General features: G+C 42.2%; 3 protein-coding genes across 6 annotated transcripts in view; 2 read left to right on the top strand and 1 right to left on the bottom strand.

Moving 5' to 3' along the window:
* Positions 1 to 9,789: 9,789 nt before the first annotated feature.
* Positions 9,790 to 88,136, top strand: ARVCF (ARVCF, delta catenin family member). Of its 2 annotated transcripts, XM_026037804.1 has the most exons (16): positions 9,790 to 9,944; positions 16,984 to 17,591; positions 26,016 to 26,515; positions 34,343 to 34,526; positions 46,407 to 46,524; positions 47,702 to 47,873; positions 53,589 to 53,660; positions 74,989 to 75,116; positions 75,904 to 76,054; positions 77,467 to 77,659; positions 78,475 to 78,586; positions 79,155 to 79,245; positions 80,435 to 80,488; positions 83,749 to 83,840; positions 86,315 to 86,428; positions 87,676 to 88,136. In XM_026037804.1, exons 1-15 carry the CDS (start codon positions 9,819 to 9,821, stop codon positions 86,414 to 86,416), a joined length of 2,703 nt encoding a protein of 900 aa, XP_025893589.1. In that variant the 5' UTR covers positions 9,790 to 9,818; the 3' UTR covers positions 86,417 to 86,428; positions 87,676 to 88,136. The 2 variants fall into 2 exon arrangements, with proteins under 2 accessions (XP_025893589.1, XP_025893590.1); XM_026037805.1 differs by lacking the exon at positions 86,315 to 86,428.
* An 8,825-nt stretch (positions 88,137 to 96,961) lies between these two features.
* On the bottom strand, positions 96,962 to 113,091 carry COMT (catechol-O-methyltransferase). The gene is made up of 5 exons (XM_026037806.1): positions 112,644 to 113,091; positions 103,420 to 103,702; positions 102,059 to 102,252; positions 99,967 to 100,098; positions 96,962 to 97,664 (listed from the first exon to the last, which is right to left on the bottom strand). The coding sequence occupies exons 2-5, from the start codon at positions 103,700 to 103,702 to the stop codon at positions 97,485 to 97,487; spliced, it is 789 nt and encodes a 262-aa protein (XP_025893591.1). The 5' UTR covers positions 112,644 to 113,091; the 3' UTR covers positions 96,962 to 97,484.
* Positions 113,092 to 119,396: 6,305 nt separating this feature from the next.
* The window catches only part of TXNRD2 (thioredoxin reductase 2), a 28,370-nt gene continuing 21,669 nt past the window's right edge, over positions 119,397 to 126,097 (top strand). For 2 of the 3 annotated variants that reach the window (XM_026037726.1, XM_026037725.1), the window contains exons 1-8: positions 119,397 to 119,556; positions 120,341 to 120,406; positions 121,078 to 121,134; positions 121,442 to 121,586; positions 121,951 to 122,025; positions 122,848 to 122,926; positions 123,166 to 123,228; positions 123,555 to 123,625. In XM_026037726.1, coding sequence (XP_025893511.1) covers positions 119,481 to 119,556; positions 120,341 to 120,406; positions 121,078 to 121,134; positions 121,442 to 121,586; positions 121,951 to 122,025; positions 122,848 to 122,926; positions 123,166 to 123,228; positions 123,555 to 123,625 — 632 coding nt within the window. In that variant the 5' untranslated portion in view covers positions 119,397 to 119,480. Of the gene's footprint in view, positions 119,557 to 120,340; positions 120,407 to 121,077; positions 121,135 to 121,441; positions 121,587 to 121,950; positions 122,026 to 122,847; positions 122,927 to 123,165; positions 123,229 to 123,554; positions 123,626 to 126,097 lie in introns of those variants that run through there. The other variant, XM_026037728.1, reaches the window with a different exon arrangement.

Raw genomic sequence — 126,097 nt, 5'->3', positions numbered from 1 at the left:
CCTTGCAATGAATATTTTATGTACCTTGCTTAATGGGGTGCTTTACCTTAATGTATGCACCATATTTGCTTGCAAACTGCAAGGAAGTGAGACTTTGTCCTCTTGAAGATGCCTCTGCTTGCTACACATAGCTTCACAGATGAAGAGTTCGTCCAAATCGACAGACCTGAATGCTTTTGTGGTCCTGGGGACTCYAGGAAGGTGTTACAAAAGGCGCCATCCTCCTGAAAACCGAGCCACTGCAGCAGGCGTGCGTGAGCTTCGCGCCCGGCCATGTGTGGGATTTGCAGCTCGGAGCGAGGCCCGGGGCTCGCGGGGTGTTCATAGCTGGGCGCTCCTGGCTTGCCGGTTTGCAGGGATTGTTTCTGCCCAACTGTTAAAAAAAGGGGGACTGGGAAGTCTGACATTTTATTCTTTGTGAAGAATAGGAAGAAACAGAAAACAATTCTGTTTGAGCCAAGAGAGTGACATCTGTGCATACAGTTGACATAAAGACTGCTAATGCTTTGCGGATAAGACTGTCCCTCTGTGKAGGGGACAGTCCTGCAGACTTTTCTGCAGGAACCAGCTCTTTTCTGTGGAAATGCTAGTAGAGGTTGTGGGCTGGATGGAAGCAGTGACTGATGCAAAGAGGAGGTGGCAAGGCCAGGTACCTGCATGCTGTACTTTGGGAGAGTAATTTGCTTTCCTTTTCCCTGTGTCTTTTTCAAGATTTTTATGTAATATTATTGGAAGGGAGTAGATTTTTGTGAGTTAGGCAATTGAAAGGAAAACATGGCCTTTTTCTTTCAACTTTTTATTACTAGTTTAACAGTAGCTGTTGACAGTCCTGTTGTCCTTCCAGGCTGTGGGAAGAAGGTCCGTGTGCATGTGGGGGTTGCAAGTTCAGGCTTTGAAATGCGCAGGGAATGCGTGCATAAATGCGCTGCTGTGGTGGGGGCTGTCGGTAGAACACGGCAGTCTGAAAAACCCAGTAACTGCCTCGCACTTGGGAAGAGTGTCTTTCAGCGGCTTCTTCTGTTTGGGAGATTTACAGCAGATGAAGCGGCCTCTGGCTCCCTTGGCTCATTTGTGTCTTTCGGTGCTTGAATGGTCTCGCAGCCCTCCAAAGACCTCCCGCCAAGTTGCTTTCTTGCTGCTGCATTTTTATGCTCTGAAGTTACATAATATGGGGAACCGGGCTTGTGTTAGGAGTCGATTCACACGTTCCTTGCTGCGTTCTCCTTAGGGAACAGCCTTTGCTGTGSGCTGTGGGAAGGATGTGGGGAGGCAGCAGTGAGTGGTTTCCTGTGGGGGACTGCAGAGGAGCAGTCCTGCTGCCCCCCTGCCAAACCTACCTGCTCTGGGGCTCGGCAGCAGGAAACCTTGGTGAGATGTATTTGCAGTCACTTAATATTCCCTAGGATGAGAAATAAATTATTTAAGAAATGGCCATCTTGGAGTTCAGGCTTAAAAAGTCATCGATGATCCACTCGCTCTTTCTGTGTCATTCAGGATTGAAAAAGCTTTTTGTGCCGCAGCAATGTGTATCTTGTCACCAAAAAAGACATTTGTGCTGTGGTTGAGATCTACTAGCAAGATTGTGGGCAGATGAGATTAGTTAATTTTAACACTGATTTGATGTAACTGCAAGGACACCCCAGCAATGATCTAGTCTTGGTCATAATTCAAAGAACAGAGATGTGGTTTACAGATGCCTTGAAGCTTTTTAAGGAGAGAAAAAAAAAAAAAAGAAAAAACACCTCCATCTTTGAGGTGCTTTGGTATCAAGGCAGGTAGATATGTCCATGTGTTGGCCAAAACCTGGCAGACAAGCTCTGTCTCTTTGTGGTCTGACACTGGTGAGTTCAAGTGTCTGGGGCAGAAGCTGGGGCATGTGGACTGCATAAAGCACTGACACATTCTGCCAAACTGACGGCTGTTTTCTTTGTTTTAGATGAAGGACCTAGCTTGTACTTCTGACTCCCATGTGCATGTAAGTTTGTGGACTCGATATCTAGCAATACACGCATCAGTGTTATTGCTGACCAAAACTCTGCGGTCAAAGAGAGGAAAGCTGAGTGCCCATCTAGCAGAAAGGAATGTGCAGATTAGTCATCCCGCACCACCCTTAATGCCAGTATTGTGGAGGCAGCAGGTGGAGATGAGGGGAAGAAGCCTGCTGGAAAATTGCRGTCTGTGATAACCTCATCCCACTGAAGAGTCTGGCTAATTTAGCCTTGATTAGTTCATCTGAAAGGCTACAGAGAGGAAGCAAGTCTGAATTGTTCTGAGTTTGGTCACAGATTAGACACGCAGGTTTGTACTGTGCTTTGCTTTGGGAGGTTGTTTGGCTGAAGAGCTGCAGACCTAAATTACTGCAAACCAGACTAAGCACTATACTAAATCCTGGTTTAAGAACAAACAAACAAAACAGTCATTTCCTGTTCACTTAATATGTTTTTTCTGGTAGCCAAATCTGGTAACAAGATAAACATTAGCCACAGTAATGAGAGTTAGGAGAAATAAGGTTGGTCCTAATACTGCATACCAGGAGTTGTTTAACTTTTTCATTTTTGATATTTTCATGATAGACATGTCTTATGCATCTTTCATGATGCATTTGCGTGATCTAGTGAACTGCTGTGGGGAGACCAAGCTTGCAAGATGTGAATGAGGAACTAGGATACTTTGCTTCAGCTCTGGGATCCATCCCCCAGCCTATATGCTTTCCTAAAGGGCCTTAGGTTTAATGTAATTTCTGTGCAGAACCACTAGTAAGAACTGGGTGCCTCCAAGGAGGAGACTTTGGGCAAGATCTGCATCATTTTGTGGAGCTGCATAGTCTGCTTTTTGACCAGACCTGAAAAGTTGTGATTCACTGAGACACCTCACTAAGTTGCCTGAAGATAAATGCTGGGAATCTGGACCTATTGTACATCTGTTTTCCTGCTGGGAAAATGCGTGTCCATTCCCTTCTCCCGGGAGCTCCTAAGAGAGCTCAGAGCTCTACCCACGTGCAAGATCACTGCCCTTACGCAGCGCAAGAGCCAAGGGTGCCTCTTCTGAGGCTCAGACTCGATTCATGGAGCGTTACCTGTAGTGTAGTGGCACTGATTAGCATGTAGTTTTTAAGTTTATATCATCCAGTCTGTTGAAACTGATTGGGACATAATGTCTTGACATCTTTGGTTAACACCCAGTCGATCTGAAAAACACAGCAAGGCAACATGGAGCCCTGAGAGACGCTTTGCTTGTCAAAGTGACAAATTGCCTTTTCTGGTTCAAAGGACCGACCAATGTGGTAGAGCTAAGGCAGAAAGGGGAGGAGAGCATGGGAAAAAAATGCTGTATTTGTTTAGGCCTTGCCCGGTATTTCTTGTTGTTTGTTGCTCTGCATTGAGGATCTTTGTCTTCCTTGGTCTRAAACAACTTTAGAGCAGGTTAAGAGGAGCAAAGCCCCCGTGGCTCTGCCTCTCCCACTTCTGGTCCTTATAAACTGTTTACAATCTCCTCCAGTTTTCAAGCTTTGTATGGAAAAGTTCAGTGGGTCAGCTTTCCCTTCAGCTTCATCCATCATTCCAGTCAATTAGCAATAGTTGAGGGCCAATTGCCCGGTCTTCCATTAACTGAGACACTTCAGATTGTTTAAAATAGCATAAAAGCCTCTTTGTTGACCGTTGGGCAAGTGCCGGAGCCTTGCGTGTTGATGGGCACTTCCCGCGTGGCTGAACAGGACCCCAGTGTGTCTCGCAGGGCTCGAGGGGTGGATGTTGCTGCTCCGGGCCTCTCGCTTTGATCGCCCCTCTCCGCCTCCTGCCCTCCCTGCAAGGTGCGATGCCTTCAGATGCCGAATTCCCACTCTCCGGCTCGGGAAAGAAGTGGTTCTCTGTGGCTTTTCTAAACTTCCATAGCTGAGGTTTCTTTGGTTGCTGAAAAGTTCCTTTTTAACCACAGGGCTTTTAAAGTTCTTGGTGTTGTCTGTTGATCCCTTGCTGTGTTTCTGAAGGACAGAGGCTGCATGTAAGTGTTTGGGGAACAGTGGGCGCGTTGTGGGCACTGGGTTGGTGCTGGTGTCTGGGCCGGAGCAGCTGCCTTTCACAGAGGGGCATTTTCCTTATGTTTAAAATTGCCCAGATGGAGCGGAGAGCTTGGCATGAGCTCCAGCAGAGCAACTTGAAGAGCTCTCACTGAAGCTTGTTGTAGGGGTATGTGTTTGAGTTCATGTTGAAGTGAGCTGAACCCATAAARAGTGCCTTTTTTGTTTAGGGGTTTATTTATTTATTTGTTTCACATGAGATTTTGCTGGAAGCGTAACCTTGCTAAGAGGACGTCAGGTGATTTATAGGAAAGTAGATATTTTTCTAYCTTGGAAATCCTTGTGTGTCTTGCAAGCTCCCTGCGTTGATTCTGGCCCAGGCCAGTCCGTGTGCGTTTTGCCTGGACAGGATCTCATYGCATGGTCCTCCCTGTGCAAAGAGTTTGGATAGCTGTGACTGAGCACCCGTGCTTGATGCTGAAGCTCTACATCTGGCTGCATGTTTGGAATTGGACAAATACTGTGAGTGGCAGCCCTTGAGCATAATAAAGGCTTCAGCTCTTTGGGAAGGTGCCCAGCCTGCCCAGGCTGAGGTGCTAGCCCTGCTCTAGGGGAAGCCTTTCCCTGCCTCCTTCCTTGCTGACCCCGCTGCAGGCGTGGTTTTTTTCCAGGGCTGTTGAGACAGACTCTGAGGGACCTCCTGGCTCCTGGGGATCCTAGGGCCACGCTACTGAGGGCCCAAACAGCTMCCTAGACAAATCGGGAGCTGGGAGCACCCCAAGGATCTCAGGGCTGTGGTGCAAGAAAGGGAACTCTGCAGGGCAGCAGACGGTGCTGGCCGTCACACTGGAGCCTGCAGCGGCTGCAGAGCTGGACTTTGTATTAGAGAAAGGTCTGCCACAAATACAGAGTTTAGCAGACTCCACCAGTGAGTTTCCTGCTCTTTGTCCCATTGGGACACCACTTGGAGACAGATGCCCCAAGCATGATTATCACATGATAATCTTGTGTCTTATGAGGCTGGCACCTTCCTGGAGACTTGCTGCTTTTCCTTTCTTCTCTTTATGCCGTTGGCAAAGCGCAGCTTGAGGATCTGACTGAGCCAGAAGTGCAGCCTTACACTGGAAGGGGACCAGCTCTGCAGAGCRGCATCAGTTGGAGACTTGATCCTCACAAAACTGATGTTTGCCTGACTTTGCAGTTATAAATAATCTCGAATGATTTGCAGAGACAGAAGTAATAAGAAAATTGGAAGTAAATGAATAAGTAATTTAAGCAAAATCCATGAGAAAGGGAGGAGGGAGAATACACATTTAATTCAATTAGGACTATTGTCCAGCGTGATTAACTATGCCCAGACATCTGATGTGTTTTGCAGGAATTGATACACTTGAGCTTTGTCTRCGCTGGGGTTGTGTGGGGACAAGCGCGTTCCCTGGCGTGGGCTGGTCTTTGTGCTTTGCAAAACCCTTCAAATTTGGTATCTAGCAGCAGCCTGGAGTGAGCAGTAACCCGAATAGCCAGCAGAGCTGTTTGCTGAGCAAAGGGCGRCTCTGGGAGAGCAGGGAGCTGCTCTGCATCTTTGAAGCAGTTTTCAAGAGACTGCTTCAGTGGAAGTAATAATCTCCTGTAATTTTATATTATTTGCAGGCGGTTTAAAATTGTTTCGTAGGCAAAGAAGAAAGAACTTTGTTTACTGCTTGAAAGTAGGATGCCTGATCCTCCTGGGGGAAGTTACTGGTTTATTAAAAAAATATGAAATAGATGTTTTGATGGAAATAATACTCTGGAAATTGAAATGCGGGTGATTATAGAAGCTGTAGTATTCGAATGTAAAATAAGCCCTGGGAGATATGTGTCCTAAATGGTAAATCATTCTGTTCTTAAACAAAACAAGAATTACTATTATTTTATGGTTCTTGCTTATTTTACAAGGCCTTTAGCTGTTTCATCTGCACTTAACTTTTACAGGCTAGGGATAAATTGATTTTGTTGTTGTTGTTTTGCTTTTTAAATAGCTTGTGTTTTTCTAAACATGCTGGAAATTTAAGCATAGATAAATCGGGACAGGATTCATTTAATACTGAGCAAAAAAAAAAAAATCATGAGAAAAGCCTTGGCTGTTGATACTCCCTGCAATAATGAGATTAAAATCTATTCTTACAGTTTAGGGTTTCTGCAAGGAAACAAAGATAGTGTTTTCTGAAGAGGAYCTTATGGGTAGGGCTAAGCCAGGCTTTTGTGGGGTGTCACCTTGCACAGCGTTGATCTGCTGCAAGAGGAATCGTGCCACATTTTACTGCTTTKCTGGTTGCCTCTGGATACTTCAAGAGGAGGGAGCAGTTCTGCAGGGTGAAGGAGACAACCCAACCATCTGCTGCTGAGGACAGTTGGAAGGAGGACAACACTTAGACGTGGTCTTTCCRCGTGCCCAGCTGACACCAGTGATTACCATGGAATTGACAGTTCCTGCTTGTGTTTGGGAGTTTCCTCCTGTCCCAGTCAGACCATGGCCTCTTGACCATTGCGGTAGGGAAGGAGGAATTGTATGGAGGCTTGTGCTTGCTTTGAGTGCCATGTCCTGGACTGGAGCCTCCTCTTGTCCAGCAGGTAGTGAAATCCCAGTAGTTTTCCTCACTGAGGGAATAGTATTCCCACTCTGCTTACTTGGGCCTTATTTTGAATAATTGGGCTCAACTGGCAAGTGCTTGGCATCTCTGGGATGTTATTTCACAAAAAAAGCGTCCTAGATACTGCCTTAAAAGCTGAGTACAGGAGAAAATGGTTGAAAGGGGTAAAGTGTCCCAGTTTTTGCAATTTGTGATGACCTAAAATCTCTAATGAGGGAAGCTAAAGCAAAATAGATAGCAATCTTTGCATCTTTTCTACATTATTGTGGGCTTGTGACAACTGTAGGTGAGCAGTGTAGAGAGCAAGTGGTGACTTTGGAGGTGAAAGAACCACCTTAAGCCAATGCAGCGAAGAGCAAGTTGGATGATATTCAGTCCTCTGCTGTGTCCCTCAATAGTTTGCGCACTGAGAAGGAAAATACATGAATATGCAGTCTGGTTCGTTGTGTCTCCATTGGAATATCTGCCTTCCATTTGGCAAACTTTTACGCTTTYGGATGCTCAGGATGGTCTCTTGTTGCTACTGTTAGATTTCTCCTTCAGGAATGCAGATCTGCACCATATCTTCCCCGAATCTTCATTTTTAGAAGCAGCCACAGAATAAAAACAAGCTCTGGTGCTCATTTAAAGTCAATATGCTCTGTTTTTCAGTTTGCTTATATTTAAGTGCCAAGCTTTAAAATTTTGCTTTGCCTACAGGCAGCCTGAATACAAAGGGAGACTTGATTTTTTTTATAAACTGCAAAGTATTGCAAAAGCACAAAGAGCAGAATATTCCTTTCCACCTTCCATGTCCCCAGGTTTGTTATCACAAAGTGAGTTTTCTCCTCTGAATGTAGAGAAGGAAGAGTTGGAAGTTCTAGTCACCTCAGGGTGCAGCTGGTAGTGAACATGGGGGGTGTGCGTGTGTGTGCACATGAGGAATAAGAAGATGCCACTCTGAGGCAGTTGGGTGCCATGGTAATGACAAGGAGGATTACGGGGATGAGGTATAAGAGGAAAAGTCCGTGCTCATATAATCCACTTTGTGGCTGGTGGGACTTGGGTTGTGTGAAGATGAAGGCAAGTTCTGGATCTTTGCTTAACTGCAGCATTATGGACGTTTCTCCCACCTAGGGGGAAGCTTTTCCGCAGGGTGAGGAAAAGGGAGTTGCCATTGGAATAGGGTTCTTTGAAGAAAAATGTGAAAGGATTCATATATTTGTCRCAGGAGCTGATTTTGAAGTTGCAGTCAGCAGATGCAGTCTGCCTTCTGAACCCTCTTGCAGAAGATGTTGTGTGTTGTGAGTTATTGGCCGTAACGATTAAACACTGCAGACTGAAAGGGGGATTTTCTTTAGGATTTYGAAAGTTTAATAGTGGTTGATTTTTTTCCTATAGCCTCAATTACTCTGTGGTTTCAATAGAAACTGGAGCAGTGGCAGCTTAYAGCACCTCTGGTGGTCCAGTACGTGCCACCTTTGAAGGTTGTCTGTGTTGCCTTCTGACTGGGACGATTGCCCGAGGCTTATTAACGTGGCCTTGGTTAGTATTAGCACTTGTGTGAGAAYGAAAGCGACTTCCCAGCTCAAGTCCAAATTCCAGAACGTCGGAATACAGCAGAAAGTAAAGGAATCTGAACAAGGGCATCTCAGCTTGCTCTAAAGTAAGTTGTGGATCACAAAAGGATTAAATGAAATACATTTTTCTCTACAGAGRCTAATGAGACCTCAATACCCTCTTCCTGCTCAGCAGCATCAAGTCGTTTGGAAGAGCCCTGTCCTTCAGGGCTCAAACAAGAGGCCTGCCAAGGCAGAAATCCAGAGTCCATTATTGAGATGAAATGCAGTATTTCCAAAGAAAGTGTTACAAAACAAAATACAAGATTAGTGATGAGGCTGCTCACAAATACAGGGTGTTTAAGTCTGGATATAATTAGATTGTCCTGTGYAGCGGCAGCTTCATCTTTATCCTTTTTTCCCCCCTGTGAAATGAAATCACATACTAAATTTGTCAAYAGTTTTCTTCAGGAGAATTGTGTTAAGTTTGCAGTTTAGGGCCCTATGTGCTTGTTCCGTTCTGTTCAATGAAAAAATAAAAATCAAAAGTGTGTGCATGTTCCTTAATAAAGGATATTCTTTATGGCTCTGTTTGACAAGACGTGCAAATAGAAGCTCTGCTTTGGCTTTGAGGTCTGTGTAGGTGGATGCTGTGCTTGCATGTAGCCCACAGCCTTCAGGGAGTATAATGAAATGAATAATCTGTCATTTCATTTTACATAGTTGAGGGTTTATAATGTGGGGAAAAACCTTATTTCTCGGCATGCAAGTCAGTGCTTTATTGGCCACTAGCTGTGAAACTTCTGAGAGGCGTTTGTCGAGCAAAGGGGAACTTCCCAACTTTAGTGCCAAGAGAGACCCAATTGCATGAAGGAAAGTTCAGACATTCATGTGTGTGTGTGAGGCAGAATGGTTCTTTTTGGGCAGTTTCTCTGCAAGAAGCAGCTTTTGATCTAGTTTGATTCTGTTCAGCATTTCTTTGTTGTGCATCTGTGACAACTGTTGAATGAGCCTGTCACCAGGTAGATCTTACAGACGTATTGAAAGGAGGATGTCAGAATGGTGGCATTTCTCATAATTCAGCTGTTCATCTCTAGCTACCCGTGCTCTCAAAATTGTCATTGCTCTGGATGGTGGGAGACAGGCTGCTTTAACAGAAGGTCTTGATCCTTCACAGCCTTCTGTAGTCTGCAACCGAGTGTGTTTTACCAAATAGAACAGACTTTTAATGGTGTTTAACTGCTTGGAAACCTGATGGTCCTGTTCACTGTTAGAAACAARTAAATGTTTCTATGAGCAGAAATTCCATTCCTCCTATACGAGGAGTTGAAGAGAAAGCTTTTAAAACAGGTTTAAATATAAAATAGTACCCTCTTGTAGGTTGTTTATAAATGCAAAGTCCTTCACAGTACCTTCACATGATTTCTAAATCTAGCCAGAGCAGCATAACCTCAGTATGCTTTTTTGAGGACAGTAAATTTTTCTCCTTCTGAACATTTATTTGCAAATTGTTGGGTAAAATGTGTTTTTTAAAAAGCTGAAATTGATAGAAGAGTTAAGCAGTGGTRGTGGAAGTGACAGATGTTTCTGCTCCTTTAGGAACAAAGCCCYAGCAACCAGACATCGATAGCAATGATGCAAGAACCTCAAGAAATGGTGGAAGAGACGGTTACTGTGGAGGAAGACCCAGGCACTCCCACTTCCCACGTGTCCATTGTCACTTCAGAAGATGGAACCACGAGGAGGACTGAAACCAAGGTGAGAGGTGGTACGATGAAGCTTGAAATATGACCAACGAGAGAAAGGGTGAAATGTCAGCTCGCCACAGAATAAATAGTTGGGAGTACAACAGAGGAATGAACGCGATGCCGTTGTGAGCTTCTGAGTTTGTGTGTGTCCTCTTTGCAGCAAAGCTGAGTTAAGAGCTTTTGGAGTTTGGCCTCTGTGTCCAGCTTGCTCCCTCTCAGCTGTGCTGATTCAGCTTGTTATGGAGCAGTGCTGTGAATCACAGACTGGGCAGTAGAAATTATTCTGCTTAAAGGAAAAAAAAAAAACCACTAAAATTCCTGCCTAGCCTGTTTCTTTCTCTAAGGTTTGCTTTATTTTAGTGACACAGTTCTCAGCATTGCCTCACAAGAGAGATACAGTGATAGGAGAATGAGATAACGTGGTAGAGCCTGGAGTAAATGACTTGCAGTTAAGAGGAATGTGCCTGGAATTATCCCTTCAAATTAATAACAATACGGAATTATGCTTTCGTCCTTCAGAACATGAAATATCTTAAATAATATCATAGCACTCTAAATTCTGCATCAGTCTTGTGAGGGGAATTTTTTGTGTTTTTTTTTCTCCCACGAGACCTTGTGAAAGATGATTTGGCAGTCTCTGCTGGGCAAGTGCTGTATGTTGGTAGGTGCCTAACATGCTGTGGGCTACTATCAGAAGAAAAATACACCTTGATGTTAGGATCTTGGGAGTTGAGCTGACATCTTCATTAGGTGATGTGAAAGGTGAAGGGTGGTTCCATTTTTAAAAAAATATAAGAGATGGTTAAAAAAAGACTGTCCAGCTGCTTTCTCTATTTGGAAGATTTGAGTAGAGGTCACCAGAGAAGCAAGTGTTTATTTTTATTGATGTTCCAGAATTGCAGTCRTCTACAATACCTGCTCAGGACAGCAAATCGTCAAGTTGGGGTCAATGAGTGTTGGCTTCCTCAGAACAATAGACCTGCATAGACTGCCATAAACTGAGTATATGGTTTAATATTAGTTTGGCTTAGTTTAAAAGATAAATTTATCTGGCTTGTTTTTGCCTTGTTGGAAGAAAATGCAAGTCTTAAAACAAAAGAAAAAAAAACAAACGTTTTGCTTAGCCTTTCAGATAATCTGTTTCATCTGTAACTTATTTGAAACAAATACTATTTTTTTTTCTAGCAGCAGCACCAACTGTTGTTTACAGGAAGGAAGTGATAAAATTACAGTGGTGATGGACACCTTTTTTATATGTTCTAATAGCAGTACATAGTTTTAGGAGGCTGTAAGCACAGCTATGCAGGGCAATAGAATGATAACTATGACTGTAAAAATAAAGGCCATGCTGTGGTCCCTAGATAACAGGACAGCATGGAATAAAATTTTGTCTGAAATAGTTATGYCACTGATAAGCTGCGTGTTTGTCATAGCCTAAAAGGTGCAATTTTCTCCTGTGTATAGCAGGTATACCTGCTATTTTCCCATCTTCCTCCAGGAAAGAACAGGGGCAGCTCAAAAGTGAGAGTTGTACCTACGTTTAGGAGAAGAAAATTAGAAAACAGCCTCTCTTAGAGCTAATGCTGCAAGCAGTACTTTATTGTGTTACATTAACTTCATTCCAAGCACTCAAGTGTTTTAAGAATGGTGCATAGTTGTCTTATTTGAAAAAACATAAATCCAGAGTAACTGCACTGACTTCAGTTTATGTGCTATTTAGACTGTTTCTTAACAGCTCATTGCTTAACAGACTAGTTCTTAAAAATATCCAGTTGTTGCTGGAAAGTGATACTGAAATGTCAAAACACAGATGGGACTTGCTTAGTGCCGGCTCCTTCAGAAGAGCACTGCGATTTCAGGGAGGTTGCTGCTGTTTCTTGCATGGTTTGTTTTCTCTTTTTCCTTGTGTTGATAATATGGCATGGATTAACAGCTTATAAATATGAACCTGAGGTCAGGCTTTTGTTTTTAAGGTTTCTTAGACACCTTGGTCTTTATCTTGTTTTGTTAGTGTGAAAATGCAAGTTGTTGTCACTTAAATTTCATAGCATCAATTGAAATGTCCTGGAATTGATTGGCATTGGCTTGCTCCCCCTTCTAATGGGTAGTGGTGTTTTTGTAAGTTGTGCTGTTGTATGCAAGTGCCTCATGAAGAAAATTAAATTTCGTAGTACCTTGTGAGAAGGGAAAGTGTTGACTTTGCTGTTTGGATGAGGGCAGTGAAGCAGAGTGTCCGTAGGATGCGAGATGTGAATCCATTTGCTGAGATGCAAACCCATTTACCCTGGGGGTGCAGGGCTCTGTAAGAGCTTTCTCCTCCCTGCTGAGCTGGGGCTGCAGGAGCTGCTGTTGAGGTGGGGTGTTTGAACCCTCCCCTACCAGTGATGGGGCCACTGCTGGGACGTGTTCCCTCATKGACAAAGAACATGACTCTGGCCTTGCTTTCAGGATGAGTGCCCTTTTTATCCTTGTGTGCCTATGGCTGGAGTTTTTGTATCTGCTGTGGGTAGTATCCAACCTGTTACTTAGTAAGGGTAATTAAAATTGAGATAGTGAAGCTRTCTGTTAAATATATGTATATATGTGTGCAGAAAGTCAGATGTGTATTTGGGTGCACCCTCAGTACAGTCTTTCCACTCCCTCAACCCTGCACAATTTAACCCACCTGTTCTTCAGTTTAACCCACCTGTTCCCTTTTTTCTTTCCTTGGGCACTTTTGTATCATCTTTGAAATGTGAACAAATTTCAGAGTTTTAAATCATGTTTCTTCTCAAGCAGAAAAAAAAAAAAGCTTTGCAATAAGAAACTGGGAAATCTGCCTGTATACCAAGCTATTTAATTTCCAATAATTTCCAATGCTCAGCAGTGTTTTCGGGCATGACAGCCGTTGCCTTGTGAGTGGTAGGAAAGGGTCTGGGCCTCCAACCCTGTGGATGTAGAGGGGCTGCTTKGCCTGAGAGGGGCTCCATGAAGCTTTGCAGAAGATTCAAGGAGAATTAGGTAACAGGACAAGAATGGGTTTCAGATGAAGTTGAGAACCCTTTAAAAAATGCGAAACATGAGGCTTAAAATCAAAGAGGAGARATCTGAGCTGTTGTTTTGAAAACCGATGGGGCGAGTTCTTACGCAGCATTTAATAGAAAGGTAATCGCGTCAGCCTGTTTGGGCTGATTAATTTTTACAGTCCGTGGTTCAAAAATAAGCTCTCAGAAATGTCAAAATGCTTTTATCCTCGCGTGTTGCTTCTCATCTGTTTCTGGCTTGTGACATGGTTTCGACAAAATTTCTAGCCCCCTCAGCCTCTCTAAAGTGCTTAATCTATTTAGAAACAGCAAAGCAAAACCAACCACACACAGCCCCTCAAAAACAGCATGGAAGGCAAGAATTATGACTGGTGGTTAAGATGACTTCATTTGGCCAAGACACCCCTCAAGAGGGGAAATTTCAGTACTGTTTTTCCTGCACTCGTGCGGGCACTGTGCACCTCTGAGGGTTCCCATGTACCCCCTGCACAGATGTGCAGCAAGCCCAGTCTTGGTCTTTGGATTTTTTTCATCCTTTTTCTCCCATCATTTGCAAACAAAATGAAAGGGTAAGAGACAGGAAAAATACAGAATTGCTTAAAATTTGTGGTTGTTTCCTTTGGGTTATGTCAGTAAATGTATTTCCAGAGATGGAACAAATGAATAGATTATCACAGGGATTGTATAGGAACTATTTAACAAACAACATAATTATAGCCATGGGCAGGACAAACAGTAGCAAGGCCAGTAAGCCTGAACTGTGTTGTGTTCTTGGTTTAAAAAGGAAARAGAAAAGAAACTAAAAACAGTTGACATGTTAAAAGCTCCAAATAGCCAAGCCTTTGGGAAGCAGGTGCTTCTTGTGGATTTTTGCACCAGAGGGTTTAAAAAAGTTACTGTTATTGGAACCTTATTTACTGTGATTGAAACAAAAGTCAAATTCTCAGATGAAGAATTGCAAATATGTTTCAGGAATAATCAGCTTCTTCAAAGAGAARTAATCTGAAGCTTTTACCTGTTAATCATAAAGTGGTGGCATCGAAACAATCAAGAACCATTTGATTTGTAATCAGCCTAAAAAACTTTTAGGTGGATTTTCTTTAGAGGTTGAATAGAAAAAGTCATGCTGTAGTTTCTCTGAATAACTTGTATTCTTAAATTGCTGGAGCATATTTGTAGTGTTCATGCTTGTAGACCTTTCTGGAGATGGGGTAGGTCTGGAGGATGAAGCGTCTTTCCAATGAGAGCGCGTGGCTCCCATTTGGAATAGCTTCATTCTCTCTGGCATCAGTATTAAGGAAACCACAAAAATCTTAGAGAAGATTACTGTGCTGTCAACTGCTCAAGCCTGCCCGAGTTCTCTTAAGAAATATAAATGAAGCATTCCCTTGAGTGGACTTTCCTGAAACGAAGGGGGYTTTGTTTTCTTTCTTGGAAATGAAATAAATGGACCTTTCTCTGTGTACTAGCTAATTGTTTCCAAAAAGCTGCTTTTATTGTCCTGTAGTCAGCAAAAGCTATTTATTACAGAATGTATCTTCTACCTCAGTGTTCACCCGCCACAAATGAGGCATAGGTGCAAATACTCCCTCAAGCTTAGCTTGATTTCCCCACCTCCACCCCGATAACATCTTTAACAATATTGAACTGTTTTGTGGTATGAGAAATATGTTCTTTAACACTTAAGTGAAATGTTCCCCCTAGACCTTGAAAAAGGATTTTTTTAAATTGTCCTGATGCTTTCCATGCATTAATGGGGCAGCAAGCCACATAGGGTAGTGGTGAGGCTGTGCTAACCTTGTAAAGCTATGGCTAGAAGCTGACCCTAAGCCCATAGTGCATCTTTTTGACTAACAAGAGACACTGAGAAAATGTCCATGCGGGTCTTGAAAACAAGAAAGTATGGCTTTTGGGGGTGGGGGGGGAAGAATTGCAGATTAATGTCTTATATTTTATGTTAGTAATAAAAATCTCCCTATAAATACTTGGGAGTACCAGAGCATGTTTAAAAAGAACTCTTTAGGGGCCATTAAATCCAGCTGATAAGTAATAAATAAATCCAACTGATAAGTAATAAACTGTTGAGAAGCTGATTTCTGAAATGTTCCACCATTCTGCCTTATCTTCTCAGCGTGTACGCCTACAGTAGATTCGCAGCCACTTGTCCTTGCTGTGGCATTGCTGCATTATCACTTACCCTGTCTTCTCTGATAATAGCAGTGACTCTCACAAAAGAAGCAACAGAGCCAAAACTCTTAAAAATGGCCAGTGGTCCCTGGGAGGGTTGGTGGAGTCCGGCGGTGCTGCTGTCCTCCCTGCATAGCCTCMCTTATGAGGCCCTGTCCTCCTGCAGGGTGAAGCTTGTTACTGCTTTTGTACTGGTGCTGCAGCCGTGTGTGGTGTATATTAGCTCTCATGTCTGTTCCAGACATGAATTCTATGACAAATTAAACATGACATATATATGTATGTGTGTATGGCAGCATATGTCTTGAGAAACTTGGAGTTAAGTTTAAGATAGTAATTTCTGTTGATTAATGCCGGAAAAAAATGTGTGGGGTTACATAAGCACTCTTCTTGGCATCCAAAAAGTTGCTTTTCTGTCCCTTACTGTGCAAAAGACTCAAATTTTGATTCGTCAAGCTCTTGAAGCACTGTTTCCTCTTATTCCTGAGACTCGTTCCAAAACTCAAGAATGTGAAAAACAAACGGTTTGTATTCAGTTTTGTCATTGCTTTGCATAGCCCCTCACATATTTCAGTCCTGAAAAATGTTGCTTTTTCTGCTGTTAGAAGATGGTTCTAAATGTATGACTTGGAGTAAACTTTGGTTTTGCACTTCACTTGGAGAGTATYTGAACTGTTTGGCTTGTGTATGTCCATACTATTAAGAGCTACCCTAAGTTGTTTACAGTACTTCTTAAGCCTTCAATCTTTTCCTTCTCTGAATGTCCTCTGATTTTTATAAGTGCTGTGACAGTAGTTGTACCGGTGCGGAATGGGAAGCTGAAGTAGTGTGTGCAGGTAACAAGAAAAATYCACTGTTGGATTCTATATCCTGGAGTAGATGCTTGCTTCTGGTTTTGGATTCCTTGTTTTAAAATAATAGTAATACAAAGGTTTGGAGGAATGGAAAACTCGTGTCTTCCCTAGGGTTGAATTGATAAGGCAATTCCTTTTGGGGTCCCGAGGATAATTCTTTTGGCTCTGGCCCAAATTTGATACAAAAGGCATGTTGATACCTGGCTCTGTTTTGTTCAGCATTATGATGCTGCCTAATTATGCTGTTGGTCGAGAGCCATTTGTGCTGTTTTCAGTGTTACAGGATTTCATTACTTCATTAGGCTGAAGTATCATTTGCTCACAGATGTCCCTAGTAAAAGAAGTGTTGTTTGGATGAAATTTTTCTATTTGTGGTTTCTATGTCAAAATGGCTGGAGGACGTGTCTGGAGTTGCTTCAAGAGATGTGCTCTAATTATTTTGTTTTAGCAGCAGCTTGACTAGTGTAGTACCAATCTATATATTTAAATTGGAGGCTCCAGGTCAAAAGATTTATTTGGACATCTTGAGCCCCTAAGCATGCCAGGAATATATGCTACAGTTATCATTTCTCTTGATATGCATGTTGCAAATCATCCAAATAAACAAAAGAGTCTGCTGTGGCAAAAGTTGCCTCTTGACAGCRTTTTGGGAAAGTTTGGGCTGGTGCGATGACTTCGAACTGTTTCCAAACATTGTCATGTGCCTGCAGTGCTTTTGATAGTAAGCACCCCCAAGTACATAACTCCTATCAACTAAACCAATGACATGTCCTTTAAACTCTCAATAGAAATACTTTCCCAATATATATGAGCTCATAAGGTGAGTAAATCAGTGCTTCCATTCAATAGGCTTGTCGCTGGAGTATGCTTTGTGGTGCCTTCTCCTCACTTTAGCATTATRGCTCCCGTTACCTATATATCATGTGTCTCAGTATATCATGCAGCAAGTGAAAAATTAACATCGTTGTCTGGTGCTTTTTCACAGGTTACCAAAATGGTCAAAACTGTCACCACTAGAACAGTGCGTCAGGTGCCGCTCGGGCCTGACGGCCTGCCCGTCATGGATGGCTCGTCCCCCATGGGCAGCTACACCGATTCCATAGACAGGAGGTACATGAAGAATGGCGAGCGCTACATCACCCCACAAGCATCATCCACCTTAACCAGRTCCTACAACAGCTACAACGATTCTTACCCCGACAGCCACGAGAGCCAGTACCGCCCGTACATCGGTCACGATGGTTACGGAGATCTGTCCGATAACTACGGCAGCTTATCCCGGGGTGTCAACTACCGTCCTCGCTATGCCTACGTGCCAGGGAACAGCTACCGGCCCGAGGATGGTAGCTTCACGTTACCGAGCAGAAGGGACAACTATGGTCCTATTGCCCAGCCCCAGGTGCCAGTGGGCAGCAACGTTGACTTGAACCGCTCCCAGCCAGAACGCTTCCAGCCGGAGCCCTACGGACTGGAAGATGATAACCGCAGCCTGGGAGTAGATGATGAGGGGTATGAACTAGATCCAGATTACTCCACTGTGAACAGGAGGATATCTGCAGGAGTGCCGGAGAGAGGAAGACCACACAAAGGAAGGTAAAGCACATTTGTTTCTTGCTATGCTGTTTGCAGCTATGTTTTTCTAAGCTGGGTATATATTTGCGAACTTGCAATGGCCTGGTAAATTCAGAAATTATTTCGCAGAAAAATAATAGCAGTGGTTGTGGTCAGCATAGTCTCTGTGAAGAAATAAACATTAAAATCTCAAGAGCAGGAAAATAAAGGGGTGGAGGACGAAAGACTTTGCACAAATGACAAAATAAGTAGTCACCTGGCTTATGGTTGCAATGCAGTTATCTTGGCTAGAGGAATGATGAGCATTCCTTGACAATGGGAGGAGGCAAAACCAAACTGTTCTAACATAGGAGCACAAAATAAAGGTGGTAGGAAGAGTTTTTTAGGGTAAGAGAGGAAATCCTTCTGCTTGCTATGAATAAGGCAGAGTTCGTTGCTTTCTTAGTCAATTAGTAGTTATGGAGAATGCCCTTGCAAGCTAGAAGTATTATGGCTTGCACTCAAAACTACCACTGTTTTCCCAGGCAGTATGGTTTAGGTAGAATGTGAAAGACATGCTGTCCTACACAAAGGCTACATTACACTTTCCTTGATAAGAAAGGAGGTGTGACTGCAGTGTGTCGCCCTCAGTCCCATTCCATGCAACAAGGTGAAGAAAGAGTTGTAGGTTGTGATCCTTCTGACAGGCCTTATGTTGCATCTGCCAAGCAGAGATTTGAACAGCTGGTTGGCTGCAGATGAACTGAAGTTTTTGGAGGTGAAGGGACGTTTCATATAAAAAAGGCTGCACTTGTTTGACACACTCAACTCCTGGGCCCGTGCTCATCGCGTGTCCTAAGCTGCGTGGCAAGGTTACTGCAAAGCTCGCTCAAGCACTCAAGCATTTTGAAAGACTAGGTCATTATTTTGCCCTGTCAGTCTATGTAAAGAGGAGATCAAGAGCATCTGAGTAGCACTTAACATAACTGAAGAGGTCAGGCGCAAACTACTTGTCTTCCCAGGAGACATTCTGCTTTATGCCATGTTTTCTGGTGTCAGTGCAGCTATTGGCTCTTGTTTTGGGGAAAAATTCAAGCCTGAGAGCAGACTTATTACTCAGCTGAAAGTAATTTTCTGAGTACAAACCTGAAAAATTCATATACTTCAGTTGTTGGCTGTACAGCCTGCAAACTTTTGGTGTGTACCTGTGTGAAGTCATATCCTCATGACTCACCTTTTGATATGGATTTAATTCCTATTATTTCACTTGCAGTCTAGAGTAGTTTCCAGAGGTGTTGAGAATGAGTTTGGAAGCCCCTGCCTCTGGATTTTTATGTGGTCTATACCACTACGGGGCAAAGGCTTCTCCTCATCAGTATTGGCTGTTGGTGGCATTTGGGTGATAAGGCCTTTCTTTCCTTTGTTTTTTCTTGGAGCTCAACTTCATCAAACTTCTGTTGGTGTTCACACTTCTGGAAGTTCATTTTAAATGAACTTCAATTTAAAAATTAAAATACCTGATAACTGGCACACGTGTACGTGACAAAGATCTATCTACTGAGAGCCCCTTGAAGTGTATGGGGCTGAGAGTTGTAAGCAGGTGTCGAAATAGTGATCAGTCAGAGGAATTTGAGTTGCAGCTTAGTGCATCTAAGCAGAGCTTACAACTCTGAACATAACAGGCAATAGTGTTTTTATGTTTTTATTGTTTTAGCATTTTTCAAACTGTGTGCATGATGAATATTTAATAGCCTGCTTAGAGCCTGTCCATTTCCATTTTTAAAGTTTTTTTTAACAACAACCCTTTGATTTATTGTTCTTTGCAGTTTGGATAAGGCCAACTTACAGTTTTTGTTTTACATTTGTTTTGTTGCATGTCTTCTTCCATATTTAATATGATCAAGAGGTTTTGACAAGTAATTACTTTGACTGTAGCAAAGATATTTAGCTTGTGAGAATGTAAGAAGTGTGTGTGAAGGCCTCTTCATAAATAGTTACTTTTTGGCATTTGAGAAGTATTTAAACATTTCAGTGAACCTGCATTTCAAATATGCTGTTGATCTGCAAGAAACTAATGACAACAAATAGCTCTTTGTACTAGATGGAAGGTAATTACTACTTTATTATTTCCCTTCCTTTTTTTGAAGGAAGTCATTACTTGCAAAAGATAATAACTTGAAGGCACTTTGGCACTGTGTAGACTAGGCATAATCACAATGTTGTTAGAAGCTTTTCTCAACCACTGTGCCCGTATGCCTCAGAAGAAAGGTAATCGGTCCATAAAGACATAAAAGTCATAAAGACAAGAGGCTCCTTCATTTTAGGAATCATGATATGGGGTTGCTTGTGAGAATGGGATGGTATCTGCAGGGTGTTGATTGAGTGGATTGCAGCTGCATGCCCTTCTTCCTGGGGAGGGGTAAAACCCACCTCTGTCTTTTCTCCTCTCAGCGGCCAGAGAGGAAAATGCCTTTTGTGTTCTTATTCCTCTGTCGTCACCAGTCTCAGTTTAAGCTAGTTGCTTTATTTTAAATTGGAGGGAGGAAAAATGTACTTCCTCAGAAATGCTTTCAGTCAAATGCACAAGGAGAATAGCCCATTTGCAGGCTCTTCAGTGTGTTGGCTGGGTTTGTTTTTTTTTATATACCTGGCCCCTGCCATGGGATGAATTACTTTCTGGAAGGAAAAAGAACCAACAAAAAACACCCTTGCATCTAATGCTCTTTTCCTTGAGATGTGCTCTGGCCTGTTTCAAGTCAAATACTACAACAGGTTCAAAAACGATGAAGGATTTTTCATTCACAAAACCCATCCCCAGTGTTACTTGAATATAGTTTGATCATTAAGTGGAAGTTAAAGCAATGAGAATGCAAAGTTAAATGAGAAAAAAACTTGGAACTTTGTATTATTATTTCTATTTTTTATATATAGATGTATTTTTAAAGTTTTCTGTTCAACCTGCAGTCTCTTGCTGTTGTGATGATTTCTTTCTGCAGTGCCTCATTACAGTTCATGCTTGCACTGGTATCTGTGGGACTTGTTTTTCCCTAAAAATTCCGGAGCAGAATTTGCCAGGGAGTGTTCCAGGCTAGACAGGATCTGAATTTTTAATGCTAATGGAGTCAACAACAACAAAACAGCTTTCTGCTATTAATTTTTCTGTGGCAGAAGCCTGATTTAAGAGAATGAGACTACTTTGCTCTTCACTTTATGGTTRAAATTATTGTTCCCAGTGCATGGGCAAGTTTTAGTTTAATTGCCTGTAATGTTTGGGGGGAGCATTTGGAGTTCAGGGCTTTTTTGTTCTTATTTGCTATATGTAGAAAGATGTAAAATGCTGGTATCTAGTAAGTGTTGTTCACRTTATATTTTAGGTTATTTCTGCTGTCTCTTTTCTTTTTTAAAGGTATATATTTGTAAGTTATCTTTAAAGAGCACTTCTAGCCTCAGCACACTCCATTCCAGTTTAGTGTCACACAGTATCTGTGCTGGGGACGTGTGTCACCACTGCTTTAACAGCCAGCCCTAATATTGTGTCAGGTTGTAGTTAGCATTGAGATGCTGGCCAGTTGAGGCAAAAATATACGGATACAACTACCATTGGTTTGGAAAGATGATGTTTTTTTCTCAGAGGTTCATCCTGGGCATGAGTCTGGTCTGAACCTATTGGCCTGGATATAGGTACCTGAAGACACATCTTGAGCTGAGGTTTAGGGGCAGGCTGCAGCTTGAGTCAGAGCATCCATTCGTGGCTTCTAGATGGATCCAATCAAGATGACTTCAGCATTTTAACCATATGTCCTGTAGCTGTTAATGCCTTGGCGCAGGATTTGCTCCGGTTTGGGAATGCTCTTGCCTGTCGTGCCAATGGGGAACAGCGGCTGGCAATGAGAGGAGTCTGCAAAGTCTTTAGGTTTCCTATTCAGTATTTGGCATCAAGTTCCCTACTGTAATCCCAAGTCCTTCTGGTCTCTTATCCTAAGCAGACACCAGGTGCAAGCTGTGATGAACGTAATGCTTGTATAAATTATTGGGGAATAGATGTGCACATTCTTCACCTGTTTACCCAAATGTGTCCACGGTGAAGCAGCAAGGAAGAGAAACCCACATGTTCTCTCTCAGATTTTATCTATGCTTGAATGTGTGTTGATCAATTCCCCACCATGGGTAACGTGTGAGACCCAGCACATGCTCCCAGCCCGGCTGCTTTGCCAGGGACAGATGGAGGGTGAGAGGCTCCCAGGCAGCAGCCCCTGGCGCAYGCCCAGCCCTCCTCTGCCCTGGGAGCAGAGAGCCCGCGGCCTCCCGCGCGCACGTGGCCTCGCTCATGTCCATCCTCCCTGTGTTCAGTAACTCACCTTCCCAGCACAGCTGCTCCGCCGAAATGGAAGTAATAAATTAATAAATATCTCATTTAGGCCTTGCCAGTCTGCCTTGGAGAGACTGACTTCACCTGGGCTGGATGATCCTTGCCCGCACCAGGAGAGGGGATCACTTTCTGCTAGGCCCCCAAAGGCTTCCTGGTTGTTCTGTGTTGCTTTAGCTAATGAGATACTTTGTTCCTTCACAGATGGTGAATGATCTATTTTGGTAAACTGCTTCCCTCAAAGCTATTAAGAAGTTGCAGATTGACATTTAGAGCTTTCTTTGTAAAATCTTTAAGGATTTTTTCTTTAATTTCGATATGKTTTTTCCCTCTTCTCCTAACATGATCACTGCATTTAATAATGTGGATCAGAATTGGTGTGATACCTTCATTAAGCTTTCTTGTACAGCTGTTATAYCCAGCTGCCCAGGTGAACCAGTTGGTTTTGTTACTCTTTACCAGTGGCTGGCTGACTCTTGACGCTACAGAGGTGTGCTGGACCAAATACACAGGTATATCTTAACAGCAGTGGCTTGCATGTTCATCCTTCCTGTGAAAATGCTCCAGAGATGCTCTTCATCTGGTCTGAAAGTAGCTGTCTGCAATGAAGTGTGATCACAGCAGCCTGTAATGCTGCTCTGCACAGGAGAGATGGTCCTGCAGAATCAGGCTGAGGTTGGCAGGAGCAGAGAGGGGAGCATCAGAAAGACCTCCATAGGGATAAAAATACAGATGGYCACTTGTCAGTGTCTTTTATGGTTCAAGGTCTGCTTCCTTGATGCTTCTACTGTGAAGTTGGGATCTCGCAGGAGTTACCAGAGTTTATGCTCTTGTCACTGCTCAGCTCCAGAGCCGTCGCTGGTGGRTTCTGAGCGGTGGTGCCTTCCCCGCCGCCACCAGCGTGTTTCATCTTGAACCATCTGCACTCTTTGTATCCCAGACAGCAGCCACCTCCTTGGAACATGAAGTGCTCGATGTCCTCCTGTATTTCATTCTAGCGCAGCTCTGTGTCTGTGGGATTYCATCAGAGAGGGACCATCAAAGCCAAGGATCAGGAAAGCCCATTGGCTGTCTTGGTGCTTTGGTAACTTTGTACTGGAATAACGAAAGGGGAAAAAATCCCCTAACTTTATTTCACTGAATAGCAAATGCAGATGTCCTCTTTTTAGTGATTGATGCATTATTTCAGAAATTTCGTGTTCATATTTAATAAGCAGTGTTTGATAATATAAATAAAGTTTATTATTGTTGGTAGAAGTTACATGGTGCTCTTTGTCTTGACTGCTTTACAATTTGGAGTTTTAATTCTGAAGTTTTATTTAGGGCTTGATGAGCTTTTACTTGAGCTTTCATGGTATCAAAAGCCTTTGTTTGGCACCTTCAAGAAGATGCACCATGAGGGAGCTGGGAGCATCTGCATGGCTTCGTTTGGAAGGCTTCACAGAAATACAAACAAGCTTCATCCCAAGGTGGTAATTATGTGTGTGTTTTTGCATGGATGAGAAGAAAAAAGAAACTTAATTGTGCAGGTGTAGCTGAGGTTGTATACAGTTATCCTGTAGACAGCTAGGCCTGTACTTGCTGAATTACAAGCTATCAAGTCAAACACGCAGCAGCTGTGCAGAGGGCTGCTATTAAACTTTTCTGTGTGCCTGATAATATGCGGTGAGGGTGGGTCTGAAGTCAGGTTGTTTTTGTTGTTTTAAGACAACAAGATTTGTGTATGTAAAGACAAAAATCTGTTTGAGTAACAGTTTAGGGTGTTTGTAGCTGCTGTCATCTTTTTTTTGCCTGTGAGTAAATCCGTTCAGCATTGGGTCTTTTTTCTTGCCGTGGAGGAAACAGCTCTTTTCTCTTAACAGAAAATACAGCAGCTGTCCGGACACTGTAAATTACTGCATGGAGCCAGCACTGAATTATGCATGCGCAAATAACTGCATCAATAAGTGATTTCTTCAGATTCATTCTGAGTTTTGGACACCAGCCCATTTTTATCCTTTCATTCAGTTTATGATTTAGATCAACCATTCAAGTCTGTAGAGGTGCTTTTAACATTAAAAGACTCAGTTGAGACTCCACCTACGGTTGCTTCTCTCCCTAGAGTATAGTTTAATTAGCAGTCCCTTTAGGATAATACCCAGCTCCATTTTCTTCCCAAATTTTAATGGTCTATATATCCTCATGCATGACATGAAAAATTTTTCAGTAACATCAGTTGGTGCCCGAAGAGAAAGTTTTTAAGAAACATTTTGTAGCAATTAAAACTTCTTGCTTGACTGAAATAACTGCGGTGTCACAGCAGTAGCTAATCTGCCCAGGAAAAACCAGCAGGGCAAAAAGCTCTGCTGTTTAAAAGCAAATAGGCTGTATAGTTGCAGATGTACATGTGCTGCGGCTTTATTTTTAAGAATTGTTCTGGAAAGGCTGCAATACTTTGAATTCTATAGGGCTTTTCTAACTAGTAACCTTGATTTTTACGGTATTCATCCCATCTGTCAGCTTTATGGAGCAGCAGCAGAAGACATAACGCTTAATATACAAGTTAGTTTATGTCAAAATGCATTAAAGGCAGGTTATGTAGAAGTGAGAATGAAAAAGAAAAATCTTATGTGCTTCAGGCTTAAAACAATTGGATTAACTGCAGTTTTGGTTCAGTCAGTAGTCACCTCAGCTCTTCATTCTTCTAAGAGCAGTTAGCTTGCCCGGGTGAGCCTTGGCGACCCAGCCTTGGAGAGGAGCAGACTGTGCTTATTGGGGATCCTGACCACGAGCTGAGAGTTGCCTGACTGCCCTGTGGCTTGTTCACATGCCAAATCTAAGAAAGAAAATAAATTTTCACGAGTTCAGTGATTTGCTGTGTGCGTGATTCAGGCTTCCTTCTGTGCAGATAAGGGCTGAAACGTTACCTTACAGCTTGGTGCACCTCGTGGGCATTGCAGCTCCTCTGAACTAGCAGCGTGTGTTCTGGAGGATGTAAGGTGTCACTTTAAATAAAAGATGAGCTATATCAGCAGGTCTCAAAAACCAATTCTGTCTCCCCTTGCAAAGGTGTTGCTGAAATCCTCTCTCTTAGCAGACAGTTGTCAGAAGTGATAGGGATAGGGAATTTTTCCGAAGGTTTATTGATGTAGTGGTTTATATAGCGGGGGAAGAAGTATCATTTGACAGAGTGGGTTTTCTGTGTATTTTAAGAATATGGGAATTTCTGTTGTTTGAGAACATATTAAAGTATCTTTAATTGTGTTAATTATGACTTTACCCTTTGTGTGGACACGGATGATCATATTTAAAGATGTATTGGCTGGTTGTGATTGATCTCACTTCATCCATGCAGTGAATTATGGCAGGACAAGGTGGGCACGCATCATTCTCATGCTGTAAGTGACCTTAATAGTCAGGCAGTCTGGTTAGATGCTGATTGTGGGATAAGGAGAAAAGGAGGTAGTACTGGATTCATCTTGGATGACAGCAGGTTGCAGTGGTGTTAACAGCCGGATTCGGATCTCCGGACTATTCATTTCTCTTATAAAAGACTGATTTCTACCGTATGCTTGGATTCAGGGCTTAAATTTTCCATTTTCTTTGGCAAACTGTTAAGCTGTGTTGATGAATTCGGAGTACTTGTGTAAGCATCAGCTCTTGCATGGAAATGTAGTACATCTCAGATTTGTTGAAAAGTGTCCATGGTCCCCTTGTGCCCAGGCCTTGAATGCCTTTAATTAGAGTTCTAGTTTGCTTCAGAAATAGTGTCATTAATGAAGCTCAGTGTTTCCTACTAAATGTATTCCAGTTCTGTCATAATTGCTTTGCTAAGTGACCTAAATGAAAGCAATAGTCTTGATGACTTGCAGTTCCTGTCATTATTTGGCTCCTAACCAAACAAATATTGTCCTACAGTCGCATCATTGTTGAGTATTCAACTATGCTTACTTTTCATGTTACTACAAATACGCTATTTGCAAGTGTAAATACCTTGCCCCTAATGATGGTTATGATATTAAATGGTTTTATCATGACTGAAATCTCCATGCTGGCTCGGAGGTACAGAATGTTTAAATGTGCTCTTTTTTTTTTACTTATGGAACTGCTGCTTCTTACAGGGGCTACGATGACCCCATCGAGACGGAGATGGTTGAGGAGAGAATCCCTTACCTCCATGGTGGCTACGCAGCACCGCTGGCACAGCCCGAGAGAGGAAGCATGGCCAGTATTGACCGCCTGGGGAAGCGCTCTCCATCCATCGACAGCATTCGGAAGGACCCTCGATGGAGGGACCCCGACCTCCCTGAAGTTATTGCCATGCTCAGCCACCCCATTGACCCGGTCAAGTCCAACGCCGCGGCCTACCTGCAGCACTTGTGCTACGAGAATGACAAAATCAAAAAGGACGTGAGGCACCTTAAAGGTATCCCTATCTTGGTGGGCCTGCTAGACCATCCCAAACCAGAGGTCCACCGCAAAGCCTGTGGGGCTCTCAGAAACATCTCGTATGGGAAGGATAATGAAAACAAGGTGGCTATAAAGAACTGTGATGGCATCCCAGCTTTGATCAGACTATTGCGGAAAACAAATGACATGGAAGTCAGAGAGCTGATTACAGGTTAGTGCCTGTATTTTTTTTTATTTTCTTGTTTAGAGGGGTCTTTGCAGTTTCAGGAACAAGCAATGCTGAAGGTTAGAAGATGGAAAGATAATTTGGATTGCTGCCTGCAGCTCTTTCTCAGGCTGTACCATGTTCTTGGCATATGCAAGTCTGAGGTGACTTGAGCTCATGTGCCCTTCAAGAAGAAATCACCTGTGTGTGCAGCACGCCCAACTTTCCCTAAGTGCTTAAATAAAGAGGATTCATACTGGATTTGGTGCACAACTGTCTGTGGTTGAGTTACTGAAGTTTAAATGAGTTATGGCAACTCATTGACAAATAATTTGTAGTGTATTTGCCCTTAGCGTGTTGCAGTCTTGAGGTAAGAGACACTAATCAGAAACTTTCCTTGTTAAACGCCTATTAAATAACCCTGCTGGCATGTCCGAAGTGCTTCACATTGATAGTACAGCCTATCTGCTCAGCAGCACTTCCCGTCCTTGCTGCTGGGGAATCTGCCAGGCTATTTATAAGTTGTAGCATTTCAGTAGTTGAGGATTGGGACACACTCAGACTTTAAGCAATCTGCTCTTGAGATGCTCTGGACATAGGAAGTGTGATAATAATTGGGAAAGAGAAATGCATTTTAAAGATACTCTGTTCACGTACACTTCACAGGGATTTTTCAAATGCTTATAACCCCATTATTCAACCTATTTCTGTTTGACCTTAGTCTTGGATATCGTCCAAAAGGAATAATAAAGTACATGCCAAGTTTCAAAGTTCAGTTATTAAGTAGAAAAGGGTGGAAAAGTATGTCAGCTCTTAAACTAAGGAAAAATGTGTTGTACCTCCCCCACAACTCAAGAGAAGTGAAATGGCTTTTCCTTCTCTCAGAGGCAGCAGGGGACACTGGGATGGAGACTGAAGGGTGGCGACACAGTGGCTTTTAGTGCCAAAATAGACATTTCTGGGAAGTTTTGGTCACATAAAAAGGGGTACAGCACTGAAATGGCCTAGCTACCTTATCTGTGCTGGGTTCTCCAAGCAGACTATCACAAATATGGATTAAGCCTTTTGAGGTAAACATTGTAATTGTGTAATCGCCTCAGAAGAGGTGATGGCAGCGCTCCAGGCTTGTGCTGCGCAGCTGTGGCACTGGGTGTTCCCAGGGTTCTTCCCCAGCCATTATGGGATATTAAGCAAACTGTCTCTTAATGCACGCCATGGAACCTGGCAGGGCTTTTCATTCTTTTCCAGCTCTTTTTCAGGGAGCCAGTGAAGGAGAGCTGTCTATTTTGTCAGAAATCCCCCTAATTGGTACATGTTAGACTTACTTTGGTGATTCTGTGTGCTTCCTTTCTTGACGTAGGAACCCTTTAGGCAATATTTGCACTCGTTCAGTTTGACCAACTTTTTTTCCCTAAACCCTCCTTTTTTTGCCAACTTTTTTTCCTAAACCCTCCTTTTTTTTTCTTTCTTTTTTTCCCCTTAATGTTTGTGTAGCTGCTGTTCTAGTTTACTTAAATTCATTTCTGGGATGCTTAGAAGGAGTAAATTTATTTCACATTCACGAAAGGGAAAGTCAGCCTGTAATTTACTCTGAAGGAATAGCATTATAATGCTAAGTGCTAATCAGTCACTTCTACTATGGCAAACTAGAGGTTTTTCCCTTTTCTCTCTAAATGACGATTGCTTTGATTTCCAGTTGATAATTAATTTTACAGTTTAAATACATTGTTTGACACTACCTCCTGCTAATTAAATATTGCATTTCTCTTCTACTTCCCTTCTTACTATTTAAAGCTCTTTGTTACCCTTTACTGAGAAACGCCAGGAATACTGAGTGCTACCCTACACAGATGTCCAGCAATGGATGATGTGCCTTTAATCTCCACATAACCAGGAGTGATTTCATTCTACTTTCATCAGATCTGGAGTGAAAGGTTCCAGCTTTATGCGGAGCTGCTCTGTTTGTGCCTTGTTGGCAGCTCTGGCTGGTAACGTGGAGCAAGCTCCGAAGGGCAGCAGGGAGGAATAGGCCTGTTGAGCCCAGGCAGCTGCAAAGGGCCTGTGCTCTGCAGCACTGAAAACTCAGATTCTGCTTCTCATGGCCTTGTGGTAGAAATCCCTATTCTTCCTATCAAGTTACCTTTCCTAGTGATAAGTCAAAACTCACTTTTACCATCACAGTTGTTAATTCCACCTGGATGTAATCCTGTGGAGACAACTGCAGCAATGCAGAAAGATTTCTTCTTTAGGTCAAAGTAGAAGAAGAGAGAACAGCATAGAGGTTTCTGATGGTGATGGTGGTTTTTCTTGTCATGGGCTGCAGATTGAGGTCTAATGTGACACATTGACTTTGCTGGATTTTTATTCAGATTCAGTAATGGCTGCTGCTTGGAAGCTGAATGCTAATCCTAGAAGTAGATGAATGAGAAAATAATCCTGTTCTCCCAAGAGTCTTAGATGATTTAGATATGCAAATTCAAGATCAGTTATCTCCTCTAAGTATTTTGATTCCAGTTTTGAAGTCTTGCTTCCTTGGGTGTGGGATTGGGGGCTGCCAGCAGTGCAAGAGGTAGCTGGGGGCCGTGTTATCTGTGGTGGGAGAGGAGGCTTCTGGCAAGAGGAAGAGTCCTTGGCTTCAGAGCAACTCCAGGGGTCCTCGTTAACTGGGTGATGTGACACAGCAGCCAGGGCTGCGCTGAACAGTATGAATCCAGCTGGGTCCTGTCAGTGGGTTAATGGAGAAGGGGAAAAAGCCACATGAAGTTGAATATTCGTGAGATGTAGATGCAGGGGAGAATAAGAAAGGAACCTCACGTGTGACACTCGCTGTGGAACATCTGCCACAGCAGAAGTGCGTTCATCAGCCTGCTTCCCAAAATACTCAGTTGTTTACCATAGACTAAACAAATACATAGGCACCCAATTTTGTAAGCAAGCTGAATAGGTTGGTGCTATGCGGCTGCCAGGTTAAGTAAGGCCCTAGCTGTTTTTTTCAGTCTGTTGGATACTGCTCTCAACAGAACTGAAAGTTTCCTCTGGGTTAATGTCATATCTGCTCTGCCAGATGTTCTCAATGTATCTGGAAATGGCTTTAAAATGTAATGTCCCTCAGGGTAATACGAATGTCAGACATGTAAAAATAGCTTCAAAACTCAAGATGTGATCATAAAATATCACAGAGCTCACTCTTGTGCTTTTTAAAATACAGAGTGACAAAGATGTCTGCACCTCCTGCACTGAGGATAGCATGGTTGAGTTGTTAGTGTATCCACAGGTACATCACGAGAGGAGCATAAAGAGAAGGATTCAGAGGAATTCTTCTCTTGCCTCTGTCTGTAGTTGCCCTCCTGGGACCGTGCACTACTCTACTTTCAGTGGATCATTTTCTTGAGAAATGGAGAAAAGTGAGGATTAAGCTGATAAGGAAAGAAATCTGTTCTGACTGGGAAAGCTTGCAAAAGTTTTATCTTGACTGATAAGGTTTTGTGTGGAACCAATGTCCCGATCAGATATGCAAGACCAAAATCCTATTATGTTCTCTGACAAGCAATCAGAAGTTGGTAGCTTTAATGAATGTCTTTGTTCCTTTTGAGAACATTGAAGTGTAATCTTGCTGTTTAACAACACTGCATGCTATTTTAAGTGGTGTAGGAGGTGATTTTCCTGATGCTGCATATTGCCAGGTTAGTTCTAACTGAAAAATAATTCACCTTTAAAATGCTCGGCAAAGGAAATCTTTCGATCTATTACTCTTCTGTAATAGAAGCTTTCTGATTAAGCAACTGAGAATTAACAACTTATGGGCATTTATGTATCTTAAAATCTCATCTGCTGATCAAGACATAACAGAACTTGAGAGCTTTTTGTATGATCTTCCTCACTGCAGATGGACTTAGTCTGTCCATTTTATACTGGAAAAAGTAGTTTATCAAAAGTTAGAGCTGCTTGATTTGTTTTAATTTAATGGAAACACTGGATTTTGTAAGTAAGCACAGCAGGAAAAGATTTTGCTTGGGTTCAGAAGATAACGAGTATTCTGGCACACTGTCTTCAGAAATCTTTTCTCAGTTAACTCCAAGGAGGGTGGAGAACTAGAAATTAGGGTCATGGCCCTAATCACGTCAGTATGACATAAACTTTATAGCAATGTTTCTAACTGGTAATCATTTTAAGTATAGCTTAGGATAATCAGCATTTTTGAAATAAACCGTGTAACTGTTGTCCCGTCTTAAAATGCTGAAAGGAGGGGTGATGATTATGGTTAGAAACATGAATGTCGGTTGCAAATAGAGCTTATGAATGAAATGGTCTTGATCATTGTCATCTTCTGAAAAGCAGTGATTCATCTTCTTTCTCTAGACCTAAAATGAATACAGTCTGTGGTCAAAAGGCCAAACACACTTGGTGAAAGTATATGGAAAATTTTGATAAATCCATTCCCTTACGCTGCTACTTTAGTGACTTGGTATCTATTGAGTGTTATTCATCAGAATAGATTAAACTTAGAGTTTAAAAGCAGTGTTTCCAGCTTGTTAGATCATTTGTGTGTTATGCCAATGGATGCAGAGGATGATTCTCAAAGGTGATGGTCAAATTTACCAGGATTTCGATCTCTTTTCTCTTATACTGCTGAACCTTACAATTTGATCTACAATTGTTCACACTTTGAAAATATTTTTAAGGCTGCAGTTATCTGTCTCTTCCATGGGGTTTGCTTTTTGAAGAACTGATAGGATGTTGAGTTTTAAAATACACCATTTTGGAAGAGAAAATGCATGGTCCCTCAAGAGTCCCTTCTTGAGGGGTGTTTTCCCCATGAAGCCAACCTTGCACCCGAGTCCTTTCCCTGCCTTGGAAACCATGAGGCTCCCTCATCCCGTTCAGTCTGGGACCAGTCCTGTGCCCTCCCCTCTCTGACCGCTGCTCAGCAGAGGGATTCAGCTGGTGTTTTCTTTGCCGTGCAGCTGTCAAGGAGACCATTGTACGTTTATTTCAAGTATTTTGACTTTTTTTTAATAACTTGAAGAGCTCTCTGCTATATATGTATTTTTTTTATAATAGGGTATTTTTATGCCACTTTAGAGACTTTGCTGATGTTTTCTATGACATGTTTGCAGGGGAGGGGAGACTGGTGAGAAAATGAAAAACGCGCAAACTGTTTTTTTGTTGCTTCAAAGGGAAGAAAAGATCTATTCAATTTTGGTCCCTATCATCTTGCTGTCTTGCAGCAACTGGAAGGCAGTGAGCTTGACAATCAAAATGTGTTTGCTCCTAACTGTATTGCATACATTTTAGTTTTTAGAAATTATGGATGAACATGTGCAAAAGTTCCTTTTGTACATCTAATTAGGTTTCCTGTTGTTTTGGATGGTGTTGCCAGCATTAGTGAAGTTTTTGTGTATTGCAAATTTGTAGGATTGTGCTGTGTAAGTGGTGCAGTCTGGTTATAATTCTCTCAAATCACTGTTGTACTTGATCGCTTTGGAAACTACTACTAGTGATTAATAATATAGAAGAGAGGGAATTTACAGATACTCTTGTTTTGCAAGTTTATATCAAAGTTATTGAAATCTACACACAAATCCCCAAGACTAAAATTGAGCACTCCGACTCTTGCAAAATCCTTTCATGTTAACGCCGTTGAATTTTGGGGGGTATTTTGGATTTTTAAAATATCTGATTTTTAAGCTCTGAAATGTGCATTTGCAGTTTTATAATACAGATAATAAATTATGCCACTCTTCCAGGAAAGAGTAAAAGGCAGAATTTCAAATATTGGATGCTTCATTTACATTCCTCTGAAGAAATCCCAAAATAAATTGTGGGGACCAGGGTGTTCTAAACTCGTTGTTTTTGTGGCCGAATCTAGGTTTGCTCCAGAGATGATTACCCTGTGTAGGTATGTGGGGTTTATTCACCTAATTTAGTGCTGGATGTTGTGATTTTGTACTTACATCTCTAAACTACTGAGCCAGCAGTGCATTTAAGGACTTAATTAGAATTATTATTTTAAATCAGTGAGTCTGCTGATACGGTTAAGGAATTGCTGTACTGTGACTAAAGAATGACTGTCTAGTGTCATTCTTTAAATCTGGTAACTTACGCATCAGTTTTTTTAATCTGGTAACTTTAAATCTGGTAACTTATGCATCAGTTTTTTTATACCCTTATCATAGTCTGGCATTATTTTCTTATATGATGATCCAATTTGTTAAGGAAACTGGAATCTTTCTCCCATAATGAAACAGGGCACTTGCTACTTGGTTTTGGTTGGTTGGTGGTTCCAATCCAGTGTGGTTGGTGGCTTCTGCAATGACAAAGTGTGATTTATTCTCATGAAAAGAAAATTACTTTATCCTTTTGATATGTTATCTTGTTTAAAACCTAAAAAAAGTAAGTTCTGAAGTTCTTGTCCAATATGTTCTCTGAATGACAAGAGTAGTGGGTCAAAAAATACCAAAATTGGGTTGGCGAAAAGTGAAGAAACATTGTGTTAATGTCAGAGGTTCATCCTGTTGCCTGCCTTAGGATTTCTTTAACAACTAATATGGTCTCCTAAGTCTGAGCAGATGCCTGGATTTTGTAAAGGCCACTTGTCACATAGGAGACAGCACAGTGTGAGCCTCAGAGGCTCTGCTGGCTGTCAGCCGTGAGGTTATCACAGAAGTGCCACTCGCTGCTCATAACAGAGATAAAATTCCCGTTTGGACCTGGTACTTGGCATGACCCTATATGGATAATACTCTGATGTTAAAATAGGATATGAGGCCTTTCACCCTGCCGGCTGGTAGTAGTGGAGGTGTGAGTGTGAAGGAGAGTTTCCACGAGCTTGCTCGTCCTGCAAGGAAGTGAATGGTGCTTTGGGCCTCATGTGCTCAGGAGCTTTGTTTCATTCAGTATTTTTATAGGTGAATATAATATATAATAAAAGACAAGTCTATCTTAATGCTAAAATGCTGTAATTTCAATTTTGACCTAGATTAAATAATAAAAATCCCTGACATACCTTCGGTTGAACCACTTAAGTGTTGCGTTTACTACATACAACCTAGTGCTTTTAGCAGTCTAACCTGCATCCACAATATCCCAGCAACCTGGTAAATCCCTCTTGGGCCGGGACACTGGTGCAGGTCTGCTGGGAAGCTGTAGCTTGTCTCTAGGATAGGGAACTGTGACAGTTGTAAGACTGTTCTGACTCAAGTTGTGGTGTTTTGATGTTTAGCTTGTCTGCTATGATTCATAATTGAGGTGAAAATGAGGCAGAGGAGGAGTCAGTTCTCAGCTTCTTCAAGGAATTGTGTACTTGTCGCACCAGGGATTTGAACACAGATGTTGGCTCAGACAGCAGAATGTGGTAGTAAATAATAGAGAGAGGAATCTTGAGTGAAGTATTGTCTTGTGTAGACGGTAAACATAAGATCAATGATCCTCTGTAAATTCAGCCTTGTTTCTAGGACTTACTCAACATACTAGTTTCCTATGGAGGGTGAATTTTTGCTTTTGAAGAATAGCTAGACTTTAAAATACAGCAATATGAAAAAATGTATTTAGCAAAAATACCCGATCAATCTTGAATAGAATTATCACATTTATGTACTTTACAGTAAGACCCGAGAACTTCAGCAATATCCATGCCTTTATGGAACTGTCTTTGGAGGTGTTTCTGTTACAGCAACTGTGCAGTGTTTCCTAAGCTATAGGCTTGCCTGAAGTCTTGGAAACTTCAAAATATTTTCACCTTATTTTGTTTTGTGATTTAGTCTTCTAGTGCTTCTCTACAAGAGAATGACTGTTGTCCTGTTATTTGTTGACTAATTGCTGTTTCTCCTGAAGGCACCCTATGGAACCTGTCCTCCTATGAGCCCCTGAAGATGGTCATCATCAACCACGGCCTGCAGACGCTCACCAACGAGGTGATCATCCCTCACTCGGGCTGGGAGAGCGAGCCCAACGAGGACTCGAAACCTCGCGATGCCGAGTGGACAACGGTCTTCAAGAACACGTCTGGCTGCTTACGGTAAAGTGCAAGTGTAGGCCCTAATCTGTCATTCTGTGTCCCATGTTCAGCGTTTTTATAAATTACTTTGATTTGAAATACAGTAACATGTATTTTCCATTTTGGCAGGGATATCCCCATTTTGATGGCAATAGTAGCAGTGTCAATTGTTTGCATGCTACAGATTCTCTTGTCTAAAAATCTTGTCACTGTTTGGGTTTCACCACTGGAGTCCATATGAACAGCAGGCCATGTATGGAGGCTGGAGGAGTTAATCTATATAGGGAGGTGTCTAATGCAATGGAGAGTGAGCCAGATGAGAAGTTAACTGTCTTCTAAGTATAGAAGAAGCATCTTCCAATGCAACAATGCAATTAAGCATTGGGAATCATACCTCCATTTCGTGAAGTGTTCTATGATCGATAGTTCTCTGCTTCCGATGATAACCACATTTTTCTTTAGATAAAAAAAGAATTCCCAAACAGCTGCCCCATTGTTTTATTTAGGCTTCCTCTTTGCAAATGGCTTCTTTTTTTAATGCCAAGGAAGAAGTTTGGAGTTACCTTGACCTTGAAACATGGATTCAATTTTAGTCTCAAACACTGGCATACTCTTAAGTTACAGTGGATAAGGATTTATGGGAAATGAGTTACACATCTGAACTCCAGAGCATTTCTAGAGTTCCTTGCAAAGGAACCTTTCTGGATAGAGATGGCATTTGCCTTTCTGAGCGTACCTGCAAAGTGGGAGAAGTGTTAGAAGCTGGGTTAGGAGGAGTTCTAAGGTACTCAGAAAGCCTTGAAGAAGCAAAATGCCATACTGACTGACTCTCCTACTTTGTGTTTTCTTTGGGATTTTTGTAAATGATCTGTAGAAGATAGAATAGTGCAGATGAGCTGTTGGATTCTTCAGGTTTTTTTTTTTTTGTGGAAGTCTCTTAGTTTGGACAAAACTGAAAAAATTGGCATTGTGACTTCTGCCGTACTGAAGTGCACTTCTGTCAGATCTCCACTGATTAAGGCATTTTCAGAAGTTGGTTCATTTTTCTGTCTTAGTCTTGTAGTCTCTAAATTGCAATACTGTTCTCCTGAGTAATTTCACAAGTGCAAAAAGTAATGAAAAGTGTTCTGAAAGGGCCTATTATTGAAATTATTTGCAGTCCCACTGGAGACTAGGGTCGTTTAAGTAGACTGCAGACATCATTGTTTTTCCTTACTACAGTCTTGTTTTCTAATGGTATTTTGCAAGAGGAAATTAGACGTGGTGGAGATAAAAGGATTATCTCAACGAATACTGGGTTCTCCAATAAATGTAGACAAATTGATCATTAGTATATTAACCTAATCCACCTCATAAGATTTATTAGCATCTGCAGTGTTCTGATCTACATCTCTACATTCTAAGACAACTTTATTTTTTTAAGTAATGTAGTGTTTTTACAGGACATAGAAAAAGCAGGTGCTAATTTGGAGACTTCATTATCCTCAGATTGATGAATGTGATGTCACTAATACAATCCCTGTTGACCATTTGAAAAACAAAGTGCCTTTTTTTTTTAATTAAAATACACTTAAATACATCAAGAGAGCAGTCAGTAAATGGTGGCTGCCTTTGCTGTTGGGAGGATGTATTTCATTCCTCTCATCAGTAGTTTCTGCTGTCACAGTCATGTGGGCTGAGCACTTCCCTCTGGAAAACTCAAAGCTTCAGCCAGAGATATGGGACAAAGTGATTTCATGAGGGAAAGTAGCTGCAACTTGCACATCCTCTGCAGCTCATTACTAATGAACTCATTATACTAAACAGATAAGGTGGTTAACAGCAGCGACTGGGTTGGTTTTACAGACATTAGTGTTGAAACCTTTTTGCTACTTTCCCGTTGTTGACACAATAGCTGGTCCTATAAATTTAACTTTCTGTGAATGGAACTAATTGCAAGCTACAAACCTTTTATCATTCAGAAAAATACTTTTGAGATGCAGTTCAGAGGTTACTTCTTGATGATGTGCTGTCTCCTTTCTCCTCCTTGGAAATGATCCCGAAGTTTGTGTTGTGTTGCCTTCTGGAAGAACTGGGAGAATTTCAACCTCTGCATTTTTACATGTTCTAGCAGTTTGCTTCTCTGGGCACTGGGTGGATGTTACTCGTGCACAACTGCCTATTTTCAGTAACTTTAATGAAGTTTATCAACAGATGTGGGTGGGTTTATTTCCAGCTCATTGATTAACAGTGTGAACTGCAGCTTAATTATTTGCTGTTTTCACACTGCTTTCTGATCTTTACTTTGTTCTTAATCTAGGTCTCTGCTTTGATAATATGGGGCCTTGGGGAAACTTCCTTCAAATAAATGAAAGAAGTAATTAGAAAAAAAGTAATTTGCCTTTACCTCCCCTTAAAATCCTGATTTATCTTGTTTTCCTTCTTGGTCCTATGATTTCCACAACACTTCTCACCCCTAACCCCCCATATAAGTCCTAAGTTTCTGTCCCTCCTCGCTCTGGAAGCCCAGGTACTGGTGTATGGATGGAGCTGGAGCAGGGCAGGCTGAACGGTGCAGCCACAAGTGGTCTGCAGGGCTGCAGGGGCTTCTGCTCAGGAATGGGTCTGTCTCTGCTCCTGGGTAAGAAAACCCTGCATGACGGTGACATGTAACTCTGGATCTGGTGATTTAGAGGCTGGAGATTCCCTGATCTCCACAAACTTGCATGAAGTTTAATCCTCAAGAATGCCTTTTTTTCCCCTCCATAACCTTAATAACTCTGAGATATCTCTTGATGATATCCCTACAGAACCACGATACCTTACTGTCAGTCGACAATAGCCAGCAGGAATCTAAGGAAAAAGAGGGTAATATTTAGTCTGGAGACCTGCATTTATTTTGTGGTCAGAGCTTCTAAAATCAAGCCCTCTCCCATGACTGTGGCCATTTTAGGGATCTTTTGTATCCTGATGTCACCGGAAACGTAAGTGGGTTGTGTGACGTTCCAGCCTGTATATAGCTTACCCAAATTTTTTCCAAATGAATATTTTGCAAATCATGTATTCCACTTTATTTAAAAAAAAAACTTATGGTGAAACTTCTGGTAATGGGCTTGCATAGCATTCTATAAAATTTATAATATTCTTTAACAATAAATGTGAAGTTTTCAGAAGCTGGTGCAGGTGATGGCAACTGTATCTGTTCTCATCCTCAGATCGGAAGGATGTTTCCTCTTTCATTGCTGTGTTCTTTTACCGGCTCAGACCCGGTATGATGGATGGATCTGAAGTGACAGTGACCATTTTACTATGTAAAAGGCTTGTGAGCCTTGTGATGGATGTGATTGGGTGTTATTTTATACAGTAAAGATATCTTCATCTTCTGATGAGCATGTTGAGAAAAGATGCATCAGAAATTTGGGAAGGAGCTGTAAAAACAAAGCAAAGGCTAATTTAGTGAGCTTAAGTAGACAACTTAGTAGAAAAATTGTTAAATACATGTAGATATTTGGGGTACAAATTTCATGTCTTTGCCTTTTGAGTTGTTTTTAGGTATATCAAAAAAGGTCTCATTCAAATACATTCTTTTTTCTTTCTTTTTTTCCCTAAGTCCCTGCTGTGGTTTGCAATCCAGAAGTGTTTGCTTTTAAATTGTACTCTCTCCCTTTTAAATAATGCAATGATTCAGTGCGTCTTAACAAGACCATTTAGCAATTCTTCCTACAAATTTGACCAAGACATTAAGACCCATTAGAGGGAGAGGACCAGTGGAATTGCTTTGAGAATGATGGAGTTGGTGCTGGCTTGCACACATTAAGTTGTTGTCAAAGACCTTCACTGCATTTGCAGGTTTTTCAAGTTGTTTTTCTCTGTAGAGATAACATGTTCCATCAGAGTGCAGGAGCTCGGCCTCTGGGTCAAAGACCACTGTTGTGGTCACCTTCCTGTTCTTGCTTTCTGTGTAGATATCTGCTGTGGTTCTTAGTTTTGTGGAAGCACCAAGGATTTTAGTGGCTTAAAAATGAAATACATTCTGTGCTAAATTGATGTGTCCTGTTTAACTACGAGTAATTCACCTTTTGTTTTGTTTTTGGTCTCTACTTTTAAGAGGACGGAATGAAACTTAGTTCCTAAATTGCTAAATTTCTAGCATGATTCCTAACCTGCTGTCAGCAAATGCTTAATGAATTCATTTGCATGGTAAATGGATGCAAAGTGCACTTTTTTCCAGGATGCCATCTGCAGTTGCAGCATTCCTTGTCAATTCTCCAAGTACACAGAAAATTGTATTCACAAATAGCCCCAAGGTTCAAAGACCTGGCTGACGGTGTGCAAACAAACTGCACCCATTTGACTTCCACCAAAAACATGCATTCTTCAAATGAAAATTGTACATAACAGGTTGTCCAGCATCAGCTGGACTGGATTTAATTCCAGTTTGGCAGCTATTCCAGGATAATTTCAAGCAACATTAGCTGTATTAATGTTTATGTGGCCTAATTTTTAATAGCCCTGTCTTCTGTTTTCAGTGAGACTTGGGTTTCTAAATGCCTGAGTGGATCTGAATTTCAGTCACTGTTCTTCACTTTCCCAATTTTCACATGAATTAACAACTCTTTCTTACTGTGGTGGGAAGATGATAACTACCAGTAGTTCAAGGATTGTGAAGTGCTTGGGCCTGCTGGTAATTTGGGATAAGCACCTCCAGCAGATAAAATCAATAGTTCCAGCCCGTAGAGTGAAAAGTTCAAAGTTATGGTGAGTGTGAGACAAAATCTTGAAAGACAGGAGATCAACTGAGAGAGACTCAGTTGATTCAGGGGCAAAAAAAAATCTATTCCACAAGAGTGAGAAATTGTGCACAGGTGTTTGTGGGCCCACTGCTGTGTGTGAATAGTATGAGGGTATGTGCCTGAGGTCAGGGGAGCTTTGCTTTCCAAATATGAGGGTATGTGCCCGTGGGGTCAGGGGAGCTTTGCTTTCCAAATCTCGGCAGGACAGAGAAGATACCCCACGCACATGCTCTGGAAAGAGTCTTCAGCAGGCAATTTGGTTGACTTTTTCATTTAATCAGTGACAACCATTTAACCAAGGAGGCCTGGATGTGCCCTTCTGCAAAACTTGGTGCTTCCCTGCCCCAGTTAAAGGAGATAACACCAAATGCTGCACATCTCCGACCATCCCTCATGCTTGAAGGCTGGTGCACCAACATCCTCGCACTGGTTATAGGTTTGAGAGCCTGATAACTCCAGAAATTCAAGCCAACAGTATGTCAGGGTTTTATGATAGCGTGCTGCTAAACTGGACTTGAATCAGAGGAATCATTTTAGGAGATGCAAACTGAGCAGATACTCACTGTGAACCTTCACTTTGGAGGCTGCAAGCAGCGTGGAAGAGTGTGAAGCTTATCTGCCCAATCCAGACAGAAACACAAATTAAAAACCCCACACAATAGAGAGGAGCAAGAGGAGGCTGTTTCTTAATTAGCTTACTGATACTGTGCAGGATCACAGCATATGGCTGTCCTGGGGCTCATATGATGAGCAGAGCGTTTAATTCGTGCTAGTAAGGAGCTGTTATGGTTCCTCCTGACAGTTCCTGATGTTTAGCTTGTAATATAAATAAATTATGCATAGATTTTAGCAGCAGAGACATAACCTAGTTACATGCAACCTTAATGCTCTACAATCAAATCCAAAGTATATATTCCAAGTTGTGTGCTTGCTTATTGCCTTCTGTCATTCCTTAGGAAGGAATGTAGGTCCCTTCCCCCTTGGCTGTCAGCGGAGGGAACCGGCTGTCACTGCAGTGTGATGAAGAGCTCATCTGAAACAAAGCTCCCTGCAGCCACTGCAACGGGCAGAGTTTGCTTTGGAAGCATGTGAGCTGTGATGGCTTTTTAGATAAATATTGCCTTATTTTTGTATTTCAGAGCTGCTTTTCACATTGCAGCAAGTGTGTGTGATAAAGCAAGCAGAGCCCCTTAGTCTCTCCTCCGAGCAGGGACTAGAATAATAATTTGGAAGCCAAGTAGCTGTCGGGCAGGCTGGAATTTTTGTGCAGTGCATTTCTGCGTGCGTTGCGTTACAGGAGAGCAGGCTAAGGCCCTCCAAGTAGGTCATGCAGGAGGTAACTCATATTTTCAGTATAGTCAGTATTTTACTTGAAAAAGTATTCCATGGTGTTTGGGATGTAGCAAGCTGGAAATAAGAGGACAGACCTCACAGCTTTGCCTTGTTAAACTGTGCTGCTGGCTGTTGAGCCCTTGCTTATTGGGGCTCCTGTAAAGAATGATGATGTGGTTATGAGATGTATAACAGTGTTTTATGGATCTGGTGCTCTCTGCCAGGGTCCCTGGAGCACAGATTAACTCCTGAAGTCCTTTTTCCTAGCTCCTAGTCCGAACTCCTTTTTCAGGGAAGGCTTATGGTATGGCCCCTTGTGGGTAGTTGGCAAAATAAAACCAGCTAGTCAGATGGGAGGTCACACATAGGACAACCAGAGCGTCTCTGCTCTTCTCTGTTGGGTCTAGCTGGGAAGTGGACCGGTAAGTGGAGCAGAAATCTCTCCAGATCTCCTATCACGATCAATGGGATTCCCCTGTGTCTGTGTCACTTCCTTCCATTTGGACTTTCCCTTTGTATTCCCTCTGCTTGGGTTCAGCTGGCTGCAGCCAGACTCCCTCTTGTTCTATGGGGCTCTTGCGCCAGTGCTGCCTGGATCCGTCTGTCTTCGCATCACAGGCATCTTGCTTTTCTCTCTTATTTTCAGAACAGTGAACTTGGTACCGATTAAACTTCTTGATATTTCATGTGAACTGAAGTATGGAAATCATCATATTTCTATGTGAAATGCTTTAAAAAAGGTTATTTTAAAATGTTATATATTCCTCCTTTGAGACAATCGCTACCTAGAAATATGCTAAGAAATACAATGCATTTATTGCAGCTATTATTTACTGATATCTTTGGGCTGGCATCCAAAGAAAAACTTCTTGGGAAGTTCTTAGGAATAGTGGAGGCAATATGTGGGTGGAAGGGTGTTTTTATAGCCAGGGTTGTGACTGTCAAGAGTAGGTGGATATAACAACTAATATATTTAAATTAAACTTGTGAAAACCTTAGAATATTTTATTGGCTGAAGTACAGAGCTTGGTACCTGGACAGGCAAGCTGGGGTGATAGGATTGCTCTATCCTGCAATGCTGCCTTCTTCAGCAGGGCTGAGACAGACTGCACAGGAGCCAGTGTTACTGGGAGGGCTGGCAATGTAGTAATTAATATTAGAAGGTCATTTATAGTTAAAAAGAACTAGAACTTGCTTGGACAACCTGAGAGCGCAAAGAGGGTTGGAAAGGACTCATCCCTGCCTCATCCCTCCCTTCGATGCTTGTTCAGGGTTCTTCCAGAGAAAGGTGGAAATATTTCCTAGAGGTAATCTTAAATTTCCAATTGAGTTTTCTATTTATATAAAAACCAGAATCCCCAACCTGTTGTCATCTTCCCCAGCTGGTTCTCTAAACAAAGCGCTTTTTATGGCTGCTGAACTGAGGTCGGATGGTAAGTGCTTGATAATAGCCTAGCCTCTGGCTTTCAGCTCTATCTGCAGCACTGCAGGGCAATGTCTGATGGCCCTTTCCAGCCAGGTGACAAACACAGCAATAGTCTTGGAAATACTAGTTTAAGTGCTCAAAGTAAAAAATCTCTCAAGTACTTATATGTTCAGGTTTCTCTTCATCCGAAAAAAGTGCTGTGGCTCAGATTGTTAGGGAGAGCCCAGTGGAGGCATTGCCATATGCTTTATTCTCCATGTTGAAAGAATGCAAAAGAGGTGCCATGCGTTTAATTACATATAAGTCTTTTCTCTTGAGGGTAGTTTGGGTGCGTGCACTGACAGTAGTGACTGCACACCTATCTTGGCAGTGATCGTGCCAACCCTCATCAGAGATCTCACGTTGTGTTCTGACTTGCGTATTATTAATAAGACTTTGATAATAATGTTAACCTTATCTAAAGGATGAACAGATTTCTTGCACAACCCCCTTCACTTCCTGGAGTTTTTAATGCCAACAAATTGGATTCCTAGTTTGATGTGTTTCTATGCTGGTGGGTATTTGCTTTTGTTTAACATTTACTTAGTGCTTCTCTGTTTTGTTTTCCCAGGGACAGCAGATCTTTAAACATCTCTGCAAATCCTCTTTCAGTAGTCCTGCCTACAGGCTGGACTGCAAGAATTGAATTTTCTTGAGAAAGAATCAAGGTCATTTTTTTCAGCTGAAGGCTGGGGTTTTCAAATCTGAGATTTGTGCTTTACTGTTTTCTGTAGAATCAGTGATACAGTTAATTTCCATTGTATGTACAATGTAATGCAGAGAGTAATTTTGTGTTTGCTCCTAGACCTGTTCATTTGAGCCTTTTTGTGTATATACTTATTGCAAGCCCACAGGGAAGATTTCTCTTGTACTTTGCAGAATGATGTAAGGAGATGCTATTGTTGCTTTTAAAGTACAATTTCATTTGATGGACTCTTGGAGAATTACTGAAAAGTAGGTGTCAGGGAACACTGTGGTGGCCTTTCTGAGGGTAAAGAAAGAAAGCCAGGGAATGAGACTGCCTGGAAGACTGCAAACTTTGTTCTTTATATTTACCTGCTCTGGCATGCAAGTTCTCCATCGTGTCCAAGCCTAATTGTTTTATATTGCCTGTATATCTGTTGCATGAGTCTCAGGATGTTTCTTGCTCCACGGTTGCTAATGCCCTGGTCAAGACCTTGTGTTCCTTCTGTGGATGGCACCCTGAGTAAGACAACTGCAAATCCACTTACATCTGCTGGAATATGTAGCCTGTTTGTTGTTTTTTATCATTATCTTGGAAAAAGAACCTTAGAAACTTCGCTGCTAAGCTTTCCTTTGGAGTATGATTTAGCTATGTCTTTTATTCTGTCATATGCCATAAATCTGATAGGTGCTTCAGAAGCAATTCCAATGCAAATGGGAAATGGGAAAAGACTTTTCCTGTGTGATGGCCAGTGAAGTGTGATATCAGGCTATTCTGTTGCAATTTCTGTGCTTTTTATAGTGCAAGGGTACAGGCTGTTGTTGCAGTTCAATGTTATGGAAGGGATAAGCTCCGTTTTTTTCTCAGCCTTTTTGGTTGCAGGAGATGATGGTGGTGTGCTTCATAATGACCAACACGCAGAACACTGCACAATTGCCATCACCACCTATCTTGTCTGTATAATCACTTTTGTTTCCACGCTTCAGTCATTACTGAAGACCCAAAGTGTTATAGACTGATGACAACCAAGCGATGCTTCTCAAGGAAGTAGATGAGTCTCACACACCCCAAGGTGAAAACCTAACTTGGCATTTTCCCAGGTTGCAGGATCCCTAGCTTTTTCTGATGAGCTCAGCTGTGGACTTACAGTCTCAGCAAAATTAGCCTTCTCAAGGTTATCCTGGACACCAACCCTAGGAGCTATTCCCCTGGGATTGCCTGCCGCCTGCTCTCTGTCTGACATCTTCCTTTTCAGCATGCCCACCTCTACTTGATGCCGAGGGATGTTTGGCATGCAAGAAATGCAGCTATTCCACCTGCAGACCTGACACACTTAGCTGCCTTTTGCAGTGTCAGAGCAGCACCGAGAGCATGTCCTAGGCCCTGATCTCCCTCAAATAAGTCTCTGAGGTCTGTGTTGCTCAGGCTTAGGAGCTGGGGAGACGTGTGAGTTAAGTTCTCTACAAGATGTGGCTTATAGCTGCGGAAGAGAAACTGCTTTTATTGTTTCATGTTAAGGAAACGCTGTGAGCAGCAAGAATTTAGTCGCCCAAGGAGGGTCAGCAAAACCCAGAGTCAAGTATTTATGAAGCAGATGTTTCTGCTTGAGATGCCCACTAGGATACATTTTCTGATGCATTGGTTATACTATTAAAACTGTAGTTTGATACCTAGTTAACTTATTTATAGCATTAATTTTTAATTTGATTCTGCAGAATTTTCATGGTTGCTTATGTCTGATATATGTGGGAATTTCTTTTGGAGGCATTAATTTTTAGTAAGCTTTTCCTGTAACTGAAGTTCTAGCGAAATTGTGATACCAGTAAAACACTGTTTTCTTACTGATGCCCTTTGCAATGTCTTTTTTTCAACAGTAGTCTTAACAATATGTCTACTTTAATGTTGATCATAGTACAGATAGAGAAATAAGAAAGCAAAACATAAAATTCGGTAATGCCATTGATAGCATTTGCTTTGCAGCTTTGGTTATTACTAGTAAATTAGCATGAACAAACTATAGAAAAATCTGTTGTGAATGGGCCAGGGACAAAGGTGTCAAGGCATTATTTTTGGCATATTTTTTCCATAATTGAGTGTTAAAGCTTTAGGTATTTTGGCTCTCTCTTTGTAACACTTAATGAGGGAAGAATAAATAAGATACACAGGTAGCTCATTTTTAATACATTTCTACACCATTGAGATGGGTAGGTCATGTTCCCCTTTAATACAAGTACTTGAACGTGACGCTTCTGTAGTTTATCTGAAAGGCATCACAGAATGTGAATTTTAATTTCAGTTTCATAAAGACCTAACATTAAAATTCACATTTAGGCTTTGGATCCTAAAGGATGAGTACAACCAAAGGTGAGAAGCAGCACGTGGAATTCTCTCTCTGTATCCCATGGAATCATACTCTAATAGCCACTTCACCTGCCCTGCACCAGCTCTTGCTAGTGGTGAAGCTGTGGGTTAGGGGTTGGGGAAAGGCTTCGTTTATCTCGGCATTCACTTGTGTTCCTAATTGCATGCTAATAGGCTGCTACAACAACCAGCTTGCAGTTAAGTGCCTTCAGATTTTGAGAGGTCTCTGGGAAATTTCTTTTTCCTAGTCATCCAATTAATGATCAGCTTGTTTGCAGAGATGGGCATCCTGTGCTGGGTTTGCTAATGACTCCACATGAGATTGGCAGTGCTCGCAGTTAGTGGAAGGCGATGACTCAGCTGCAACAGCCCCGATGGACGAGGGCAGTGACTGTCACGTGCTTTTGAGCGCTAACCTGTATCCCAAAAGCAGAGCCCTGGCAGTGTTTCGTGGGGTGGGTGATGTGCATAGCTCGCTGTGCTGATCCATGGAACTAGGGGCTCTCTGTCCACGCTCGCACTCGGCATCCGCCGCTCCGTCTCGCCACCTCTCCGTGGGCAGCGGCGACATGCTCGGCCTTGTGTGATGCCCGGAGAAATTCAAAGCTACACATCCATATGCTGACTGTCTGGTTTTATTTCACCAGTGAGGCTGACCTGGCCTTCATGCTGAATGGGCTGTGTGTGATGTGAAAGCTGGGGATTAAATGTCAGCATTTGCTATTCAAACGAGGCAGCGGGAACTTGAGCTGGGAAGTTGGGGTCCAGGACAGCGCTCAAGCGGGCAGCACCTGCGCATGGTGACTTCCAGCCAGACTTCCTTGGACTGGCCAAGGACAGAAAAACATGGAGAGAGTTTTTAAATACAAATTGATTATGTAAACTGCAACTCTTCGAACACTGCTTTGAAAGATTTTCTTCTTATCTTGTCATGAAATAAAAAAGCAAGGCTGTTCTGGTAGGGCTTACCTTATTTTTCAGTTTCTGGAGCAGGGAATATGGTGCTGCTGAGCAGACTTTGGCTTCTGAAAAAGCTTCAGAAGAAGCCACTTTGCAAACCACTTTAGCACACCAGGTTTTGATACAAAGATTAGCTGTTACTGCAGGACTTGTTTTGTGCTTGTTTTTAAAATGGATGCAAGTTTTCATCACCATAATCCCCCTTCTCCTTCCCTACAAATTACTGACCCAATGTGAGCTCTAAACAAGTATAGCAGAAATTAGCACATCTTCAACTGTTATTGAGAAGGCTAAAGGGCTAAATTTTCTCTTATCTCTCCTGTCAGGAATGTAAGTTCGGATGGAGCAGAAGCACGCAGGAGACTAAGAGAGTGTGACGGCTTGGTGGATGCCCTCCTTCATGCTCTACAGTCTGCAGTCAGCAAGAAGGATACAGACAATAAGGTGATCTTGCATATTAAAATTTGGGTGATTTTTTTCCATTAATTTAGGGTGAAACCTTGCACGGGGAGCTGAATTTTGTTTGCTGGTATTGGAACAACATTACGATGGGATGTCAGCATGATGCTGCTACTTCAGCTTATGTGTTGGATGAGGAATTTTCAGGCAATCCAAGGTCTTGATGTGTGTGGGAGGGAGTAGCATTACTACTATTGTTCCTCATTATTTAAGTGACATTTGAAATACAGTCTGCAGATCAGAATTTGTATTGTGCTTTACACAATATCCACATAGGAGGTGATTTCCTTCTTGGTGATTTTATTCAGCACTATCTCAAAAGACATATTGAGACATGAAGATGTGTCTTCAGATGTGCAACGCTTTTTGTCCTATTTGTTCTGTAGGTAAAGATTTTGAATCATATGATTTTTATCATCATGTCCTATGGTGCTTGAAGCATATTGATACTTAAAAGGTATATCAAGTTTAAACTGCTAAAAAACAGAATGTATCACTGCTTTATATTAAAAAAATAAGGCTTTTAAAGCATCTTTATTTTGTTCTTTCATTTCCACTCTCTGAGGGACTGTCTTAAGAACTCTAAAGCCCTGTTGCTTAATCAGATAATTTTGGAAGTGGATTTTGTTACCACATGGTAGCTTTCATTGCAACCCACAGAGTATTGCATGTGCCAGAACCTGCTGTACTATGGATTAGGTATTACCAGGACATGACATGTGTTCAAACGGAAAAAGCTTGTCCCAAACAAAATTTAATAAATGGGTCCCTTAAGGATTGTCAAGATTGTAAGAGTGAGAAAAAAACCTTCATTTAAAAAAAAAAAAAAAAACCTTTTCATTGTTGGTTATCTTCTAATGAATTTGTATTCTTTATGCAAGTTCAGGTGGTATTTTGTCCAAGTTCATGTGGTATATTTTTATCAGGGAACTGGTGTTCTGAATAGGTACAATTTATGAAATGCTTCACTTCAGGTTCACTTCTGGAGGATTTTTTTTTTAAAAAGGGAAAAACATTAAATAAAGGGGGTATTGAACATGAAAGCTCTATTCTTTTCCTGGGGTAGGTAAGTTCCCTGCTCTCCCCCAACCCTGCAATGTGAAGTAGAACAGTTTGCATGTAAGAGGGGATGGTTCTTCTTAATGCATGTTTTCTGTAACAGTCGGTGGAGAACTGCGTGTGCATCATGCGGAACCTTTCCTACCATGTCCACAAAGAGGTGCCTGGAGCTGATAAGTACCAAGAACTAGATGCCGGTCAGACCGTGAGCACAGGAGGCTCCCAGAAAAAGAAGAAAGATGATGCTGGCTGTTTTGGAGGAAAAAAAGCTAAAGGTTTGTGTTGCAGAAAGTTTGGAACTGGAAGTGGGTTTGAGGGGTATCTTTGCTATATAGTCCTGCCCTTGCAAGCATTTTCATCACTCTAGTTTAGTATGAAGCAGCTTGTGGAGGTACGTGTTTACAGTGCTGTGGCATGTGTTGATCTCCCCTGTCGCAGTCCCAGTAGGTTTTGGGGATCTTTGCCAGGATTGCCGAGTTTGGTTTGGCTTTAAATAGGAGCGGTGCATGCTGACGTAAACCCTGCGCTGTTGGACAAGGGTGGATGTGCCCTGCCCTCCTCTGCGTGGCTGTGTGCTCGTCTCTGCCAAATCCATGCTTAGCCCATCTGCTTGTCCCTATAGCACGTGTTGCTGCCTCTGGAAGCCAGGCCAGCATGCAGGCATCTTCATGCATGGTTGTGCTGTCAGTGCTTGTTCTGTGTCTTTAATCTCTCTCATTTCTCCCCAACCAAAACATTCAACCTCTCAATTCTGTCACGTTTTCAGTAATTGCAAACTCTTTTTTTATTTTTTTGTAGCTTTTAATTGTCAGTCACTTTTTAGAACTGTTCTTTCCTCTGGGGCATGAGTGTTGCAAATGCATTTCATCTCGAGAGGATTAATCGTTTCAGTAAACCCTTTCCATCTTTCTCTTAGAGAGAGACACTCAAATTATGTTTTCTTTGTTATTTTAGAGAAATGATTCTTATAGCCTGAATTCAGAGATAATGGAACTCGGTCTTCTTTCTAAGCTTCATTTTCCTTTCATACTCATTTGTTTCATATTCAACCACATCCTGGTTTACTTTTCACTCTCAAGGTCTAAGGTAGGTTTTGGCACTGAAGAGAAGATACGGAATTGTTTGAACCTGCTGGACTGTGTGTCACACAGGTCTGTTTGGTGCCCTTTGGGAGAAAGAGACTGTGATTGAGAGTTGGCACCATCCTCTTGCTGGCTGAGATGACTGAGCTCTCTCAGGTGGCTTATCAGATATCAAATGTCTCCTCCCTGTAGGGCCCATCTATATGGACCTGTCTTGATAGTTCCTGCTTATCAGTCAAAATACCTAATTTCTTGGAACAAAAAAAAAAAATCAGAATCACATGACACTGAGAGTGAACCTACAAGTTTCAGTGAGCAGTTCAGGCACAGCACCACACAGTACCAACCGCTTGGTTTTGGTACTGTGTGGTTGGCAGGAAATTTCCATTTTCTAAGCACATTTTAAGGTCTTATGTATCCTGTGTGGTGCTCGTTTTGGACTGTGATGTTCCCTAGAGGGAAAGCAACTGGTAACTGTGCTGAGCTCACAGCTGGTGGCATGTAGATCAGAATGAGAGGAGGACAGACAGCTGTTTAAAAAATTTATATATCCATTAATAAATATGCTTATAAATTTGTAATTAAAAACGTCCCTTTCTCATAAATTTGTGTGTGAAGACCTATTCTGAAACTAGCTTCATTTTGCCAGTCTAGAGCTTGAAAATAGATAGGTTCAGTTCTCTCTCATTCACTTATCTTGCAAGCTTTTCATTGTGTTTTACTTTTTCTTCAGTTTCTTTTTATTTCATGGTCATTGATCACAGCATTTCAAACACCTCTGCAAAGGGCTGGTCACCTGTCTGTCCCCTCACTCCTTTGAGCACCTTTTCATGTAATGAAAAGGGAGGAGAAAGAACTGCAGGGAAGGAACTTTTTTTTTTTTTTTTTTTCCCAAGCTGGAACAAAAGGGAGAAAGTGGAATTTCTTGATTGTTTTTTAATCAATAGAAGCTCTATTGTATTCTTGTAATTCTCAGGTTTTGAACCTATTCTGTGAAATTCTGCCTCTTTGTGACTGTTCCTTTGTATTTTCTTCCTTCCTGTAAATTTTTGTTTTTTCTTTGCTGCTTTTCTGGTAATTAGAGGAGTGGTTCAATCAAGGTGAGTCTTTGCAATACTTTTTCATCATCACCATACCCTGCTTTATCTAGCTTTTACATGCAAGGCTAAGAGCTGAGATCCACGTCTTGTTCATTCACTTTCTCCTTTGCACCCTGGTTCATCTTCCTGTTCATTTCAGCAGGCATGGAAACCCTGTGTGGTTGTTGAGAGCATTTTAAATTTGGTTAATGCTTTTCTTGCCTTGAGAGCAAGAAAAACAGGGTTGATTTGTTCCTGGCATAAGTGCCAGTGACAGAGTTGACTTGCATCTGTCCTGATAATCCTGCTGGAGAGGGAGCAGGTAAGTGTGTGAGTCCAGAAGTGTCTCACTGACCCTGTTATCCCAAAACTCGGCTTTGCTGACCTGCCTGGATAGCTGTAGAGCCTCAGCAGCTCAGATGACAAGTGTGAGGAATCCCAGACACTTCGGGTGTGCATGTGAAGCTGGGCTGCTGCATCCCTTACTGGTACTCAGGTTAGCTAGATGAAGCAAACCCCAGTACCTTACTAAACATATAGGTCCTTTATTTTCGAGTCCCAGCCCAGTAAATGAAATATGAGACTACGATAAACTTCCACCATGCTCCTCGCAGCAGTTGGTGGTCGAAGCAGGGTTGTGTTCAAGCAGTAGCAATTGCTTTCTGACAGTGGATTCTGGAGGGTTAAATCAAAAAAGAAACATTGAAGAACATCCACATTTCTATTTGGTTGTTGGGGCTTCGTAGAGGTTGGGCAAGACCCTGATTGCAGCCTGTGGCAGTCCACCTCAGTGGAGAAATTAATGAGCACAATGTTGGTTAATGTCTTTGTTTTTCTGAAGGAACTGTTACCCTTTAGTTTTTCTCACCCAGAAAGTAGATGTTTGAGGTTTAATCCCCCAGTAAGAGATCAAGGATATTGTCACTGGTTAATAAATAATACCGAATCCCATTCCAGGGTCCTTACTGAGATTTTCACGGTGAAAATGCCAAAGATCACATTCTGATCGTTCCTTACGTAACGGAAGGAAGGGGATTTTTTTAATCCCATTCTTTCAGAGCCTGTAAATCACATCTTTCACAAGCCAAGTCTCACGTCAGGCTGTTTTCCCAACCCAGAGTGCTGTGCCAGCTCCTGCAGCCAGGTCTCATGAAACAGAGCTGTCAGCAGGCGTGTTCAGAGCTGTCCATCTGCTGGCAAGGTTTGGGGCTCTGCTTCTGATCAAGAGGCATCTTGGTTTCTCCAGTGCACCTAGGGCTGGAAAACCTGGAGAGCGAGGAGATGCACGGAAGGGTAAAAATGAAGACAGATGAAAAACAGGCCTTAAACTTCTTGGCTGCCAGTTCGATCATGTCAGCAGCCTGGGCCGGAACCTCGCTGCGGGCTGGCCTGGCTGCGGGCTGCTCAGGGCTGCAGGAGCCGCCAGCGGGGCGGCTGTCCTCGAGCACCCATCGGGCTCCGTGATGTCTGAAAAGTGCCTGATTGATGGCCCTTTAAGCCACTGACTGCAGACCCCTCTTCAGAAAATCCTGCTCGGTGCTGTGGAAATTACATGGGGAAATCCCCACCGGGTCTCCGATCTGATGATTTGCTTCCCAGAGGAATTTCTGTTGGTGCTGTCTTGCAACTTGGTCCTCTTGCTGCTCATCAGCTTCCCTCTATATAGGAAGGAGGGGGTCAGACTGTTGCTGCCCCATTTCTGTTCTGCAAGGCTAAGAGCATTAGCAACCTCGAATCTTCAAAGAGGGGAACCTCTGAAATGAGAATTCTGCTGAGAAGGGTCTGATAAAGGGTTTTCAGGGCAGTTTTGAGGTTTAAACTGTCTACTAGCACAGTCAGGAAACAGTGACATGTAGAAAACAGTCTGTCATACTCGCAAACAAGGTGAAGGCAAATTTTGGGGTGTACTTAGGATTGTATCTTTCCGAAGTGCTGATATCTTTCTTCTAGACTGCTTTTTTTCCCTTCCTCTGCCCTGCTTTTTCATCTGTGCTCTAAGGAGCAACAAGGATTTGCAGCCAGTAACTTGAGTTCAGCTGCTGTTTTAAAATGTCTTTGCATTGCACAATGCTTCATATTTCTGTATTTGGTTCCCCAAGCAGCATGTTGCTAGCTCTTCAGTGAAGTAAAAACTAGATGGAGGGATGCAAAGTGGATCTGATTCCCTTTGATTCCTTCATTTTAGGAAAGATCCCTTATAAAGCAATGACATGGTATGTGGCAGTAGCACAACCTTTGGCGGCTTAGTGAGATGAGCTTTTTCATACCTGAGCAGAAGGCTTCAGATGGACAGAGCTTCAAGTGGCATGTTTTGTTATGCGTAGTAGTTTGTGTTTCTGTATAGAATTTGTGTAGAATTTCCACAAAATGTAAAGGCATGGAGTAGCATCCTAAGCATTTATCTTCCTGTTATTTATGGATGCTCATATCGGTATTTAAAAGCTCTATTTCAAGCACAGTTCTCCATATAGCTACATGAGCTTGTGTTTTGCCACAGGAGGAAATGCTAGAGCAGCCTGTTGAATTCACCGTGCAGAAGCTGTGCAGACTCCCAGCTGCTTTCAATCTCCCTCTTAAAGAAATTGCTTATGAACTAGTGATGTCTTTTGCTTTTTCAGATTTGTCATAGGCCTGCCCCATTCCATGACCTATTCTCAAACTAATCTCCCATTCTGTTTTCAAGTGCTGTTTTCCTGTTTGCTTCCAAGCATCCTGGCTGTGCCCTTCCTGCAGAGCTCCATTAACAATCGAGCAGATTCCTTGCTCAGAAGCCACTCCTGGCTGCTTAAATTGTACTGCTCACTGCTGTCCTTTGTTGCATCTGCCTTTCCTGCTCTTGGGGAGGATGAAGTAAATAATGTCTGTCTTCCACTCCCAAAAATCATTTGGAAAAGCTCTGCTGTAGCCTGCTATTCTCAGCAGCCATGCAGATTCCTGGGTTTCCTTTGCACTCTGTCCATGCAGGCAGAGCTCTCCAGTGACAGGGTGTCTCAGGTCATGCAAACACAGGACTCCAGTGTGTTTCCCCCAAAACAGTCTCCTTGGGGGCCCAAGAGCCTGAAAAGGGTCTCAATCCTCCCCAGCTGTTTTCAAACCCTTTTTCCAAGCCTATAGCAAAGGTGGACTAAAGCTCAGGTTTTATTTTGTCATCTCTAAAAGCACTGTTTAGAGCTGATATAACCTCTTGAAATTGTATCTCTTAGCAGAGCTATGGATTTTTTTCCTTAGTTTCTAATAATTAGCTAAAATTGCACTTCAGTGATTGAAGGGCAGATCAAGATGAAGTTGCTGGTGGTTGCCTGTGCAATATATTAGATCTAGGCCTTCCTACCTGTCAGCAGCAGTGAAAATAGAGAAGCTTTTGCCCTTTGTGCCACTCAGCTTGTGCTTTGGGTAAACTGCAAGTTAATCTAGTAGTCAGAATGTATTTAATTTATACAAAAGTGGATGAAAATTGCTTTAGGTTTGATGTTACACCTGTGGAAGTAACAAGGAGGTGTTGGGCTTCTGAGGCAGGGGCTGTAACTTGGCAATGTTGGGAAACAGCAGAATTTGCAAAGGTTTGAAGCACTCTTAAGGCCACTGAAGTGCTGGTACTCAGAATGTTTGCAGACCAACCTGAAAGTAACACAGATTTTTGCCCTTAAGTTGTTCTTGCAGAAACTCCAGCTATGCAGCTGGATTGCAAGCCAGATATGCACAAATACTCCTGATGATCTGTTTGATATTCTGAGCCTGTGTCTTCTGATCTTGTAGATGCACAAGACAGTAACTTATCTGTCAGTATGCTGACACTTTTTACTATCTATTTGTCTTATTTTTTCTACAGGAAAGAAGAATGGAGATTTGGACAGGAATTTTGATACACTTGATTTGCCAAAGCGGTCTGAAACAGCAAAAGGTAATGCTAATGTTTGTGCTTTTGGAAATAACAAGTAGTTTGGAAGCTAGAGGTCCTTAAAGGGATCTAAGACGTGTGTAATGCTGATCTCTTTCTCCATTCTTCCATTTACAATGGGTATAGTTCCTAAGCCGGTGTCTAAACACCAATTTTGATTTGGTACCTTCTTGCATGAGCTACTAATGAATCTTTTGGAAGATGCAGTGCCATCTTGTTCAGGAGCTGTAAAAAAAAAGAAAAACAAAAAACCACCCTAACCAGCCTTTGCTGTAATGTTGTCAGTTCAGGGCTGAGCACTGTGAACAACGAGGTGTTTTAAGGATGGACCAAAAAAAAAAAAAGACCAAAATAAGTACTCCACGGCCTTTAGTTATTTCATTACTTTCTAAATGTAATAAGGATATAGTTGCCAGTGAAGCAAAAATGAAAATCAAGGATTTCTGCAGAGAAAATCTTGCTTAACTTTTTTTAATTAAAGAAAGACTGTAGCTTTGCTAATGGTAGAAGTGTGGCGTATCTGATGGGAGCCATATCTGTCTCTCGGAGCTTACATGGCTCATTATTGTACTCAGCTTTAATTGCTAACATCACATACTGCTGAAGAGGGTTTCTCTGATAATTTTGAGATACCCACATTTAATCAACATGGATAGATTTTGGTCTTTCTTATGTATCTCATGCTAGATTAAATCAGGAGATTAATCCCACAGCATTTTGATGAAAGAAGCCCCTTGGCAGGGGAAAAGACACAAGAAACTATTCATTTATGTGTTAAGAGGAAAACAAATTAAACTCGTGGTACATTTTAGTTTGCTTGTTTTACCAGAAGTTTCCTGCGCAGCCCAAGCTTACATGAGAGCTCCTGGATATTGAAGGTTCCAGCAAGATTATTAGTACTTTGAGTTGCTCAGTAAGATGCGAAATGTAAAATTGTACTTTGAAAACCCTTAAAAGCTCAGGTCAGGCCTGTGCAATGGAGTATAATTGGCTCTGATGAGATCAGCTCTCAGCTGAAGCAGAACCTCGTTACTAAGACTGAAAAAACATGCAAGTTTTTAATGATCAAATGCTCTCATTTTGAGTGACACAATGAAGTGCTGTTACAAAAATCAACAATTATAGATTAATCTCTTTCATGTATTATTAAAGCCAAATTAAAGCGAGTTTTTAGCTGGAATCTTGGTGAGCAAAAGAAATTGCAGTAATAAGAGTTATTCATGCAGAGCAGCAAATGAACATTGCAGTAGTTAACTAAATATGGGGCTGCTGTGGTGTTAGGTTTCCTAAAGTCAGCTTCCCTGGTGCTCCTCGGGTGGATCTAAAAAAGATTTTGAGAAGCTGAGGTTGTCATTTCCCTTTGGTGTCATCATGGAGCTTAACTGATACAGTGTGGGTGATGGCTTGAAAAACTGAGCTAGAGAAGGGTCAGAGCTATTTTCCATAATATCTGGGAATGCAGTGTGGGCTCAGCAGGACTCTGGCGTCAGGGAGCTCTGCCTGTGCTGTGGTAACTGGAAGCTTTTGTGGTTTCTAGTTTTGCTGGGGAGGAGGGTTAATACAGATGACTTTTTTCCATCTTTGGTCAAGATAGCCTGTAAACACACTGGTATCCTGGACAGACCAAAGGGTGCTGTGGTTATTACCTACTTTAAATGCTAGGTTTCTTTGTCCTTGAATTTCTTCTACAAAAGAATGCAAGATTAAAGTCAGCTTTTTTTTCCTCCTTTCTTCTTTTCTATGGAAATCAGATTATTCTGCAGGACAGAGTTTGAGCAGCCCTAAAACCATTTCTAAACCTCTAATACTTTTATGTGCAAGGCCTTCTGGCTGGGGACTGATTCCAGTTCAGGGCTGTTATCTGCGCTAAGCTGCATGTGCCGGGTAGGAGAACTTGCAGTGCTTTCAGCAGCTGTCTCATTTGATATCAAGAAAATAAATAAACTTGGCCATATCCAGAGCAGAGCTGTCTTCATAAAGAAAGACTGGGGAAGAGAAGCTTCCTTTTCCCTTTGCTGAAAGGAGCACCTTGTTCTGACAGGCGGAGGGACAGGGTACACTTTCAGAAGTGGTAAGAGCGGGGAAGGAAGCCTTGTGAGAGAGGGATGCCTCATTGACAAGAAATTACCATTGCTGTGTTTGGGACTTGCAAAACTTAGTAGTTTCAAAAAAATCTGCTTCTGTGAGGGGGGGAAAAAAAACCCAGTCTTGCTAAAATCCCTTTGTTGGTACAAAGTAGGTCGCTGAGAGCAGTGCCTCCTGTCTCCGCTGCTGTGGGCTTTCCCGTGCCACCCCGTGCGAGGGCTGATTCCTCCTGTGTGTGTATTAAATCTATAGGACAGCACAGTTGCTTTGCCTTGCCCTTATTTCTGAGCAAAGAGTAGTGATGAGAGACTTGTATGTTGTGGGTGAGTTGGGATTAATCATAGCTGTGCCGTGGAAAACGGGATCTCAAGTGGCAGTGTGTGAGATAAGGTTTCCTGAAAAGACTCGGTGCTGATGTGTGTCAGCCCTCTGGAGACACGAGGAAGGTTGTGACATCTCATCTTCCTCCCATCTTCGAAGGCGCTGGATTGGCCACCTCTCTTCATYGCTCCTGGGGTAAGAGAGGAGAAAGTCCAGAAGAGCCAAGCTGCTTTGGAGGTGGAATCAGCCAGTTAATAGTGATTAAATCCAAAGCTCCCAGCTCCTGTTTATGTGCATATACCCCTAATGGCATAAAATTGGATGCTATCAGATAGTATTGAGTGTTGAAAATAAAGTTCAGTTATGCTCTCAGTTCATCTTGTTGGGGAATTAAAAGTTTTCAGGCATTCAGGTTCATTTCAGCCTGGTGGATGAGCTAACTCATTTTCTCCTTTAAATCAGTTATTAAAGTGGTTCTTAATTTATCTTTCCCATTTTGGTTATTCAATTTAACTTGCATTTTAATGGGAACATGAACATAAACTGCTTGGTGTTGAGCAAGGCTGTGCTGTTGTAACGGGGACCTGGCAGCAGAGCTGCCTGTGTTTGAGAGCTCAGCTTTTACCCTGGTCAGCAGCCTGTGCAGAGGGGGAATGGGCTTGGGGTGAACTTGTCAGCAGGCGAATTTCTTCTCTTGGTCTTATCGCAAACACTTAGTCACTTCCCATATAGCCTCATGCTGATGATAGATTTTCTATTCCAGGAGGTGAGTGTTTAAATTTGCTTATAAATCTTCGGGTTACTGCTGCAGGAAATTAGACTTCCTGGCACTGTCAGGGTAATGATTTTAACTTAGTAGATTACAAAAATGCTGGCGATTTATCTTCTGCTAAAGGCAACAGTGTGKGGGGGGGAGAGACTTCACTAAAGCTTTGCTCTGACTTCAGGTTTGTAATTAAGGGTAGCTGCTGTTCTCACCTTCGCTGCTATTTTAATTTGTTTTCTTCAAATCTTCACATGTGGACTCGAGCATTCACCTGTCCTTTCTGATTCCTTCCATCATTAATTTTGATCGGTGTTTTGAATAAGTGAGTAGCACTGATTGATTAATGGTTCCTTCCATACTCCTCCCGTGTCTGCCAGTAGAAACGGTCTGAGGGACTGTGAGGATCCCCTCTGTGAGAGCAGGTAACGTTTCCGTGCTAATAGCTGCTAAGTATTTCATGCACAATTTTGAGAATTCCTATCAGAATTATTAAGTATCTCCTCTTTCTGTTGCTCTGCTAAGTAGGGTATTCATTTTGGTCCCACGTGTTTTTCATAATTTACAAAGCAGTAAAAGATTGCTCATCTGTCTTCCAGTGCTTTGAGTCAAAGGAACTTTATTACCTTGGATAGAAAAATTCTCTTGCGCTGCTCACCCTTGCCAAGTTTTTCCAGCCTGGTGCATGCAAATTTGAATTATTTTTTTTCTGTATCTGCTACAACTTCAGAGTATGATCAGCAGAGGCCATCTCCACGCACACCCTTTCTCCAGATGACTTCTTATAGTACAGAGATCTATTTTTTCTGGATCCCTCTGCTTTTATTTTTGCCACCTTTTGCAGCTCTTATGTTGAGCCGCCCATTTGTTCAAAGCAAGGTAGAAACATGGTCGTGGATTGCTTCCTGGTGTGCTGAACTACAGGTAGAAACTCTGTGATCTTTATCAGCTGCTAAAATCAGTGATGTAAGGAATGAATTGCAAGTATAGAACTGATACTGAAAAATTATATAGGGAGGGATGCAGCTGGTATGTGGATTGGAGGTCCAGGAACAGGTTGCAGTGACACTATTATGTCTTGTGTCATGTACCTACCCCAACAGGTCCTCTTCCAATGAAAAGAGTGAGTCTGAAATAGCTTCTTGTTGCTCCTGATGTCTTTGTAACAACTAATATTTAGTGTATTACACAGTGATTATTTCGTCTTTAAGTAACAGGAGCCCAACTTTTTAAAAGTAGCGGCTCTACTGGCACTTTGTGGCCCCTTCCATCTTTTGATGCTGTGTGTGTGTGTGTGTGTTTCCTGAGTCATGTATGGATCAATGGCTACTCAGTTAGCATGGATCTTAAAGTGCAAAATGCTGTTGGCAACTGTCACCTTGATAAAACCTCCAAAACCAGAAGATCTTTCCCACAGAGATGTTCCTCTTGACACCTCTGGATGAAATGAGCAGAGCTCAGCAGTGGTGATTTGTCTGCAGAGAGGAGGAATTCCTTGTCTTCTGGCTCAGGCTTAGACCCAGTGTGCGTTCCAGGGTACCTAAGGGAAAACGTATGGTGAAATTAGGAATGTGTTGCAATTCTAGCTTCAAGTTTTATATAGACAACAAGGCAGGAGAAGTGAGTGGAAGGCTCTGCCTGGCTTTGCAGAGGCAGCTGATTCTGCAGCCTGCTGAACAAATGCCGTTCTGCTGACACGATGCTCCTCGCTGCTGACCGGTCCCGGGCTTTACTGCCCCTCAACGGTTCTCTCGGGTAGGTTTCTCTGCCATAACCTTATGGAGCTGCTGGATGTTGCTCAGGCAGCCAGACCAGCTACTAATTCACAGCCTTGTCTCGTGGTAAGCTCCCCTTGCTGCACAGATGTTGCATAAAATAAATGGTTAGCGTGGCCCTTGTGGGCTGTTCCTTCCTCCAGCTTTTCACTTAGGTAGTAAGGGTTGGACGACTTGTCCTTTCAAACACTGCAGTTGGAACAACCTTTGTTTCCCTTCCACAGAACTCAGTGATATAACATTTAAAAAGCAAAACAACCCCAGCTCAGGTATTTAACTTGTTGAAAGTAGCTGTTTTCCCCCAGATAACTTGTTTCACGCAAACGTAGCTAGGTGGGTGGATTTGTTTTTCCCCTTGTTGTCATCCACTAAGAATACAGTGGGAGAATAGTGGAATCTGATAGTCTGGCACCAAAGAAATGGCTTTGAGAGCATATAGCAGCTCTTATATGTAAGAACAAGGAACAGCCCCGACACCTTCCCTCCAGCTGATGCTTCGTGTTTGCAACACCAGCTGAGAAGCCTGTGCTGTGAAGGGGCAACTGCAGGTGGCTGCACCCAGAAAAAGTGGTTGCAATAAATACCTGTGCCATGTAAGAGGTGAATTGGTGCTTTGTAGTGGGTGCTGGGCCCCTCAGGTTTTGGTAGAACTCTGCTTTGGGGAGAAAAGGAAGGCCAGATCAGCTTCGCTTTGCCCTCCAGCTCCCCATTTGAAGGAAGATTAAGCGAACATTAAGGAGTTGGCTTTGGGACCAGCTTAGAACCTTGACAGCCAGGATTTGATCTTCTGAAGTTGCCACTGCACAGGTATACTAGGTGGCAGGATGGATTATTTTTATATCTTGCCTTTAAACCTCATGCAGGGTGCAGGCACTTAATGAGCACCATAACCCTTTGAGAAGGATGCTGAAAGTGAGGTCTTCTGTGACTAATCCACAGAGGGTACTGAGAAGATTGAATGTGTGCAACAGAGCAAGATTCTAGCTGCAAATGCCCCTTCTGAAACTGAGCCATGTCCTACAGAGATTATCATGGCAAAGCTTTATAAAGCAGCAACTAAAGAAAATCTCTTCGGCTTTTATCTTAGTGCATGCTGCTGCAACAGAACTTTAGCAGATAAGTAAAGGGCACAGGTGTATTTTTATGTGGCCGAAACCTGGATGTAGCAAAATCAAGTGTATCCTCGTGTAGCAGTCAGCAAACTTTCATTGAGGGAATGGATTTTTTTTCTCTTTCCACAGTCATTGAGTGCTTAAGGTTCTCTTATGATCTGCTTATTTTGTTATGTTACTATCCAGTTATTGGCCAAATGGGGTTTTCTTCATGGACTATATACTTTTAGCCTTGCCATCCACTAGATTACATTAGTTTTCCACTGACATACAGGCATGTTGCCTTGAGCTGGCAGGTGCACATCTGCTTTATCTTCACCTTTACTGTCAGCACTGGTGGATGTGATCACTTGCATTCGTGTGAACACAATATAATATCTATTTGTGGTGAATAGTTTTGCAGGAATATTCAAACTTAGAAAAGAACTTGGAGTTCAGGCTTGCTTTTCTGAGGCATGTACAAGTCCCAAATTCTGTTATGATTTCTTTATACTTGTTCTTATGTCCTCAAACAGTCTTGCTTTGGAGGCTGCGAGGACAGAGTTTTTTCTGGGAGAAAAATGATGTGTCTGAAATCCCACCCAATTACCCATGTACAATTGTGATGTTGAGACTCTCACCACTCTGCTGTGTGGGTTTAAATAGTTCTTGCACCAAATCATGTGAGTAATTTGAGGCTGCTGCATGACAGGCTCATGCTCTGGTATTTTTGGTTTTCTCAGGAATGTGAGGAATAGTTTCAGCTTTGAAACCCAGTAATTGCTACCGTGTCTGTAGAATCCGTGCTCTCCTGCTCTGAAAATGCCTCAGCGTTGCGGCTCGGGGCGCTGCTTCCCAACCCTGTGCCTTGTGCATGAGGACATGCAGGCAAAAACGCTTCCTTCTGAGCAAGAAGGCAGCAAGAAACTGCTGCACCTGAGAGGTACTCGGCTGTCCTGGAAACAGCCGAGGAGCATCCGCAGCAATTCTGCCTACTCTCCTCCTCTTGCATTATTGATCGCTGAGAGATCCGCTGTGCATGTGGGAGAAAAGCTGGTGGTTAGAGACGAGTTATTTTCTCTCCTTCTTTAGGTCCTTTGACCTGTTACTTTCATGGGATTATAAAACAACTTCAGTAGTCGTTTTCCAGCTCTCTCTTGCCTGAGGCTGACACCTAAGAATATAGATCTACTATAATAACTAGCAGTATCTTCAAAAGACAAGAATCCCAGGTGGTAAATTCCCTTTCCAGCTTCATGTGCATTTGCAGCCAAATTATAAATGCACAGAAAATGAGATTTATAATGCATGTAGTTATAACATCTTAAACTAGAACAGCCTATACGTACTTGCATAATAAAATAGCCTATGCAAAAACAAACAGCAGGCACTCCACTGCAGCACGTAGTAATTTTGGCAGCTACTGAGGAGACAGAGTGATTTGAGGCTTTAGCAAAAGACAGAGCTAGAAGCGAGGGAGTCTTGGCTGTGTGCACAGCTACACACTGCACGTCAGCTCCCGACTTGCTGAGTGGCCTTGGGCGAGTTAATTGTGCTCAGCTGCTGCACAGAGCTGAGCTCCTTCCTAGCGTCTCGCTGCTGCCCCTGCCATCGCTAGAGCAGCTGCTGGTGATTTCAGCACGTCGCATGTGAGGAAAAGCAGAGGTTTCTGCCAAAGTGTTGGGTGCACCATAACCGTTGCTAGCACTGCAGTGGTGGAGAATTTTAATGAACATTTCAGTGTGGTTGCAGGTTCTGTTGAAGGTGGATGGATGGGAGTGGTTTATTCCACTGGGATATTGTGTGAATGGGCTGAGTGCTCACAACACAGGCTATTTTGAAATTGCATGATACTATAAAGTGTTTAGAACTATAGCTAGATGCACTATGCGTTTTTATGGAAAAAACTCTATTATTTAATGGGCTCTGTATGGTTAGATGTATACAGGAAGCTATAAATAACCTCAAACCTTCAAAAGCTTTGCAGCTTAGCCACAGCATTCACTTCATTTCTAGCAATGTGTGCTGCCAGGCAATTTAAAGACAGTTAACAGGATCTTAACCTTTGAACCACTGATTATATTTGCATTTCCTCTGCACTTGGCTACCATTTCTGATGATAAACTAGTGTTGGAAAGCAGTAGTTATGTTTCTTCTCACAGTCTTCCATGTACTATTTGCCCCGTGTTGAGAAAGGTTAAATATTCTCCCCTCACCTTTGGTTTGTGTATATGTTTTTGCATGTCTCATTTAACATTTCTATTCTACAAGTGATTATAATTGTTACTCTAAAAAAGCTTGTGATTACGGAGCATAGCCAGTTGTACAAATGATGCTCAGGAACTGTTTGTAAAATGAGAATGTGCCAGGCAAGTCTGAAGCAAGTGAATGCAGGAGCTGCTGGGGAAGGGGCTTTTCCCACCTAACCATAGCTGCCTCAATCCTAGGGCTTAGTCACAGCAGCAAAAAGACTCCATCTGTCTACCCAAAACTGCTGGATTATGTCAACTTTCTGCCATGTCACTGCTACACAGTTTCACTTAAGAAACAACAGCTATAAAGCTCTTAGGCTTCCCCCCCCCCGTTTTTTCAGTATAAGTATAGAAAATGAGATGAGACTTTGAAGAGGAATGAGGCTCAGAAAGTTCTCCTGATGGTCCAGCCAGCATTAGCACAGAGGGCAGGGAAGAAGAGCTCTGCTTCTGTCAGAATTTGGAGCTGAAATTTCACGTCAAAATCAATTACAAAAACTTTGTTGCTCAAAATCACGGTTGTCTCTGGTGTCCATCAAAAGCGCCGCAGTAAAGCTCTGCTGACGCAGCTGCTCGACGAGTTGAAAGAACAGCAGAAAGTTTCAGAACAGCTGAGGCGGAAAAATGGTATAATGTTGATTTAAATCCCTTGCTAGATTTCCAGAATAAGTGAAGGAAGTAGTTATAGCTCCGGGTGTGTGCTGTGAAGCCTTTGCCCTTAGGAATAGCAGGAATATGGGTAGCTTTCTCGGAGGCCTACGTGACTCAGATGCTTTTGAAACTCATCCCTAGACTGACAGCTCTCAAATCCTACCTAAATCTTCAGTCTGGGATAGTGTGACCGTCTTGGCTAATACTCTGCTGCGCTCAAAAATGCAGGCTAATGTCCCCTGACGAAGCACTGGAGCAGGGTGCCCAGAGAGGTTTGATTCCCTGTCTTTGAAGGGTTTCATGATGTGACTGGACAAAGCCCTAAGCAACTTGGTCCAAATTCAGTATTGAGCAGGGGCTGAACCAGGGGACCTTATATGGCCCTTTCAAACTAGTTGTCCTCCCAGACCTTGTTAACCAATTGATTATCTGCAAACAAAAATCTGGTCTTGCACAGAGCGCAGCTTTTACTTGGCTTTCCAAAACCAGCACCATCCATAGGGACTGGATAGGTGACTCGGATAGGAAAAAGGAGAACCCACGGACCATTGGAGCTTGGGCAAGGAGCACGTGTGTGAAACCCACCCTAGGTTGATGTCCTGTTGATTTTTCAAGGTATGACTTCTAAAGCAAATATAGTTTTACATGTAGTCAGTTCTTGCTCAGGTGCCAGCACAGTAAATGATGGAGTCTTCACAATGCTCTGTTAATCACTCTTGGAGAGTGTGCTTGAAGTGGCTAATGATGGGGGAGATGAAGGGGCAACAAAAATAGAATAGCTGTGTGATTTTTGTGAGCTAATTATAAATGGAGGGACTAGAGAGCAGGCAGGGAGGGAGGGCCTTCCTTATACTGCAGCCCAGAGAAGAGCACTGCATACAGCAAGGTCTAGCATTTTTCCACTCAAGTTTGAACAGTTTTTATTAATGTTAATGGAGAGCTTTAATCATGAAGTTAATCTGAAAATTAATATAAACTGGAATGCCAGATAACCTCTGCATCTTAATTGCTAAAGTTACTGATGCTCATTAGTCAGACTAAAGCTGCAGATGTGTTCTGTAGGGACAAATCAGAAAAATTAAAATGTCTGTTTTCTCAGCATTAATATCTAGTGCGTTTCCCTACATGGCTGCTGCACTTCTGTTATTTGACTCATTACTTTGTAAACTATTTTGAGATATCGTGAAAGCTGCTCTCTAAGCCATATTTATTTCTGAGAGCTCTTCACAGGCTTAAAAGCTCCCCCTGTCCTCCATCATGACAGGGGAATGATATGGCTTAATGTGCCATATACTTCTAGCTGTGGATGGAAGAAAAATGACCTTGGACTGAGGCAGGCATTTTACATTGACATAGTTTCTGTCAAGATTTTATTTTATTTTATTTTATTTTATTTTATTTTATTTTATTTTATTTTATTTTATTTTATTTTATTTTATTTTATTTTATTTTATTTTATTTTNATTTTATTTTATTTTATTTTATTTTATTTTATTTTATTTTATTTTATTTTATTTTATTTTATTTTATTTTATTTTATTTTATTTTATTTTATTTTAATTAACAAAAACAAAAACCCTTCCCTCTGCAAGGTTTGGAAAGCGGTGTCAGCCCAACTGTTATTTGTCTTGAACACAAAACGAGCTCAATTGCTGATACAGATGTTTTCAGGTCGTCATTGTGAGTGTTCATCCATATGTGGTAGAAATTAATGTTTTTTATGTCTGCATCTCAGGCCTGATCTTTTTATTTATTTTATTTTATTTTTGTGTGTATGTGTCTTAATGCTTTGGATGCTCATAATAGCATGAAAGGGTATTTGCATGTTCAGGAATGGAGCATGGTTCACACCTGTCCAGAAGGAGGAGGTGGAAGGAGCAGCCTCTCCCCCTCATGTCCAGTTTAGTTGTATTTTGCAGGCCTTGTTATCACCTTACTTTACTGAACACACTGCTGTCCTGCTTTGCAGGACTGCTTTAGAGCAGGTTCCTGCTCTCTAACTTCACCAATGGATGTGAGTCAAGTGCAAGCACCTGACCCACTGCGACAGTCTCCCTGAACTGCAAAATCCAGATAGGCAGGACAGAAATAACGTGGCGAGGAAGTGGGGACAGACTCAAGTGAGCTGTGCAGAGCTACGCTGCGTATCTGCTGCAGAACTGGCAACAACGATGAGGCTTCCTGATTCCTAAGCCAATATTTTTCTTGCTACCTCATGCTAACAAGCCCAGTAGCAAACCCACTCCATTTGGGAGCATCAGTCCTTCATGTCCGTGTAATATAAAGCCAAAAAGAATATTTGATCTAATGATTCTGTTTTGAGACCTCTAAAATCACCACCCTCCAAGCTGTAATTGTGACTGAGCATATAATTGCATCTTGTTCTGCTGTGAGCTTGAAAATGATGAGAAGAACATTTGCAGCTAGAAATGTGAAAGGACAGGGATAAGAAAAGATCAAGTGAATTAATCTGCTGTAGTCAATGTGTCCCAATGACCTTTGAGCACTTTGGGCACTGACATCTGCATTTCTTGCAAGTGCAGAGCTCCCACTGCCCTTTGGGGTTACTTCATGTGCTGAGTCGTAAAACCAGCTAGTGATCACAGCAGAGCAGAAGATTCACCTTACGGAAGTCTAGGAGCAGAGGTGGGTGTCAAGGATGGCCAAGGTGTTACTTGCATTGCAGTGTCCTTGGGTTTTAATGAGAAAATGTGAATGTAGGTGCGTAAGACCTAATGCCATTTAGTGAATTAAATGAGGGCTGCTTCCAGGAGAGTGCTTCCCTGCAGGTTTATTGATAGTATCTATTGGTGAAGGCGTGTACGACCTAAAGATTTGTGCAGCCCAGCAAGGGTTTGCTTAATAGTTAAATTCTAACAAGCAAGTCTTTTCCAAATCCTGCACATCAGCCAGCTGAGTCCACTGCTGAACAGACAGATTGAAGATGCATCCACTGGTGAACAGACAGATTTATCCTTCCAACTCTTACAGCAGAAAGTGAGGAGCTGTTGCCACCCTTCACTGCCTTAAGCAGAAGTACCAAGCAGCTGAATTACTTATGTGAATCCCCAAACCCCGTGTAATGACTTGCTGCTGTTTGAGACCATAGAGGAAAGTCATGAAGCAGAAGTACAGAAGCAAGGAGGTTCTTGTRAAGCACAAACCACCCAGGAGAAGCTGCCAGGTTGGTTTCCAAGCGCGGCTCCGCACGAGCCTGGAAGAGCCGCTGCCTTCCTGAGCTCCCCCTGCGGAGGGGCTGGAGTGGGCAGAGCCTGGCGGTGCTGGCCCGCGTGGGGCTACCTGTTTCCTCCATAATCTGGCCCCGTGGCCACCCATCAGGGCAGAGCAGTGGGGAACTTGAGGTGCACAGAGGTGAGCGAGGCTTTTCTGTGTTTTTTTTTTCCCCCACCTTTCTTGCATAATTTGGTRCTTAACATCTTAAGGTATATGAGTATTCCAGCCAAGCAAACAAGACCATATATTTTTTTTCTTTGCTGTCTTCCCTCCATCTTTCCATGTCTTTCTACCCTTTTTGTATGCGAGCCTGCTTGCTGGGATCTTCTGACAGTAAGTATATAAAGCTGTTCAACATCTAAACAGTTCTGAATAATGTCAGAATCTTTTTAATAAAATTGATTTACTTAAGTGGCATCTGGAGCCAAGGATTAATATATGATTCCTTTTGCAGTAAACATTTCTCTGCAGACAAGTTTCTCCTACTGGGCTGGGAGGAAGCTAAAAGCTCATTAGCTTCCTAGAGTCAAAGCAGCTGATTAGCATCTGGAGCCACAAAGTTGATTTTGACAGGGGCTGGAGGCCAAAAAGTGAGATTATAGAAACACTTGAGCCTTAGCTAAACACTCAAATGAACAGAGGAGAGAAAATGGTAGGACCAAGCAGCCTCAACTGAAAGGAAGAAAAGGAAGGAGTCTCCTTGATYTGCGGTGGTGACTCCAGTTCTGAGACATTTTTGTGTTTTGAAGCTCTTGAACATGCCGGGCAGATGCTATAAACAGCACATTGTATTTTATTAGTGGACATAACTGTGGTGTGATTTTTCTGGGTGGTGTTTTAGAGAATCACTCAGCGTCTCTCTGGAAGAACTGCAGCTTACTCGGTAAGCTCAGTTCTGACAGTTGGACTGGACAATTCCCTGGGAGGCCAGGGAAGATGCTGCGTCTTGCACTCAGTTCTGTTCAGCTGATGTGGCAGTGGTGATCACAAGAGCGGTAGCAGGTTTGTGCTGAGCTGTGTGTGAATTCCGAGGCCCATCTGTTGCTTTTTTTAAGAAAAAATATTTTTATCCTGTTTTTTCTTGTTTTCAAGTTTGAAGAAAAGTCCCCATAAACGCACATGTTCTGGCATGCATACACCCATGTACAATAGTCAAGTCGCATTTGTTTATGTAATGTGAAAAGGAACAATTTTCCTCAATTTCCCAGTCCTCATTGAGTCTGCCAAACATCCCTCTATTCCTTTTTCTCCTTTGGGGAAAGCTTGGTTAAATAGCAAAGGCTCCTATTATGTTCTGAGAACCAGTGAATTCAAGCCCTACCAAGGCACGGAGTGAGCAAATTTCAGTCCAGAGAATCTTCCAGTAAAAAAAAAATCCTTAAGAAGTGGGATCAGTTCCACACTGCCTGTTTCAAAGGAGGTTTTTCTTCAGCACTGACTGATTACTGTCACTTTGGAGTTGCAGGTAGGGAGCTGTCTCTGCACAGTGAGTTTTGATTATCATGGTGTCTTCACTTGTTCTTGGCTCGTGCTTAAGAGTGCGGAGCACAGTATGGTGATACCTCCCCGAGCTTCCCAGKTTTCTGCTCCTGTAACTGGCTCCAGCACCAGAAGCCAGATGGGCTGGGCCAGCTGCTGCTTTCTGGCGTGGATTTTGCAGTCTCTGCAATTGCTGTAACTGAACAGGAGGGGTGCCAAAACGGAGCTGTGTTGTACCACACACAAGGAGACACCCTGGAGGCATGCGGGCACTTACCAGGCTCTGCCATCTGAGTCCTTTTAGGGAGGAAAAAAAAAAAACCAAAATCATTCAAGTGTAATGCTGGACCGTGGCAGTGATATGGGAACAAGCGTGTCAGAAACAGTCCTGGTCAGCAGCAGCATCGAGATCTGAACGTGTGGGCGTTGGGCTTCGCTCAGGTAGTTGCCCTTRTGTTCCTGATACCTAGCAGCCTCCAGAAACAGGTTTTTCCTCCAAGGGAAGCGTGTGATGGGTGACCTGTTTGATATTGATCTCATGCATGKTTCAAGCTGCTCTGTTTAGGAAGACCCCGATGCCATTTGCATCATCCCTGTGGCCACTGTCCTCCTGCCATCAACTGTCAGAGGCGCATGTCCAACCCAAAGGCCTCAGGAAGCAGCTTTCCTGGAGGCARCAGGTAAGACTGAGATGTAGCCCATAAAGAGGAGACTTCAAGGGGAGCGTGGGGTGAAGAAAAGAGAGAATGTTACATAATGGGACACATTTMAAAACAGATTTGCTTTGGGAAGAACCTGTYTGTYCTGTTCTTAAAGCAAAATATTTCTCAATGATAACTGAAAACAAGTAAATAAAAATAGCTTTGCATCAGAGCAACGGGCAAGAAGCAGACGCTCATATTTTATGCACTGTGCTTAAAGAATACACAGTCAGATGTGAATCTTTTGGGACCATGGGGGAGGAGATAAACTTAACATGAACCATCTCTTTCAGTCATTCAGCCAAAGGGCTCAGTGACTTGGATCCAAAGCAGGTTAAGTTGTTGGTGTCAATGGTGTTTGACATCARTGGTGTTTCCCAAAACAACCAACCCACCACCCCAATGCAGGTGACCTGTGAATGCTACCGTGTGCCCTAAGTCACTTGCTGGCTCTGCCCTCTCTGCAGGGCAGCCCTGTGCTGCACCAGCCTCTATTCCTGGGTGCTTCCTGCCCTCTCCCCCAGCCCTGTGGCACCTCACACTCCCCTTCCACGCTCAGAGGCCGGGTAACACTCCAGTTATCAGCGATCACTACTGAGATCCTGATTAAGTGCTGGTCCTCCAGAGCCGTCGCTACYGATTAGTGAACAGGGGAGAGGAGGTTGTTAACTAAATATCTCCAGTTGCCAGGAGATTTAGCTGCGTGTACTTGAGAGGAGCCTTTGTTAGTGGGCAGCGTGTCAGATGCTGTTGGAAGAAGTGCAGCTTGCAGGTCATTTGGAAGGAGAGCGCTGTGCGAGCTTTAAAACGCCTGCTCGCAGAGAGCAGAAGTGCTGGAGCTCGCACAAGGTCAATGGGTTGTGTTTAATTGGGCCGTCTCTCTGTTAAATTACATATTCTTTGAATCTGAAGCAGAATATAACCAATCCAGACGTGTTCTTACAAAACACTCTCCGTAAGAGGAGCTATCCCAGTGACAGCTCGGGGAATGTAAAGGATAATGGCAAGAGCAAGAGGCACTTTGCTTTTCCAGGCGTCCTTGTTTCCCCCCACGTGGCCATGCTCTCTCCGGTTTCCTTCCCTCACTGCCCCCTTGCCTGGGCTGCAGCTATGCCGGCCCCTGGTGCCTCCTGCCTCACAGGGCTGCTGACTTCCCTGGAGCATCCCTTCCTTGGGGGACAAGAGGGCTGTGTTTGTCCCTCCCTAGTGAGCTGCCGCTTCTCCCACCAAGGGAATAGGTGGAAAACTGGGGAGAGCTGGGGTAATTTTAGAACTTCTGTGCAGTGTAGGAGACGAGTTGGAAGGGTCACAGACTGGCGTGTGTTTTCTAAATAGAACCCCCCCCCTCTCAGGCCTTCCCACGTGCCTGGTTGGAGTCTTGTGTGCCCTGTGCTATTCTGGCTCCTCTTTTCAGCRCTCCTCAAAGGCAGCTCTGTTCCAGCTCCCACTCAGTGTTGAAGGCAGCACTCCTGATTTGAATCTCTGCAGTAGGTGTAACRCCGGGCAGGGCGACTCGAGGCAGGAGCTGCAGAGACTGCTCRAAACCCGGCCCCTCTTTCCCCTTCTCCCGCTGCAGAGGTTGGCTGTCCCTCCGCTGTGACCCATGGAGCTCCCTGTGGAGCTGAGCTGCGTTTGCCGTCGATCGCTGCTGGCGTTTGGCACTTGGGGCCGGCTCTGTCTGCGCTCCTGCTTTGTGCACCCAGTGCTGAAGCACAGTGTGAGAGGGGATGGAGCCAAAGGGCCTTTTTTTTTTTGCTTTCTTTCTTTCTTTTTTTTTTTTTAAAGGACTTGGTTACTGTTTTTATAAAGTGAGCTGAAAAGCACCCCATGCTACGAGGTTTTTCTCCTGTGTGCCGCAACCAGCGGAGGCCGAGGCCGGCCTGGGGCAGAGGCTGAGCTGCCGGGCGCTGCCGCGTTCTGAGACTGTTCCTGCAGGGAAGAGCTGTGCACCCAGGTGCAGCAGCTTGGTTTGCAGTGGGGAACTAGACAATTTGCTCTGAAGTTTCCAGCCCTTTGGTGAAATGGGCAGGAGTCCAAGACCCACCAGGCCCTTGTTTGGTCACTTATTGCTGAGTTCTTGGCTTTCTTTCTCTCTGTTTCTTTCCTTCCTCTCGGCTCCCAGCTTCCCGGGTGCTGGGAGCCGCAGAGCTCGGTAGCCCATGACTTTGTGAGCAGGGGCCGTGCGGGCTCCTCTCGCTCCATCTGCTGGTGACTGTCACATCCCGCGCTTGATGTGGCCGCCTTGGCAAGCACCAGCGCTCTGTGAAGCCGGACCCTGGGCCCGGCTGCCAGACCRYGAATGTCRGGAGCYTTCGTCTAGGCTGGTCTGGCTCTCSTTGCATCCGTGACTCGAGCCGGGAATGTCCCATGTCCCTGGTGCCCCTGTTGGCTTCATCCTAAAGGAGCCTGGTTGATGTGTGCTCTGCTCTGGGGTGGGAAGCCAAGTGCACCAGGTGGGGGCAGGTGGGGAACTGGCTTTGGAAGTCATCTGAACGAGAACCCTGATGTGAACGTGCCCACAGGCAAGGCAAGAATAAGCAGCTCTCACAGTTTTGGTGATTTTATTTTTCTAGGGCTAATGGACTTTTTCTTTCCCCTCATTGCATTGCCAACATCCTGTCAGCGATGTATGAAATGAGTTTCTTTATAAAAGARCCTGCCAGAGCTTCAGTGAGGGTTTCTGTAAGGAGAGATGAGGAAGCTGCTCGTCCCTCGTGCAGCAGCAGAGCTCATAGACTTCAAGGGAAGAATGAACCCTCAGGTGGTAGGAGTGGTGCRGGGGAATAGATCTGGCAGCCTTGCTCCAAAGAGAGTTGTCAGAGTCTGGGATTAGGCAGGCRTATCAGGTAAAGGCACCTGGTGCAGTATTTTGTTATTGCCAGCGTGTAGCTAAGCACAGGCTGTATCAGCATTGCCAAGAGGAAAGGAGCAGGTTTGTGGAGGAGTCGAGGCGGGAGCTGCTCATCGCGCTCGGCACAGAGACCGAGGGCCACACGGGTTGTGCACAGTGAATCACCACCATTAATTCCTCGGCCCTTCTCCATGCGAGCTTGAAATTGCTGTCTGGGCTGTTGCTGTCCTGTGGGCAAACAGAGGATAATCCACTTGGCACCTTCAGAGTGTGAACTTCACACAGGCCTAATTCCCTGGCCAGGTTTGAGCAACTCTGATGCAAAGCMGCAATTAGCTGTCCTTGATTGCCCAAAGATGAGGCCTGGGCACGGTGGTGAGAATGGGGCTTGTGAAAGATCTCCCTCCATGGCCATGCTGGTGGTTGGGGGATGCTTCAGAGGCTGCAGAAAGCCTGACGCTCTCAATTGCATCAACACCAAAGGCATTTTCCGTATCTCTAAAAGGCCAAAGCAAATATAGTAGATTTGTTTGCCTTTTTCTTTTTTTCTTAGTTAAAAAGCAACAACTGATACCCAGGCTTTTACAGAAGGAAGTGGTATAGATTCTAACTCAGCACAGTTCTGTAACCTATGGAAAAGTCCAGACATTGCTAAATCCAGACTATAATTAAAACAGCTTTCCAAAGAAAAGAACAGTGGGGTTTTTTGTTTGGTTGATGTATTGCTAATTACTAATGACTCTCTTTTTTTTCCACTTCCATTTAAAAAATGGATATAAGCAATTAGCCACATCTTGCACAAAAGCAGCATTACCTGAAAAAAATAATTAGGATGATCTTGAAATTAAGGAAGTCAGTTTAGAAGCGAAGCAGGTGCTTARTGGAGGTGAGACCAGCTGTGCTTCCCAGGAATGTGCATAAAACGCTCATGGAAAATGTGAGGCCTCTGCACAATAATACTGGAAGGAAATTTATAATTCAGACAGATTACATCCTATAAATAGAAAAATGGATTCTGTAGGACAGAAGGCCAATGGAGAAAATATGAAACTTGTTTCTTTCCTTTTAAGGGGCTATAATGTTTATTTAAAGTGTCAGCTTGTTATCAGTCAGGAGTAAAAACCCTCAGGTGCGGCAGTAACATTCTTAGGTTTGGGTTCTCATCTCTGCTAATGAGCAGCCCTCCATGAGGGACATTCTCATTACTCGGTTTTAGCAATTTCTGCCCTCCATTTGCTGGTAGAGCTGGGCTTGGTTAGAAGTGCTGCCATGGTGGGACTCTGAGATTAAGGCAGACATGTCCAGGCCRTGAAGAACAAAATATAGACTGCGCAGAAGGACAAATTGTAGACTGCTCTTAAACAGCGGACGGTTGATGTGTGGGGCTGGTTCCAAGTAAAGGTATTATTGCTAAAGGTATTATTAAAAACAAGACCATCAGAGAAGATTAACTAAAGAATTTCTACCTGTTCAAACACATTGTCTGAGTTCAAATGCAGGTGTGATCTTGTGATACATGTCCTAGACCAATGTTCCCTGTTTAGGAACCTTCATCTTCTTGGCCAATCTTATTTACATTTCAGTAAAACTTAATTAAAACAGTAGTGTCAAAATTCTGATAAACCATCCCAAGAGATTTTTTTGACTTTTAGTGTTAAGGAAGAGGAATAGCAAGTGCTTATTACCAGGTAGTGGCGTTTTATCTTGAGCTATTCTTAGCTTGCCAATCCACTTTATGAATTGGCAAAGGAAAAATGTGATCTGAAGGTCATATTGCAGTCAAATAATCACAGATTTCTTTTTGTGACATGGAGAAAAACTATACCAGTGTTTATGCTTCACGTATTAAATAACTGCAATCTTTTTTCAACACTTGATATAGAGGGCAGTGATCCCAGCGCAAGGCGAAGACATTGGAGAAGAGGCAAGAAGGTGGAATAGATTGGCAGGATGCCTGTGGGACTTGCCATCTGTTGTGGCTTGCACAGATCTGCAGTGTCATGTAACAAGCAAGTGATGGCAATAAAACCGGCCACAGACATGGGGCAGGTTAATTATTTGGTTGTTTGAGAAGCATGCAAGYGTGCTGGGATGCGTGGGAGCTGTTCAACAGGGAAGGTTAATATCAGAGCTCATGCATCCTCATGCACACATCAGCTTGCAGGCAAAATCCCTTTTCTTGGTTCAATGGGACAAATAAGCACAGTGTATCCAGGGGTTAACGTGGCCCTGTGTTAATGGCCTGGTTTTATACAAGGTCTTGCATTTTGAGTTCTGAGATCTTGGCTCGTGTAGTCTCCTGACAATAACTATTACAAAAAGTACAGAAAATGTTAGTACGTGAAGTGTAAGGCTTTCAGTTAACAGCACCTTTTATACTCTCACGACAGAGACTTTTTCAAGAAAGTCCCCATTTGATGGGATTTCATTGTTCAGTTTGCTTGGGTCTAGGTCTGTGCTAAGTCTGAAAGTCAATCTGTGTTGTGTGCTGCAAAATGTGAGGAACGGGTGATGTGGAGGGTTTTGATGTGGGTGTGTGGGCTTTCTGTCTTGCCAGTAGAAAGCTTGCTTTGAATTATGTCATTCTTTCAGGATAGTACCCTATTTTATGGAAGATTTTTTTTGCATGCGTACAAACACAGAAAAATTATTCTGCACAAGATAACCCTCAAATTTCCTTGTGCCCCCAGCTCATTCACATCCTCACATTTTCTTTCATGACTTTTTTTTTCTAGTAATACTTTTCCAGATCATGTCTGCTGAGTTTTGCTTTTTGCAAACTCCCCAAAAGCCATTAACCCAGAAATGTTTTCCAGCTACAGTGATTGCTGATGAGTCCATGTTTACTACAGATTGTGCCTTTCTACACTCCTAAAACACTTTGGGAGAATTAACTTTTCACTGACATAATCTGAACAGCACCACGAACTTGGAGATTTTTATGTGACTGGCAAGTTGTTTATGGGGTGCTTGCCTTTCCTCACTAATTAATGCAATGTGTCATGCCACATTCAGCAGGGAAAAAAGATAAAATTGCTTCAAAATGTGCAACAACTTGCCACTAACTTGAAAAGTTATGATGACAGAATAGGGCCATGCTCTATAAAAGCCCATCACTTAGCTCCCTGTAATAATACTGTGTAGCCTAAAGATAATGTAGAGTAGTAGTACACTCATGGAAAAAAAAATCCATCATTCCCTTTCAAAATACAGTGATACAAAATCAGTGAAATGAACTGGCATGACAGAGCGGTGTGGATACCTAMTGCCTTCCTGTTGTATCATCTCTAGGACAGTGGACCCCTTGTCCCAAATGGGATCCTCCTGTACTATGGGTTGATGGATAAGTCGTAATCCCTTAGATGAGGAATTTGAGACGCAGAGGCCGCTGTCAGTAACTCGCTCCGCAGCACAAAAGGAGGTGCTGGGCAGAGCTGGGGATGGTTTTCATTCCTGTCGTGCTTGAAGCGCAGAGCTGAAGCGCTGGCTCTGGGGCTGCTCTCTTGATGTGGCACCGCGCGGCACGCGGCAGCGATAGGACACGGGCCTGTTTGCCCATTGGAGTCAGTGTTTCTCTCTGCAGCTACGGCTCAGGCACATGAGGAGCCCTGGCATCTCGCATCCTTTGGCAAGGATGCATCGTTCTCTTTGGCAGTATTGTTGGTGTCTGTAAAGCTGTTGAAATGATTTTGAATGRAGGGAGAAAGAAAGAAAAAAGGAAAAGGAATGATAGTTGACTTTGCACAAAGTCAGAAAAGGAAAAGTGGATATTCCTGTAAACAGCCGTTCTCTCTTGTCACCTTTTGATTACATGCACATATTCAGCCTGATAGTTGSGCTTATAGCAGAGCACAGGTTTTAGCAGATAGAAAACCATCAACCTTAACATCAGCAAATGGAGCTTCAGTGCACACTGAATTCACCAGTGCTCTGGGAGAATTCCTGTGTGCTCTGCTTTTAACAGGTGTGGCCAAAATGCCCTGAACATGGCAGAAATCCTCCTTTCTGTGGTGTAGCTTCCTCAGCTGTTCTCATATGTCGTTAAGTAAAGGTTTGCTATGTGTTCACTCATACGTTGTCTTCTCTTCTCTTGTTTCTGTCCTCCTTGTTCTCTTCTCCCACCGGCAGGCTTTGAATTACTGTACCAGCCAGACGTGGTTCGCCTATACCTCTCCATCCTCACGGAAAGTCAGAATTTTAACACTCTGGAAGCTGCAGCCGGGGCTTTGCAGAACCTCAGCGCTGGGAACTGGACAGTGAGTGCTGTCTTCTCTTTAGTCTGTCTCTTGTTTCTTCTTGCTAGATAAAAACAAAGCTACATGCTATTGTAAGTTCACTGTTATTTTGYATTTGCTTCTCTTTGTGCAAGCGGGGGGATGTGGGAACCCCAAGCAGTTATTTCCATTTTATTTCCCTACTTGAGATGCTTTGCATCATCTGGACAGATGGTGTTTATGCAGCAGGAGTGTCACTGAACTCAGGACAGCTTTAACTTAAGCAGGTTTTAATACTTAAGCTACTTAACCATTGCTGCATTCATTCAGCAAAGCCTTTTGTTAGATATTTAAGCGTCCTAGATATTTACTTCATTGGATTGTCAGGTTTCTTAGGAAAGTGCCTTGTGGAGTGTCGCTGCTTTCCTCTGTGCAGCATCCCCCTCGTTGCTGGAGCCCTCCCGAAGGGAGCCCTGCTGCCCTGCACCCGCCTGAACGGCAGCCTGGGGGGCAGCTGGGTGGTGCTTCACAGCTCTCCTGAATGGAGTGTATTTTAAAGTCAGTCATGGAACAGGGTGGGGAAAAGGCATGTAACTACAGGTGGGGGAAGATAACATATTTAGAAGCCTCATGGTTCCTTGCAAGTGATCTCTTGTCTAATCCAGAGGGARGCTTGTTCTCAGTGAGGTGTGAACCAAACATACTGGCAGATCTTTTGCAGAAAAGAAAGAATTACAACACTGAAAGAAGTGCCTGGAGCAAGGGAAGGGTGGGTGTGTGAATTCACAAAGCTTTCTGTTGTTTCTTTTGCCTTGTGTGTCCTCATCAGTGGTCCACGTACATCCGTGCCACGGTGCGGAAGGAGAGGGGCTTGCCGGTGCTCGTGGAGCTGCTCCAGTCYGACTCCGACAAGGTCGTGAGGGCTGTGTCGATTGCCCTGAGAAACCTTTCCATGGATCGTCGCAACAAAGATCTTATAGGTATCTTMTGGTCATTTCTTACTGGTTTGATACATGGGAGAGATCCCAAGTTTCCTGTCCTGAGCACAGGGTTCCTTTCGTATGCAGTTTCCATCAGCAGTATCTAAGACTGCTCTGTATAGTCAGCAACCGGAGGGTTGCCATCTCTGTGTTTTCAACCCTTTCCAACAAACAACAGYTTGAGGGAAATCTGCAACTCAAGAGTAAAAACATGTACATCTCTGCAGAAAGGATGTACGGGCATGCTGAGGGTCCGGTGGGTTGCTAAGAGGCTGCTTGCCTTCCTTTAAGCTTTGACTGACAWGGCACATGGGTCTCTGGTCACATTCAGAGATTTCAGAGAGGTGGCTCCCATGTGGATTGGAGCTGCAATCCGCTTCTTGCCATGCTGACCTATATGAGGGAAACACAGTGGACCTGGATGTGGAGCTGTCCCCTTTTGCCACCAGTGAATTCATAGAATTCTTAAGATTGCAAATTGGTGGGAAGGAATTCCTCCTTTCCATCTCATTGTTCTGCAGCATAGCTGCTGTAGAAGCTTGACACTTGGCAACTTGGAGTTGAGATAYTCCTCCTTCTAACACGATTTTTCCACAGTGCTCAGTAGCTCTCGGTTAAGGGGATAAAGGTGCATTCACCTACAGGTAAGTGGGAATCAGAAAGGTTCAGCTGTGAGTGGAGTTTTCTCTGGTTGCCTCTGTGTTTAACTGAGGTACTTGCTTAAACTATAACCTTGTCAGGTCAGGAAGTATTCCTTCCATGTTTTAAGGCCACCATCCAAGCTGATACTAATAAATAACAAGCTGCAATTTTGCCTCAGTATGCCAGCTTTCTTTTTTAATAGTTCAGAGGTGTAGCTGGGCAAGAGGTACAGACAGACCCCTGGGAGTGATAAACTCTGGACKCCTTGGTTTTTCTGCAGTCCTACATCCTGTGAAGGCTAACTGCACCCAGGAGGAAATGCTCTTACCTTTGCTGGGGGAAGGTTAATGGATGCATGGCTGCACTGCTTGCCCCAGAAGGCCTATTATAAGGCTAAGTTGAGTAAACTGTGTGCATGTATTAGCATGAATATGTGTCACTAGCTGCAGCTACTGGATACTTTTTGCCTTAGGCACTGCAAAGTATGACAGATGCTGGCTGTAAAATTCTCAATATAGACTGAAAACTCTTTCTCCCCACCCCCCCCCAATCCCTTTTAGCATTCATGATGTAGTAGTTTCCCTTGGATATCAACTCTAAATCATCTTGAAATAATTAGTAATAAATAGACTATAAAGCTGTAGTCTTGAGTTTCCAAACATGTTCCAAACATCTTTTGACCTAGCAAACATCCTTGAGTGTTAGAATTCAGKGTTGGGAAGGTGAAATTGTCCAACTAATGACTAATGGTATCTTTTTCCCTTATCTAGGTAGTTATGCCATGAGTGARCTGGTAAGAAACTTGCCCAGCAGGCAGCAGAGGTCTTCAAAGAACTTGGAAGAGGATACAGTGGTTGCGGTATTGAATACTATCCATGAAATCATTACTGACAGTTCAGAAAATGCAAGGTCTCTGATCCAGACTCAGGGCATTCAGAAGTTGGTAGCTATCAGCAAGTCAAGGTAAGTGATAGTTGAAAGCAAAATGCACAAAAACTCACTGCAAACATGAAAATGTCACTATGAACAGCAATATTTTGCTTTGTGAAAGCATACAAGCATCCTGACTCTTCAAAGTTGTATATAAAGCAACTAATACATGCAATAAAAGCACATTATCAGTCTGTACCTTTATTAGGTTTAATTGGCCAAAGAAAAAAAATTGAATAAAACTCCTGTGCTCTTAGGGCATGCTTTCTCTTTGTCTTATCATAGCCTCATCTTATCTTTGTCTCATTTTAGCAACATGCCTGCATTCAGCTGTTGTCATTTGCAGTGAAGCCATGACCTTTCTTTTTAGAGCAGGAAACCTTTTATCTGTGGCAGCATTCCTAAAAGAGCAGTTAAAATCTTTCATTTTTTCTAAACTCAAAATGGTTAATGTGCACTGACCATTCCGACTGAGAGGCTGATGGTGGTAGTTTGAAGTGACAAATTTCCACTGTGTGGTTATGTTGAGAGCTGTATTCTGACTGGCTTAGAAAAAGTTTGAGGTACATATAGTTCAGCCACTTTATTTGTTTAAGTGTATTTTCAGCAAAATTTTCAGAGAATAGTTGAAGACTTCATTGGTTCATTGTTAAGAAATACCAGAGCTAGCCTCTGCATGCTATTCTCACTCCAAATAAACCAAAGCAGAATTAAATCTATTTTTATGACAGCTATAAGGCCAGTGGTCATTATGTACTTCCTGGGTGTTGCTTTAGTGCAAAAGAAGTCAAAATGTAATGTCTTGCATTTCTTGATCTTTAAGATTCTATTTTTATCTTGCAAATCAGCCAGTCTCCCAGAGAAACAAAAGCAGCATCTCACGTTCTTCAGATGATCTGGAGTTATAAAGAGCTACGAAATGCCCTGCAGAAGGATGGATGGAACAAGTCCCACTTCCAGGTAGAGATGTTGGGTCTCAGTASTGGTTGAATTCCTGAGTGGAAAGGTCTTATCCTGATTTAGTTTAAAATTAATGTGCAGTAGACTGGGGGCTTGGAGCTTGTTCTTTCAGGTCATAGAACAGTGTGTTCTGCTATACTCARTCACAGCATCATGGCTCTTTGCTGGGTATGTTTCTCAGTGGCCTCTGTAGCTGTTTTGTTTTTGGAAGTGTGCAGCCGTGCATCAAGCCRAATGCCCTACTCGCTGGAGGAAGAGCAAACATTTTTCTCTGTTCTCTCATTCCAAACATATTCCATCCAATGGCCTGAGGCAGCCACCTACTCTTGATGTGACATCTTTGCCTTTCCTTCTGAGAGGGTGGACTCCTTTTACAGGCTAATAACGCAGCCATCTAGATGACAAGAGAGAGATTCCACCAACAAATCTGTATGAAAATACCCCAGTACTATGTTATTGTCTAAAGAATGGTTTAACATAATCCCATAATCTCACCCCATGCAATTGCTTTATTTCTTGTTTGATCTGCCAGAGTGGCAAATTCTTCTCCCTGTGTTGTGTCTTGCAGTCTGTTTCTGCAGCTCCGAAGGGTTCCAAAGGTACCGCTGGCAAGTCTGGCTATGACGACAGCACTTTGCCTCTGGTGGATAAAAGTCAAGGTCAGTTCTGCTCGTTACCACTTTTTTGATTGCCTGCTTATTTTTTGGATTTGCCACATCTGTGATATCATAGAGGAAAAAACATATTACTTATGTATGTTTTACCTCACAGTCCCAAAAATGATCAGTTCTATTAATTATATGGATAGTATTCCTTCCTCATGAAAGGCACACTACCAATGTTGCATATTAGATGCAAAAACAAACTAATCAGTTAAATCTTCCAGGAAGACTTTGAATAGACATCAATTAAAGCCTAATTAGRACACAAACAGCCATGTTTGAGAACGTTTTGTACTAGTAAGTGCAGCCTTTGGCCAAACTGTGTGCTTGGCCTTTAGCATCATTAGCTTACCCCTCGGGTATTGACTCAGTCCTGTTTATTTTGATTGTTTTTTCTTTTTTAAATACCTGTGTTGGTGGTGCAGCTTTATCTGTCATGCAGGTTTTTATTGGAGATGTTTTATTCAAATGCTAGCTAGACCTAGCTGTGCTTGTTAATCAGGCTTGACACACCCATACAAACACCAGTGTAGCTTTAATTCCACTGTGATTCTTTGTGAACCTAGTTCTGGTTTCTAGCAATCAGATGTTAAAACTTCTTTCCAGAAGTCTAGTCTGCTTTGTCATGTTGCACTTAACCTGGGTTAACTTCAGATCACTTCAGATGTATCAGCCTCACTCCTCCCTGCCTGTTTCTACCTCAGCTTCACTGTCTTCAGTCCAGTCTGGCAACTGATGCAGGCAGAGGGATGACGAGGATCAGTTTGCTGATCTGACAGTAAAGTATTTGTTTTCTTTGTGGGTTAGCTTTTTGTTGGCTCAGCAGGCTGCTGATTGGATTGTGTGTCATGTGAAGCTGCACCCTTGCCTAGTTTTTCCCTTTTATTCTGGAGAAGCCTAGAGAGATCCTCACTAATAACACTAATAGAAGGTCACAAACAGATCTGATATTCCTGTTATCCCTGGGAGAGAGGTACACATTGTACTACATATGTAGTTACATCTTGTCATGCAAAAATGTATGTACTTTCTGGAGAACTTAAGTCAAACTTGTTCAAAAAAATAGCAATTGAATWTTTTTATACAGTAGTCTTTGTGTTCAGTATTTTATAGGTGTCTTGATTTCTGTATCCAATTTAAAACAAGCAAGTGTAATACAAATACTTTCAATGCATCTGTTTTGTAGATGATGAAAAGTCTGGGAGTCGTGATATGATACCTATGGATGAGCTTGGCCCAGGTAAATTTGGTCATAGATCAAATCCCCTGYCTGTTTTAATAGAGCACACAGTCACTCATAGGAAAGTTCAGCTGTGTTCTGTAGGTGATATTCTTTCAAGTGGGTGAAGCTGACATTTAGAAAGAGAATTTTACCTTACAAAAGATCAGGTGTCATTTATTTATTTATTCAGATGCATGTACAGTGTATGTGCCAGGTACACCACTACTCCTGCATATAAGGGAGAAATACCAACATAACCTGCATTCTGGTCTCTGGCCATTGAAGCAGCTGCATGCCGTATTACAGATCTGTAAGCCCTGAGATTCAGAGGAATTTAGTATTTTTCAAAAAAAAAAAAGTTAAAAGGCACTTTATAGTAATATCAAACATAAGTATGTATATACAATAATCCTGGCTGTGATTTTAACTTAGTGCATCTTAACTGAGCCTATTTTTTCTTCCTCTGGAAAGGGAATGAATGAATATTGTCTTGACAAAGTGCTTTGTGGTTGATAATCTACAAGTCAAATTGCAGAGCTTGTTTTTGAGATGGATAAAGGTGGTGTGTAGTCCCCTGGGAATCTGCTTTAGTTCCTCCAATTTGACAATATTTGTACTTAAATATCGATATTAATGTCTCCAAATCAAGCAGTTTGACATACAATTATTTGTCACTGTAACTGAGGCTTCGGTCTGTACACTTCAGTCTGTAAATTTGTGATGGCCACAAAAACCTCACTGCAGAGTGAATGGAAGGTACTCAATGAAAGGATACAGAAGACAACAAGCAGGAGGTTAAGAAAGGAGTAAACATGCCAAGGACAAATAGAGAAATGGAAAAAATAACACATTTCAGAATGGGAAGGGCTCCCCTTGAGTGATATAAATCTGTCCGTAACTCAAATTATATTAATTCAGAATAATGCACTTACGTGCTGGAGCAACACAATTTGCAGAGGTCTCCTTCATTCCATAGAAGCAGTGTTCATGCTGATAATTGTTTTATAATGAAACAGAAATGAGGAAGAGGGAATGCTCACTAATTCCATCAGAAAGCTGCTGCCCTTGGGGCACTGAGGTATTGCTTCTCCAGTGCAGACTCCTTTGAGATATATCTCATTTTATTAGGTCAAATCGTGCACCTCCTTTCTTTGCTGCTGTTTAGCTCGCCATGGTCGTGGCGCAGCGTGTGGTTTTTAGCAACGTGCAGCCCTTTAGTGCTGCTGCGTGTGGCACCGTCAGCATGCAGACCACGCAAAGGGAAGCTGGCTGCAAAACGTCTTGGAACACAGATCTGAAAACCAAAGTTCCTGAGGGTTGTTTTTTTGTTGCTAGATTCCTAGCATTTGGCAAAAATTTAACATTCCTGTTGCTGCTTTCCTGGCAAAGCGGGTTTTTTGTTTGTTTTGTTTTTAATAGTGTTAAAGAACTGCTCTTTTAACTTTTTGTGCTTACAGTCGTTACTCCTGACCTTGCTCCCTGGAAAACGCCACAGCTGCTGTATTTCACCTTATTAGCTATGGCTCTCTGGTCGTGGGTTAAAGGTTTCCCTTTGCATCCTGTCAATTCCTTCTGAAAGTGTTCTGCATTTCTGTAATGCCATCATCGTGGGTGATCTGTTACCAAGAGCTCTGTGAGCTTAACTTAATATTCCATTGTATCGAGCTACCTCAGTTGTTGCAAGGATGATTTTCTGTGAGGCAGCGTGTTTCCATCATTGAATGTATACCTGTGTGTACTTTTGATTCCCAAATGAATAAYGAGTCTTTAAATTCTTGTGTGACTTATTAACAGTGTCAGCCCATGCTCTGAAAGGGGATTATTGGCCTGTGTTTCCCCCAGGAATGTGCCTGGGTGGCGGCTGCAGCTGGTGGGTTTTTGCTCCGTTGTTTGGAAGGGACAGGCRAGAATGTTAGGTATCTTCATTGACACCAAATAGCTGTAAGCAATCTTTGTGTAACAGGCCACACAAGCTTTTTGAGCTTTAAGATCTGTTTACTAGTATAACTCAAAATGCTGTAGTTATTTTTAGGCAGCATGGTTGAGGAATCTGTTACTACACCTGTCTTAAATACACAGCTACTCGAGTGCTGGTGGCAGCTCTGTGCACCCTGTCATTCACAAGACAAGTAGGAATATTTCAGCTTTTTTAGAAGTAGCTTGATTGTAGCCAGCATATACCTCATTTAGAGCCCTGCACTGTGACCATTTGATGCAAGTTATTCTGGCTCTATGTGCGATCATTGCATGGACAAATAGGGCCTTTTTATGCCTCTGGAATCCCACAAAAAAAAACATGACTTATTTTTCTTAGGTGACGTGTTGCAGGCAGTAAAACCAAGAGAAGAGTGTTTTGGTATTTTATGTAAAACTTCTTTTGGACTATTTTAAGAATTCATTTTGTCAAGACATGACAGCATTAATGATCCCTTAATTACAGGGGGAAAAAACAAAAGCCTAGTGGGAAGCATAAAATTGAGTGTCATTTGCTTCAGATTACAGTGCTGCCAAAGCAGAGCACGAGAAGGTCTGTTTGTCACCAATAATTGAGGGGAATTTGATGCATCAAGAAAATAAGATTTGTATTGGCTGACAGCAAAGGTTCTAAGAGTCAAAGTAAACGTTCTGAAACAATTAGAACTGTATTTTTTACAAAGCCCTCTCACACTCTCCTTCCTCATTTTAMTTATGTATTCATATTATTTCTTAGTTGTCAGGAGAAGAATTGCCAACAGGTTTTATTTTGTACTGAGAGACGGGCCTTGCACAGCAGGGTTTGCATCAAGATCCCCTTCAACTCAACTGGCCCTTTCTCTTGGTGCTCTGAAAAGGGCTCTTCCAAATTACAGTCGTGTCCTGCTAGTAGTCAGGCTCGGGAAGAGTGGGAACATGCTGCAGGACCATTCRGAGAATGAACACAGCCAATTAATGAGGCAGCTGAGCAAGGAACAGAAGATTTGAGATGAATTTGGAGCTCATTAGCCAGAGGGCATGAGATGACAACTTGCTGCTTTCCTTGGGCACRCTACGAAACTGCAACGGCTGAGATGAAAACAGGGCTGCTCGCTAATGAGCGCCAGCATCTGGCAGCGAGACAAAAAGAGGGCTTTTCTGTTTTGTTTTAAGCTGATAAAAATAAAATTTCAGAGCATGTGAAAAGCAGACTGCCAGCATCGTCGAGCTGGGATAGTTTATTTCCTGTGTCCTCACTGATGAGCATCAGCGCTGGGGTTGCTCTTAGTGGTGCTGTGTGCCTGACTCGTRTCCTTCCTTCTCAGATGGATACTCCACCATTGATCACCGGGACAAGGAGCGCAAGWTCAAGACCAGTGATAACACCGGGGATGCCTCAGAGAAAGAACCTTTAAAAGTGAGCTGCTACTTATTGCTGCAAACTACTGGTGCCCTTAAAAAGCAAGGCTGGTGTCCTCCACAAAAAAAATGTATGGTAGTTGCTCACCAGGGGGCTGTAAAGGGTTTTCTAAGAGAAAGGCACCATTTCATAACTGATCGCTTGGCTGATTAGAAATAAAAACAAGGTGCTGCCTTTCCATTGTGAAAGCAAATACTGCGATGGCTAGAATCCTGGAAAAGGATGAGAGTATAAAAACAGAATGTGATTGTTCTGCCACCTCCATCCAGGGACATTCCCTCCTGAAAGAGTGCAACAGCTCAGGCTTTGCTCTGAGAATAGTCACTGCAAGTAGTCACTGTCCTTGGTGGTTTTCACCATCAGCAGTAGGTGTGAGCTCGCGGGTCTGTGTGTGGCAGCGGGGGAACAGGGTGAATGTCTCAGCTGTCACAGCCCTGATGYGGGCATCAGGCCACAGAGAGGGAGGGGGAGCTGCATTTACCTCTTTGTGTGCCCTGTGCAAAAGCAAATTTGGATAACCTGCTAATTTAAAAAATCTGACTTCCTGAAGCTCTTCTTATTGTTGCTATGTGCAAATGTGGCTTAATGGGTTTTGCCTAATTTCCGTTGCATTGATGTTCCTGTTCAGTAAATCACTTTATAAGTTGCTTAATGCTTCTAACAGTGTTGTGGCCGTCACGTCCCTGGCCTCAAAGCAAACTTGTCTTTTGGGTCTTTTTTTTTTTTTTTTTTTTTTATTCCCTCGCCATCTATAGGTAGCATCTAGTGAGGGGAAAACAAAAGATCAGTCAAGCAATGGTCAGTGATAGAAAACACTGTTACTCTGCAAAAAGCTGTCCTCAGTAACCTTCAGCACGTCCCTGATAATATCAGAAAATGCACATGCTTCATGTTCAGTGGAAACAATTAAACTTCAGTCAGAAAGGAAAATCTAGTATGTTGACCAAGGGAATAAAAAGGATTTGGAGGAGAATCTTTCCCTAGCTCACGAACTAGGAAGCTGTCCTGCTCCCTGTGTGCCTATATTAACTTGTCTGGTCATGCRTTAGCTGCTGTGTCCTACCTTTCCCTGAAGGAATACCCTGGAAACCGACTCCATCCAGCTGCACATCTTTAAGCACTGCTCCCTGTTTCAATTTGCCAGCTCTGGGTTTTAGCTGCACCTTGTTGGAGACTGTCCAACAAGTCTTCTTATTAATAAAAYGACAGCTTGTGATTCCAGAGTGCCCACAGTGCCAAACTCCATGGGCTTGTTTATGAGCAGGCCCCGAGTGAACAGTGTGGGCTAATGGGGCTCATTTCAGACACTGACCTGTGTTTCAAGTGGCAGTTTATACCCATTTTTTCATTTGACCTGTGCTGTAAATAAGTAAAGATAATGCTATATGTTGTCTAGGAGACTTTTACCAGCATTAAAGCTCATTGCAGGAGAATAGGTGGTAAAATTTTCTCATTTTAAGATTCCTTTGCTTGAGGTAAACCACACTATACTTGTAATACTGCCTATTAAAGAAAACCCTACAATTACCTTTTCATCCAACCCATCCAGATCCAGTTATGTGTGATAAGGTGTAGTGAAGATGGATGAGAAGCAAAATCTCACCTTTCCCCTTGGTGGAGGTTGTGCCCCCTTCATTTATTTTTGGAACCAATATAATTGAGCCAATACTCAGGTTTTTCAGTGCTTTTCCTTTTGGCTCTGGTATGGCAAGAAATGGTTCTGCCYGATCCAGAGATAACAGGAAAAGCTTCCTAGTTCCCTCCTCACAGTTCTATTATACATTAAGGAATTAATGGACTAAGCAAATACAATACAATGCCAAGCAAAAGGAGCTTGACAGAAAATACGCCTTTCCAAAGAAAAATAGTGAAGGTGGAAGATTGAAAAAGCGCTTATTTTTGCCACTTGTTATTCATTAAAGTGGCCAAATACATTTTCTCCCAATGTCACACCAAGCTGCGCAAGCTCCTAGTGCGTGTCTGAAGCAAAGCAGAACCTGGAGCAGGCCAGGGGGTCACTGCTTTGCCTTCACGGGGACTAGCCAAGAAACATTTCCCCTCTGCAGGGCGAATCCCATAGTCTGTGCTGCCTCCYGGTCTGAGGATGGGGATAACCTGAATGACTGGAGTCCACCTGGAGGTCTGCACTAACCTGCTCCCCATAAGGAGAGCTAGAGAAGCTGCTGGTCTTTCTTGTTTTGTAAAACAAATATATCTGTAGGGTTTTCTGGCTCGTGAACTGTGCAAAAACTATCTGTAAGAGTGGCCAAGAACTGAGAGTGACGATGCCAGGGAATGACGGCAGCCGTTTGGCTATTGCAAATGCTTTCATGAGTATTGTGCCTCTGCTGATCTCATTTCTTTCTCTACCACTAATTTTCCCTTGTGCTTCATTGAGCTGACTTGTTGGTGGAAGTTTTGTTTGATTAATCCGCTCTGTTTTGCTTTTAACTCCTCATCCTGTGCTGCAGAATGACACAAATAGGAAAAACATTAACAGGAGTAACAGGGCTTCGGTGAATCTGGTGGATGCCCGTGACATTAAACCCCAGCCTGTTGACTCCTGGGTCTAATTTGCATGCATGGTAGGTCCTTTTAATGGTAATTGGTGCAAGTGATTAACTTGTCTCGTGCATGAGATGTATCACGGTGGAATCTCTCTGTGGCTAACCGCTAACTGGGTCCTTTCAGACAAATGAAAATGCCTTGGAAAAAGAGCAGTGTTTACATTATTCACTATGTCTTTAATGAAATGCAATTAAATACTGCTGTTTGATTTAAATAATAACCTGTCAAGTAACCAGACAGGAAGTTAATATCTTGAATGATGGATTGTCAACTGAAATGTGAAAGATTTCTGCTAGTAGGCCATGGGAATGAATTTGAATAGTATAGTTCTGCTTTCAGCCATTCTTTCCCTCTAGACTCATTACGAGGATTAGCCTGAGACTTAAGGAAAAGCAGATCCTTGGCTATTTATGGATGTCTCCTGAGGTTTCCATGAATTAGACAGCCCTACCCATCTGCAGGAAAGCTGGCGGCCGTACACAGTCACCTTGCAAGCTTTGAGGGTGATTCTAGTTACGTGATAAAAGCTGAGCCACAGCTCCCRCTTTCACTTTCCTTCCTTCTCTGTTGTTCAAAAAGAAAAAGGCACCTTTTTGTTGCTTGCCAGTTTCCTGCCTTCRTTGGATGCCAAGTTTCTTAGTAATAGCACTGGCCTTTCTTCACTCCTGCTGCTGCTGATCTCTTTCCTGCTGTCTTGTTGGACAGGCCTTTCCTCTCGCTCTGCTGGCCCTCCATCAGGTGGGACACGATGTCTGGAGCAGCAGGTTTTGTGCCCTGGCTATGGCCAAACAAATATCTTAGTGATACTCACAAGTGCCCTTGTGMAAGCACTGGGTGACTTTCCTCTCAGAGTAGACAAAAGGCCCAGCTTCTAAAATGTGAAACCTCTTCCATCTCCATAACACTCCAAGAAAATCACTTTCACTGGCGGGCAGGAAAACCCCAGTGGGGTTGGGGCCTGTTTGTCACCTTTAGAGCATGGCGTTCTCCAAGCGCGTGTTCAGAGTCAGCCAAGGGCAGGATGAGCACGTGCTCCATACCTGCACGTTCCCCTTCCTGTGCTCTTGCCCGTAGCAGCAAATACGGGTGGGAGACAGACTTTAACAAGGCCCCTGATCCCCTTCTCCCAATGCCTTCCCCTTTGGGAACCCCTCGGGTTGATGATAACGCTGCCATTTCCAGCCACTGCCCTACCAGTAGGTGATGGATATCACCAGGGACATGTGTCTTGCTGGTATTAATYGGTTTTGACTTTATTTTGCAGGGCTAGAGTCCAACCACATTTTTTTAATTGAGGGGGGAAAACAAAAAATCCATTGAAGCGACACAGAGGATCTCATTAGTCACCACTGCCATTGGGAGCTGGAGGGCGCCGCATCACTGACCAGGCTGGAGGTTGTGGGGAGAGGCCGCTGCCGCCGCCGGAGCACCATGCCTTACAGCAAGACACTTTGCTTTTGGACTCAGTTACATTCCCAGCAGAAACAGCCGCCTCCCTGTCCCTCCTGTCCTGCGGGAAGCAAGAAAGCCAGAGTGGGGAATCCAGGCTGCTGCTGCTAACGTGTAGATGGTGCCGGGGATGAGAAGCGGAGGTCATGCGGCAGCGACGAGGACAGCTTCACACGTGAAAGAGATACTGCAGAATATTTGAAATATCATAGGTGTAGACGTGAGGATAATAGCACTTTTCTGGTTTGGGGCTCTTTTTGTTTTGGGGGTTTTGTTTTGKTTTTTTTTTTTTTTTTGAACTGTGAATCTAACCTTTTTAAGGCTTTTTGACAAAAAAACAATTGAGGTTTTCTTCGTTATTTCCACAGGAAGTGCAGGAATGTTGAGTGGATATGCTGGATTTCAATCAAAGGAGAAAATATGGAAAAAATATCAAATGCTGGTGAATGAACTGGAGAGTAGGTGGCAAAATTGCAAGCTGTATAATCTGCTTTTAGAGTAAGCTATATCGATCACACTGCTATATTATCATTATAATCTGGTGTACAATACTTCTGCCGTTTGAATTCTGTAATGGCTCTGTTTTTACTTCCATATAAGGAAACTAGTTTATTGACGGTTTCAGTGTCCCCAGTTCAGAAATCTATGAGAAGCGGAGTTGGCTGGCTTTTTATTTTGTTTTTCACAAGGATTGCAATAAGGAGCTTCTMCATTATTACACGTGCCAGTGTTGCATTGACAATGATTTAATCTTAATATTATTTCTTTTGCCGTAGCTGTTAACACACTGGAGGAAGGAAATGAGAGCTTCTTTGTAGAATGTTTTATTTCCACACTATAAACTTTACATGGGTCTATCATTTATATTTGGTAACTTGATCACTGTTGGATCCGTGTTTGCTTTGAGCTATAGATCCTGATGAAAAATGCCACAAAGGGAACTGGCTTGGGAGGGTTTTTTTTTTTTTAAATCATCATCATGGTTTATTTGTTGCTGTGGTTTTGKTTTGAGATGACCCATTTCAGTTGGTTTGAAAATCACCCATGTGCAAAGGATCTCCTCAAAGTGCTGAGGCTGCTCCCTGTAAGGAGGAAGTTTTACCTCATGAGAACCTACTCTGCGTATACAGTATGTAGCAATGCTCTGAAATAAATGACTTCAGATCACTGATTTTCTGCAGGCTTTGGTCAAGGAAGGGCAGCAGAGGAGGACGAGAAGCGCGTGTCTCCTTAGTAGCTTCAAAGATGCCTTTTGCTGATTTTGTTTGGTTGCCATTATCCTTTGGTTGCCACATTTACTCCTAAACAGGCTCCTAAAAACAGTGCACCTGGAAAGCACATTTTTTTTAATCTGGCAAATGTCATTTTGGTTTTTCAGTGCCTGCCATTTCCTTTGTACTTAAAAAGGGGAAATACTCAACAACCTCATCTCCCACAAAATATTACTGTAATAGTAAACACGTAAATTTTTTGTAAAAAAATTTAAAAAACTTTTTTTAAAAAAAGGCAAGTACCAAGAGCTTTGTATCTTCTTGAGTATATTAAAAATTTGACATGAATACATATATATAAATAAATAAAAATATCTATATATCTATATATATATTGTTATGCAGAGGCTAGGTTGACAAAACCATGTTAAGTAGTTTGCAGGAGAAGGAAGCATTTGTTGATTCAGGGAAAAAGGCTTATGCCAGAAGCTGTCAGTGATGTGGATGATACACATGCTCCTTCGCCCCCTCCATTTCCTGACCTTCATCTTCCATGCACGTTGCAGTGGTCACTTCTGGATCCTAGGGAAGGTGAAGTTGCTGGGAACAAACTAAGATAGCAAAGATTTGTCTTTTCACCTGCATGAAGGTCCTTTTGAGCCAAAGATGCTCAGCGGATCAAGGGAAGCAAAGAGATTTATCTGTGATAATCTACATTTGTGTCAGGGGCAGCGTCTCTATGTGTAGACATAAAGTGTGGCGGCAACAACCAGATTCATAGTTCGACTGTATATTCTATCAATGGTGCTCTTTTCATACTTGTTCTGCCAATACGCGGAGACCCTTTTAACCAAGCTACACAGAAGAGTTTTATATCACTTTTGGTTATGTACTTGGTGTATTCTTTTTGTATATGAAAGGATTTTTTTAAAAACGTTCAGTAATTAGCAATGGAACCTGGTTTGTAGCTGATGAGAAGAGTGTTAAGAGAAGGGCYGTGCTGTCAGTCTGTCCCTGATCTACTTCAATCCATATATTTACCAAAGGAGTCTGAGCAAAAGTTCACTTAAAATAAAGACCTGACTGTTGAAAGGAGTCTCTGCTAAGACTTTGTGGTTTAGTTATTGTACAACTATTCCAAAGCCAGCAAGAGGTAAACAGAGAAAACTGCAGGAGGAAGGAAGTGATGGGACTAGAGGCTGACTGTCCATGGCCTCCTGTGCCAGCTCTGTGGGTCCTGGTGGGGCACTGTGATGATGCTCGAAATGTGGATTGGAATCTACTTTGACCTCTGTCATTAATAGGCCAGTCTAAAACCCTTGGGGAGTATTTGAGAAGTGAATCCAGATCCTATCCCGAGTTGTTTTTATGTTTGTACCGCATCCTGTGACACGCAGAGCTCCCTGTCAGGTGAGACGGGATTTGGCTGCCCGGGTTGGTTGTAAAGAACTGCTCCTCTTTTCCTCGGTACAGCGCTCGTGGCAGCATGGTTTACTGCTACAGGAGAGCAAAGGGTCRGCATGCCAAGAGGTCAAACACCAAGTCCATGTTGCCAAGACTTCTCCTGGAAGAAGGAGAATATCTTACCCCCCACATATCTTACCCCCCTCCTTTCCATGCCTCAGAGCAAGGATTAGCTCCCAAGCACGTAGCAGTAACCAGTAGCCCATCAACTGCGCTGCAGTCATTTGCCCGTCTCCCCAGGCTGTTKTTTGGAGATGGAGGGAAAGAGAAGGGGACGGTGGTGACTGTACATGAGACTGTCCCTTGGTATTGTCGGCTCATCAGCCAAAGTCCAAAGCAAGAGTTTTGAAGCTGGTGAAGTCTCCAGTGCCCCTCATATCTGCATCTGTGAGCTCACTTGCGGAGAGCCCTGATGTGCTGTGTGCCCTCACCTGTCCTCTCCTCTCCCCCTGGGGTTACAGCACATCTGGGCTGCTGGAGTTGTTTTGGGATGTGGATGAATGAAMCAGTAAATGTTGAGCTGATTTTAGCAGCAGGGATTGCATGTAAAGAAGGGAAGGCGGCTGTGTGTGTGTGTATGTGGCTAAAGCTGCAGTAGGGCCTAAACCCCTGCCACAGGCAGGCAGTTCTTAGGGTTCAGGTGTATGTGACCTCCTGCTCTCCTGTTGGCTCCACTGTGCAAGCAAAGGAATCTGCCAGTGAAGGGCTGAGGTAGAAGGGATTTTTATCTACAGAACTTCTAGTGGGAAGAAGGGTTGTGTAAGGAAGAAACGGTGTTGCAGGACTCCTGTGATGAGAAGGGAATCTTTTGGCCCAGTCAGGGCTAGATAATGTAAGGGAGGGAGGAGGCTTCAGAAGGCAAATTAACAACTGCAGAACTTTGTTCCCTAGGAGGTGACTTGCACATCTCCTAAGTGTCTTTACCAAGCTATGAAGTTTGTTTTTATTTTAGAGGAAAAAAGAAAAAAAAGAAAAAAAAAGATGAAAGAAAGAACGACAAGGCACTTAAGGTCAGTGGGGTTGTTGCGAGTCGAGACTCCATTACGAAGCTTCGAGCTGGGTGTGTGGGCAAGAGTGACAAGTCAGTAGGGCACTGTGATGAAGGCTCCCCAGGTGTGTGTCTGCAGAATCCAACAGCTTGGGCAGCTGCAGGTCCTGATCTCCTGTGTATTCCGGGCAAAACAGCTGCCTGTCCTAGTTCTGCTCTTCGCGCGCTCAGGCGTGCAGCACCTGAACGCTTCTGCATCACGAAAGCAAATCTTTTCTCCTTTGCCAAGATCAAGATATCTTAAGGAGYGATTTGAGGCTAGGAACTGACTCTAGGGGCACACTAGAAAAGCTGGGAGTTGTGTGCTTGTTAYGGCAAATTCGTAGGTCCTTGCCAGCTCTAATGAGTAGCTTTTAGTGGTGTTTTCTAACATACAAGGCTTATGCTCGACAAGCCGGAGGGTGGGGAGTTACCTTTGCTACTTGCCTTAAAGTTGAGCTCATAGGGCTCAGCTGCCTGGGAGAGAAACATCCTAAACCCTTAGAGTAGGCAAAGCTTCCAAGGCCAAATGGGCACCTTAGAGAGCAGTTACAGGCTCTTACTGCCCACTCAGTGAAAACTACAGTGTGCCAATATCTTCAGTCCACACTTTTGTGCCCTTGGGTTTGGTCATGCTCTCATGCATCTTGAAGGTGTTTATATAGGCATAGCTTCTCACAAAGTTTGAGTTGATGCCACTAAAATCTGCTATTTCCTTATCTTTGACAAAAATTCTCTGATTTATTGGTACAGTAACTAACCTAGTACATTAAGGGAAGGTATTAAGAACCACTTTTTTTTTCTCCTCCTGTCTTAAGTTCTACCTTGGGGTAGGATAATCTGAAGTCCAGTTGCAAGATGAGAAAGGTAGTGCAGATACTRCAAGGCCTGCCAATCTGGTTCTTATTGTTCAGAAAAACAAAATAACTAGACTAAGAAGCTTACTGGTAATTAGTAGCTAATGTGTTTGTAACTATCATGTGCCTTAAAATTTTCATGGTAGGAGAATAAAAAAATCAACAATGTGTTTTCTGTAATACTGCTCGACATTCTGTAGTTTAGACTGGTGGGATTTTGCATTGTATTTACACTGTACTATAAACTGAAACACTTAGAATGGTTTGATTTTACGAGTATGGAGGGGAAGAAAGGCGGATTATGCTTTTCATAGAACAAATGTTACCGTGACAGAATGTATTATTACTATAGGACCTTTCCATAACACAGACAAGTAGAATGCTTGTTAGAAACCAGGTATGTAGGATAACAATTTGGTGTGTTTTCAATAAACCATGCCTGGAAAGAATACCTGTGCCATTGGTTATCTTTTCTGTTACTGTTACATTAGGTATTTCTTGGCTTGATGACAGCACTTTTGTGACAGGAGATTATTCGATCCTAGCTCAGGTCAGCACTTTGTGTGTTAGTAAAAGCTCAGTGATAATGAGAGCAATTGATATTTCTGTTAAAMCAGTATAGCTGGTAATTGTGATTCATTGCCATATGTTGTTGTCATAGCATAAAAGCCCTCTAAGGACTATGAATGGTAGATCATGGTCTGTTTGTTTGTTTTCCTTTTTAATACACAAGAATATTTCTGCAGGAGAGACAGCTGTGTCACTGTTCAAAGGTCTGCATATGTGTGACCAGACCACAAGCTAAACTTGCTGATGACTTTTCCACCTGGGAAGCTATTGACATTTCCCAACTTAGTCATAAAAGCTTTGTAACTTTACAAAGAACTCACATCTCTCATGAAAGTATACTCATAAATACAAATGTGTAGGAACAACAGAAAAGTTTATTGGAGCTATGCATGAGACTTGGTTGAAATGAGAAACTGATATTTTCAGAATATGCCAAATAATTTTGCTGCTGTGAGGGGAAAACAAATGAGAAGTAACAGCTAGTTACTCACTCTTTTCTGGTTAATTCTCCTGAGGAGTGACTCTGTCAGGCAGGTTCAGGTGTGTTAATCAGATCAGTGTTGAGACAGATGCACCCAAATGTGGGATGTTTCCTTTCCTGGTGAAGCAAGACAAAACCCAGTAAAACCTGACATAAATGTTCTTGCAGGTGGAACAGAGGCTGGCTCTTCTGCGAGCTTGAGGTTGAAGGTTTGCAATGTGTTAATGTCTCGTTGTGCCCTCAGCACTGTGTRGGTCCTTTTATTTGTTGCAGGCAGCCCTAGGAAGGTGACCTTTAGCTTGCCTTCCCTCATTATGTCAGATACTCTGAGTGCATGCACAGATGTTAGCTACAATCATCTGCAGGTTCTGTTCTTGCATTGGGAGCATCTAGTTCCACAAGTAAGATGAGGGCTCCTGGGCTTAGCATCTCGCTCCTAGCTATCCCTGGCATTCTGCTGCAACAGGGAATCTGGTTTTCTTTCTTCATGGGTGCGTTAATATGGCAATGAATAGTAGATGCTGTAGGTAGRATACCAAGCTAAAGCAAATATGTTGTTTCTACAAGTGACCTTTTATAGCTGTCAAAGTGATTTCATTTCCAGCTTATCACAGGCTGGGCAAATGGAAGCAATGAGTTCCACAGGTGAAAGGTTAACCTGGGAACAACAGGCATAAAATATCACAGCCCTCATCTGTTTCAGGTTTCAGCAGTGTCTTGGGGGAACATTCTGTCCTCATGACCGTCTTCCCTGCCGTTTCTTACAGTGAAGATCTCTGTGCAACTAAAGCTCAGCAGTGGCAAAACCTCACTGTGGTACAAGCTGACAATGGAGGATTTGTTACAGTGGAAGTTGTTTTGCGGCCATGAACTGAGCCGTGGGGACAGGCAAAGACAGTGAGATTCTCTACTTACAGCTCAGTGTGGTGCACAGCAAACACAGCAGCCTTTCTAAGCAAAGTCTCAATTCCCTTGCTCGAATCAAGCAAATGGGGATGCATCACTCATCAGGTGTTGTCCTCTTTAGTGGGGGAGCTGGCATCTTGATGGTCTCTTTGATGCTTTATAGAGACTTGGACAGTTCACAGGATCTGGCATTTGTGACTTGTCCCAAAGTCACCCAGGGGTTTTTCCCTTCATCGTGTCATTCAGTGGAAGCGCTGTCTCCTGCACACGTGTGCCATAACTGCTCTTTGCTCTGACGGGTGATTTCCTCTGTAAGGATTGCTGCATGGGTGCTGTTACACTCAGTGCGGTATTAAATTAGGAAGCTAAATGAATCATGAATCATGATTTAAAGAATCGACTGAATATCTTAAGAGCTGGTGTCATGTCCCTTTGCAACAGAGACTGGCAGAAACTGAACTTCACTTTCATGTGTTGCCTGAACCCAATCCAACAACCCAGATAGTAGTTGCTATCTACAGAATAAATCTCAATTAGCAGTATTTGGGAGGATCCCTARTTTTTGACATGAGTTGTGAGAATTTGCAGAAGGATTTGTGTGGTTTTACAGGAATTCTTTATATTGGGAGTTTGCACTGTTTCATATCTGTGTTGTGCAAGAGTAACTTGTCTTCTAACTGCTATAGACTGACACTGTAATAAAACTCAGTAGGTTTTAAGAACATGTCTAAATTGCCTAGAAGACTCATTGCCTACTCTCTTCTCTCCCAGTATTCAAGGCATGACTTTATTTTGAAAAATAACTCTTCTCCCTGGGAGATTTCACATTTATGTGTCAGTGACTCCAGATCATATTTGCTCAACTGACCAAAAGGCTTTTTTCTAATTACCAGTCATGCAAACTCTGTCATGCTTTCTCCTTTTCATTCCTTGCCACCAATAATTATGAGCATTTCAGAAGTGTGGTCAAGTTGAAAAATTTTTCTTGCATGTGAAATTCTGTAAATAATCTGATGATACACAGGCTTTTTTTTTCACTGCCTCTCTTGTGGGTGATACTGTCTAATGAATTAAAATGCCTTTTTTCTACTAAAAGGTGGCTGTTATATTACATGTGTTATTCACTAATCTTTTAGTGAAATCTTTTGAAATATCGATGCCAGCTCAAGAGGTTCTCTCCTTCAGTGCTTCTCTTGATTGTCTCTCTGCAGTGACTTTGCTGTGCAGAATGGTGTTAGCTAATGGTGTTAGGCAACTTTCATTTATTTTCTCATCATGTATCGATGAGACTTTGGTTAGTGTACCTGTAAGCATGCAGATTTTCCAGTGGGCTCCATGAACTTGTGTATGCCAGTAAATGGATTTCAGTGTGATTTTCTTCTTGGAAGAATTTGCAAAGACTTRTCTGAAATCACCAGAGGGTCTTTGGTCCAGCAACGAGTTGAGCAGGTACCAAGAGGAACTGCTGCTGAGCAAACCTGCAGAACAAATCCCTGACTCATTTGACAACGTGAGACGGAGGCCTCAGAACACAAGGATTCCTCCTACGCAGCATGACACAGCCATGAGGGACGACTTCTTCACAGTCTRAAATGTTGTCTTTCCCAACTGTGACAGTTTAAATTGTTGAAGGAACTCCAGTAATTTGCCATCCTCATATACCTGTGAAATGTAAGCTTTACAAGCTGGCTGGGTTACTGTGTGTGTTTGGTCCATTCCTGACCTGACCCTGCAACCTTAGCTTGGTGTCGTTTTCTTTTATACTGGGTAAAAATTCCCTACCATGCTTATTACTGATGTCCTGTATTTTTTTGTATTACTCAGGCCAGGATAAATAAGACTGCAGTAAAACAGTATAAAAGGAAGTGGCTTATAACTGGTCTGTAAGAACCATACATCTATAATGCATAACAGAAATCCCCAAACTTTCACTGGTTTTCAACTGTTGGGTCTTTCTGGGACTGTTCCAAGCCTGGAAATCTCAAGTGCAGCGCAGAGCTCATTGAACGCAAGGAGGGAAGGAAGTCATGTGTCGGCCTTTACTATTTTTACTTATAAATGTGACCACTATTTCATTATGTAATGACAAGAGGACATGCCACAAAATGCCAGTGGATTGTTGCCTTGCTCAGGCACATCAGAGACTTCAGATGTGGCTTTGTATCTTCACAGAGGTAACACTATTGCCATAGCATTCGGCTGCCGTGCTTCGGGTTAACCAGGTGTGAAGGAACCATCTGGCAAGACTTAAGTTTCTCCGCTGTTAACTGTGGTTCAAGGTCACAGCACACATGGTGCTTCATGTACAGTAAGCAGTATACATGATATGTATATACTGTGTAATAAGGAGGTAAGTAAATGTAACAATCTCCCAAGTTTCAATCATTTTATGCAATTCTGACATTCTGTTCAAAAGAACTTAAAATGCACTTAATTCTTCACTTTTCCACACCTCCACATATCTTGTTTGCACTGCCTTCTGCAAAATTCTGGTTTATTTGCTCATGGCTGCATGGGTCTGTCTTCTTTCAGCATATAGATGATTTTCTGCAGCATACAGATGATTAACTTTTGCAGTAACTATGAAAAAATGTATCTGATATCACTATAGGAGCCTTCGCAGCATGAAGTGGCATGCTGATAATTTAGCAAAATCAGTGTCTGAGATGCTCGTTTCTTCCACCATGCATGCTTTTTAAATCTTGGTAATTATTAGTAAGTTTAGCTTTGGGAATCAAGTTTATGGAAGTTTACAGTGATTTTTCTCTAGCCCATACCCATCCCAACCTGTGGTTGCTTGGGTTGGAGCTCAACATAACAGACTGTTCAGTGATGTATTAGTCAATGACGTTCATCACCAAGGTTTGCAGAGCTATGTTAAACAACAGAAACAAATCTTTGAGCAGTTACTCTACTTACACACTCCAGATCATGATTTCCACCTGGCCTAGAATGACCTCCACTACAATTTGCCTCAATTAAAGGCTTCAAAATACAAAAAGCAAAATTGAAAGCACAGACAAGTGCAAAATTTAAAGCATAAACAAGTTAATCTCTGCAGTTGCATTTACATATTTTGAAACAGTAGCCGAGTATTAATGGCTTTCATCATCCCAAAAACACAGCCTTTTCCATAGCATCCTGCACTGCCATATATTCCAGATGAGATGGGTAGTTAGTGCATTGGAAATGGGGATTGTTGCGGACATATTTAAGGAATTCTGGAGCTCCTGGGAAGATTACATTGTCAGCCAGAAGAACTGTGCCCTTCCTCAGCAAGTTGCACTCCTAGAAAGAAGAGAAATTGCTTCATGGTGATGTTATGTGGTTATGGGTTTGAATGTCACATCTTTTGTGCAAGACATTTCCTACTTAAAAGAGTTTGCATCCAAAACCCGATTGTACTCTCCTTTTGGAGGGTAGAAAAGGGAGAAGCTGAACACTCTATCCAATTTCAGTGGTTGTATTTCCTACAATGACTTTTTCTGCCAGCATAATTGGAAGAGCATTAGTGATGCTGACAAGCTGTTGGGTCATGCAGGTTTTGACATAACAAACCAAGCGCAGTGCATGTATGCAGTTAGTTGCTCATACTGTTTCTAACTATGTCAAAGTGGTTATTATGATAGTTCTGTCTTGGCTTTCACGCCAGTGGTTGAAGCTTTCCTTTTATATGGCATTAAGATGTTGTAGTAGCTGTTGAGGCCACTTAAGAGATAGGCAAGTACTAGACTGCTTTGGCCAAATCTAATCAAGTCCTAAAATCAGGAAAAACAACAACAGTTTTCTGAGCTGCTTTTCCTCTTTTGTTATCCAGCCTTGTGCTATTTTGTTCAACAGCAGGGCATATGAAATGTGGTTTGCATGCAAGGAAGATCAATCAGACTAACTTCCAGAGGGCATAATTAACTTGCAGTATTTACTTGAAGTTCAGTGCTTATCCTCAGTAAACCTACAAGCATAATTTTTGCTGGTATCTTTTGTCTAACAGAAGTTGCTTATCTGAGCTCATCAGCTAGTTCAGAACAGAAAGCCCGTACTTAATCAAGCAGGTTGTTACACTGTGGCTACAGGCAGCAGGCCAAGCTGAACCATGGTGTAGTTTTTGTCACTCCCAGTGCATTAGAGCATTCCTGTGCTGTGGAGCATATTTAGCTTACTGCTGTCACCTCTGGTGACTGCACACCAGTCAGCATAGTAGAAGGGATATTAGAGACATGGCAAATATCCTCTGGTCTGCTTCTGTTGTGCAGATTAGAAGCCTACGAGGACAACATGCTGTATTTCCCACCAGTCATCAGGATTTCCAGTGTTCTTTGTGCCAGGCTTTTTTTAGAACTGCTGAAGAGGAATGCTGTCTGGCGCACTTGGAATACAGGCCAGGAATATGAGTTAGAAAGAGGGCTTGTGGCATCTGAGAAGATGGGGGGATCTTCATCTTTCTCCCCTGAAATTCACATTCTTTTTTTTTTTTTTTTTAAGGCAAAACATCTTTGTGCCACATCTGCATTGGTCTATTCCTCTACTATGGAACTAAATTGGCTCTTACCTATTTGCTTTGGCTGTATTGGGGCAGTTCAGCTCTGATAGGGATATGCTAGCTCTTCCCAATAGAAAGAGATCAGTCATGAATACACAGCCAGTTTAAAAGCAAACATTCTTGGGTAAACATTACAGAATAATTGGGGGAGGGGAGGGCTAACTACTAATGTGTAAATGTTGTGCTGGTTGTTCATAATCCCAAACTAATCCTCAGCAGCCTAAACAGCCTGGGCAGAAATTAAAAAACAGGACAGTTTGGATGAGAAAATAGTGTTTGTATCCTAAAACAGAAGAAGGACGTAGTCAGTGGAGAGACTTGCTGGTTCTGAATGTAAAAAGCAGCTTAAAGAAGTGGATTTAATGTAAAAATATATTTTTAAAAAATGGTCCTTTCAGCCAAACAGGCAATTTTTAAAAGTTTTTATCAGCTTGCAGGGTTGGGAAGGGTTGGGAAGAAATGAGCAGAATTTTTCATCATTCAGGACTGGAGATAGAGTTGGACAGCACTTCTCTAGCAAGTGCCTGGCTAGGACAGTCTGCACTCTAGTTCTAGAGTCTACATTACAGCCAATTCATTAGGGGGAGTAAAGGCCTCTAGAAAGATAATAACCAGCTATGCTACTAAAATGGTATTTCATCAAGAAGCTCTGCTGTCAGCACAGGCTGGGCACAGGAGGAGAAGTTGATATTCAGGAAATTAGAGCAGCAGATATGCAGGTCCTGAGTCTGTCTGCTCCCAGGGCCAGGACATTCAGGTCAATTGTTTTGATTAGCGACCATGTAGAGACTCCCTCCAGGGAGAGAAATACCCAGACACTGCTTCTCCTACAGACCCATTTGGTCAGGAAAAAAGGTATTTGTGAAGTTCTATACATTGTGGGTGTGAGAAGGGTTGGAATTCTGTTCCCTCTATCCTTTCTCTCTAAGTTTGCTATTATAACTGCCATTTTTCATTTTACAGGATGAGGCCCTTGATAAAGCATACAGGCCTCACAGACATCTGGGCATGTGCTGCTTTATTTTTAGGGATGGAATTGTGTAAACTCACCTGAAGCAGGATGGTATCTGGTGCGTATCTGTCTTTCCAGTGGTCAAGAAAGACAAAATCCAGAGTATTTACTTCATGTTTTTTCTTCAGCTGAGGGATAATTTCCTCTGAAGGGCCTTCAAGGATGTTTACCTGTAATGCAAATCCATCTTATGAATTGTGGACCATTAAGAAACAGCACATGATTCTAGCTCTGAAGTTGTGGCCAGACATAGTTAGTACAACCTCAGCTGAGCTATTTGCTAGAGTTAGATCACAGGGATTTCTTTTAGCACATTGACTCAGTTACGTTCCAAAATATTTTTCCTCTGTGCTAGTATGTTTTTTTTTAAATCTGTGACCTTGCTTATGTTGGATAAAGCAAAAATGCCATAGAGGCCTCTATGGGCAACAAAAATGTTGCCTCTATGGGCAACAAGGTAGTCTACTGCTGAAAACACAATTTGTATTAGCTTGGCATTGTCGTTGCATCTCAGTTGAATCTTGTAGCCCAAGAAGATGCAGAGAACAGGCTTGTTGAAAGCAAATCTGGAGGCCACAGTATGTAAGATAAATATGGCCACTAGAATGAAAAGGGAGCAACAAGGCTATTAAATTTGCCCCGCAGGTTTATTGGCATAAGCACTGCTGAACTCAAAGAAGCTGTTATTACTGATTTATTAAGTAAGTACCATATACTGTGGGTGGATGAAAGAAGTGGTAAGGAAATGTGACCAGTTTGTGACTCACAAATGATCAGGAGATTAACTCAGATGGGAAAATGCAATTTGAGATGTCACTGCTGCTTCAGGTTCTCTACATTAGAAGATCTTACAGTGGCATTCATTGCCTCTGTTTTTATAATTTAAAAGCAAGTTGTCCAGATTGTCTGGTCAACAGAGATGCTTCTTGAGCATGAATCCTCTGACCTGCTATAGSTGCCTGCCTGGGGCTGAGGTAGATTATAGACAGGAAATTCCTGTGTCTCAACTGATTGTACAGGGAGTGAAGACATTGCAGACTGCCTAAAATACAGGTGTCTGTATTGTGACCATCAAGATCTGAACAGGTACATCTCATCTGAAGCATGTAACACCACTGCACATAAGGCAACTGCTTCCTGTGACATYTTGTAACAAGTTAGACTGTGGTTCAGGTTTCTGTCAAACTCAGTTTTGACACTGATTTCAACACACTGGTTTATAAGCAGGAAAGTAATTTTCTAGCCTAGCTTTTGTGGAAGGTGACACACTGCATTATTCAGTTGTACTCCTGTGAGAGGCTAGAGTGTAAGCTAGGCAAGAAGCTAGTTAAACAAATGAGTACTGCTGGTGCAAGAATAAGGGAAAACAAAATAACCGTTCTGGAAATCATAAGTTTCTGATTATCAGCAGGGAGGAGCTTGTGGGTAGTTGCATAACAGTAGCAAATCTAACCAGTTCTGCAAGAGCAATTGCTAATTTTAAGATGACTTTGTGAGCTGAGGTCCTGTGACTGTAACAAATGAAACACTGACCTGGGAGCTTCCCTCCAGACCTGTATTCTTACAGTCACTATGGGCTGCAATAACAGCCCACAGTGAACTGCCAGGAAATTGTCTGCAACCACTGCAGTAACCACTGAACTGTAAGGAGGACAAACAGGAGGATGAAGCCTAAAAGCTTTCAGATGTTAGGAGACTTGGATTTAAGCAGTTGGTTCTGCCCTCGTGCCTCTGAATCCTCATTCAGACTCAGGCAGCACAGAATCTTGGGAGTCCTGGACATCTTGGTTCCTTCTGTCGAGACTTGACAAGTCCAAAACTCTACCCTGATCCTGCTACTAAGTCTGAACCATACTTGGGTCTCTGACTGCTGTAATTCATTTAGCTCACAGTATATACGCAAAAGAGCAAATTGCCTTGGTTTTCTGCGTGGAAATCTTACAACTTTACCAGTTTTTCCCTGCTATCAAGCCTGTCCGTCAAAGGCTGCTTGCTCCTAAACATTTAGGATGTTGTACTTGCTTGGCAAGTAGAATAATGAATGTAAACCTATCATTGCTGCTTCTTTGGATATATTCCCATTTTCCATGTATCACTTGCTTGTACCAACCACAGACAAATGGTATTTACCTTATCTTGTACTCCAGCAAATTCGATCATCTGTTTAGCGATAGCAGCAAATTTTGGGTTGAACTCCACAGTGAGGAGATGAGCACCAGGCTTCAACAGCCGAGCAATCCTCACTGCCGAGTAGCCRCAGTACGTTCCCAGCTCCAGAACAACTGAAGGGCTGACTTCCTCCACCGTCTTGTCTAAAATCTTACCTAAAAAAAAAAATGGAAATGGATTAACTTTTGACAAAATTGAAGTGGTTTATATACAGAAGGGTAAGTTAGTGGTGAGAAAAAAAAAAAGATATTTTTTATTTTTCATCTGATTTTAAAAGGTATTTGAAGGTATTCTTCTCTGACCCATCTATTTTCTAATCATCCACGTGCATATTATTAAGTGATTCTTTTTCTTATGGGTCACTTGTTTATGAATAATATGCTGTGTTATCACTCATGTTTGAAACTATGTGGTCACTTTGGGCTTCTTGGAATTAAAGATGCATTGGCTTTCTACAGCTCATCTGAAGAAAAGTCATCTCGTCAAAGAAAGACTAGAGTAAAGCCTTTAGAAATACACCAAGTGATTGTTAAATTTAGAGTTTTAACAATTCCTTTTTGGCCACTGTCTGCTGTTCTGTTACCCTAAGCACCCCAGCGTATATGCAAAGCAAGTGAATTCACAAAATGTACCCATGACATAGGAGCATTTTTATTACAGTGCTAAGTTGTGTTTCATTAGCTATGTTAATCCTAGACTAAATGAATTCCTCTAACAATTTCCCACCAGAAAATATAATACTGTAAGGAAAGCTTTTGTATTTAAYTCCAAGGGAATATATTAACATTTTGCCATTACAGTTTTATGAAAAGACTGCATTTTGAAACCATGGGTAGACTTCCCTGTATCTAAGAAAAATAAAATAGCTTCTTTTAGGAGATGAGAACAAGACACTTTTCTTGATAAGCAGAAGCTAAGTCTGATAGCTGCTGCTATATATTACATGGGTGGAATCTCTCCCTTCAAAAGTATGTTGTCTTGTTTGCAGATACAGAATTGATGTGGTTTAAAATACTTATGTAGCATCTTTCAGTTAAAAAATCTTGTTATGCATCAAAGCCACCCTGTGTGGGAATTAAGAACAATGTAGCTCTAGTTTCCCACAGTTGCAGCACACAAAACACACACAATCAGATTTAGTCCCATGACTTCTGAATCTCACTAGAGACCCATTCCTAAAGACAACCATGTGCACAAGCACGCATTATTGTCTGCAGAATTATTTTGCTGACCACAAGGATGCAGTGGCTGGGTGAACTCAGTAACATGTCTTGTACTGCACTAGTTTCAAATGCTATTTCAAGATGTCCCAATGCAATTACCTTTTTCATTGCCCACGTTCATGGCCCACTCTTTCTCCGAGCAGTACTTATCTATAGTATCCACAACACTAGAGGGGTCCCCTCTGACTGCATTCTGCAGCACAAAATTTAAAATCCTCTGTTCTTTGCTTTGATTCATGACGAAGTTGATTATATTCTCCCGGATTATTTCATTCCAGAGAAGGGCAGCGGTGCCGTTTCTCTTGATGAGCACAGCAAAGAGGAGCACAAGGAAGAGCACAATGAATACAATGAACAAAAGGCTTGAAGAACTCTCCAGCATCTGGAATGAAGAGAAAAAAACAGCTCAGGGTTAAGGTGGTACAGGGGAGTGCTATTTTTTGTATAAATATTAAGCTGAATAATCTACAAYGACCATGCTGAACAGGAACATGCTGAGTTTAATTACAGCACTGTATAAAATAGCTGAAAACGCTTCTCTGTCACTCAGTGATGGGCAGTGCTCTGTGGCACTCCCTTTAGAGGCAAATTCTCCAGGCAGTCAACAAGTGGCTTTATTTAATGCTCTGATCCCTTCCCCCATGCAGCTGCTCAGTCCTGCCTCCGAACATGCCACTGCACAAGGAGGCTCTAATGAGCACCAAACCCCTTCTAACCATTTTTAAAGGATTTAAAAACTTAAATAATTAGACTCTGCATGTGATCTCACTCTAATCTTTGAGCAGCRGGAAACTTCTGAGCTAGGTTTGGCAGGAGAACAGAGAACTCCTCACCTTTGAGTCTGGARCTACCTTGCGTGCAGCCCTCCCTGTTCGCCCCTGCCTTTCTGGCAGAGCTCACGCTCTGCAGAGAAACAGAGCGGGATGGATCAGTAGGACTCAAGCAGCGTCCCTCYTTCCAGAGCTTGTAGTGGAGACTCAGCTGTCGAGGCTTACCGAAGATGGCAGCCTTTGCCCTGCTCGTTAAACCTCTGACATAAGCTATCCGTCTGACCCTTCTGAGAACGAAAGATACATATATACACATATATTTAAGTGGGAATGTTTTTTCAATGGTTATAAAATGCAAAGCTAAATTCCTGAAGCAAAGAAATGCCCAGCTTTGTGAAACTCAAGAGAAGGAAGAGCACATATTTTTTCTCTGATGTGCAGGCTGTAATTATCTGATAGGATTGTGTCTATTCTTCCCCTGAAACTCAGTGTTACAGCTGCAGGTTTCCATGTGGGCACAGCATGGAATGGATATGTGTATGTGTGTATGTGTGTATGTGTGTATCTGTCCATCTCTGTGAGCTCAGGGCACCCAAACACAAAGCTCACCAGATGGGATACCTGTCACCCTGTGCAGCTCACAGTAAATCCTATCAAAGCCATTTACTCTCACGGWTTTCAAACAAGACAGTATACAGTATAAGGAAGGTGCTTTTATTTCCATGCAGGAGTCACAGCATAAAAGACCTGATAAGAAATGATTCTTAAAGATTTGATTTAGCCTTTGAGAGAGTGTAAAACTAAGGGCTGTGACTTGCAGGCTGGATGCAGAGCACGGGCTGGAAGGAGCTCTTCTTAGCAGCAGGAGTTAATGAAAGGCTCATTTGTTCTTGAAATCTAGTCTGGTATTTGAGCACAGGTCTCAAGGATTTGGAAGATTCTTTCTTAACCATAGTATGCTGCCTTGCATGGGGCCAGTGCAGCGAGTTGTGCTGGTTTTAAACTATTATTTTTAAAGGACTTGTGAATCAACTCTTGGGAAGTCTCTGGTTCCTCCTGTTAAGCCTTTTATAGCTTACTAATTATGGTGAACAGCTTCCACCTGTGACTGCATTAATGTTCCCCCTGCCTGAAGTTCAGCAGAACCATTGCTGCTACAGGAGCTGCAAGAAGATCCTCACAAGTTTTGCCTAAACTGCCAGAGACCAAAAATTAATTGGACAGAGACCATATAATTGGCGAAATATCTCCCTTAGAATCTCGACCTTCCTCTTCTTACTTCCTCCTTAGCTTGTTTTCCCTCAGAGTTTGGGAAAGATGGCAATAATCCCTCCCAGTTCCTTAAATCCCGTGTCTTCATGCAGAGCACACTCGAGTTCACAAGATGGCTGGGTTGCCATGGAGACGCGCTCAGCCCACACTCCAGCTGCCGCCCGTTCACCCACCGCCTACCACAGCCGCACAGCAAGTACAATTTATTTGGAGCCTTCACAAGACTCCTTCTTCTGTCTTTGATAGTCATCGGTGTTAATACTTATCTTTCTACTATTTTCCTTGCAGAGACTGACCCAAGATACTTCCTTTCAGGGCTCGTTAGTATCACTAGCACATGGAAATCTGACATCTTGGGTTTTTCTTTATTTTGCTTCCTAGACAGCAAGAGGCTTTCTTTGCACCTCGGTAAGGATGTCAGTTTGCTCCTTCCCTTCTCTGCTGACAAAATTAACTATCCTGGGCCTTACTAGATGCAGTTTCTGCTCTTTTCAGTCTCTCTGCATAAAGTTGCTCCAAATCCACTGTTGCTTAGGGATTTGGCTTGGACTATGAAAAACACCATTGACTTAACAGAAAAATATCTTTCTAGTTGATGTCATTTGGCTTTCCTGGCTTATTTTTGACAGAACGGAGAGCTGACAGTTATTTTGAACAGCAAATGTATGGACAGCAGAAACCACTAACTGCTGCCAAGGGATGTCCAATCTTTCAGACTTAAATAAGGGGATCTGCATGAGCCAGGAGTATCAGCGCCTTGAAACTTGGGCACTTCTAGAGCTACAAACTCTCTTGGTGATATCAATCATTTCACAATGTTTCCAGTTTTAATTCCCAGGTTACAGTAGATGGTCCTGAATCCTCTGAGCAAAACTGATGTAGACTATTGCTGTGCCACTGTGCGAGGCTGTCCTGAAAGTTACYTGCAAACAGCAAGAACTTTGCCCCTTTATTGCTCAGTACAGATAAAAGACCACCTGGTGGGATTTCACAAAACAAGGAGCAACAGCATTTGTAGATTAATCTTTAGAGCTACTTTCCACTGAACTCAGCCCAGGTTTCTATTCCGCAGAAAAGCTAATACTTTTTTTCTGATAGGAATCTGACTTTTGAAGAGCTGCCTCCAAGGTCTTCAGAGATAAATTTTGGTCACTGGTAGCAAGAACCTACATGATACATGATGCCTTTTTCAAAGCCCTGGTTAGCTTGCTTGTTTTTGCTGTGCTGAAAATTTTGTTTCAATTATTAGGGGGTTTTATTGCTGTACAACATTCCAGCACCTTGATAAACTTGCAATACACGTTGTTCTTAATAATCCTCCTTTGAGAGGCAATCATCTTAAAAAGTGAGTTTCTAGAGAAGTTAGGTTTTAAAAGGAACACAACGGACTGGGTCTTATTTCTCCACCTTCTTTTTTTAAAAAGCAGTCCCTTTTTCCAAGTTTATCCCTCTTTTAATCTCAAAACAATATCTGTCTTCTTGGATATGGAAATAAATTTAGCGATAGCCCTAGAACGTAAAAGCAGTTTGTCRAGAGCAAGATGCACTGATAGCGGTCATGTATCCAGAGGGAATAAATCTGTACCAAAATAGGTAATACTTTTCATATTCTTACCTGGCAACTACTTGATGTGAAAATTAAGTGCATAATTCAACCAATTTAAAAATACCACTACATAAGAGACAGTCATGTTATGACAGCTTTAGAAAAATGCAACTGCAATTTTAGCTTTAATGTGGATCCATGGGATTCATTAAATATACAGTAAAACTGAACTTGCACACAGACAAGTTTCCCATGGCCACTTACTACAAGGCAGTCATTCCTATTATTTAATGCTTGTTTTGAGGTTCCAAATACATGTGATAATAAGGGTAAACTGATCCTTCTCTCTGAAAGATAAAATTKGAAGTGGAAAAGAGTAGGAAAATGTAAAATGGAGCAAGGGAATAAACAGAAAGTTGGAACGATAACATCATAGAAAGGGATGAATAACACATATCGCTAAATTTGTCTTCAAGAAGACAGAATTTAAAAGAAAATATATTAAAATTTCATGCCCAAACTTGTCAAACTACTGTCAAGTCTTTCTAAAGCACTGGGTTCTTTTCTTATGCATCTAATCTTACTCTTTTTTTGTGTGTGTGGGGGGGGGGGGGATTTCGTAAGACCAAATTATAACTTGTTACTGCAATTCAGCATTTTTCCCCTGATGCTAATCTTAATAAAAGAATTAGCATTTAAATGGGAGTATCTCTGTTCCAATTTTCAAAGATTAAAAAYTGCACTTTCAAAGAAAGAAGCTAACATAAATTGTGGGAATCTGCTGCCCCAGCTCACTTACTTGTGAACACAGAATATGTAGGGCATTTCAGTGGCTTTAAAAGAAGCCTTGAAAGGCTGGTTCAGACTTAAGCAACTGCCATTATGCCAACAGTTGTAAAGTTAGAGAATTCCTGTTAGGMGACCTACAATTTTTTCTAAAGATGCATTGAAAATATATGTATCCTTTTTCTTTATTCTTGTAAAGACGATTTCTGCCATTTTACCAAAGGTTACTTTAAGGACCTTTTAGTAATGCTATCTATTTATCAGGAATTCTGCAGAATTCTTCAAGCATTGTTTAAAAAAAAATGTATTGGAAGTTCCTAAAATTAAAAAGTAGCYCAATTGGTAGTGTAATTTTTTAAGGTAACTCCAGATGAAATTCAAGCTGAGATTTTTTTTTTTTCAGTGTTTCATAAAAATTTTATGGAGACTTCCTATCAGTATTAGAGGAAGGTGTATGGGKGATTGATCTAAGCTGGTGATTGCTGCTGTTTCCCTATCGCTTTCAAAAACAACATCTCTCTAGTAAAACTATTATATTCTGATAGGAAAAATAAGATGTTAATAGTAAACARGTTAAATACTTTGATGTTTAATACAGACACATGTCTTAGTGGGTTCAGCACTTAAGAGATTAAACAAGTATTAAATATGATTACTTAACTATTCTGAAGCTTGATTCATTATATTATGAATAATTAACAAGACCTCATGTCTTACAGATACAAAAATGAGAGCTGACTGTTATTAAAGTACTAGGGAGGTGAAGACTTGGATAATTTTTTTTTCTAATCAAAAAGAATCTAAATAAGCCTACTTACAGAGTCTCTCATTATGATTTTAGCTTAGATAAACTAATACTGCTTTACTTAATACTGAAAATGAAATCCTAGCCATAATCACAGAAAAAATCTCTCTATGAAGACAGTGTGTATGTTAGACATTCCTCATTAGCTTTTTCTCAGGACTAAAATGAGAGTGAACTTTGTCATGTTGAGTCAGGGGATTTAGGTTTTAGTCTCATTTCAGCAATAGTTTGCCCTTGGGCAAGCTGTCTAGCCTACATCTCTGTTGCTACAAGAGTAAGTTTATCTTAAAATGGATACTGAAATTTTCAAGGTGTTGTGAAGTTCTTGTTAGAAAAGCCCTTGGTATGGTTATATGGATGACACCCRAGGATCAACAAAGTGATTTTATTAGTATTAACCAGAGATCCATTTTAGGATACCAACAYAGTAATTGCCAATGTGACATAAATATTTTTGACTTCATGAACAACAGGGGAGAAAAAAAACRTAGAAGCAAACAGTGCTTCTAATGCTTTCCATAGGTTATTTCTGTTTGCTGAGAAATCAGGCCTTGGAGGAAAGATGATGTTACAACCAATTTTGCTATAATTTTTCATGCATTTAATCTAAYTGCCAAGTGCTGGTTCAAGAGTTTATTACGAGTCTCCAAGCATTCAGACAGTACTACAGCACTCTGATGCTAAAGGGTTTAGAATCTAATTTAGACTTTATTAGCTCACATAACCTGGTGAATGGGGAGTGCTTGGTAAATTTATACCCTAAAACCTTTTTTCTTCCCCACAAAAGTATSTCTCTGTCAGCCTAATGGTATTGATGGTAATATACAATTGGACTGCTGTAGTACAGTGCTCAGGGACAACAGGGCCTGAACTTGTTGCACTGCTAAGGGTCCAGAGAGAATGTAATAATTGAAATAATTTTCTAGAGATTTTCTACAAAGGCCACAAAAATTAACGGATTAACCCCATCACTACCACCCATATACATTTCCTCCTGTAAGAGGGATTTAAAAGAAAGCATTAAAAACGTTCAAGAGGGTAAGTTTGACCTTTTTAATGAGTTGGGCTGGAATTATGTCTTTTAAGTATCTGACAGCCTGAAGAACACTGGGAAGCACCGCGAAAACAACGCAGAAGCGTCAGCACTTTTCCACGCTTATTTTAAAAGTCTGTTGCTCTGCACAAGGCTGGATTAGATCTGGGTGGTGTCATAATTAGGCTTGGAGTTTCTGGCTCCTTGTCCTATGTTCTCTTGACTGAGGCAATTTCTGTTTCTGTTTTCTGGCAATTTGATTTTCTTGAACTTTTCCCAGAGCAAAAATACCAGAATATTTTGGTCAGAAAGTCTAGACTAACGTTTAAATATATTGTAACCTGGTGTTGTTGCAACACAATTCAACAACTTCGTATTTTAGGGCTTTTTAAAAGGCCTAAACTTTTTTTTTTTTAGGTCTTTTAAAAGTCAAAATATATCTTTTTATCTTTTATTCTTTCATTATGGTTTATTTATTTTCAAATGAGTGCAATACAGTGAAAAACAGTCAGCATACTGCCAACTGTGAATATCTTGTATTTTAATAGAAACTTAGTCTGGTCTTTTGAGATTCAGATTTTCCACTGACATCATGAAAACAAGCTCAACTGACTTTATATAATCTTCCACTAAGTATTTCTTGCATGAAATTTCAATTTCCTTCTTCCTAGAGTTCTCAGAGAAGCACAATTAGCTTCATTTCCATGACTACAAAAATTTCAGACCTCCATAAAGGCAAAGTTCTGCTGATTTAATTTCTTTCTTTTTTCCCTAGTCCTTTTGTCTTTTCACTTCCCTCTTCCCAGTTTGGAAGGGAACAAACACAAGTTTCCGTTTAGTGAATTAAAAACAACAGAAAGTTGCCTATTATCTTCTAGGGAATCCCATCAACTAAGCTTCATAAGGGTGTTTAACTCTGTTTCCCCTGGACAGATTTCAATTAGGATAATTATATTCCACCCACTTAAATGTCCCTTTTCAGTAGCTTTTGCCTAATGACGTTCAGTGCTGTTAGCCAAAGGAAAATGTTCACATAGTGACTGTGGGATCAGTAAAACAGACTAGAGTTGAGAAGATACAGGTCTCACAGAGAGGCCTCCTATCCTTGCAACAAGCAGGTCCATGAGGGGTCTGCAGAGTTCACATCTAGGCTTGCCCAGCAAACATGCTGCAGGGTTAATGCCACAATTTGACATGAAAAGAATATGAAATACCCTTTACTGTGAAATACATCCCCTAACTAACAACACCTTTTTCAGGAGTAAGGCCTGTTCAGAGGACCCTAGAAAACATTTGTTTCTAGGAGTCCTTATTCCCTCTGCAGACCTCTAGATGTGTCTGTACTATTTTTACTGCTGTTTTGAGCCTGGGGTTGGTATAACTGAGCTGAGCCGTATGGCTCCCACCTGGGAGATGGTAAACTGCTGAATGCACTGAGTGCTAAGCCCTGGCAGCACACCAGGAAAACAACCTCTCAGTTGAGGTTTTTATGCTTTCAAGGAGGGCAAATAAGCTATTTGAATGACTCTCTGTCTCATTTTCTCCCCCAGTGGAGGCTGCAAGAAGGGACTGAAAGACATTGCATGTCCTTAAACTCTACCAAAATGGCTAGCTGTCCTCAGCGTAATCACCTGTTGACAAATCTATTGCACATTCTCTCTTTATATCACAAGAGCCAAGGACTGGATGTCAGTGTCCCAAATCCCCACTGCCATCCTGCTCTGCTGCCAAGGCTACCAGCTAATCTAGAATAAATCTGTCTTTCTCCTGCAACAGCCTCCTGCAAGGCACAAACTGCTCTCCGGGCCCAGAGGCTGCGGGACTGAACACTGATAGGGAGGACACCTCCTGAAGGATCTGCAAGAGCTGCAAGTAAATCCTTGACGAAATGAAGCTTTATTTCTATGAAGAGGAACAGCTCTAACAGCACCAGAGATAAAAAAGCACTTGGCCTGGAAAGAGGTGTTGGGACTGAGACAGAGCAGGGCTGCAGAGCTCACTCAAATTCAGAGCAAACACCCACACCAGCAAAATGGCTGGAGTGGGCRCAGGGTGTCTCTATTTTAGCTTGAAGCGGCTTCCTGAGAAATCCCTCCTGAACAGAGTTTCATCAAAACTGGTATGGCCTCACACATTAATATTTGGTTTCAAAGGCTGCTGCCAAAATTATGTTTTTGCAGAGAATTCCTGGTAAGTTCTAATTTCAGCGAGCCTGAGGAATGTTGAAAGACAACAGTGCCAGGATGGCAGAGATAAACCTGATCCCAGCTCCAGGCTGCTGAATAAAATACTGCTAAACTTGACTGACACAAGTAAATTGTTTGCAGTGTAAACATGCTTAAGCCCTTTTTCCTTCTGATGCAAACTAAAACTGTAAATTAGGTCATTTTTATGTTATACTTAAGTAATGTGAGTTTGTGCAAATACACAGTACTCTAAACCTGAGGGCTTTGTTAGAGGAGTTTGTGGCTGGCTAAGCTTAGAAAAAGTAAGTTTAAGTGCAGAGATGATTAATGGAGCTCACTGATCTGAGCAACACTTGATAGCACCGGTAAATAAGAGTTTGTTTTTAAAGGACAGAAGATAAAGGATGTCCATAAAGGACATCAGAGAGATACACTGGAAACAGCAAGAGAGTTAGCAGCAAAAGTCCTGGGTTTTTTGTACTTCAGAGACATTTTGCTCTAACAGAATTCCCTGCTCAGAAAGAAAACCCACATAAAATACAGCTGCAGCAACACATTTATAAAAGCCGTTATTCGTCCTCAAATATAATTGAAGCTTCAACTTAAATTTGACTTTTTTTCCAGCACAAATGAGTACCAAATTCCAGCATACTTAGAGCCATAAATTACATTTTCCCTTTAGTCACAGTTATCTCATCTCGCTTTCTTCAGTTGTCAGGGTTTACAACAGAAGACAAATACATTACACGCAAATATGTCCTACTCTTTCTCCGTGAAAGCTGTTGCTGCCCACAGCCTGGCTTCCTGACAACGAGTGCCAGGGAGAAACGTGGCAAACGCTGCTTCTTCATAGTCAGGGCTGTCTAAAATATCAAAGATAACAAAACATGTCAGGTCCGAGAAACAGTAAAATAGAAAGATGTACCTTCTCAGTACAGCAGAAGCWGTTCCCTCCGATCTTTTCCTGAGCTGCTCTGATGAGGATTTTACAGAATAAGAGTCCAAGAGCCTGCAGTATTCAGTCACATTTGATCACATCACAGGAATAGCTTATCAGTTCTGTTACACACACTCTAAAAGAAGCAGAGTCCTTTTCCCCAACTCCTTCTTCACAGATTTCTGCACTCCTTAAAGGTGCTCGGTGCTCTAATGACCTTGAAGAAAGCTGTTCATCTGTCTTCTAATGCCACTGTTCTTGTTACTTAGTTACAGCACAGTGAATGCTGACAAAGTCAGGTAGGAGCCAAATCTGTGCTCACTGTAAATGCACTGTGTTCAGTCGAGCAACTGCAGGAATGAATTTGGAATGATTTAGTTCTCTTTTCAGCTCAGACGTGCTACTGCCAGTGCAGAAGTCGCAGAAACAAGTCGTAGGCATGTGGATTAAATAYAGAGTGGGGCTGGAGGGAGGGGAAGGGAGGTATGTTTAGCACATTGCTTAACAGCAACTAGAGAAGGAGGTGCAATTGCTGTATTATGAATATATTTTAATTTCTATAGCTTCTAGTAGAAAAATGTTGTACAACAAAAGAGCTTAGAGATAAAACAAGGGGTTTATTCTAACAGAGTTTTGGGGTTTCTTTTTCTTGTCTGGACTGTCTATCTTGTTTCCTTGCGGTGGAGAGGAACACAGAGTATAATCAAGCTGCAATTAAACTGCACCACAGAAGCAAATTTCAAAGCCCCAAACCACACAGGCTGACAGTAGTTCTCTGTTGCATTCTCACTAGAAAGCTCAGACCTAGTCAGTGTTTGAAGCTCTAGCCTAGACACTTTTTACAGGATTCAAAGAAGAAAGGGTTTGTATGAAAAACTGGCAACAGCTGGACCTGGGTGACTGAAAACAGGCTTTTGTCATATGAGGGGAGAAGAAAAAAAGGTCCTTGAAAGAATTAGGGGCTACCTCAGAGCACTAGATAAACATCTGAGGTGGATGAAATGAATAAAGAATTGTAGGAAGCAGATAAAAGTGAKGATCAAAGTGTATTTTGTAACTCTAAACGAAACATAACTAAGACCATGGAATATAGCAGAGTACCCAATGTCAATACAGAATCGCTTTGAAATATCCCTTCCCCATCTAACAGAGCTTTAGCTCAACAAATATTTTCTTATAATCCAGACATCAAGCAGAACAAAGAATGAAAAAAGCAATAGTGCACTCCAGCTTCACCAACAGTAATTTCCTGTCTGGTTGAAAGCTAGTTCTGAAAGCATGACAGGTTGTGTCCACAAGATCCGTGATGCCACCCACAGTCAATTTTAAGTGAGAATTTATTTTCCTACTTGGCTGTGGTGAAAAGAACTGAAAACAGGAAAGCTAATTCTATGCAGTGGTGTTGTTCTGTAAGAGTACAGCTATTCTTTGAGGGTGTTCTTAGAGTTAACTACACCCAGTCATGAATTGGTGGGTGGTATCAGCCCAGATTTTCCTTAGGATACATTAGTGCCAAGGCTTACCAGTTTGAGAAGAGTCCTATGACAAAACTTCTAAAGGACTTTTAGATTAAAGCTGAATCATATTCTTCAGGCTAGAAGCATGGGAGGAGCAAACTTGCTTCTGCCTGCCCACAACTGTGTACTTGTATGATAAAGGGCGTGCTGCAATGTAATCCTTTCTGTTGTCTAGCTATTTCATTACATAAGTAAAACTGACAAGAGGTAGTTAACTGCAAAACGAGATAAAGCCATAGGTTCGTCTGGCTTAGTACCCAAACTGTGATAACAGCCCAAAGTTGCTGCCAAATGGCAGACAGAAAAGAATTGAGCTCTTGTGATGCATTATTCTGGTGTAATTTTCTGAATGAGAAATTTCTTTGTCTGGCTGTTAAGACTTTGGCTTACACCTTTAACTTTTTGCTCGAGAAAGCATCTATCTGGGTATGGATACTCCTTTGGTAAGTTCTGGCCAACAGATAAACTGCAATATCTAGAGTAGATAGTTGTACCCCTGCTCACGTAACTTACCCTGTCTAGATTTATCCCAGTATAAACACATTCTGTTAGAAATAACAGACATAATACATATTTTGTGTAAGAACAAGGTCCGAAAAGATGGATGAGGTTTTTGCAGAGCATTAGGATACTACATTCATGGAGCAGGTCTTGGGGAAGATGCAAACCCTGGGTGCCTTAGCTTGGTTACAGCATCACACTAAAGGCTGTAGAGATCAGAGCATAGGGCTGGCTCAGAGTGTAGGCCAAGTTCAAGTGTGACTGCACAGACTTGAGTAGACCTGTCCTGCACAMAGACCCCAGTCTCAAATGCAGACTCCACAGTGCAACCACATAATGCAACAGGGCAGTGCTATCCCCACTGCCTCTGCACAGCAAGGAGCTAAAGCTCTCCCTGCAAATCCACGCCTGGCAAAACAACAGTCATTCCCTTTGCCCACTAACCCCAGCCAAAGCCTGTTCTTTACAAGGCTAAACAACGAGAGACAGGAGAGCTAGCACATTATCACAGGCCCACAGATCATGTGAAATACTGAGTGAAAAGGAATCCTTTGGAGCTTGCATTTTCTGAATAGCAGGAGGGATTTTCTTTTATGTATGTTTGCTGTTTGCTACAGTCAAATTAGCTTCTCTTGTTGAGAAACATGAAAAAGAGGAATTTTAAGAGGAAGTATCACTCATGTATGAAACTACCCGGAGATACCTAAAATAGGAAAAGAGAAGAAAAGTGGCCAGTAAAATTATATTCTAAAAATTAACAGATAATGCAAGCAGCTAGACTATGCAATGTTTATTGTGCATCTTAAAGAGGTTATCATTTAAACTGAAAAAGCTTCCTGCTTCCAAAGGCTTCATGGCTCCTTACAAACCTTTGAAAATGCTCACTGAGATCTACCATATTTCTGTATCTTCTCCCCACACTTCTTTTCAGACATATGCTRACTCTTTTGAACAAAATCAAGAACTTATGTTACTTGAAACTTCATCTGTTCTTGCTGTTTCAATTGTTAGAAATCAATTAGTTTTTAAGGACAAGCCATAAACACAGAAATCTATGTTAAGGAAGCAAAGAATGAAATGGCATAGATGAACTTCAGAGCAACAAAGGGCCTAACTTTCAGATAAATTTCTGAAAATAAAAAAGCAAAAAGGGRGAAAGCAAAGTTCAAATGTTAAAGCGTTGTCTGGGTTTATGAACTAGTGCACAAATGTTTCTTGTGCATTAGTTCATAAACCTGAAAAAAAAACATAAAMCATATGTTTTTTACATATGTTTTCAGAGCAGCCTCCATAGACTTTTCATTGAACTCTATCTGGTCATTGTTACAATCACAAAAACAAAACTTAGGCATTTTCTTCCCTTATAAGTTTGCCTTATACCTCTCCTAAAGATTGATTTGTCAAAGCTTTTAAAAGTAGAATCCCACTGAAAGAGGCCCAGAATTCAGAAAGGTTTTCTCTTTTCAGATACAGCAGAATTTGTTTTGTCATCAACTGTCACAGACTCCTTCTTGCAATTGTAAAGCAATAATCCATCTTCTAAGAAAAAAAAAAAAGCTGGAAAATCATCTCAGTTGTGAAGAAGCCTGAGATAAAAGTCTAAAAAAAACTTCCACTGTTTACCCATGATCTGCTTCTCGGTGACAACTCAGTGTCCTCCGTTGTCACCACAGCCCTCARTTTAGGATACTTTCCATGTTCCCAAGTGATTTGCATTGTGAGCAGATTTTACTTTGCGTTGAAAAAAAAAGGCAGGTTCCTGATATCACTTATTCTGCTTTTTTTTTTTTTCTTTTTTTTTTTTTCACTTTCACCTTCACCATGTTTCATCCTTTCCTTCCACGGTGCCACCAGTGCTTTTCCTTTCTCTGCTCCTTAATGCCAAGGACATCCTGGCACACAGTTGCAGAGCAASAGCAAGGAGGGGAAAAAAAATACATACAATTGCAAGGGAGATGTAAAGAAACCATAAAGCTGTATCGCCTAGTTCCCCCAGTGATCCAGTACAACTCATTGCCACTAATACAAATGATTAATTAGGTCACGCCATAAATGTAGCTTCTGATATAATCAGAAGCTATTTCCAACTCCACCCTCACCCTTCTCAGGAAAAAAGAAACAATGTGATGAGTTTCAAATATGGTATCTGCAATACTCCCCTTCATCTTCCTCCGCACTGCCAAGTTGCTGATCTGGGAACATTAAATATAAAGCAAACGATGCCTGCAAAGCAGGAAAGAAAAGACAACATGGTTCAACCATCAGGCTTTCTGAAGTATCAGATAGAGGAGGTGTCCTGACCTGGCTGTCTTCATGAGGAGAAATTTAAATAATCCATTGCTAAAGGCAGCAGAAGGTACTTCATATGAGAAAAGAAGAAAAAAAAAAAAAGTTCAAGTTGTCCTTAAAATTAATTCAAAATGAGAAAGGCCACCTGATATCAGAACCGCTTTGTGCACCAGAGAACCTAAATTTCTGCTGAACGCATTTATATTTGCTTCTGAAGTGCGTCACAGCTGTGTTTCCGTTGCCCTTTTGTTATTGCACTGTTTAAAATGCCCAGAATAAACATCTCACCTGGAAATAAACCAAGTCCCACCCAACATAGGAGATTACTTTCACCACAGAAACACCACATTGCATGTAAATGTTTCCTGATATTACAAAGCATCTGCTTCTACTTGAAACAGACTTCAAGTGCGTTTTTTTAAAAAATAAGGTATGCGGTCAGATAAAATATATATCATTTCATTTATTCCAATTAGCTTAATGCTAACTACAAAACTACACCCATTAACCAGAATTTCACTGGTCCTGGTCCCTGACAAAGGTTTTTCAAGTATAYCAGAGACACCCTCAGCACTGCAGTAAGCATCAGTGGCTACTTGTCTGATTGACAAGTACTTTCTTTCTAAGCAGGGGGTCCAGATAGGAAGGCTTTCACCTCCATATCTCTGCAGTGACTTATCTGTGAGATACAGGCAGGGGACTGGGGACATCCCAGCTTCCCAGTCTGCTTGTGGCACAACAGCAACTCGGATAGTTCTTCCATAGATGACTTAAGTGGGATGCCAAGCTCAAGTGAATGACTTGTGCTTAAGCTACAGAAGAGAGGGAATGTATATACATTTAGGAAGTCATGACTATCTAAAAGAAGCTATAAATTCATCACCACTGTGCAGGCTGTGGTACACGTAGACTCTGAGCTCTACAGTAATGATAGCATCAGGAATAATAGTTTACAGTGTGACTGTTACATGGGCCCTTGGCCAGGGCTTTATCCTTAACTGGTTCAGAAGCATTATTCCAAAGTTGTCAGCAACTCTTTTCTAAATTGCCACTGATRGTGATCTTTAAAGGGAACTTCTTGCCATATTTAAAGCCTTTCCTTAATAGTGAGTCACCATAATGCTGCAGCAATTTTTTACTAACATAAGATGTATTTTATATTTGGAGAGATTTACATTTTACCTTTGATGCATGTGACTTGAATGTGGGGTGCAGAGCACATGCTCAGCACTGCTTAGTTCAGCTCAGCACAGTGACTAAACTGAACAGCTGAATATGACTTTGCAACCAGCTACCTGAAGAGTGTAAATAATTAGTATCTGAGTATGCTTGAGGTTTCTTTTAATTATGGGTCTCAGTGCTCTCAGTCTTTCTACTGCTGTTGCAGCAGGTAGGAATGTTCCTAGTGATTTATCGATCACTGCTGTGGGAGGCAACATGCCATGACTTCAAATTGCATCAAGGAGGGTTGCAGCCTTATTTTTCACAACAGCAATACTTGATAAATTTTTAATCCATTTACTGACTTGTAAGTAATTACCATTTCATGTGTTTGAGGCATCAACACTGAGCAAAAAAAAAAAAAAAAAAAAAAAGAAAAGAAAAAAAGAAAAAAGAAGAAAACTTAGTCTGACCTACTCTAGGGCTGGACGCTGGTTCCGCAGGACTCTGGAGTCTCCTTTTCCAGCGCGGTCTCCCATGTGGCGGGCTCTCCATCACAGCAGTTGGCTGCTGCCCCCTTGCGAGCCAGGCCCTGCTCCGGAGCCTGKACCACGGCTACCTGGAACACATTTCTGGCCGCCTAAAGGCTCCTTCTGCACAGGGCAAGGGGCAACTCCCTGTCCCCGGCGCGGCTGTGGGGGCATTTCTGGCGTGTAAGGGGCGCGCGGCAGCAATGGCCACCGTTGGGCCATGGCGAACGCCAACAGCAAACGCCTCCTTGCGCCCGTGGCGCTGCGGTGACCACTGTCCGCGCTGCCGCCTCGGATCTTCGGCTCCCAAAATGCTTCCTAATGGCTCGTGCTGACCCARGGTGGGCCGACAGCAGTAACCTAAGGGGCGGATAACACGGGACGGGCGTTGATCCCGCTGAGCCATTCTGGTGGCCCGTGTTGGCTCTCTGTGGCCCGCGGGCTGGCTGCGCCTKGGCGGGACAACCGTGGTGCGGGAGCGGCGGGGAGGCGCGAGGCTCGTTCCGGCCGCCCCGGGGGCGCCTCGCCGGCGGCTGCGGCGGGGACGGCCACCACGTGCGTGCGGAAACGCCGCACCGGGGTACCGGAGAGCGCGGGGCTGCGCACAAGGGCGAGACTCCGCCGCCCGCTGCTCTCACGGAGCCGTCCCGCGACACCCCGGCCGGGGCCGCGCGGCCGCCCCTCTGCTCCCCCTCCCGCCTCTCCCGAGGGCTCTCCCGCCCGCTCCACCTCACCGACCCGCCGCCGCCGCCTCCTCCGCCGCTCAGGCGCCGCGCGGGCAGCCCGCAGGGGTCCTGGCCCCGCGCGGGGGCCCTGTGCCGTACAACATGGCGGCGCTGTGGCGGAGGTCGGGGCGGCTGTTGGGAGCCTCGGGGCTGCGCCGTACGGCACGGGGCCTCTCAGGTACGCGGCGCCCGCCGGGCTCGCGCCTCCCGTGCGGCGCGGGCTGCCCTGTGTCCCCGCGCTGAGGTGGAGGGGGGTTCCTCCAGCCCCCCTGCTCCCTTGGGGGGCACTGGTTCCCTTAGCAGTCACCCCTCAGCACAGGGCCTCTCCCCAGTCCCTTCCCTCAGGCCTGCGCTGCTGAGGGAGCCGCAAGGCAAAGCTGCCGTTTTTCCTATCCCCTCTTGTGAGGATCACCACAGACCACCAAAAAGTCGGGTTTTTAAGCATAAACTCAAAGTGACAGAGAGCTGTCCAAGCCCAGTGGCACAAGGGTGCACGAGGCCTTGAGGGTCGGGAGCAGATCACCCTGCTGCCATTGTCCCCTGAACCGCAGGCCTTGCGAGTCACCTATGCCCAGAAGTGAGAGTTGTCCCGACGGGAATGGGGGCCACGATGGAGAAACCCTCGCCSTGTGTGGGAGCAGCGGTTGCCTTTGCCTCAGGATGCAGATTGCTCCTTGGGGCAGAGCGCTCCRAGCTGCTTCTCGCGCCCTCGGGGTTGCTCTGTCACCTGTGGGTCATGGCCACAACCAGACCAGCTAGTTCAGCTCTTTCCCCCAGTTGCTTCAGGGCACTGATAAAACACAGCTCACTAGCAAGATTATGAAAGCCCAAGTCACCRGTAAAATCAGTTGTGGAATCCACATATGCTTTTTAGTATTTCCTTTTTAACTTACCTCTGCCATCTCTCTTACCTGATCCATTTTYCCCCCTTTTTAAGTAATTTTTCTATATTGTCTCCACAGGAAGGAATGAGTATGATCTTCTGGTAATTGGTGGAGGATCTGGAGGCCTTGCTTGTGCAAAAGAAGGTTTGTATGCATAAATAGCTAACCAGAGCTTTCTTTTAGCTTAATGTGTGCTTATGGAAACTGAAAGAAGCAGTACTAGTAATGCTAAAACTTYCCATCTAGCATGGTTTTGATCCATGTGCATTAATCATTAACTCAAACCTATAGAGTTAATCTACAAATTAGTTCATACACAAGATGGGGTGATCCTGTGTAACTTTCCTGTTCTTTTTTCTTTTTTTTTTTTTTTTCCTCCCTTGATATTTTCTCTATTGTCCCAGGAACTTTTAATAAGTTTTTACTGTGTTGTTGTAAAATACTTTCCTCCATAAATACATTTTTTTTTTAATTATATCTTGCACTTATTTATGTGTTAAGAAAACAGTGTAATAAGACTGTTTAACTTCTGTAGAGAACCTTCCCCTTTATGAGTCTGTGTAACACATTCAATAACCCACAAGGTTATTAAACACAGTTTGAGATGTATTTTATGGTTGGTAGAAAGTAGAGGCTCTTAGTTCAGTTTACCAAGGGCCCCCTGAAGATTCACTGCCAACCTGGACCATCTAGAATCTTATTATTAGTGTAAGCCACCTACCATCATCTCCTATATTGTTGATCTGTGCCTGTGATATTAAAAAGTTAGGTTCATGTATTTGTTCTAAATACATTTCTTGCTTCTTTATTTAAAGCTGCTCAGTTTGGAAGGAAAGTGGCTGTTTTGGATTATGTGGAACCTTCTCCACAAGGTATGGAAGAAAAATAGTAGGATAATATTTTCATACATGAAAATAAGCAAATATGAATATATAATGCTTGATTCTATGAGAAAATTTTAACAAATCTTGAATTTTTGAAGRAAAAGATGTAGTTATGTTCTTCATCAAAACAAAATAATTAAAACAGAATTAGGAACTGCTCTGTTGGAGATAGCAAACGGTTTACCATCACAGATTTTTTAACTAATTGTATGAATAACCTAATTCCATTAATAACCTAGCTGCATTAAGTTAAATTAACCTGTTCTTGTTCCATTATTTTTTTTTTTCCCTTTAGGAACCCAGTGGGGACTTGGTGGAACCTGTGTGAATGTTGGCTGTATTCCTAAAAAGCTTATGCATCAAGCAGCTCTTTTAGGAAGTGCTCTTAAAGATGCCCAACACTATGGATGGAATATATCCCAACCTGTTCAGCATACCTGGTAAATAATATTGCCCCTATCCGCTCTTTTGTTCTGTGAATGTATAACATTCACATGAGTGAACAACAAAACTCTTTCCTGTTGCAGTTTTTTAAAAGACAGTTAGGAAGGTGAATTTCGCATAAAGTTTTTTAGACTACGCTGTTTAAGGCCAACCTCTGTTTACTAGTTTAACAGGTTTTATTACAGTTTATAATAGTTTAAATAGTTTACCATAGTTTAACTAGTTTACTGTGTTGTTTTGAACTGGATATAAGAAGAACTATTTGTACTATTTGTTAATTCTAGCTTGAGATGCATCTGAGATGTAGTTTCTGAATTTGTAACGTGATGGTTTAATGCACAGTTTTTTGTTTTGTGATAGGTCTGTGATGGCTAAAGCTGTTCAGAATTATGTGAAGTCCTTGAACTGGGGCCACAGAGTACAACTACAAGACAAGTAAATAGGACTTTGAAATTCATCTTTCTTTCCACAGAGTACTTCTCTTTGTATAGTTGCTGAATTGCCCTAGAAATTTCGTGTTGGAGCTAGTGTTTTGAGTCTGTAAGTCTCTTACTCTCAAGATTGTGGGTATCCTTGCCATAGGTAAGGTGATTTTTGTTGTTGCTCTGGGGAGATTTTTCATTAATATTAAATAGTCTGTCTTAAAGTTTAACTTAAGTTTATTTCAAACTTGTCTGCTACAACTTACGTGCCATATTAAGAAGCAAACAGATAGTACTGTGCTAAAATAGTTGTTTTTTTGTATTCTGTGCTGAAATAGTTCCAAGTTTTTCAGCAAGTGGACATYGGTCGTGTTTGTGAATTGCCATGTTTCTCCTTTGCAGAAATGATGTTAATAGATAATTTAGTGGCTACATAATTTTGTAACTTCTGTTGACTAGAGCAGATCTTGAAACTGCTTTTGGTATGTTGTAAAATGAACATTATAACAAAATGATAATGCTATGCATACATGGGCATATATGGATGTGGAACATCTATCATTTGAAGAGATSAGTAAACTGATCTCGAAAGATGTTGCAAGGTTAGGTAGGTACTCTCTCTGCTATGTTAAGGAGTGCACTGTGACACAAGAATTAAGTRACCTAAATTATATGGCAGAGCTGAAAACAATCCTATAAAATTAGTTTGTTCCTTTTACTTTGCTTAGTTGCTATCCTTGTTAGCCCTTCAGATATGAAAAGATTATTTGGTTCGATTTTATTCCTATTCATTCTCATTAAGTGTGCATGTATGTTGCTGCTTTCTCCTGAACAGGAAGGTGAAATATTTCAACATCAAGGGGAGTTTTTCAGATCCACATACAATCCGTGGCTTAACAAAAGCAGGTAAAGAGGTAAGCTGCTTTACTGACTTCTGCACCTTCAGTTACCAGTTACCAGTTACCAGTATCAGTTAAGGATACAAGAAATTTCTTTACTATTTTGCTGTATAACCAATCTTTCTTAATGTACTGCTGAACAATAAATCAGATCAATAGCATGATCAATTGCTTTATCTTGTACATAACTAAAATCCAGAGACAAGTGGAAGGATTTCACATGCTTCATTCTGAGTGTGTATTATTGTTTGTAGATTGTTATTACTGCAGAGAAGATTGTCATTGCCACTGGAGGAAGACCAAAATATCCTACACATGTAAGTTGTACTTGCCACTTGACAACTTTGTTACAGATAATTATGTATGTTTGGAGGATAAACAAATGAAAACCATAATGTGATTAATCAATAGCTTTTTGCTGTACTTGTTTTGATTTATCACTGTCCATATTGTTTTTAGAAGCCTAGAACTGGGCACAGTGTTCTAGAAGTGCTTTAACGAGAGCTGGGTAAAGGGGAATGATCGCTTCCATAGCGGCTTTGCTTCTGTTAATGCAATGCATTATGTTAATRCAATGCATTGCAGTCGCTTTTGCTGCCAGGACTTACCTTCAAGATTCAACTTTTTACCTATCTGTCCATAGATTGCAGGTGCACTGGAGTATGGAATCACAAGTGATGATCTATTCTGGCTGAAAGAATCTCCTGGGAAAACGTGAGCTATATCACCATGGCTTTAATAGATGCTGATGTTCATACTTTATTACATTTCGTGCCACTTTTGTACATCACTTTCCTTCTGTTTTTCTTGTGAGAGTTTGTTTTGCTACATGTTAAATTGCTATACCAGCCTTTATAAGTAAATAATATARAATGTTTTGGCGTGAATATTTTCTTCTGTATTTCTAAATTAAATCAGTTTTTTTCGCTGTTCTATGTTCAGATAACTTATTTGCTGTASCAAATATGTATAGAAGTCACCAGAGGGCAGCATACACTTAAGTGAAGGCTAGATTATTCCTATTTGCTGTAGAATTCTTAGTTAGGCAAAAAAMCCTCCATAATAATTTTATTTGTATTCTCTTAGGTGGTAGTACTTTTGATAAGAAAAAGAAAATACTAAAATGCCATATTTTATCTGTTTTGTACAGTATCACATTAAGATTCTGAGTCAGTGTTACACTGCATAGCAATTTCTTGATGTGAATAATTGCTCTAGGAAATGCACAGATGCCTGAAAGTCAGATACTGTAGTTTTTACTTTATTGAGCAGCTCTAGCAAAGGTAAGATAGTACTAGAAAAAGAGACTTGTAACCAACATAATCATGGTATTTTGRAAGAAGATAGAACTGCCATTCATAGCCGTGACTTTCAAATGTCAAAACGCTGTTTCTGTTAAGCTAAACATTAAACACATAAATAGGGCTGCTTAGCACAATTTAGAAACGAAACTAAATCTGCCATCTTTGCAGTATATCAATTACCTATTCAATACTGAAAGCATGACTTATGTTAGAAAATTAAGTTTTGGGGTGTTTCTTTTTTCACTTTTTTTTTTTTAAAAGTCTAAACACAAGATCTATCCCTGTAAGATGTTTCTGTGAAAATGTGGCTTTTGTCCAGTTGCTGCTAATGCAAGTTGTAACAGTGTAATGTGGGAGTCTAGTGTTTATATGTTGCATTCCTAAGCTTTAGTCAAAATAAGCCTTGAGGGGCTACAGTAGCATTTCTGTGCTTTATCAGACTGTGTCTTAGCAAATGAAGGAGGGAGTTGTTAAAGGTTTATTCCTGTCAGATTTGTATCAATTATAAATATTCCCAAGTTTCAATTTAGTGCCTTTTGTTGTAGTCTGAACTGTATTCTACTTTTTTCTTTTCTCCAAAAAGGTGTGTAGGTGTATAACTATACACACAGACACAAATCTCTACTATAAACTGCATAGATAGGGGGTACAGAACTGTGAGTCCTGCACTTACTCATCTAAAGAATTCTTTTTTTAAAAAAAAAAAAAAAGAAAGAAAGAAAAACCATTAGCCAGCAAATCTGGGAGTTGAGAGAGACCTCTGGGTATGTAAACACTATGAAGAAATTCTCACTACTGGAATGAAGGATCCTAGCAGAATGAGTTAGAAAAGATACTTTGAGATTTGTTCAAAATGAGTGAGAGATTGAGCAGGTGTGAAGTAGATTAGGTTCTACCTTCCAAACTTTGCTGTTAGATACTGATGAAGCCCAAGCACCATCTAGTCTGTAGGAGAAATTGCAAATAATGTACTGATGGTGTTATGAAAGAGTGCCAACTGGCATCTATTTTCATCTAAAGATAAAAAGAGCAAACATATGCCCAAATTGCATGAATTATCATTCTGCTCCCTGTGAGGCTCCAGCGGATGTTTATTTATGGGCAAAGAGTAGGAGTAATTTTTGTTGTTGTTTTTTGTTTTTCTCCAGTGCTTCCCAGGAGCTATATGATAAAAAAGGAGAAGATTTTCCATTTACAGATAAATTAGATGCCCAAAYGCTGGGAAAATTTGTCTCCTACTATGTTTAATTGTTTACCAAACATAAAGCACAGATATTAATCTCTGTAGCTTAACCTATTCCCTATAAGCCTCCAGAAATTGTGTTGTTATTATAGAATAAATAAGGGGAGGTTGTTTCAGCATGTGTTTTTAAAAAAATAAAAAATAAAATAGTTATAATGACTGGCATCTCTAAGGCTCACACAGCTGCAGCCCAAATCTCTACTTTTTGGACATTGAAAAGGATCTTTCTTGAATTTGGGATATGATGCAAATAGTTGAGGGTGAGGTGTAGGCTGAAAGCCAGTTTCACCTAGTGTTCTATTCTGCTGGCCTAGCATTAAAAAAAGAGTGTGATTGCCAAGCGTTGGACTTGTTTCTCTCTTAGCAGTATTGTGAAATAATAACTTTCTTAGGGGTATATGACAGGAGAGTAATTAATAGCCAAACTGGCAGGTAGTTAATAGCCAAACTGGCAGGAGAATCTTCCTTAAAGTGCCACCTCAAATTCTTAAATTATTCCAACTAACAACAGCAGAGCCACTGCCCAAACCCATAATCTTGTAACAATACATAATTCAGAAAAAAATTTAAGTTGTGCAAAAATACGCATAAGCTCATTCCATTGCTTTATTCTTTTTTTTTTTTTTTTTTTTTTTTTTT

This window comes from Nothoprocta perdicaria, unplaced genomic scaffold, assembly GCF_003342845.1.
Source record: "Nothoprocta perdicaria isolate Ctin4 unplaced genomic scaffold, notPer1 scaffold_2, whole genome shotgun sequence".
Lineage (NCBI taxonomy): Eukaryota > Metazoa > Chordata > Aves > Tinamiformes > Tinamidae > Nothoprocta > Nothoprocta perdicaria.
This window is presented reverse-complemented; position numbering and strand designations above follow the sequence as displayed.